Source organism: Delphinapterus leucas, chromosome 19 (genome assembly GCF_059928025.1).
Source record: "Delphinapterus leucas isolate spDelLeu-1000000601 "Yukka" chromosome 19, BTC_Dleu_Yukka2, whole genome shotgun sequence".
Classification (NCBI taxonomy): domain Eukaryota; kingdom Metazoa; phylum Chordata; class Mammalia; order Artiodactyla; family Monodontidae; genus Delphinapterus; species Delphinapterus leucas.
Window position 1 is genome coordinate 32349109 of NC_143147.1, and position 121896 is coordinate 32471004.

General features: G+C 51.8%; 3 protein-coding genes and 9 pseudogenes across 3 annotated transcripts; 1 reads left to right on the plus strand and 11 right to left on the minus strand.

The window, feature by feature from the left end:
* Positions 1–68261: 68261 nt before the first annotated feature.
* On the minus strand, positions 68262–72192 carry LOC149746656 (fibroblast growth factor 11-like). Its single transcript, XM_089901803.1, has 5 exons — positions 71988–72192; positions 71254–71418; positions 70252–70362; positions 69944–70047; positions 68262–69323 (listed from the first exon to the last, which is right to left on the minus strand). The coding sequence occupies exons 1-5, from the start codon at positions 72190–72192 to the stop codon at positions 69057–69059; spliced, it is 852 nt and encodes a 283-aa protein (XP_089757929.1). The 3' UTR covers positions 68262–69056.
* Positions 71784–76554, minus strand: LOC149746657 (transmembrane protein 102-like; annotated as a pseudogene).
* A 1531-nt stretch (positions 76555–78085) lies between these two features.
* LOC149746658 (uncharacterized protein SPEM3-like) lies at positions 78086–82302 on the minus strand (annotated as a pseudogene).
* Positions 82303–84313: 2011 nt separating this feature from the next.
* Positions 84314–86253, minus strand: LOC149746659 (uncharacterized protein SPEM3-like; annotated as a pseudogene).
* A 2974-nt stretch (positions 86254–89227) lies between these two features.
* LOC149746660 (uncharacterized protein SPEM3 pseudogene) lies at positions 89228–90584 on the minus strand (annotated as a pseudogene).
* On the minus strand, positions 90520–91517 carry LOC149746661 (uncharacterized protein SPEM3 pseudogene; annotated as a pseudogene).
* A 3523-nt stretch (positions 91518–95040) lies between these two features.
* LOC149746662 (uncharacterized protein SPEM3 pseudogene) lies at positions 95041–96150 on the minus strand (annotated as a pseudogene).
* A 1896-nt stretch (positions 96151–98046) lies between these two features.
* Positions 98047–100042, minus strand: LOC115802496 (uncharacterized; annotated as a pseudogene).
* Positions 100043–100431: 389 nt separating this feature from the next.
* Positions 100432–101789, minus strand: LOC149746663 (spermatid maturation protein 1-like; annotated as a pseudogene).
* Positions 101790–105220: 3431 nt separating this feature from the next.
* On the minus strand, positions 105221–108018 carry LOC111171400 (neuroligin-2-like). Its single transcript, XM_089901805.1, is given in 5 exon segments — positions 105221–105904; positions 105906–106197; positions 107002–107371; positions 107374–107597; positions 108011–108018. Coding segments are annotated over 5 exon segments (1506 nt in total). The 3' UTR covers positions 105221–105292.
* A 1377-nt stretch (positions 108019–109395) lies between these two features.
* On the plus strand, positions 109396–119029 carry LOC149746664 (uncharacterized). Its single transcript, XM_089900849.1, is given in 4 exon segments — positions 109396–110941; positions 112248–112372; positions 115052–115109; positions 115228–119029. Coding segments are annotated over 3 exon segments (1128 nt in total). The 5' UTR covers positions 109396–110941; positions 112248–112366; the 3' UTR covers positions 116292–119029.
* Positions 110038–114546, minus strand: LOC149746665 (transmembrane protein 102-like; annotated as a pseudogene).
* Positions 119030–121896: the final 2867 nt, after the last annotated feature.

Genomic DNA, 121896 nt, shown 5'->3' on the forward strand with positions numbered 1-121896 from the left:
AAGAGATGTCTTTTTACCATCGGACGAGGCACACAGGGTCAAGGGGCTAGAATTTTCACAGAACCCCAGAGGTGGATGCGTCAGTGTCAGCATCATTTAGCTCAACCTCCTAGCCACGCGGGTGACAGCAAATTATAAGCAGGGGCTTGACTCAAACCCAACCTCCCCCAGCGACCACCCTTACACCAAGAGCGACCCTAGGAAGTGGGACACTCCAGAGGTGGACCTGTCCCAAGGGGGCAGCTTCTTCTCCTCTTTCAGTTAATCTGCTCTAGGTACCCAAGGTAGAGAGTGGCCAGAGCAGCAGCTTAGGCCTTCCAGACCTCAAGTCTCCCTTGGTTGTCCAGGTTCTGGATGTCTTGCTAGCCTGGGTAGAGCCATCACCACCGTGCCCTAAACTCTGCTCCTTCATCTATGCCAGCTGCAAATTGGAGGTGTCTTCCCTCAGTGGATGGCAGTGCCTTTGAGCTCAGGATGTTGGGTGAGGGTCTTCTCTTTGTTTTTTTGTGCTTCACTGAGCCTGCGATGCCCAGAGCAGGAGCATGTGGTGGAAGAGACAGGTACTTCCTTTTCTTTCTAAGACCTTGTCGGGGGTCTGATGCCCTGAGGGCTTGGTTGGGATGGGAATGGTGTCTGAGGCTCTTGCATTCCGTTTGTTCACCCCCTTCAAGATCCTGGGCTGGTGCGAGCATTATGGGGTGTGGAGATGGTGGTGGTGGGGAAAAGAGGGGGATGTGAGATGCCTTGAAAAATGGGACATTCCCTTCTCTGTCTGCAGTGGTTCAGCCTGGGGTGTGACTGAGGACCATACTCTTTGCAGTAGCTACAGGGAGGTTCAAAATCCTTAATCTGACCATACCACTTCGTTGTTCAAAATCCTTCAAAGCCTCCTTGTCTCCCACTGAATGGAGCCCGGATGTATGGCTTCAAGTCCTCCGTGATCTGTCCCCGGCCCTGTCCTGCCACCTCCTCTCTACCTGCTCCCTCTATAGCCTTTCAGTCGGGCGTGATAAAATCTTTCAGCCCATCCAATTCAGGTTCTTCTCTCTGCCACATCTTCTTCCCTCCCACCTCTTCCCTTCTCTCCTTGGCCTGACCACTTCCCAAAAGTCTTTCAGTACTCCACGTGTCATCTCTTCTGGGAAGCCCTCCAAGACTTCTGAAGGTCAGGGAGGTGCCCGTCCCCCTCTATGAGTGTGACCCTCCCATCCTCTGAGTGTCTGTTGCCCCATGTCCTCCCACTAGACTCTGAACCCCAAGAGGGCAGGGGTGCACTCTGCTCAGAGTGGTAGCCCTAGCTCCTAGCCTCTTGTTACTCAAAGTGTGGTCCACAGACCGACAGCATCAGCATCACCCGAGACCTTGTTAGAAATACATAACCTCAGGCCCCATCCAGACCTCCTGGATCAGTATCTGCATTTAAACAAGATCCAGGTAACTTGTGGGCAGATTAAACTTAGAAAAGCTCTGATCCAGCCAGGGTTTGGCTCAGAATAGATGCCCACTCAGTACTTTCTGAGTAAATGAAGAAACGCATGGGGTCTGCAGTGAGTGACATGACAGCCTCAGGCTTCAACCTGCAACTACCCAGTGGACCCTGGAATGGGTGGGACTGAGGAGGGGGTGGGGAGAGGGGGGTCAGCTCCAGGACACAGGCACCACATGCCTAGCTCGCATGCTTTTAAAGATATTGTTCTGTTGAAACGTTATGATGGTTGGATAATTATCCCTCATGCATAGATGTGCAAACTCAGGTGTAAAGTGACTTGTTGCTATGGACCAAATGTTTGTGTCCCTACAAATTCATATGCTGAAACCCTAACCCCCAAGTTGATGGTAATGGGAGCTGGGGCCTTTAGGAAGAAATTAGGTGGTGAGGGTGGAGCCCACATGAATGGATTCAGTGCCCCTATAAAAAGAGACACCAGAACAAGTTTCCCTGCTCTCTGCCACATGAGGATACCAGGAGAAGACAGCCATCTGCAAAGCAGGAAAAGAGCCCTCACCAGACACTGCATCTGCTGGCACCTTGACTTTGGACTTCTCAGCCTCCAGAACTGTGAGAAATACATGTTTGCTATTTAAGCCACCCTCTCTGTGGTCTTTGGTTGTGGCAGCCCAGGCTGACTAGGACACTTGTCCAAGGCCACAGAGCAGTAAGTGGCAAAGCTGGGGTGCGAACTTCAGCCTGACTACTTCTGGCTGGAGGCTCAAGCAGAGAGAGGGAGGGGGTAGGGAAGGGGTGTGCTATGCAAGGCCTTGCTGGGCCAGGCCCGGGAATGAGCTCACTTCATGATGGTATTGAAACCGGTCCCATTAGAAGAGGAGGTGGGGGAGGGACTTTGGCGGGAAGGCCTGAGGAAGGTTTGATTTGTGGCTGAAATCCCAGCTTCCACTCTGGGGATCTCTGACTCCCTCAGCCCAGCTGGGTTTTGCTCTGTGTACCTCCTGTGGTGCCCTCTCTGCTTCCGTGTGGGAAATCTATCTCTCCCCAGGGATTTCCTGCAGCTGCATCCTGCGGGCCACATTTCCCAGGCTCAGCAGCATCTGGATGCCTTCCCGTCCCTGCAGACATCAGCCTGGGACAGGGCCTGAGTCTGCCAATCCCTCCTTCTTCCCTGCTTCCCTTGCCTTGCCTAAGAAGGCCTAGAATCCGCTCAGCTACAGAATGTGGAACCCGGAGGACAGGATCTTGTCCAACCCCTGCATGTTTCAGAGGAGGCACTGAGGTCCAGAGATGGATCTCGTTTCCCAGGACGACAGGTTACAAGGCGGGTCATGGACAACGCTGGGCACCGGAGTCCAGCCTGCTATTTCTGCTTTCTATCACGCTGAACAGCCTGCTCAGAGCCTCTGTAGGGAAGTGCACCCACAGGTCACATTTGCCGGTTTTATTATTAGCTCTTATTTATTCAATATACACCATCTGCCTGACATCAAGCACTTAACGTGTCACATTTCATCACATTTAATCCTCATAATACCCTTATGATTTATTTATTAGTCCTACCATTATCATTATTAGTCTCAGTTTTCAGATGGGAAAACTGAGGTTCAGAGAAGTGAAGTAACTTGCCCCAGGTGCACAGCTAGGAAATAGAGCAACAAGGATTTGAACTCAGTATTGCCCGGCTCTGAGCTCTGCTCGGCTACACGTCCTCTTGAGTGGGTTCAGCTCAGACACTCGGACCCACATCTGTGTTGCAGCAAGAGAGGAGCCCTGTGTCTCTCCGAGTGGCTGGAGACCTAAGGACCGTGGCCACACTGTCTTACAGACACACCGTCAGTACGTACACTTTGGTTTACAAAGTGCTCTTACATTCTCCACATTATCTCAGTAGCTGCAATAAACCCATACATCTGGCAGAGTAGATATTTTGCCCATTTAACAGGTTAGGAAACTGGGTTTAACACCCCATGGTACACAATTTTTGGAACCCGGTGGTAGTGCTGATGTCATGGTAACACACCACTCCCCACCTGGGCTCATGATGAATGCAGGGACCCACAGGGGCATTCAGCATACACTCACCAGGGTGTTCAGACCCATCAGTGCTTTACCCTGACAGTCCACAGCGCTTTCACATCTGGATGAAGGTAGGCTCAGGGAGACACATTCCAACATGCTTCCAGGATTCCTCTATAGAAAAGGGAGTGGTTGTGGGGTTTCCTTCCCGCATCCTGTCTGGGTTTGCTAATTCACGCTGTTTGCTAGTCCCACGGCCAGCAGATGTTGGTGGAGGGAGACATCAGAGACCATGGGGGCTGGTCCAGCCTTTGTTACTGTTCAACTATGTGGCTTTAGGCTAGTCCCATAATTCTTCTAAACCTTAGCTTTCTCACCTATAAAGAGGGGAATAATGCCACCCTACAGATCCCTCAGAGATTTTGTAAGGGTAAAATAGTACAATAGAGGTGAAAGTGCTTCAAGAAGAACAAAGCATTGTATGTTTATGGAATGGTGATTGCAGGCATAAAGACAGCAGCTTGGGGATTGCCGTGTGGGAAGGCAACATTTACTGAGCAGCTACTATGAACACTTTATAGATATTATCTCATACAACCCTCAACACAGCTCTTCAGAGAGGTATTATAGGATTTTCAGCCTCTGATCCTGGCTGAATAGCTCTTAACAGATCAACCCTCCCAGAGATAACAGCTATCAACTCTGAGCAACATATTAAAAATACAGTTATCAGAAGGAGGGTGACACACAGCAGGCAGATTCCAGAGCTGGGGGAATGGGAGATGTTATTGACACTTGGAAGAAGGGAAGGGCACTGGGTGAATTTCTTAGCTTTTACAAGTTTAGCCTGAGGGCAAGCCCCAGTCCTCCCATGTTGGATGGCTAAAACCTGGATAGAAACCTGCACTTATACTGTTTTGAAGAATAAAGGGAATGGATTTCAAGGTACCTTCAAGAAAAATGAAGGAGGAAACTCAGGAAAGAGTGAACTAGAGAGGGGAACCCAGATTCTGAGTATAAACTCTGCCCAAGTATCTGGTTGACCCCTGAACCAATGCCTGTGGAGGATAGATGCCAAGTTGGCCAGCAAAGCCTAAAGGAACTGAAAGGAAATGTCAGCTGCAATCCAGTAAAAGAGTGACAGCTTTGCAATGAGAGTTCAGTCAAGTGACCTACTAAATTAAATAAACAGACAAAACCCCCAATACTCTTCGTAGCAGCAAAGAGAATCCAAAGTCCCTACAACTTTATCATACAGAGTAATCGAGATACAATCCCAAAGTATTGACACAGGAAGAAACAGGAAAATGTGATACATAGGAGACGATCAATGGAGACTGGCCCTAAAGCGACCCAGAGTTTGCAATTAACAGACAGTGATTTTAAAGTAGCTCTTATAATTGTGCTGAAGGATGTAAATAAAGTATGCTCACAATGAATGTAAAGATAGAGCTAATTTCAAGCAAAAAAAACCCAAAACAAAACACTACGAAAGAGAGCCAAACACAAATTTTATTTTTTATTTTTTTATTATTATTATTACTTTTTGCGGTATGCGGGCCTCTCACTGCTGTGGCCTCTCCCGTTGCGGAGCACAGGCTCTGGACGCGCAGGCTCATTGGCCATGGCTCACGGGCCCAGCCGCTCTGCGGCAGGTGGGATCTTCCCGGACTGGGGCACGAACCCGTGTCCCCTGCATCAGCAGGCGGACTCTTATTTTTTATTAATTTGTATTGGAGTATAGTTGCTTTACAATGTTGTGTTAGTTTCTACTGTACCAAAAAGTGAATCAGCTATACGTATACATATATCCCCTCTTTTTTGGATTTCCTTCCCATTTAGGTCACCACAGAGCAGTGAGTGGAGTTCCCTGTGCTATACAGTAGGCTCTCATTAGTTATCTATTTTATATATAGTATCAATAGTGTATAGATGTCAATCCCAATCTCCCAGTTCATCCCAACCTGTTTTCCCCCTTGGTATCCATACACCAGATGCAAATATCAGACCTGAAATATATATCTGAAACAAAAAAGTATTATAATTGACATTTATAAATTAAAAAAATTCAAGTTCAGAGAGATTAAGTAATCTTCCTGATGTCATACTAACAAGTGATAGAATTAGAATTTGAATCCCAAATCTATTTGGCTTGAAGGACTTTATTTTCTCAACTCACTAAGAAGGACTTAGAGATCAGTAGGAGTCTGTGGGAAAATGGAAGTGGATTGTGAACTTTTCTGAAACTCTGGTGAGACTAGGGAACCTTGTGTAAGGCTTTGCTGTGGTCCCTGGGAGCAACCAATGGGATTATCTATCCATGGTGCTGCAATGTGCCCACCCAAGGCTCCATGTCTACCTACCAAGCCATTTCTGATTATTTGCACCAAGGAGTGGAAAGAGAAGTGAAGATAAACCATAGCAGCTCATGCTTTAGAATCTATCCATTTTGTCTTTCAAGTCTAATGCAATACACTGCCCCATCCATTGCTCTCCTTGGGTTTTGCCCATGTTCTGCATGAGTTTTTTTCCATGTTTTGCAAAAATCTTTTCCTCAGAGGTTGTGGGTAGAGAGCAGGGGTGGGGGTCTTCATGTATTTGCACCACCTTCCTATAGCTAAGTTCTACTTAAATTCAACTCTTATTTGGTGAGTTTAGTGATGTATCTAATGCTGTACATGGTGTTGTGGAAGGCAGAGAAAGATGAGATCCACACCTGCTCTTCAGGAGCACCCACTTGAAAATGAACACAAAGAAGGAGAAGGAGAAGGTCAGCTGCGTGGGCTCAGTTTCTACTGTGTGTCCTCAAAAGACCTACCTTGGGGCTTCAGAGGAGGGTGGATGTCACTGTGAGTTGGGAGAAATCACAAAAGACTTTCTATAAGAGGTAGGATATCACCTAGTCTATAAAGGCTAGGCTCAGGAGAGGAAGGGAAAAGATAATTCTAGGACACAGTAGGTGCTTGATAGATATTTTTTAAATGAGGGAATGTGTTCACAGTCATTTTCTTCCTGGCTGTTTCTAAGCATCTGCTTTCAAAAATGATTGTTTAAAATATTAAAAAGTCTATTTTAACACTATCTGTAATAGCTCCAAACTGGAAACTACCCAAACGCCCATCAACAGTGGAATGAATAAATAAATTAAGATGTGTTTGTACAATGGAATACCACATAACAATGAGAAGGGGCACTCGAGAATGACATGACACATGGATGAATCAGATGAATCTCAGAAGCACGATGTTGTCCAAAAGAAGGCATGCACCAAAGAGGGCCCATTATAGGATTCCGTTCATATAAAGGACAAAAAGAGGCAAAGCTCATCTATGGCGCTGAAGTCAGCGTGGGGAATTGGTGGCAGTGAGCGCCAGTTGGTGGAAGAAGAAGGGGAGATTCTCGGGGACTGGGGAGGTTCTGGTTTTTCATCTGGATATTGATTACATGGACAGTTCAGCTTCTGAACATTTTGTTGGGCTGCCTGCTTATGATAAGTGCATTTTTCTGTAAGTATGTTGTATTTCAACAAAAAGTTAACAAAAACAGGGTATGTTCCCCAACTTGACTTCCCAGATCCTGTGCTCTTTTGCCCTTTCTCATTGATATCAGGTGGCATGACCCCCTGATGGTCATTTTCAAAGAATGGCACGTGTTGCTCTAGGAATCACCTTTCCTAAGGCCAGGAGAGAAAAGGCAGAGCTCCCATTTCAATGATTGGGAAACTGAGGCCTGTATATGGGAAGTAGCTTGTCTTTTTGTCATACAGCGAGTCAAGGAAAGAAAGAACTTCTGTCTTTAGGGAACCTCTTTTCTGTGGCCCGGATAATAGATTCCTGCCTAGCCTGATCCACCTGAAGAGACAAAGGATGTCACAGGAAGTCAGAATGATGGTTGGGAATTGCCTGGAGGAGTTCAGAGGGCTTTGGAGCCCCTGGCCACACTGCCAGGTCCATGTAAAACAGCATCTGGAGGGTCCCGGGCCTGCCACCTGCTTTTGTGAGATTTGAGTGAGTCAGTTCCTCTCCTTGGACCTGTGCCCTCAACTGTAAGATCAGAGATCGCACTTGACGACAGTTCTAGTTTTTCAAGGTCTAGATCTGAACTAGGGTCATCCAAGTTTGATTAGGCATAGTCTCTACTGTTCTCCACCCTCAGGGTCTGTGCTGGGTCAGGATTAAAAAAGGAAGTCCTTAGGACATTTAAAAAGCATTCATTCTAGGCACTGTGCTGGGGACACAAAGATGAATGACAATGTCACTGTCCTAGAGGAACTGACTTTCTGGGGGAAGAGGTATAGTAAATGGTTGTAAAAAGTGTGACGAGTATTGCACATACAGGTAAGTATTGAATGCTACGGACACACAGAAGAAGACTCAATTCCTGCTTTGGGGGTGAGGTTAGGCCAGGAAAGGCTTTTAAGAAGAGGTGATATTTGAGCTGGACCTGGAAAATGGAGCAGGTCAGACTGGGGAAACTGGGGTGGAGATCATACCCTTGACAGAGACAACAACATATCCAGAGGCAAAGGAGTGGGGAGGAAAAGGCATATCTGTGTGGCTAGAACTGGGGACGGGGAGAGAGGGGAGAGGCAAGGCTATAGGTTTAGATGCCAAGACAACCAGCTTGGGGGTGGGGAGTGAGCATACATGTCCAGAATGAGTATGAGACTGTGTGAGGTGGCAGGGACCTGTGAGGGGCCCCCTCCTCACATTTTCTTCCTCGTCTTTGTCCCACATTTGGATGAGATTCAGATTTCTGCTGCACAAACCCAGCCCCCCAAGGCTCTCCAGTCAATAAGCTCTTTAAGAAGCCAAAGAGAGGCAAGATCAATGCAGTTGTCATTGATCTCACCTCGGCAGCCTATTAGTACCAGGGACTTGGTCGGCCCGGGAGCCCCTCACTAATGCACTGCGGAACTCAGATTAAACTGGGAGCCCCCAGCAGCCCTGGGGAGAGCTTCTGCCCTCCCCATATGCCGGGGGTGGGGTGGGGGGAGTAGAGGAGGAGGGACTCTTTGCCACCCAGATGAACACCGTAGATTCCCCAGGGAGACAGCTAGGATCGTGTCATTCCCTTGCTTAAAATCTTCCGATATCCCCCATCACCTGTTGGGTCTGTGCAGACTCCCTCATAGGACAAGTGTGCCCCCTGTGATCTGGACCCTGGCTGCCCCGTCCAGCCTTATCTCGTACACTTTCTCCTCACCCTCTGAACTCAGTCCAGAAAGACTGCCTCCCATTCTTCCAACTCGTCATCAAGGTGCACGGGGTCATCTGCCATTTCTTCCAGGAAGTCCTCCCTAACCCTCCCTTGGCCACCACCACCAAAATCTGATAGGTGTCCTTCCAAGATTCTCCTGTACTTTCCTGAGCAGAGCAAGGATGAGAATGAAGTGTAATTGCTGATTTTATTATCTCATCTAGCTGCACGTGAGAATCGCCTGGGTGCTTTACAAAAAGTACCCATTCAGATTCACTTGGTCTGAATGAGGCCCGGGCGCTGATGTTTATACCACCCCCTCCAGGGGATCCTAAGGTACGTCCGTGGCTGAGAGTCACTGGACTAGAGTTTAAACTCCAGGAAAGCAGGGGCCATGTTGATCACTTTAACCCCTCCACCCCCGGCCCCCTGCACAGGGCCTGGCACAGAGATGCTCAGTGTGTATTCACAAAATTGCCTGGCCTGGGGCACTCCCACTGCTGGGACCTCCCTCTCTGCCTGACCATCCCTTCGCTCTGTAGGGCAGCACAGAGAAGCAAGGGTTGGCTCTTAAGAGTTGAATAGATACACTACCAAATGTAAAATAGATAGCTAGTGGGAAGCAGCCGCATAGCACAGGGAGATCAGCTCAGTGCTTTGTGACCACCTAGAGGGGTGGGATAGGGAGGGTGGGAGGGAGGGAGACGCAAGAGGGAGGAGATATGGGAACATATGTATATGTATAACTGATTCACTTTGTTATAAAGCAGAAACTAACACACCATTGTGAAGCAATCATACTTCAATAAAGATGTTAAAAAAAAAAGAGTTGAATAGGGTCACTTAGGAGGCTGTTTTGTAACATTGTCACATGACATTTAATTCTCAATATGGTTCTATGAGGCAGGAGGATGAGTAATAAATGTCTCATTTTGCCCAGGGGGACCCTGAAACCCCCAAACCGTAAGTAAGTGGCCAGGCCTGGGTGCCAAAGCCGGAAACAGACAAACCAAGATCCCAGCCTATCGTCAATCTGAAATTGTTTTCCACAGAGCCTCCTCTGCGGCCGTTAGCCCTGCAGCCATTGGCCCTGGCTCCTCTACCTGTCTGCTTCTCTTCCCTTGGACAGCCTTCCCATAGCGGAGGGTGGTGGCCTCCCGAGAGCCTGCGGAGGCGGTCCCAGTTCTCCCAACCTCATGGGGCAAGGCAGGGAGGCTGGCGTGGTGGCCCCAGGGAGCTCCAGACTGGAAATCAGAACTGGGGTCTAGGCCTGTCTCTGCCACCCACAAGTTTCATGGACCTGGACCTGTCTTCCTAGAGCCGTATGGGCAAAGTGGGGACTTTTCTGTCCCTGGACAGAAAATGGGGACAACAGCTTTCAAGGCAAGGTCAAGGAGATCACATATAACAAAGGCTGCGCACAAGTATCATCAGACTTGGGGAAGAGGCTTGGCCCAGATGTTCACCCCACCTCTTCCTGAGCTTTGTCCTCTGACCTTGCCTTCCCATCTGCTCTGTCTCTACAGTATCATTAGCTCTTCTCACATTGCCCACAGGAGGCTGGCCAGAGCATAGGAATCTCACTGGCATGCCCCGTGGTAGTTTATTTAGACACACGAGCTTATTTAGTGAGAGATGGAGATGGATCTGTTTGAATGAGGAGAGGGAGATAACGGTCCGCACCAGTGTCTGTTTCCCTGGGGAATTTGAAGCAAGGGACCAGGGCCTCTGTCTGACTGAGATGGTGGGAACCCTGCCCTCCTGCTGCTGCGGGAAGTAGAGGAACTCCCCAAGAGCACCCATCCCACAGCTGGACATCGTGAGGCAGGAGAGCATAGTGAACCACCACCAATATCTGACAGGTGTCCTTCCAAGGTCACCTTGGAGGCAGGTGAGGCAGCCCAGGATCCTCAGGGACCCTTCCTACAGAAACGTCCTGGATGGGGGCAGAGGGGCCGGGAGGGGAAATGAGTGGGAGGCGGAGACAGAGGTGGGAGAGGGGTCAATTCTCCTTGCCCTCGTTCCGCGGGGGGATGGCAGTGGTAACGGAGCCCAGGCCACCTGAGGCCAAAGTCAGGACCAAGATTCTCAGGGCAGAATCACTAAAAGGGGAGAGAGCTCAGGTGAGCAGGTCCTCGGGCTCGACAGCCCCTCATCCCTTCAATCATATTTAGTACCCTAGAGCCATGAGCCCTTGGGTCCCGGGAGAGCAGACACCATTTGGCCTACAGTATTGTAGGATACTTCTTTTTTGATTCAAAATTACATTTTTTTCCCTTATGATGTCCAGGACTCCAAGGAAGTCAGGCTGCAACCTGCTTGAAGAAGAGGAAATTTTCTGGATAATCTGGACCTCAAGAGTCTGCTTGGGCGGCCAGGAGGGCTCAAGGATCCAGGTGCCCAGGAAGCCAGGTGGTGCATCTGATCTTAGAATTTGTTTTCCTTTGATATTTTCCCCAACTTTTTGAAGCTCAGATGCACAGAATTTGAATAACTATTGAATATAATCTTTGTTACACTCTCCTCTGGTCCATGTTTGGCCCTATTTTTCGTTCATTCATTCATTCACATTAAAAATAAAATAAGTACCTTTAAAGCCACCACCCAGCATAAAAACTAAGACCTTAACAATGCTGGCTACCTAACTGTGTGGCTTCCTCCTGTCCACCCCATCTCTCTGCTTTCCTCACCCAAGGTAAGCATCACTGTGAGTCCTATATCTGTCATTGGTCTGCTTTCTTTTTTAATATACTTATTTTATTGTATCTAAATGTTTTCCAGAATCTTTGCTGATCCCTCCTCCTCCCTCTCTTTAGGGAACTTGTAGCTGTAGAATACAGGAAATGAGATGTGAGTTGCTCCATTATTTTTAGCTGCAATAAAACTCTCCCTGAAACCATCTTGGCATCCAGTGTTCTCTGAAGCGGAGGGGACAGAGGAGGAGGGAAATTCTCCTTCCGGAGAGGCCACTCTTTAAGGAAGTGGCGCGAAAGATGTGCTTTGCTGGGCAGAGTTCAGAAGGGTGGGCTTTCTGAATAATCCGCCTCCTTCTAAGCCTTCACTTAATCCATCTTGTCCGCAGCCTGGAGCCTTGTATAACTGACATCCCACCCACCCCCCGCTACTTCTGCCCTGGCAGAGCTGCTCCCTAGAAGTCCTGGGTCTAAGTGGGCCAAGTTTATTCTCAGGGATTCCGGCCAACAAGGGCCCTCTGGAGGACGCAGAGCAGGCGCTGACCCAGGACGCTCCGGAGATGTGATTATTGGGAGGGGAGGGGGGCCCTGGTGTCACACCCTGGACTTGCCGCAGCACCGCCCCCATCCCAGGCTGCCGCAGTGCCAGCGTGAGCCCCGGGCCCTCCACGAGGCTCTTCGTGGACTCCTCCCTTGCTGCTCCTCAGGCCAGGAACCAATTTTACCCATGAGGGAGTCTGCATAATCCTCTTCCGGTCCCTGTCCACTGCTTTGGGGGGCTTTGGTGAGGGCGGAGAGGGAAGCTGCCTGGGCTGGGAGGGCCTGAGCCACGTCTGGGCCGCAGAGGGAAGCAGTAGAGGGACAGGCCAGGCCTCGGCTGCCAGGACAGCTACCTCTGCTGCTGGAGATGTCCAAGCCCTCCCCCTGGCTGGCCCACCCACGACCCTCATTTCCTCCAAGAGGAAAGGGAGGCTTGAATGAGCCCAAAGGAGGCCACTTGGAGCCCACTATCAAGACCCCAGTCCCCATTAGATTTTTGGCCTAGGTGGATTTGGGGTGGAGTCCCGGTGGGGAGCATCTGCCCTGAACCCCTTTCTCCTCTTTAAGGCTGAGGGGTGGCGGAGGAGAAGAACACTGCCCAAACTGAGCTAGAGATGCAGCAGGGGGCCTGGGATAGCTGAAGACTCCCCAGACCAGGAGGATCTCTAGAGAGAGCCCCTACCCTAGACTTATGGATGGGGAAACTAAGGCCCACAGAGGGAACTCGCCCAGTTAGGATTTCCCAAAACCAGTCTGGCAGGATAACTCCGGCCCATCACTCCTGTCACCCACTCTGAAGCCCTTGTACGTGTTCCCTCTTCTGGAGACGTGCCCCTCCCAGGAGTCTGTTATCCTGAGCACCGCATATCCCACTGGTTAAGCACAAGGCTGGCATCAGTGTTTGGGGTCCAGGGCGTGCCTCTGCGACCTCAAGCACATGACACAGTCTCTCCAAGCCTGTTTCTTTACCTGGAAAAAACCAGGGTGCTAATAATCAAGTTTATCCTCAAGGCTTGTTGTCAAGTTTGAAGGAGATGCTGCAAGCGCCCAGCACAGTGCCTAGAGCATAGTAAACAGTCAAGAAACCCTAGTAGTTGTGACTGTCATTGAGCCAGTGGGCTCCTATTCATCCTTCACAGCCCTGCCCAGGCAGCCCCTTCCCTGTGAAGACCTCCTTGCTAGCCCCACACACAGACCTGATAACTGACCCCTCACAGCTGTAGCTTCATCCTGGGCAAACATCATGTTCTCTTATGGCTGGTTTACACGTGGACCATCTGTGCAGGCATGTGAGCTCCCAAGGGGACGAGGTGTGTCTCACTCTCCCATGGTGTCTTACGGGCTGCGATGGGGCCAGGGCTGAGCAAATAGTGTCTCAGTGATGGGCACGGGTTGGAGCTGTCTTGACTTGCTGGTACCCAACCTTGCAAGCTGGCTCTTCTTCTGTCCTTTATGTCCCATCTTTGAGGCCATTCAGGTCTGCATTTGGTGGGCTTTGCTGCCCTCTCCTGACCGCAGAGGGCAGGACAGTGCCTCGGGTGAGGGTGAGGGTTGGGCTGGGGCAGAGAGGCAGGAGCTGAGTGAGAGTTTTACTTCTCACTACACAGCCTTACATATCCGTCTGCATCTTGGGCTTCGACCCCTCTGAGCCCACAGGGAAACCAGCAGAAGACTGTGTGCCGGGTGGGCAGACCTCTAGAAGGGCTATCATCCCATGGGAAGCCAGCCCTGCATGGTGCACAGAGGTCCCACCCCAAATCTGGTACCAGCCCGGTTCACCCTGGAGCTCACTTCTCCAGCAGAAGCCTCTGAGGGTGAGCCCTGGGCCACCCGGCTTTACACACACAGGTACCAAGCTCACTCATTTGCTCACAGCTATCTCCTGCCTTCTGAGAGTGTGACAGATTGAAAGAAGATGGTTCCAGCTGAGAGAGTCCTATAATTATCAACTGCAGATTATTTTAATTAAAATGCTTTGCATCCTCAGCTCTTAATTTCTAAAATGATTATAAATGTTATTAATAAAGAAAAATCCTTGAAGTGTGATCCATAAATCTCAGCCTGGGCTGAGATGACAGGGCGAGCCGGTCCAGCAGAGGAGGCCCTGCCCAGGGCTGAAACCGCAGAGGGTAGAGAAGAAGGAAGGGAGAAGGGAGGTGAGGCGGGCTGGAAGAAAGGGAATGGAGGAAGGACAAACCCCCTATGCATTCTTCCCGCTTCACCTCTGGATCCTTAAGCATTTGGGATGAAGAAAGCAGACCAGCTCTGGGTTTGGAACTTGAGCCTGCTGTTTGCTGTATGATTTTGGGCAAGTCAGGTGACCTCTCTAAGCTTCAAGTTTCTCCTCTAATGATGTTTTCATCGTTCAAGTTTCTCATATAAAGAATGGAAATGACTGCCGTCTGGTAGGGTTATTCTGAGGCATGTTGACAAAGTGTGTAAAGCGCTTGTCACATTGTAGCAATTTTTGCTTAGCTCCGGCCCCATCCTCAGGAGGGTTCCTAGGAGTCTTCTGTTGCTTCATAGCTCCATTCTCTGGCTGTCCTAGGCTCATGATAGGTGGACCCCTCACACTCCAGGAGGGGCCCTCAGGGGTGTGATTACTGCCAGCCCGAGTCTGGCACCAAGGGAAGGCCCTTCAGCTTTCACTGGTCTCGCATCACGGAAGGGCAGGGCAGAAGGAGGAGAAGAGACCAGCCCTTTCACCTGACATGCAAGGAAATGGATTGGAGGCCCAGAGAGGGAAATGTCTAGCCCAAGGTCGCTCAGCAAATTTCTGGAAGGTCATTTTACCCATTTTAGCAGATGGCTAAAGCCTGACTTTTTAATTTATTTTAAGCCTGTCTTTCTAATGGCTGAGAACAGATCCCCTGAACCAGGAGATGATGCTGACGATAACATTGACGAGGTAGACGGCGGAAGGGGTTGGCAGTGGGAGATGGAGAGGGCGAGGACTGGCCTGGGGTCACGACAGCTAGCTGCTACGTGCGCCCTTGGGCCCATCCCTTCTCTCCCTGGACCTTAGTTCTCTCCTTGGTAAAACTGGGATGATAATCACTGCCCCGCTGACCTCCCAGGCTACTGGTGAAGATCAGATGAGATGATGAATCTGAAAGTGCTTTGTAAGCTGGAAAGCGTGAAGCAAATGTAGGAGATTATTAACATTAATATTAATGAACTTACTCACAGTTGGCTACCGGCCACAGACAAGATGGAACGCTGCGAGTCTGGCAGAAGACGAACTTTTCCAAGCCTCTGTTGGGTTTGCAGAGGGGACAGGGATGGAGATTGTTCTCCGTGGTCATTTCCCAGATTCTTATAGATGGAATTACTTAAGGGAAAACCACTCAAGATTTTCAGCCAAGGGAGCTGGTAGTGCGCCCACGGCACTGGGGGACGGTGCGGGAGGGACTCCCTTTTCCTGGTTGGCACAGCTATAGAGGTTGCTGGCTTTGTCGTTCAAGGCTGATCTCTTCTTGGGGCTCTGGAGGCCCAGGGCTGAGGACCGGGCCCCTTCTGTGGACCCCACTGAAGGCAAAAGGGCTCCCTTCCCTATTTGGTTCCCCTCTTCCATCCTCAGAAGACTAACCCATCCCTCCTTGGGAAAACCGCCAGGTCAAAGAGATGAGGATGGAGTCAGGCTCCTGCATCCTCTTTCTAGCACATTCATCCTCCTCCCTCTCCCCCCACACTCACTCGGGAGTCTTGCTTCTAAGCATGAAGCTGTGCACAGTGTTGATCTGTGTCCTGGGCGAATCCTCCATTCATTCATTCATTCACTCATGTGTTCTGTAAAGGTTTGTTCAAAGTCTGAGACGTGCCAGGCACTGGGATGCAGAGGTGAATGAGGCCCTGTCCCTGTCATTAAGGCTCAAAGGCTGCTGTAGGTGACAGATGACAGAAGTGCAAACAGGCCCTTGTGCCACCCTCTGTGGTTTGGAGCCATGGAAACATAGCAGAGCCCAGGGTAAGGGGAGATTTTCAGAAAACGTTTCCTGGAGGAAGCGGTTCTGAGCAGAGCCTTGAGAGAGGATACATGATGTTCAGAACCCCCATTACTTAACGCAAATGGAACATTCCAGTGTCTCAACTCACAGAATAAGGAGGCACAGATCCACAGGCTTCAGGAAGCCTGCTTCCAGCTAAACACCCAACTGGCCACAGTTCCTGAGGATGTAGAGACTTCCACAGCTTCTGCCCTCAGGGGCTGGGGAGTCAGAGTCCTAAGATGGGGTCTGAACCCCAGCTCTGCCTCTAACAGACTGTGCCCTCTGGTCTCTGCACTTGAAAGATGGCACCAGGTTGTGAGGACTCTGAGATCGTGGTGTGAATAACGCTCTGTCAAGGAAGAGCCACGTTGCCGCTCCCTATTATTTTATTATCCAGCTGGAAGTGTTCTGATATGCCCAGTGGGATGGAGGCTTGGTGCACTTCAGTATTTGCTGATTACTTTGTACCAACTGTAGTGTTTAAGAATGTGAAGATTTGCAAGGTGTCTATGTGCTGTGTGTGTCGTGTGTGCGTGTGCGTGTGTGTGTGTGACAGAGACAGACACAGAGGGAAGTGGGGAGGGTATTTGCGTGCTGGCTTGGCACAGAGAGCCCTGTGCGTTGAGGGTCACACATACACACTTGTGGGCTGTGGTCCACAAATGCCCACCCACTTCTACCCCTGAGCACAACCACACTCTTGACAACTCACACCTTGCATCCCACGAGCGCCCTGGAGCAGCCCTGGTGCACACTCGCTCGCTGTGTCCCTGGGCATCTCTCTCATCGACACCTCAGTTAGAACTCACATCCTGGTCCCCATACCAGCTTAACTGCCGATTTAGATTATCCATAGGTGCAAATACCTCTACAATAAAGAGATGTTGCTGAGCCCTGGGACGAGGAGTCCAAATTCCGCAGGGTGAGGGAGAGAATATTCTGGCTGGTAGGATTCTGGAAGAAGAAAGCATTTTAGGACGATGGACCTTCCAGGTGGAAGGGACAGTGTGAGCGAAAACAGAGAGGCCAGCTAGGATAGGCTGAGTCTTGGGGATGGCAGCGGTGTGGAGAGAGGGGAGGACGGAGCAAGGCATGAGAGCCATGGTTGGGCCCACCAGGTGCCATGCTGGTCATTCCATTAGTCAGGGGCATCTGGAATGTGGCTGGCTTTGACTGCCAAGTGGAGCAGTTGGTGATGGGCAGTGAGGCTGGGTGTTGCGCAGAGGACGCGAGCAGCCACACCTGGGCTTCTGGGAAATGAATGTGCAGCTGTGTGCTCGGTGGGCCCGGGGGAGGCTGGAGGCAGGGAGGCCTGTGAAGAGGCGGCTGGGGCAGCTCAGGAGAAGGACAGTGGGGAGGTTAGCCATGGGGGTCAGAACGGAGAGAGAGAGAGAATAATGGCACGAGAGCCCAGATGTGAAGCTTGTCTGTCTCTGAGTCACGGGGAAGATGCTTCTAGGGAGCCAGAGAGGAAGGGCAGCTTGGTGGGGGCAGGGGGATAGCAGCCTTGGTGATTGGACACCTGAGCCCACCCCATCCCTCCCCTTTGTCTGCAGAGATGAGAAGCACCACTCAAGGAGCACCTACTGTGTGCTATGCACGGGGCCTGCCAGGTGGCTGTATCATCCCATTTCACAGATGAAACAATGGAGGCTAAGGATGTGTGTGACTGGCTGGAATCACAGGATGAGGACTCAGGTCTGACAGCACAACCAATGCTGGTCTCACCCCCTCCCTCCCTCCCTCTAGCCTGAGCTGGCACTGACAGCCCTCCCCTCCCCACCAGGCTCCTGTCTGGCACAGCCTGGGCCAGCCTGAGGCATTCCTGCGAGCCCAGGAGGATGATGAGAGCTCCCTTCTGGCTCCTCACCTTCAAAGAGCCCAGCGCTCTATTTGCGGCTGCTTACTCGGCAGCCCTTTGATTCGCAAGAGAGGCTGGCGGCAGGGCTGTCCCTGGCCACCAGCAGAATTAGAGATCTGGCTTCAGGTGAAAAAAGTTCCTTCCTCCTCTCTCCCTCTCCCTTTTTTCCTTTCCTGACTCCTCTTCTGACTTTTTTTTTTTTAAAGCTTATTTTTAACAAGGGATTTGAAACTTCAGATGCCTCAAAGCTCCAGGACAATGGGAGATAGAGGGTTGATGCTGATTGGCTGGAGAGGGGAGTGGCTTGGAAGCAGGTCTGGATCACAGTAATGTCCCTTAGCACTGACTGAGCACCTAAGTGCAGACATCAAGCTGGGTGCTTGACGGCCATCCTCTCCTCCCCACGCCTCTGTGAGGCAGACTTAATTCATTTTCCATGTGGAGAAACAAAGTCTTGTTCCAGGTCACATTGCTGGTAAGGGGTGGAGTCTGGCTGTACCCACTCCCTGGGCTGGGATGCTGAAGGGACTGGGACCCCTCCCAGACCCTGTCCCACCATGAGATAGAAAGCGTAGGGGTTCAGATCTTTCTTTGCCTTCCCTGCCCCCAGACAGATTCCTGGACATTCAGAGATGTGCTTCACAAGCCTGAGTTCATCTTTCTGGTCGACCAGGAGGACTTACTGAAGGGTGATCCTTCCTTCCTTGGCTGTCCCCATCCTGGGTAATTTGGGACTTTAAAATCTTAAGGACACTAGCTCAGCTCTGTGCAGCCCCGGTTTGGGACTAGGAGAAGAAAACCCCAGCCTGGGAACCCCCAGAGTCCTCACTCGGCCCACTCTGTGACAATGGGCAGACTTTCCAAGGAGGTGGCCCCCATCTTCCTGTCCCTCTTGTGGGAGGAGAAGCACGAGGTGGGAGGGGACAGCATGGGACGGCAGTGGGAACCTGGCTTTGGAGTCCAACAGATCCGGGTGACATTTGGCAGCAGCCTCTCGTCACACATAGGAGAAAATCCGGAACATTCTACAGAGCTGGTGAGGTCCTGCCTGGTCTGGGCCTGCCTCTGCCTCTGCTGCAGCCAGCTATATCCTCTCTTCGCACAGGTCCCAGCCACTCCAGCCCCAGTCACCCATCCCTTCCCTCCTCAGGGCCTTTGCATATACTGTCCCGTCTTCCTGGGACACTCTTCCCTCACTTCTAGATGGTTCCTCTTCATACCTTGGGCTTCAGGGAAGCCTGCCTATCCCAGACCATCTAATCTGCCACTGTCCCCCTGTCATCTACTCAGCAACACTTGTGGCTGATTCTGACCCTGCCGTGGGGAAAAAGGATCAGCTCCGGTTTGTACATCTTTGCATCCCAAGGGCCCACCTGGAGCCTGGTCCAGCCTAGGTCCACCAGAAGTACCTACTTACAAATCATTGAATTTAACCTCTCTTGCAACCTCCGCTTCTTTATTTGCAAAATGGGTGTAGTGACATCTACCTCATAAGGTTGCTGCAAGGGCAAAACGAAGTAAAGCGCTCAGCATGAAGTTCCAGGAAATACCAGCCTCTATTCATATTCATATTCATTCCTGAGTCGAACTGGTTAGGCATGGCTGGCACACATGAGCAACTTGGAAACTTGCAGTGAGGAAACCCAGATTCGGAGAGGCCGCTCAAGACTGTCTCCTAGGCAGGGTGGCCACCTGGCTGCCTGGGGCTCCTTCCTGCTCCGTCCTGGCCTCTTGCTGACCGTGGGTAATCGTACGGCCTCCTCTTGCCTCAGCGTTTCTAATGTGGCTGATGGGATGCATGATGCAAGACCTCGGGGCGGCGGGGGAGGGGGGGAATGAGTGGGCTGGCGGAGTGCTTCCCTGGAGGAACCAAGAGCCGTGCCTCCACCCCCTTCCCTGCCCCCATAACTGGCTATTCAAGGCCCTTGGTCTGCCTCCCAGCTCACCCATCCCCCGCCCTTCAGCTGACTTCCCTCCCTAGCGAAGGACTTTTGCATGAGCAAAGCATCTCCAGCGACTGCCTTCTTGCCACCTGCCCCTGTGGCTCTCTCCCCACCTGAAGCCATAAATACATATGCAAAGGCCAGTATATTAATTTGTGTTTGAGCACGGAGCCGGGGACGCTGCCGAGAAAGGGGATTCGGCAGTGGCAGTGGGTGGGAGGCAACAGATGGCCTGATGGCTTTTACCTGTTGCTAATTTGTTAGGCACCAATTCCTGGTTTGTGCTTAATTGTGCCCAGACCCCGAGACGGCAGCGTGCCAGGCACTGGATGGCCCACGAGTGCTCCCGTGGGGTGATGGGTCAGGTGCCTGCCTGGGAATTAAATGTTGAAGTCTGGAAATGAACGGCTCTGCCTTGTTCTCTCTTGACTGGACTCTGGTCCCTCTTGCTGGCTGGGCACGACGACCCTCAGAGCATATGCAGCAATGAGGAGGGTGCTGAGTCGGGGCAGCCAGCCTTACCCTTCTGTTAAGCGCTGTGTGACCTTGGGTGGGTCACTTAGCATCTCTGGGCCCCATCTGCCTGTCAGGGAAATGAGCATAATCACACCTGCCCTATCTACTTTGCAGGGTTGCTGTGAGTGAGCTGAGATAATGGATCTGGGAGCACTTTGACACGTGGAAGCCTCTCTAATAGTGAGGCATTATTTGCTAGCAGAGTGGTTAAGAGCTTGGATTCTGGAGTCAGTGAGGCCGGAACCGAATTCTGACTGTCACTTATAACTGTGAGGCCTTGGGTAAGAAACCTAAGATTTTGGAGCCTCAGTTTCCTCACCTACGCAGCGGGTGATACCAGTCCCTACCTCAGGGGTGCTGGGAGGAGTAAAGGAATTAATGCCCGGGCTGGTCCCAGCTTTCCCAGAATGCGGTCCCGATGAGCCACTATTAGTTTGCTATGGCTTTCCCTTCCAGCCTCGGCTAAGCATCACCTGTTCTGTGAAGCCCACTCTGATCTGTATCCCCTACCACTGTGGATTGTCTTCTCCTGGTGGAATTTGTTCGGGGTTTACTTCTTCCCCATTAACTACAATCTGGTGGGATGGTAATCTGGAGCCTGTGAGCCTGTCACCAAAAGGACAACACGTGAATAAGCACAGCCATTCAAAAGCATCTTCTGGAGTACAAAAGAGGCGCCAAACCTCAGAAAACAGGGAGCTCATGCACCCACGGGGCAGGGCCCACAGCAGAGGGACACTGCTCTCCCCCTTCCACACCTGGCCCTCCAAGTGGTCCTGGGACCCATCCACATCTGAGCCGAACTCCCCAGCCTCCCTTCTGATTCTTTGAGCCTCAGATATATTTCCAAGAAAGTTCCATTCGCTTCATTGAGCTTATCTTTCAAGAACCTGGCTTCTACACCTCTAGGCCTTATACGTATTTCAATGACAGCATGGAGGAACTTTCTTTTGAATGTTTTCTATATTTGTCTCCATTACTTCTTTGTTTTGTGACCTTGGGCAAATCCTTTCACCTCTCTGAGCCTCAGTTTCTTCTTCTGTATAATGAGGGGTGGGATGGAGGGTAGGACTCCCTGGATTATTGTGAGGATTAAGTGTCCTGCTAGTGTCAAGCATATCACTGGCACTCAGAGATGACCGATCGATTAACCTCTATCAGTTGAGGATAAGTGACATTGCTTTCATTTGAAACCATGGAGGAAACCAAGGCCTGCAAGGTTGTCAGGAAAGCATCCTTCTGAGAAACTTGCTTAAGGGCTTATTGACCGAGAAATCATCTTCTCTCTCCTTTGCCTTTGAGTCTCTCTCAGGGAAATGCGCAGTTATTAGAAGACGGAATGGAAGGTGGCAGAATGTTCTCTTGGGCCAAGTGGGGGACAGGGGGTGGGGGGGGAGGCTGGGGGAGGGGGTAGGAGCCAGGGCTATGGCCGGGGGAGGCAGGAGCTGTGGCAGGGTGGGCTGGGTTCCCTGCTGCTCCTGTTTGGAGCGGGAAGAGAGGGAGAAGGGGGGGGAAGGCGGGAGGCAGGAGGTGGTGATAAAGACTCTGACTTCCCTTTCCATCCCTCCTCATTTCCACCGCACCTCCCCCTCTCCTCTTATATTATTTAATTCTACATGTAAATAATGCCCTCCCTCAGTCATGCCCCCGCTGGCCCTACCTCTGTGGGTAACTCAAGGAGCACACATCAAATGGTCCAAGAGTTTCTCTTCTTGAACTGACGCCTTGGAGAGGGCTCTCCTGCTTATATCTCTCCTGTAGTTTTTCCTCTCTTAGGCGGGAGCAACACGGGGTGCCCAGAACAAGGGCACACGTAGTTTGAATGAGGATTTTCTCAGGTACCAGCTGGAGACTTGGGGCAGCTTACAAATCCCTCTCGCTAGGCAGTGTGCCTGATGCTCAGAGCTGCTACCATCTGCCTCGCAGAAATTCCTGTATGCAAGGTACCTAGCACAGCACCCAGCCCAGGTGCAAGAGCTGCTGCCTGCCCTCCAGCCTGACACACGTTCAGGCAGTTGGTGCAGGGACCCCACTGCATCACGGGAACATCTCAGTGTCCCAGGCAGGTACATGAAACCAATTCAGTGCTACAGAGCCTGGTCACGTAAGCCAGCCGGACCCAGGGACAAGTTATTTGTGATATTATTGAATCTGTCCCATGTTCACCTAGATTCTGCCCTTGACCTTTAACACATCTGTCTTCTCCAAGTCAGTTCTGCCTGGACACCCTCCCCTAGAGCTAAGAAAACAAAGATGGAAAGAGAGGAGCCCCCATTTTGGGCCAGCATAGTACTAGTGCCTCTGTATACCTTACTCCTCTAATCCTCACCACAGCCCTTGGAGGCTGGTCGTCTTGTGTGTTTTGTGGGTGTAAACACTGAGGTTTAGTAAAGTTAATGACCTGCTCAGTTACGTGGCTGGTGGAACTAGGGCTGGAACCCACAGGCACCTGACCGCCTTGGCGTCACGCTGGTTCCTCCCTCTATCTCTCAGCTCCTGAGCTTTTACTGCCCCAGCAGCAGCTATAGACTCTCCCATCCCTTCTGACTCAGGAACCACATAATTCTATGACATCTAAACTTTTGTAGACTCTAAAGCAACTTCCTTCCTCATACCATTTACTCCCACTATGTTCCATCCCCCTGGAGGGTATACCGACCACACATATTAATAGTAACACATATAATGATGGGAAATATTTAGAATAGACCAATAGGAAATGTGGTGGGGTTGGAGGGTTAAAGGTCTGGCTCTATGTGTGCTTGACCAGGAGATGGTGCAGAGCCCAGCAGGGAGGAGGCTTACCCTTAATCCCAGATTTAACTGGTGTTTACTGAGAAGAGGCCACTCTTGGAAATCCAGCAACCAGTTCCTTGGAAAGTGGTGCTGGATTTCATCAGAAACCTGTGGGGAAAATGGGTGATGGGAAAATAAAATTGAGAAGCTTGGGAAGGCTGGGAATGATGATGAACTCAGCTGCTTAAAAAAGACAAAGGGAGCAGTTCTCAAAGGAAGGAGGTCCCCAGGGCAAGGCAGGACCCCTCTCCCTCACCCCTCATACATCATCGCCGGGCCCCTCCAGCTTGTGTGCAGATGTGTAAAAGGAAACATCTGGGTGAGGTTTGAAAGCTTACGAGACTCTGCATATTTTATGAGAATTAATATGTGTTTAATTTAGGTGTTCCAGTGCCCCACGCAAAAGTTTTCATGCACTTGTGGGGAAGTGAGAAAAACATAAGTGAGTTTTCCACAAAGCTAAATTTATTCATTTTCAATAGGATTGTCTTTCTTTTTTTCTGGGATTCTCTCTTTCCTCCTTTCTTGGTGTTAAAACATTTATGAAACTGTGGTGATAGTAGACTAAACTTGATTTCTTGAGCATCTATGCTTGGCAGGCTGTAAAGCTGGCAACCTTATGTTGAATCCTCCAATTTTCTCTTTAAAAATTTTGCTGAACTACAAAATCTAGAAGTCTGAGGACCACTGGGTTGCACTGTGTCAGTCATCATTTGTATCAACTCTCTTCCTAATCTTGGAGCAATTTTTTTCTGCTTAGTACAAGTAGTCTTTGAAATTCAGATACCTCAACCCTATACTTAAATTTAATGACTTGTTTTTTGGCCTGCAAGGTAACAGGTATTATACTCCACATATACCATAATTTGGGGATAGGAGATATTTATTGTATAAGATCCGCGTCTTTTGCTTTTCTGTATCTGTTACTATGGCTTGCTTTGAAGAGTGTTCGGTCCTATGAAAAGGCTCCATCTATGACCCCATAGGCTGAAATGAGGTGAGTGGAGTGAAGGGGAGGGATTGAAGGTGGAGGAGACAGATGATGGGACCCCAAGGTACCCTGAGACAATTTAGATGGAGCAAAGTTCCAATCATAGGCAAGAGACTGCCAAGCTCCTTGGCCTGGGAAGGTCAATGCCAAGAGCCAAGTTCAAAGGGCAAGGTGGGGAGGACATGTTAGAGAGATCAGTAATGTTAGAAACTAAAAGAATCTATTAGGGAATGTAGTAGAGAATGAGAAGTGCCAGGCACTCCCAACCATGATGGGCAACATTGAGGGCTGGAGCTCCGTGCATTCCTGGTGGATGGTGCAAGGTAAGGAGCCTGGGTGCAGAGGCTGCACGTGTCCCTGGAACAGGGGTTAGGACCTGTGCATTAGTGACCCTGCTATGCTAGACAAAACAAGAGGTGGCATCATATTGTTGGTTTTTTCATTGTCACAACCGCTATTGATAATGCAGAGTAAACAGCCTACTTCCTTCTTCCTGTTGTTGCCTGGGAATGGGGATGGGAAGTGGAATTAACTGTAAATGGTTGTGAAGGAGCTTATTGGGGTGATGAGAATGTTTCAAATTGGATTGTTGGTGACGGTTGCCCAACTTGGTAGAGTTACCGAAAAATCATTGAATTTAATGAATAAACATTTAAAATGGTTGAATTGTATGGTATGTAAATTATACCTCAATCCTGGTTTTGAAAAATGAATGAATGGATGCTCCTGTGCATAACTCCCTTAATTAGGAATCCTGGGGAGATGGAGGCTGACGGTGGGGACCAGGGCAGGACCTAGGTTTTTCTGGTCCCTTCCATCAGGTTGTCAGCGTGGATGAAAGGGCCTCTCTGCTCACAGGGTGGGAGCAGACCAAGGATGGGTAGGAGCCTGAAAAACCTTGCTGCTAATGGGGCCTCAAGATGGAGAAGCCTCAGAGGCCAGGATGTCTGAGGAGGGAGGGCGAGGCAGGGGAGGGCCGCAGGAGACAGGTGGGGAGCCGGATACAGAGAGGGAGATCTGAAGTCAGCAAAGGCTTCGGAGAAACAGAAGGGCAGCCAAGGGAGGAAATAAAAGGCATAGAGAGTCTTGGGGCCACCAAAGGGAATAAGAAGGGCGTTTTACAAATATATCAGGGGAAAAAGAATTCTTGAGAGCTGCCTGGCCCATTAATAAATGAGAAGGGAAATCAAATTAATGATGATGATAAAAATGGCTGAGCAGCTGAAGTGCTTTGTAAAATTGGTCTTTAACAAGGAAAAGAAAAAGAAATCCGAGGGATGGGCAATTAGAAAGGGACAGAAGCCCTGTCAATAGAGTTGATGAAAGGTAGGAAAGAGAATACTTAGAAAAATTGGATAATGCTGACCCAGTTCAAATCACCATGTCCATATATACACTACCAAATGTAAAATAGATAGCTAGTGGGAAGCAGCCGCATAGCACAGGGAGATCAGCTCGGTGCTTTCTGACCACCTAGAGGGGTGGGATAAGGAGGGTGGGAGGGAGATGCAAGAGGGAGGGCATATGGGGGTGTATGTATATGTATAACTGATTCACTTTGCTATACAGCAGAAACTAACACACCATTGTAAAGCAATTATACTCCAATAAAGATGTCAAAAAAAAAAAGAATCACCACATCCAGATGCAAGGATTAAACCATTGGCAGTTGTTTTAATTATATATATATATATATATATATAATTATATATAATTAAATATATGTATACATATAAAATTATATATATGTTTAAACATATATATATGTATACATTTTTCTCTTTTAAGGGAAGAGACAGAATCAGTGAAGATTCAAGAGCTTGAGATAGAAGAGAGAAAGGAAGTACTGTATTACCGTATGTTGACTTCCTTCATGGGGCCTGGCACCGTGCTAGGTACATTGCAAATGTCCTATCATTTAATCCCCCTAGCAGCCCTGTGTGCTTCCATGACCAGCCCATTTCACAGGCCAGGAAACTGAGGCTCAGAGAGTCTATGCGTCCCTCCAAGATTACTCAACTACACATGGTAGTGGTAGACTTTGGACCCACGTTTTTCTGATTCCCAAGAGGATTCCCTTCTGTTCTACCAGGTGCTTATTCTAACTCTCAAGATTTGATTCTACACATCAGAGAGAAAGACACCCACCTGCCAATGACCTACTTTTAGTGACTGTCCTTTGTCCTGAAGCCTTGGGATTCTGATGACATAGACAGAGGACTGTCTGATTGTAACTTTGAGATATTTAGGGAGGATTTCAGACTTTGCATGTTGAAGAGAAAGAAATGGGGCAGAGTTTGAGGAATGATGGGCCCGAGGGCACAGGACATCAGTGTCCTCAGGGGTATGCGGGCTCCCAGAGTCCAAAGGCCTTATCACACCGGGAAACTGAGGCCTGAGAGCGGGGAGTGACTCACCCAAGGCAGCACCAGGAGCTGGAGCTGACTTGAGGGCCAAAGCTCTGCTTTCCACACTTCTCAGCCTAAGCCCATTATTTGCCCTCATCGCTGACTTCTGTCCTTTGTCATATGAGACTGACCTTGACTTTGATTTTCAGCTTTGGCTCCGTCCCCTTCTCTCTCCTTTTTGTGGCTCACATCAGTGGCTTCTTTAACCTCCCATCTCATGTCTGTTGCTGTTTTGTTAACCCTGAGGCCCCAGGGGGTGGGGATGGGAGGGTGAGGAAGAGAGGGAGAGGCATGTAGGATTCATCTGGCTCTTGTCCCACTGCGGTCCTGTCATTGAGGGGTCTTGAGCATGGTGTGGTGGGAACCCACCTGTGATTGATTCAAACACTGGCCCAAAGTCTTTACCCACCTCATCTAACCCTTGCCACGGCTTCCTCACATATGGAGTTTACTTTCCTGCCTCTTGACCTTGGGCTTGACCATGTGACTTGCTTTGGTCAATGAGATGTTAGCAACATGGAGAAAGCAAGGACTTGAAATGTGCTTGTGTGGTTGGGCAACTCCTTGTGCACCTTTGACACTGCCATGAGATGAACATGCCTCGGCCAGCCTACTCATCCAGGCTGGATGAGACACAGCTGGAGTAGAGCCTCCCCAGCCAACTCCAGCCTTTCAGGGAGAATCAGAGCTGTCCCAGCCACCATGGTTCGAAGCAGAATTTTCTGTCTGGACTTAGATCAGCCAAGTTTCCACTGACCTGAATATCCCTGAGAATAGATGTTCATAATAATATACCACTGAGATTTTTTGTGGTTGTTTGTTATGCAGCATAGCTAACTGGTACACAAGCCATTGACACAATGTGCTTGGAGGGCTCTAGTTCCTATTTAAAATCTCTCTTTTCCTCAATTTATTAAAAATAAAAACAAATCATTAAGCACCCACAACATGTCCATTCCCATGATGTATTTAGAAGCTTGGGTTACTGTCTTTGAGGAGCTCAGCCTGCGGGAAGCAAAAAGATGGTTACAAAATATGATGTCAATGAAAACTTCCCGGGGGGTAAAGATCTCTGAGTGAATTCTTGGGGGAAGGAGAAGAGGGGAAGGATGCTCAAGGCAGAAAGTACAGTGTGCCCAAAGACATGAGGGTGTGAAGCAAGCTGGTCCATTCATGGAACCCAAGCCCTCTTTGCGCTGGAATGTTACCCCCAGCATAGACAGGCAGCCTGAGCCCAGGTCTGGCTCTGACATTTTACAAGTCCCTGACCAAGTGTTTAGACAAAAAAGCGACATCGATGATGACAATTTATTACCAGATGATGAAGTTCAGGGAAACTCTATTAGATAAAAAATGGCACAAGATGTGATAAAACTCGAAGAAACTCAAAGGGGATAAAAGACTCATGGTAGTGTTGCGATACAATAAACAAACAGCATAATCCGGGAATGCCAAAGGCACAGATGTAATCACACATGGACACCTGCTGCCGGAAGTCGGGCTGGGGTCCAGCAGGCCCAGCGGAGGGCTGCTGACAGGGTGAGCATCCCAGCACTACCCTCACCCCACCTTCCCCAAATCTTGCCTGAGATGCAGACCCCTCCCTTGGCTTCTCCCAGTTTCCCTTTCCCTATGACTTTTCTCAGTGTCACTTGCTTTCTGCAGGGAGAGGTGGCTAGGGGTGGTAGGGAGGGAAGGTGAGCTGCCTCCCTGGCCCTATGCAATAAGCACGGCCTCCTCCTCGAGCCCACCCCTCTCCTTCTAACGCTCCCCCTTCCCCCAGCCCAAGTGTGTGTGATTTCCGAGTTAATCTGTCTGCACTAATTAAATATTGAAGGCTGTTAAATATTCATGGGGCGTCTTAGCTGGCAGGTTTGATGTCTCCAGGCCCCGCTGGCTTCAGCTCCGCTGATGGGCCATTTTGGTGGGGTACTTTGCGCTCCTGACGGCCTCTCTCTCATCCAGATGTTCCCAGCTGCTCTGGACCACTTCATCTGCTAGGGATGCTCAGCCCCCAGCCTGGGACTCTCAGTTAGCTTTCTCCTGTGGGAAGTGGTACCTGCAGCTTTGGCCTTGGGGGCTTGTAGTATGCCACCAAGGGAATCTGGCCTGGGGTGCTGGGAAGACGGGCTGAACCAGGAGTTCACTGAGAGGCCAGGTGGTGTGTCCTCTGGGTAGGGGCTCCTGGGAGCCTCCCTCCTTCCTTCCACCGGCTTCTGTTTGCAGCTCCAGTGCTGTGCTGGGTGGAAGGTGCTGGGGGGAGAGGTGGCCGGAGACAGACTCTCCGATCCCTGCAGGAGGCCAGTCTGCGTGGAGACGTTCCTACAAAGGGCAGTTACGATCGCCGGGGACAGTGTTATGCTGGGCAAAGCGGGGCTGTCTCACGCACAGGAGCTGAGGGGTCCCAGGAGACACCAACCAGACTGGGGAAGGGGGAAGGTCAGGAAGGCTTTGCAGAGTGAGACTTCAGGCCGAACCCTGGGAAACAAGAAGGACTCAGCCCAGTTGGTATGAGAGGGTCTGTGTGGAAGGCCTCTGGTCAGGGGAAGGGCAGAGTGAGGGCCTGGACCAGAGCGAGAGAGGGGTGCCCTGTGAATAGGCGTGGCAGACGCCTGAAGGCTGGGACGCAGAGGGGAGGGGAGCAGTCAGCAGCCTGCGGGAGTGAGGGTGCCTGACCCCACCCAGGGTCAAGGCCAGGTGCTTCCTTCCTGTCTCTCACCTTCTAAGTCCCTTTGTGAGGGCCAGCGTCAGAGGGCAGGACGTCCCATGATGGTACCTCCCGCTGGCTGGCTGGGAAGCTGGTCCATCACTGTTTTCTTTCTCTTTTCTTTCTCTTTTAAAATTACAGTTGAAGTACAACATTGCGTTAGTTTTGGGTGTACAGCATAGTGATTTAGTATTTTTGCAGATTATATTCCATTAAACGTTATTACAAGATATTGGGTATAATTCCATTGCTGTGCTTTCTGTCGGAGAGTCACACAGACTTGACGCAGGGCCAGCATCTTCTTAGCCGGGGAGCACTGGTTTCCTGAAAGGGGCTTTATCTCCAGGCAAAGGAGGTTGCGTTCCAAGGCACACGTGGAGGTCAGTTAGCACCTAACCATAGGCCATAGACAGATGGCTCCCCGAGGCCCAGAGGAGATGCCCAGGACCCTCCACGTGCCCCTTTCCCTCTGGGCTATGGGGTCTGTTGCCGGCCTCGGGCACCTCTGTGTGACTTTGCAGCTCAATGCAGGCCCAGGGTGTCCGAGAGGGCCATGTCCCTCCTGTGTGCGCAGCTCTGGTTGCAGGGGGAGGGGTCCGTGTGGTTCAGGGAGATGTTACCAGGGTGATAACGTGTGTCAGCTCTCCCTCTAGAGGGGGAGGCCATGCCCCTACTGTTCTGAGTCCCCGAGGCTGGGTCCCCGAGTCTGCGTGGCACCAAGGACTTGTGAATCACACTGCATTGAGCTTTGCGCCCAAGGGCATCGGAGAATCTGGAATGTTCTCTTTGGATCGTACCTAAGGCAACAATGCCGACAACAGCAATAATAACTTGTGTACTGAGTACCACTGTCTCCAGCACTTTATACACATTATTTCATGGAACCCTGCCAGCTAGCAGCTTTTATGACCCACAGTTCACAGACAAGGAAGTGGAGGGTCAGAGAGGTTGAGAAAACTGTCCAGGGTCACACAGGAAAGGGCCGAGCTGGCATCTGAACCCAGGCGGCCTGACTCCAGAGTCCATGCCTTCAGTTCAATGCCAGTGGTGTTCAAACTTCCCCGAGACAAACAATCACCTGGGAAGCTTGTTAAAATGCAGATTCCAGGTCCATCTTAGCCCCACTGAATAAGAATCCCCAGGGCAGGGCCAGGAAGTGGGTGGGGTCAGTGGGACCTCTGCTGTGGCGTTGCCCCATGTCTGGCGGCCTCCTCCCCACTGGGACAGGGAAGGGCTGGTGCGGAGTCAGCTCGGGAACAGAAACCACCACCTGAGGATCCCGACTGCTTGAATGTTGAGCAAGGTTCTCTTTAAGATGCCAGCCTGACTTGGAGCTGCTAATAGAGCTGGCAAGAGTTTGTGTTTCCCTTGGGCCAGGGCTATAAAGCAGAGACTGTTAAGCACCAGGCTGCCCTGATGGCTGTGGCAGCAGCAGAAACCAGAGAGGGGCGGGGGGAAGGAGGGGCTCAGGGACAGGATTCAGGGCTCAGTGTTCGGCCACCCACCCCTTCGAGAGAAACGGAGTCAGAAAGAGCTGTGCTGGGATCCTCTCTCACTAGCTGTGAGGCCTTTGGTAAGCAACTGATTGTCTCCGAGTCTCAACATTCTGATCTGCAGAATGGGCTAATGATACCCCTTACCCAACAGTGTAGCTATAAGCCTCAGACAAGATGCGCGAAGCACAGAACGCCTGCAGCAGCGGCCTCTTACAGAGGACTTCCTAGGTGTCAATCACTGTTCCGTGGGCTTTACACGCATGACCTCCTTTAATCCTCAAGACAGCCCTGCCAGGCTGTTATCTTTACTGTCCTCGGTTCCCGGTTGTGAGACTGGGGCGTGGAGATGTTCATGCACCTGTCTGCATCCTACAGGCGGTAAGTGACAGAGCTGGGGTTTGAGCCCTGCCTTTCGGGCTCCAGAGCTCGTCCTCTTAACCCACAGAGGCGTCCAAAAAGGTTAGTCTGTCAACCTCCACTTTGCCCAGACTTCGGGAAAATTCTGCGTTCTGTTGGACGAAGGCCCCTCTTCTGTGGACGATCCTCCTCTCAGGAAGCCCTCCAGGCCGAGAATGGATTTCTCCTTGGTCAGTTGGGGCTCTTTTACGGGAGATTCGCCGTCGCTCACTCATCCCCCCACTCACTCACCATTGCACAGCTATTTGGTGAGCACTGGTCACATGCCCTGTCCTGGGGACACAGCGCAGACACTGATTGTGACCCCCGTGAGACCACAATCGGTGAACAGCAACAACAAAAGGCAATAAACACGAAACTAAGTAAACTGTACAGTGTGTCAGGATGGGATCGCTGCTGGGAGGGAAATAAAGCAGAGAAGGGAGGATGGATGGAAGACGGTGTCTGGGGAAGCCCTCGCTGGTGGGTGTGTTTGACCGGTGGCCTGAGGGGGTGGAGGAGACAGCCACGTGGGCGTGAGACGTGGACGTGGAGAGCGTGCCAGGCAGACACACCAGGAACAAAGCCAGAACAGCAGCATGGCTGGCGGAGGGGGCAGTGGAGATGCAGGCTATCGGTGGAGAAGACCTGCCTCCTCATGGTTTAAACGGGCTGCCCTGGCTGCTGTGGACGATAGACTGTAGGGCCAGGGTGGGTTGGGGACCAGTCAGGAGGTCCAGGTGACTGAAGATGGTGGATGTACTCAGGTGCTGTGTCTGAGATGGTCAGGAGTGCTTGGATGGTGACGGATGGGATTTTGAAGGTAGAAACAACAGTATTTGCTGACAGACTGGATGTCGGATGGTGAGGGAAGAGTGAGTCCAAGGGTTTTGGCCGGGGCAACGGGAAGGATAAGATAACCATTGACTGAGATGCAGGAAGAGTGGGGTTTGGGGCAGAGGTGGGGGAATGTTTGGCTTCATTAATTAGATCTCCAAATGGAGATTCAGGTAGGCAATTGGAATACACGTCTGAATTTGAGGAGGTGTCGGGAACAGAGACATAAATTGGAGAGTTATCAGCATGTAGATGGTGTGCGTGTGCTTTTAAATTTTTTATTGGAGCATAGCTGCTTTACAGCGTTGTGTTGGTCTCTGCTGTAGGGCAAAGTGAATCAGCTGTACGTATACATATATCCCCTCCTTTTTGGATTTCCTTCCCATTTAGGTCACTACGGAGCATTGAGTAGAGTTCCCCGTGCTATACAGTAGGTTCTCATTAGTTATCTATTTCATACTTTGTAGTGTATGTATAGCCCAGGGAGGAGGAGACTAGATCGGAAAAAACAGAGGTCTGAGGACAGAGCCCTGGAAGCAGGAATATTTATAGGGCAGGGAGAGGACGAGGGGCCAACACGTGAGACAGGGGCCCTGTCACCGCAGCCCACAGAGCCAGGCGGGGACCGGCTCAGGTATTTGGGTTCCCTGCCTTTCCCAGCATCAGCTCTGCGCTTTTGGCAGGCCTTTTCCGCCCTCTAGTGGTCATAGTTGGGAGTGCACCCAATGGAGCTAGAGAGCCAGACTACCTTTCTGGGTGTCTTCTGAGTCACTACACTTGTGCATTCGGTAGGTAAGCAACTCTGCTGTTGACAAGCCTTGTGATCTGGGGTGGGTCTCAGCTCTTTCCGGCTTTGGTTTTTCCATCCGTCCCGGGAGCAGGTGAACCAGATCATCTTTAATGACCTGTCCAGTTTCCACCTCCTTTGTTCTTGCACTTTCTACTTCTGAGCCCCTCGGGGCCACTCAGCCCTGATTCTGGAGTTTTGGCTTCCGAGCAGCCGGTGGGTGGGACCACTCCCCCTTTCCAGGACTTGGGTCTTGAATAAAACGGGGACAATTCTATCCACTTGGAGAAGGCAGCCCTTTGGGACATGTATTATCAGGTGCTCTGCTGGGCACCCCAAGAGTCACAGGCTTGGAATCTACTGTTGTGAATTCCTAAGACCCTCCTCCTCTGGGACCTGCGTCTGATGGACCAGTGCCAGGCTCCTGTCTGCCCAGCCATGTTTCTGGAGAGCAGGTAAACAGGCTTTGCAACAGGAAAATCAGAAAGGACACAGCCTGAAAAGTCATCAGAGAGACAGACAGAGCTCTCTCTGTCTTGTTATTTACAGAGGGTTTAATTCGAGTGGGTAGAGGTGACAGCAGACAGGGCCGAGGCAGGACCGAGTGGGAGAGGGCTTTCTAACAAGACAACCCCCTATATGCACAGTGACTCACAGCCCACGGGGAGGGGGGAGTTGGTGGATCGTCTCCATGCATACAACTGCGGTCCAGAGGGGAACTCGTTCAGCAAATGTATGGCTAAGCATTTGGGTGGAGAACCCAGGTACTCTGACTCTTGTTTGGTGTTGTTTCCGGAACATCTATTCTGACGCCTTGTCTTTGATAGAGTAGGATGCTGGGGTCTAGAGAGGCAAAGAGACCCACAGGTCATCTAGCTGCTGAGTGACACATTAGGGACCAGATCTGACTGTCTTGCCAGGGTCTCCTGCCTGTAACCGGCAAAGGGCTAGTGATGTCGCCCATCTGTCTCTTATTTCGGAAATTGCTTTTCTCTGTGAGTCCCTCTCCCTACATACATCATCCACTGACATCACACAAAAGTCTCCTCCATTATAAAAATACAAAGAGAATTTAGACAATAAAGCAAAGTAGGAAGAAAAATGGTCCTACCACTCAAGCCTTAACTTTTGGGTACATTTACGTCCTTTGTTTTTCCTGTATGTGATACGTGATTCTTTTTTTTTTTTCCTTTTCACATAATTGAGTTCATATTGACTAGACCATTTCATGCCCTGATTTCACTCACTGTTGTAAGTATTTTCCATGTTATTACATACACTTCATAAATGTCATTTTGAAGGCAGGAAGCTTGCTAGACCAACCCCTGAGTGTTGGACATTTAGACTGTTTCCAGTTTTTCACTGTTACACACAGTGCTTCAAAGAGCAGCTCCGTGTAGGATGGCTTTGAATATTTAGGATGATTTTCTTGGACTGGAATTTTAGGGAGAATACTGCACACAGGTGCTCCCATGGCTGGCTCTCCCATGGGCGGCCCAGTCTTGGGGGTCCAAGACAGAAGGCTAACAGGTCCCCTCTCCTCTTTCTACAGCCTTTTCTGAAGGCTATGTTGATTTCTTTTTCTCATTATTCACTCAGGACCTATAAGTTCTTTCCCAAGACTCCTCTGTTAAAACCTGTCACATTCACCAGGATACTCTCTCTCTCTCTCTCCCCACCCCCCCCCGTTGAAAGTGAAGAAAACTATTGATTGAAAATAGAATATATTGTTTCAATAAACTGAAAAGTTTCTCACTTCAGATATAGCTGGATCCAGGCACTGAAGCAATATGATCAGAACCTGGTTTTTCACTGACTCTAAGCCCAGTTCTGTGGTGGCTCCATCTTGAAGTCCACTGTCAAGAAGACTGTAGGGGCTTCCCTGGTGGCGCAGTGGTTGAGAGTCCGCCTGCCGATGAAGGGGACACGGGTTCGTGCCCCGGTCTGGGAAGATCCCACGTGCCGCGGAGCGGCTGGGCCCGTGAGCCATGGCCGCTGAGCCTGCGTGTCCGGAGCCTGTGCTCCACAACGGGAGAGGCCACAACAGAGAGAGGCGCGCGTACCGCAAAAAAAAAAAAAAAGAAGACTGTAGAAGATTAGTTTCAGCCTGCCTGTTTCCAGGTCTGTAGGAGAGAGACAGAGAAAGAATTTCTCCCTGGTAGCTCCTATATAAATCCCAGAATTCACTCTGATCGGACTAACTTAGCTGCTCACTAACTCCTGAACTAATCACTGTCATATGGCCTGACCTTAAGCTTAGGCAACTTGGATAACATGTGTGCCTGGGGCTGGGGTTGGCTCTGATTGTTCCAGAGCCCGTAGATTAGGAGAGGTGTTCCCTGTGAAGTGTGCTTGGGGCATTTATTATCCCAAGAAAGGGGAGTGGAACCAGGAGGGAGAACACAAAACAATAGTTGCTGCTCTATTTGGGGAAAGACTCAGAAGCATAGCATTTTGGACCTGAAAGCTCCTGTGAACACATGCCTCTGCTCTCCCAGAGAAAGAGGATCCCCTGTAACAAACTTTCTGAGAGACAGCCCTTCTGATTCTGCTTGTATGCCTCTAATGACAGGGAGCTCAGCACTGTCCAGACCAACTCACTCCACCCCGGTACAGCTGTAACCGTAAGAAGATGAATCCTCCTCTACACTGAGTGTTCAATCAAGCCTGTCTATCTATCTAACTGCACCCCCATGGCCCTGGCCCCATTGGACCCATCTGGGGGACCATCAGATATATGACCTTTAGAATCAGAGCCATCCTGGGGTTTTTTCTTCTTGGCTAAACAGCCCCTGGACTTTGTTGTGTGCTACTTGGTTTCCTGTCCCTGCTATTGGTTGGCTTTCTCCATATGCTCTTGTTAGTCAGTATAAAGTCAAGAACTGAACACGAGGCTGGGGTCCGATGCAAGCACACGGATTCTGGCTTTTTGAGAAGTCTTTAGCAAGTGACTCAGTCTTCCTCTTTAAAAAGCTGCCCAGCTGTGGAGACAGTTTGTTCCAGTCCAGGTATCCGAGTCACCAGTCCAGGTATCTGAGTCATTCCTTCCCTTGTGGCTCATGTGAATTGCTCTTTTAACCAGTTTCAGGGCCCTGAAAGCAAAAGTAACAAGCCCAACGATGTGTTACTTAAAAGGAGACTTATTACATTCAACGGAAGGGGTATTTTTCTAGGAAGAGACTGCTAGGTGTGAGACACAGGCAGATGTACCCGCCATGTGGCTGGCTGCCTGGGCCTCCCCACAGGTCCCCTTTCCTGCCACTGCTGCCCTGATGTCAGAGCTGTCTCCTGCCCATAGGTGGCATCCAGCGCCTCACGGGTCCAGCAGATCATAGCCCATGTAGCACAGGGGTGGATCATGGTGCCTTGGTGGCCCTGCAGCATTTTGTAGACTCTGTTTTCCTTCCTGAGGCCCTAGGGGGCTGCCACTCAAGGCAGCCACAAATGCCCCCTTGTTGGCCAGCCTTAAGTGTATGCTGCCACCATCCCTCCAACGGCCCAAAGCAAGCAAGGGGTCCAGGAGATCATCCATCGGCTGGATTCAGTCAGAGTCAGAGCTGGGTGGCTAGGTTGCCATCTAAGTGGGTTAGGGTAATGCTTGCTGCTGTAACAAATAAACCCCCAACAGTACAGTGGCTCAGATGTGACAGAGACTATTCCCTCCCTCTGCCACGGGCCTGGTGTGCAATCAGGTCAGCAGGAGGCCATCCTTCGTGCTGTCTCTGGACCCCAGGCGACTAGAAGCTCGGCCACCTTCACCTAAGGGCTTTGGTAAACGATCCAAGGGTCGCCTCCATTTCAGCCGGCTAGAGAAGGAGAGGAGCACCAGCAAAGCGGAACCTCAGTGACAGTTGTATGGAGGGTGGCCCTGGAAGGGACATAGATTTCTGCTCATCTCCCATCAGCCGGGTCAGACCTTTGCCACGTGACTGCAAGAGATACTGAGAAAAACCGTCTAGCTATGGGCCAAGAAGTGGATGCAGATTTTGGTGATCAGAGAGCAGTCTTTGCCACACAATCCCACCCCAAATGACAAGCTTGGACCATTCCATAGGGAAGTGGGGGGACTTGGTACGTGTCAGGGGAGGAAGGTCGTGGGCTGCAGGGCAGCCAGGCTGTCAGCCAGTCCCTGTCATTGGTCATCTCTCTCACAAGACTCTCCTCCAGCCATCCCTCAAGCCCAGGTCCCAGTGCCCTTGGCTGGTTACCATGACCCATTCCCAGGGCAGAGGCAGAGAGGCCTTGTGTGTGCATAAACCCTCGAGGCGATTCTCTGTTTTCTCCACTCCACTCCCCTCTTTTGCTTCTCAAACACACACTAGGCATGATTTAAAGACATCCTGATAGAATCATCTGGACACATTTTGCAGCTTCGACTAAACCACCGGGGATGTCTTGAAGGCTTGTCGGGCAAGAGGAACCATGATTGGTGATGTGGAGACACACGGGAACTCGGGGAAGGATTTCTGATAATGCAGTGTGATCGATCTACAGCATTTTCTGACTTGTGTGAACAACCTTCAGCTGCCACTTTTCCATCCTGTCAGCTCACTTCATACTAACGTTCCCTTGCAAAGGATCAGCTCAGACTCAAGTATCTTTTACAGACTCTCAGCCGGCCCAGTGGCTGTAATTATTGTCCTGATGCTCAAGTTCAAGTTCTACTCGCTGTTGTATGACAACTTTTTTTTTTTTTTTTTTCGGTACGTGGGCCTCTCACCGTTGTGGCCTCTCCCGTTGAGGAGCACAGGCTCCGGACACGCAGGCTCAGCGGCCATGGCTCACGGGCCCAGCCGCTCCGCGGCATGTGGGATCCTCCCGGACCGGGGCACAAACCCGTGTCCCCTGCATCGGCAGGCGGACTCTCAACCACTGCGCCACCAGGGAAGCCCTGCATGACAACTTTTGCAAGAGAGATCCTCTTACCTACTCACCCCCAGGACAGTCCGACACAACCCCCCAGAATATTATTGCCCTCCAATCGCTGGGTGTTCCTGACCCAGCTTTCTTTGCTGAATTTATCTCTGGAACGGCCCCTCCTTCGGGGAACCCCAACCTTCTAAGAATAACAGTCAGGAGTGGTCGCCTTCTGCACTTGTGACTGTGTTGATATCACTTGCATACTCCCTGATTACAGGCCAGACATCTCCATCGGCCATTGGGTCATCTCGGCAGAGAAGGGATGTTTTTTCAAAGTCACGCGTTGATGCTGAGGTGTTGGTGATCATACCATGTCATTAAGCCCCTTCTTTTATTATTCTCAGATAAGAAACTCTTGATTTACCTCCTGGCTTCCTTTGCAAAGCTCTCAGCTTTCCTTCTCACACACATACTAGTTTCTAAATGCCAAGCTGTATATCGTCAAATAAAACTGTATGTGGAATTGTCATAACGGCCACAGCTTTCAAAACATCAACGCTCAAATGCCGACTTGAGGCTGCTTGCTCTCCTGATAGCTCTTTATGACATTTTACACACCCCACATCTTTTAATATTTATCTGACCTGGGGAGTTGCATTCTTGATTGACTTTCCTCACTTTACTCAATTTATTAACAGCAGTTTCCATATCCAGCACGTTCAGGAAACTGGAAACAGGGTAATTTCACCTGAGAGTCCATGTGTCCTTTTAATATGCTTGGATCCTAGCCAAGCATCCTTTTAAGAAAGAACACTCCACCGTGAATAAGATGTGGACTCTAAAAAATAAGAATCCTTTCCTGTTTAAACTGGCCTTTAGAATAATCCTATTCACACAGCATATGACACAACCAGATCATCTTTACCCAGGGCAAATGGCCCTGGATGATTTCAGGGAGGGGTGTGTGTGGTGGGAGTGAATGGGGGAAGGGGCTCGTTTGGGAGGGGAAGGTAGTGATGAGAAATGGCAGGGTTGGCTTGGCTTTGGGAAGACAGTCCTGGGCCCCAGGAGAGAAGAATCCCAGACTCATCAGATCTATTGGGATAGAGAGCACACACACACACACACACACACACACACACACACACACACACACACACACACTGGATTTCTATGGCCACTGGCTGCGCAATTCTGTTCCTTCCCTGGAACACTGCCTTCCTCCACTTCTGCCCAACCTGTGAATTATCCTAATTCTACATATGATGATCTGTGATGCCGTCCACATGGCTTGCCTTCTGTGCATGACACCGTATCTATACCTCTTGTACCATTTGCCACACTTGATTTTAGTATGTATGTGTGTGCGTGTGCGTGTGTGTGTGTGTGTGTGTGTGTGTCTTCCCTTTTGACCACAGGCTCCTGGGGGTAGGAAGCATTTCTTCCTCATCTTAATATCCTTAGTGTCTGGCATGGGGTCAATACTCATTGAATTGTGAATGAACCACTAAAATTAGCATCCAACTTACCATAAAATCTTTGTGAACGTTAAACTTGAAGGGAACGATATCCCATCCAAAGTCTGTTCTTTGTCAAAATCCAGGAAGACATTTGATGTGCTCGCTAATGACCACCATGCATATTTCACAGAAACGTTTCCAGAACCTACCAAGCCCCCACTTCCGTCATTCACAATGGCAGCGTGTTATTCCACTGTGTTAACCCATTTCTCTTTGCTTGGTTAGCCCCCTCTTCTTTGGCCTTTAGGTGGTTGACAGTGTTTAGTTATCACAAGCAGCGCCGCTATAGACGTGTTTTTCTTTCTTTGGGGCTAATACCATGGGGTCTGTTACCAGAGAGAGGATCGCTGGGTCAGAGGATAAAGAGTCCTCACATCTGCTGCCTGATTGCTTATGTAAATTGGTCCAGCCTTTCCCGATAGCAATGCTGAAGGATGCGTTTTCACTGGCTGCCCATCTTGGGTTTTATCATATTTATTTTCTGTGACTTTAATAGGCATGTAATGGGACCTGAAATGTGCTTGGTTCTAAATTTTATTTCCTAGTTGGCGGGATGGTGCCTGTTTCCACACGGTGATTTACTGTCTCCATTTCCTGGCGTAATTCTGTTCATCTCCTTTGACCACTTATCAGGGAGAGTCATGTAGCGGCCCATCCGTTATCTGTTTGGGGCAGTCAGCAAGCTTGGGAAGGGGAATATGACAGACGGAACGGATGCTGCTAGTTTCCTTTTGATATTGATTTTTATTACATGGCAGTGTAAAAATTTTCATTCTTAGATATTTGAACCCATCCATCAGAGCCCTGATGGTATCTGTTTCTCCAGTAGCTGGGAATTTATCTCCTCATTGGCGTCAGGGATGGTAATGCTTGTCCCTTGTTCCCGGGTTTGTCACAGATTAACGGTGCCATACGGCTGAACTTGACAGGTGTGCTGTATGAATTTAAATGAACTCTCCCTGGCCCATTAACCAACTGTCCCGGTGATGTTTATTAAAGAACAATTTCTTTCCTCGGTGTTCTCCTTTGTTGGCCTAACGTTAGTTTTACCAGGGTTCAAATTCATCTCAGGAATCTCTCTTCTGGTGACCTTTGCTGCTTTTAACTCAGCATAGGCTGGTTCCACTGATTGACGGTGCATATTGTAATTGCTCCAGACGGATGGTCTATCACTGCCATTGAAAGTCAAATCCTTTGATTCTTCACCTGGAAGAATAAACATTCCACACTCAGAGCTGTCAAATTCTATTAGAGGACTTAGGGAGATTTACATTGGTATTGCATTAACTCTATATTTCGACTTTGGGACATAGCATATGTACTTAGGGATTACAATTAGACCCGAGCTGGGAAGCTCCCCAAAGACCTCAGGGCTTTAGACAAAAGGAAGATTCACCTTTCCTTCCAATGGGCCTGGCCTGGGGACAGTCCCATAGGGTCAGGCAGTCCCGAGGCTGATGGTTTTAAGTAACGTCACTTTTCTGTAAACTCCCTCCTCTCCCACCTCAGGAGGATGCTCTGGATATTAGAAAGAGAAGACTAAGAGGGAATCTTGACTAGATCACATGAGTCCCATGATAAGGGTGTAGTGGGTGAGTGGTGGGTTGGGACGGGAATGACAATAGAGGACTCGCAGCTCCTCCAATCAGGCTGGAGTCCACAGAATGTGTCTCCTAACACTTTATTTATCTATCTATCTATCTAGGCCGTACCGCTCAGCATGCAGAATCTTAGTTCCCTGACCAGGGATCGAACCCACGCCTCCTGCAGTGGAAGGGCAGAATCTTAACCACTGGACCACCAGGGAAGTCCCTCCTACCACTTTAGTGTCAGTATTTTCCTCTGTCCCTTTGTCTTTTGGTTACACTCTCCTGGTAAATCTGCCACATTGACTCAGTCGACCTGTCCACCTCTGTCACACCTGGGCTGCTGGGCACTCCCAAGGAAGACCCTGCGGAAAATTCATGTCTCCAAGCCCAGGGATGCCGGTGGCCCTCCTCTGCCTCTGTGGTCTTCACTCTCTTTTCCACCCTGTCTTTCCTTTCTTCTTCCTGTTTCTCTGGGAGCAGCATCCTTGCTCACATTTGGATCTGTTCCTCCTGGAGCCCTCCCCTTTTTGCCTCATCGGAGAGTTCACTCCCTTGATTACACTCTCTGTCCTGTATCTGCAAACTTGTCTTCTCTATTAGCTCCTTCCCATTCATACTTACATAGACCTGGCTGTCTTCATTATTGAAAAACTCTTTCTTTCTTTAAGATGTTTTGGGACTTGAATGTTCTTCGTGTATTCAACTTAAAATAGTGACGATGAATAAACCCTCGAGGAAGGTACTCTTCAGCTAAGCCCAAGACTCCCTCTAGCCATTGCCTCCCTCCATCCCCCCTTCAACAGCACATTCAAGAGCTGGTCTACACTTGCTGTCACATCCCTTCCATTACAACAACCTTCTCAACTCAGTAGCTTAAGGATTTGGCTCCCGTCACTCCACAGAGACTGTTTTCCCCAATGCAACTACCGGCTTCCTTATTCATTTATTTATTTTTTGCGGCACGCGGGCCTCTCACTGCTGTGGCCTCTCCCGTTGCGGAGCACAGTCTCCGGACGCGCAGGCTCAGCGGCCATGGCTCACGGGCCCGGCCGCTCCGCGGCATGTGGGATCCTCCCGGACCGGGGCACGAACCCGCATCCCCTGCATCGGCAGGCGGACTCTCAACCACTGCGCCACCAGGGAAGCCCTCGGCTTCCTTGTTTTTAACTCCTACGGTCACTTCTGCGTTCTCGTCTTCTCGACTTCCAAGCAGCATATGGCTATTCTCTCCTTCTTGGACCACATTTTTCTCTGACTCGGGAATAGCTTTCCTTCTCGACTTCCCTCATACCTCTCTGGCCGTCCCCTCAGTCTCATCTTTTGGTTCCTCTTCGTCTGCCCAGTCTCCCTCTTCCTCCCGGGGCTGTTTATGCCCTTGATTCTCCCCATTGGCCACGCTGTGCCTTGGCAACCATGTCCATTCTTTTGGCTTCATGGCCCTCTGTTCATGTGTAGATGACTTTGCAGTTACACCTCCAGGTTCAGGACAACTCTCTCCTGAGCTTTACATCCTTCATATGAGCTCTGGAACCTGAATGTCTTTGTATGAAACCACCCCTGCCTCTTAGGGCCTGTGTGACCTTGGGCAAGTTACTTGACATCTCTGTGCCTCGTTTTTCTTCCTCCTGAGATTGTCACGAGGGCCAAATTGAGTTGTTGTCATTAGTATTATGAACAGCCAACTGCTTGTTGAACATCATCTTCTTCTGGTGACCCAAAGACATAGCGAATGTGACCTGCCCAAATCTAACCTCACCATCTTCTCCACCTGTCCTTTAAAACCTTCATCTCCTCAGGTGCTCTTTTCTTTTTGGTGGATGATACCACTGAAGTCCCCCAACATCCTGGACTGCCCTGCTTTCTTCACCCCTGTGGCCAGTCGGTCCCCGAGTCCATGCATCTACCTTCTAAACATCCCTCTTACCCCCTCCTACCCACGAGCCGTGACCCCACCCTCGCTCTGGCTGCCACCATCTCTCACTTAGGTTTGCCTAAGTGAGCATGAGCTCTTCAGTGGGTCCCCCTTGCTCTTCAAGTCCAACCCCCTTAGTATGGCTCACAGGTTCCTATCTGGTCCGGCGCTTCTCATTTCTCTTTCCCCTCCCTCCCCTCCCCCTAACATCCAGCCACTATCAACACGACTCCTTTTACTGCGCTCACTATGTCCTCTTGCATTTTCACCTGCTGTCCCCTCTGGCTGGAAGTTTTTTTTCTATTCCCTTTCTGTTCATTGCTAACTCCTCATCTCTAAAGCCTCATATTAAAAGCCATCTTCTCCAGGCAGCTTCTTGAACCTCCCCATGTGGCAAGAGATGCCTAGTCCTGTATGCTCCCACAGCACCCTGTGCTTCACCCATCCTCGGACTCATCACCACTCCCCACCCCACACGCACACCAGCCTGTTTAGAAGTTTATATTCCCCACCAGAGGAATCATGACACTCTTGTTCACTCTTTTATGTCTGGTGCTTGGCACAGAGTAGGTGCTCCATAAATATTTGCTGAATAAACATCTCATTCCGCATCCTTGTGACGATATGCATATGCTCTAGCCATCCTCTTCCATACGACACTGGGTACTGGATATCAGGTATCTTTCTCTCTTGCTTACTCTCCTTGAAATGTTTCCCAGCCCTTGCCATTAAGAAGCTCAGAGTGCGGTAGTGGAGATGTACAAGGCAGAAGGTAATGACCAGGAGGATGACCCAAGGTGATCTGTGTGTACAGGAATCAGTGGTGTGGGATAGAGGCAGCGGGGCAGAATAATTCCTGGAGGAATTGACTCTGAGCTGAGTTTTAAAAAATAAGGAAGAGTTGGACTGGGGAATGAAGGAGGGGAGCAATGCTCATATTCTTCTATGGGCCAAAGAGCAGCTAAGCAGACACAACCCTTATGTCTATTTCCATCAACAATTTTTACAGCTCATATCAGCTTCGTTTCATTGAAAGACTGTGATGTACTCCTGGGGTACCGAGAACAGCACCCCCTTCTCAAAACCCCTGCTATGTCTTCACTCATCTAACGAAATCTGGCTGACCCTGCAGGGCAAACTCTGCATAACTGATGCTACCAATGTCCAGGGCATGCCTATCTTCACTCATGATTTCCCCAGATGAAGGAATGGGCTCGGAGGAGATGAATCATTTGTCCAAGGTTGCACAGAGCTAATTAGAAGCACAGCCGGGTGTCAACTCAAAGGACCTGCTCTTTTCACCTGCTGCCTGCTACATTTGTAAACACATGTGTACCAAAGAGTGATATTAAGGATGGTTTTTCAATGGGGGTGGGGTATAGAGTAGCAATACTCAAATCTTGAACTTGACCAGTTAATATTCCTGGATAGATTCTTCATGGAATGTATCACTTACTGGGAAGCAAAGACACTTATTCAATATGAAAAGACAGAAACATTTTGCCTTCTGTATCCTAAGATGGCAGTTCAGTGAAATTCAAAATAAATCTCACAACCAGAAGGGGTTATCCATTCACACAGAAGGTGGCACTCCTAAATAATACCACGGAAAGAGGAGTAATTCAGAACAGAGTATTTAAAGAACAAAGATATAAACACAGCATATCATATAAATTTATGGGATGCTGCCATGCTGGTACTTAGAGGAGAAAGTATTGTGTAAGATGGTCTCTAATAGCGAGAAAGAAGAAAAACTGGGAATTAAGTCTCTGCCTAAATAACCCAGAAAGGGTAAAAATTATCAAACGAAAGGAAAGTGGAAAGAGTAATAAACCCAAAAATAGAAATGAATAAAACAGAGACATAAAACTGAATTTGAAGCGCAAGCTAAGCCAGTGCCTCCAAGGCATCAGAATTACCTGGGATGCTTGTCTGAACCATAGATGCCCTGACTTGAAGCTGGACTTGCTGAGTCAGACTTACTAGGGACAGGGCCTTGGAATCTGTATTTTTTTAACATCTTTATTGGGGTATAATTGCTTTACAATGGTGTGTTAGTTTCTGCTTTATAACAAAGTGAATCACTTATACATATACATATGTTCCCATATCTCTTCCCTCTTGCATCCCCCTCCCTCCCACCCTCCCTATCCCACCCCTCCAGGCGGTCACAAAGCACCGAGCCGATATCCCTGTGCCATGCGGCTGCTTCCCACTAGCTATCTACCTTATGTTTGGTAGTGTGTATATGTCCATGACTCTCTCTCGCCCTGTCACAGCTCACCCTTCCCCCTCCCCATATCCTCAAGTCCGTTCTCCAGTAGATCTGTGTCTTTATTCCTGTCTTACACCTAGGTTCTTCATGACATTTTTTCCCTTAAATTCCATATATATGTGTTAGCATACGGTATTTGTCTTTTTCTTTCTGACTTACTTCACTCTGTATGACAGACTCTAGGTCTATCCACCTCATTACAAATAGCTCAATTTCATTTCTTTTTATGGCTGAGTAATATTCCATTGTATATATGTGCCACATCTTCTTTACCCATTCATCCTATGATGGGCACTTAGGTTGTTTCCATCTCCGGGCTATTGTAAATAGAGCTGCAATGAACATTTTGGTACATGACTCTTTTTGAATTTTGGTTTTCTCAGGGTATATGCCCAGTAGTGGGATTGCTGGGTCATATGGTAATTCTCTTTGTAGTTTTTTAAGGAACCTCCATACTGCTCTCCATAGTGGCTGAACCAATTCACATTCCCACCAGCAGTGCAAGAGTGTCCCCTTTTCTCCACACCCTCTCCAGCATTTATTGTTTCTAGATTTTTTGATGATGGCCATTCTGACTGGTGTGAGATGATATCTCATTGTAGTTTTGATTTGCATTTCTCTAATGATTAATGATGTTGAACATTCTTTCATGTGTTTATAGGCAGTCTGTATATCTTCTTTGGAGAAATGTCTATTTAGGTCTTCTGCCCATTTTTGGATTGGGTTGTTTGTTTTTTTGTTATTGAGCTGCATGAGCTCCTTGTAAATTTTGGAGATTAATCCTTTGTCAGTTGCTTCATTTGCAAATATTTTCTCCCATTCTGAGGGTTGTCTTTTGGTCTTGTTTATGGTTTCCTTTGCTGTGCAAAAGCTTTGAAGTTTCATTAGGTCCCATTTGTTTATTTTTGTTTTTATTTCCATTACTCTAGGAGGTGGGTCAGAAAGGATCTTGCTGTGATTTATGTCATAGAGTGTTCTGCCTATGTTTTCCTCTAAGAGTTTGATAGTGTCTGGCCTTACATTTAGATCTTTAATCCATTTTGAGCTTATTTTTGTGTATGGTGTTAGGGAGTGATCTAATCTCATACTTTTACATGTATCTGTCCCGTTTTCCCAGCACCACTTATTGAAGAGGCTGTCCTTTCTCCACTGTACATTCCTGCCACCTTTATCAAAGATAAGGTGTCCATATGTGCATGGGTTTATCTCTGGGCTTTCTATCCTGTTCCATTGATCTATCTTCCTGTTTTTGTGCCATTACCATACTGTCTTGATTACTGTAGCTTTGTAGTATAGTCTGAAGTCAGGGAGCCTGATTTCTCCAGCTCCTTTTATTGTTCTCAAGATTTCTTTGGCTATTCGGGGTCTTTTGTGTTTCCATACAAATTGCGAAATTTTTTGTTCTAGTTCTGTGAAAAATGCCAGTTGTAGTTTGATAGGGATTGCATTGAATCTATAGATTGCTTTGGGTAGTAGAGTCACTTTCACAATGTTGATTCTTCCAATCCAAGAACATCATATATCTCTCCATCTATTTGTATCATCTTTAATTTCTTTCATCAGTGTCTTATAATTTTCTGCATACAGGTCTTTTGTCTCCTTAGGTAGGTTTATTCCTAGATATTTTATTCTTTTTGTTGCAATGGTAAATGGGAGTGTTTTCTTGATTTCACTTTCAGATTTTTCATCATTAGTATATAGGAATGCCAGAGATTTCTGTGCATTAATTTTGCATCCTGCTACTTTACCAAATTCATTGATTAGCTCTAGTAGTTTTCTGGTAGCATCTTTAGGATTCTCTATGTATAGTGTCATGTCATCTGCAAAGAGTGACAGCTTTACTTCTTCTTTTCCGATTTGGATTCCTTTTATTTCCTTTTCTTCTCTGATTGCTGTGGCTAAAACTTCCAAAACTACGTTGAATAAGAGTGCTGAGAGTGGGCAACCTTGTCTTGTTCCTGATCTTAGTGGAAACGCTTTCAGTTTTTCACCATTGAGGATGATGCTGGCTGTGGGCTTGTCATATACGGCCTTTATTATGTTGAGGAAAGTTCCCTCTATGCCTACTTTCTGCAGGGTTTTTATCATAAATGGGTGTTGAATTTTGTCAAAAGCTTTTTCTGCATCTATTGAGATGATCATATGAGGAATCTGTATTTTTGACAAATGCCCTTCATGACTGCTATGCACCCAGAACTGCTATGTCTAATCAACATTAGACAATGTTGATTCTTTCAAATGAGACTTAAGGAGTCCTGGGCCAACATGGCTTTTAGTAACCTCAATCTTCTCCTTCCTCCACATGGTGGGAGCACCTAGGTCACAGTGGAACACCAGCCTCTGGACACAGTTGATTAGTCTAAGAATGGGCCCTCGACCCTGGCTGGGCCAAGGTGTCCTTTCCCTGGGACTTTTAGATTTGGAGCCAAGAGAGCTGTGCAGCCTTCCTCATGGTCAGTGTTGTTATGTATGAAGCGATAGTCTCGCTGATACCCTATTTCCCACCTTGTGAAATGGAAAGAGGAGGAGGCTGGTCTGTAGAGAGAGAAGGTTCAAGGTGACACATAGAAAAAAGTAGAGAGGCCAGAGAGAAGGTGAAATCCCAGCAGCATTCAAGTCCTGCTTCCTTTTGTCCCTAAGACAATTTCAAAGAGACTTCGAAGAGTTTCGAAGAGATGCTCCTGTGCACTTATTTTTCCTTCGTGTGTCAGCTGGATGTATGATGTGTCCCATACATCAACAGAGGCATAGCTAATTCACAAGTTTATGTAGTTCCTTTCTCTCCAGGCACAGGCCCCTAGTATCACCTCCCACACCTATCCTTCTAGGAGAGTAGTAAGAACGCAGTTATGGGGGTCATGCCATCTAAGTCTTGGTGACAATGAGGCTTTACAAGTCCGGGTATCATAGAGGTCTATCATAAGTCAGAATCTACTTTCTTCTCTGTGACATACTTTCCTGATTCTCAAGGTCAAATCTCACTGTGCAGCCAAATAGCCATGCAGATAGGCTTAAGATGCAGCAGCATGACTGCGGTGGCCCATCCTTTGGAAAATTATGGAATAAGTCCTAGACCATAGAACCTATACTCATCATATTTTTAAAGGTTGATAAGACACACAGTAGTAGGTGCTGTTGAAATAATCATCACCAAATAGTCAAGAAATATATGCTGAATATCTCATTTAAACTGAAGATGGTGTTATGTCTGGGTATTCTGAACGGCACATAGCCACTGTCCCATGGCGTCTGAGTGATGGAGGACACGTACACATGAAGACACAGAAGGGGCAAGATGACAATGAACAAGGCATTAAGGAGGACAGAGGTGGGGATTCAACTCTAACTGGAGATGTCAGAGGAGGCTGACCTGGAAGAGGAGCCATTTGCCCCGCGTCTTCATAAGTGAGTTCACAGGCGGATCAGCGGGTGGGAAGAGCCTGAGTTCAAGGCAGAAGCATGGACGGCCATCTGGGTCTTTGGAGGCTGGAGGTGCTGTGGAGGAGCATTGGAGGCAAGGTTGGTGGATCAGGTGGGAGCCACACTTGGAGGGCCTCATGTGTTCTGCTCTGGGGCTCATACTGGATCTTGGTGGGGAGAGAAAGCCGGGAAGGTTTTTAAGATGGGGTGTGGTCTTGGTAGATGTGCCATCATCCGTGTGGTTTATCAGTTATTCCTGATTCTCCTCTGTGGGCCTTTGGTGGCACTGCATTTCCCAGCCTCCTTGTGATTGGATGGGACCCCACGAATGGCTCTGGCCATCAAGACGTGAGTGGACATGACATATGTTATTTCTGGGTGAAGCATCTAGTTGCTGGTGTAAGACCCCATCGAGTTCTCTTTCCCTCTACCATGTTAACTCTCAGTGTTCCAGATGGCTGTGGCTCCACCTGCCTGGAGGTAGAGCAGAACACTTGGAAGTCCCCTGCTGGACATGTAACATGAACAAGCAATAGACCACTGTTCATTATAAGCCAGTGAGCTTTGGGGTTGCTGGGTACCACAACGTATCTCAGCCTGTCCTGATTAATAGACCCGATTTTTCATCCATCCCCCATGTTGGGGGGAGGGTAAGGTAGGATGCTGGCAGAGAAGGTCTGTGGGCTGGGCCTGCTGTCCATGCCAGTGAAGGACATTGAGGCCTGGGGACCCTCAGATGGGCAGCCCAGGGACAAGCCATTGTCCATGTAAGCAGTACTCTTGACTGCCCCTCTCACTCTAACCCCCCAGTTAATCCCTGGAGAAATGGGGAATTCTGAATACAATAATCAAAAGTGAAAGGTGAAAGCCCAGAGAAATGACGGTCATGAAAACACCTTGACTTGAAAACTAACACGTGAACTTTGAAAATGCAAACCTCCTCCCAGCTAAATAAATGGCACACACAAATTTTGAAAAGTGTGATTGAAGAAAAAGGATGAGAGAAAACAAAATATAGTGGCAAGATGGCAGAATATAGAAGAAAGGATATGGACTTCAGAGCTGCAGACCTGGGATCAGACTCTGCTTTGGATGTTTACAATATAACCTCCCGACATTCATCCATTCATTAGCCATTCAATAAATATGAAATGCCTACTGGGTGCCAATGACCATGCTACGTCCTGGGGCCCCGTCCCTTTAAGCCCTTCCAACACCGACTCTGCCTACGTGGAACTTATGGTCCAGTGGGTCACCCAGTCAAGAACCTGATTTCCTTACCTGTTTAGCCAAAACCGCCCACCTGCCAGGTGTTGCGAGCAGCTCCATTATTGAATAAGCCCCCTTGCTGCGTGCACAGCAGACCAGAGATGCTAAACGGATGATGACTAAGATTATGAAAATGCTAGAGACCAGTAATAGACCACAGGATATTGTAGGAAAAAAAAAAAAAACTCTGTTCAGTAATCATTGGAGAGTCATGCATTATTTAGAGTCTGCAAAGAGGCAATTTGTAACGTGCAAAGTTTCAATAGAAACCAAAAGGGAATTATTGCTCTGTATTCTTAAGTCCAAACACTTTCTCCTGAGCCCGTGCATGGGAGTCTAAACGTTCTATTATAGCTTAGGTGGCCCTTTAACATGAGCAGACAGACAAGGGCTAGGAACCAGGGGGTTGAGGTCATCAGGCAGCTCACTGGGAACTGGTTCTCTGGTCTCTTGGCCTGGCACACCTAGGCTACCCGGCTATGCCCAGAGCATGCTGCCACCTCCCTCCCCCACCCTTGGGTTTGGTAAGACACATTTTGGGGATGCCTGGAGTCGATGTACACAGAATTCAGAAGAAATATTTCAGGGAGCTAGATCTGTCATGTGTATATTTATGTGTTTTTTAAAATAAATTTATTTATTTATTTTTGGCTGCATCGGGTCTTCGTTGCTGCACGCGGGCTTTCTCTAGTTGCGGCGAGCGGGGGTTACTCCTTGTTGCAGTACGTGGGCTTCTCATCACGGCGGCTTCTCTTGTTGCGGAGCACAGGCTCTAGGCACGTGGACTTCAGTAGTTGTGGCACACGGGCTCTAGAGGTTGGGTTCTGTAGTTGTGACGCACGGGCTTAGCTGCTCCGCAGCATGTGGGAGCTTCCCGGACCAGGGATTGAACGTGTGTCCCCTGCATTGGCAGGTGGATTCTTAACCACTGTGCCACCAGGGAAGTCCCTATGTGTTCTTTTTAGGAGAGGAAAGAGTGTGGAAAAAACATGGGTTTCCCAGTCATGAGCATTTGGAATCAAATCTGAGTTAATTAATCTCTCTGAGCCTCAGTTTCCCTAATTTTTCAATGGGCTGTTAATGAGGGCTACTGTGAGGATACACACACACACACACACACACATATACACACTCTCTGTCTCTCTCCACTATATACATATTCACACATACAGTATGTATAGAAATGTGTATACATGAGTACGTCTAGGGATATGAATATGTATATATACATATGCATACTCATGTATACAAAATATATATTCACATATGTTTACATATATTTATACCCTCTATACACACACAGATGTATGTATACATATATACATAAATAAACATATGCATATGAATATGTATATACACACATACATATATACATAACACATACATTTATACAAAATACATATATTTATGTATACACACACACACACACACACACACACGGCTTAGCCCAGTGCCTGATACCTGGTCAAAACTTGGAATGTATTAGTACCTTTTATGCAACTGTGATATCATTTAAGGTTCCGTGTGATCTGAAGAATAATAACTGTGGGGGGGGTCTCTGGAACCCTTCTTCCCCCTCAAAATCCTTTCACAGATGCTAAGTTCAGGTGCCAAATTGTCTTCCCAAATACCTTTTAACCGGGTACCAAGCTAGAAGAGTGACATCAGACAGCTGACAAAATATGCTGTTCTAAGCCAGAGAAAAGTTTCCCTGTTGGTCAGTCACCCTTATAGACCATGCGGGTAGACTTCCTATTTAAGAAGCAAAAGTAACAAACCAAACTGGTTGTTATCTAAACAAGAAGAGAGATGACTGGGGGCAGGGGAAGGGATAAATTAGGAGACTGGGATTAACATATACACACCACTATATATGAAATATATAATCAATAAAGACCTACTGTACAGCACAGGGAAATCTACTCAATATTTTTTATAATCTATATGGGAAAAGAATTTGAAAAAGAATGGATACATGTACGTATAACTGAATCACTTTGCTGTACACCTGAAACTAACACAACATTGTAAATCAACTATACTCCAGCATAAAATAAAAATTAAGAAACAAGAGAGGTGATTTATTACCTTTTACCCAAAGGACAGACTGTTAAAGGGAATATATAGGTGAGAATAACGGAAATAACAAGCAATCTTTATTGAGTACTAGGTAAGTGTCAGGAGCTGTTTAAACTCATTGTGCTCTTACCACAACATGATGACTTAGGGGCACTTCTCATCCCTGTTCTTCAAAAGACGGAGTAGAAGTCAGAGAGGTTAAGTGACTGGGTCAAGTTCACACAACCAGGAAGTGACTTGAACCTGAACGTACAAGACCTCAGGTCTAGCTTAAAATCCCAGTGATATAATTTGTAAATTGGATGTCCTTCAGTAAGCCACTTGGCCACTCTGAGCCTCAGCTCCTCACGGTTAAGTGGTAGCCACAAGTCTTATTTCAAAGGATAGAGGTTAGCATTAAAGCAAGATGATTTATGTAGCAGCTTATCCAGTACCTGCCACAAGATATGTGCTCAGTAACTGTACCAGCCCCTTTTCCTCCCCTTCCCACAATGCTGGGATCTCAGTCCCCTGCCCAGCCTCGGCCTCTGGTCCCAGAAAGACAACTCTATTTCCTATTGAAATATTTGTGTTTCTCAAATGTTTTGTTATTTTGGCTTCTGGGAATGTAGGCAACGCCTTTGGGCAATGCTGGTAGTGAGAGGCCAGACCCCTCTGTTCCAATTTCAATGAGTTCAATGTATAGGGGGAGGTGAGCCTTAGGGTTGGGAGCCCCAGGCATGAGAAAACAACCCCCCCTCAACAGCTCTCTGATGAGGTCTTACTGCTTTGCTGACAGGAAGAGGCAGCTTTAGGAGGACACAATCCTTACAATGTAATTTCACAGCCCTGGAGGTTCAAACAGGGCAGGAGAGGAAGTAACTGCCAATAGTTGGTGGCTCCATCTTCTTGCCTCAGCCTCTCCTAAGCACAGGACTCCAGCAAAGCTCTGATTTTACTCCTGAGGATACCTAGATCAGAGGGTTGAGTCTCCATAGGTTTTTCCCAAAGCTATGACTGGGAAGAAGTAAGACCAGAATTCCTAATATTTCCCCCTCTCTTTTATATTTCCACTGCTGTGCTGGGCTGTCTTCTGCCCAGGCCAAAGACACTATGACCTTCTACCCTACCCTCCAGTTCACACTAGCACCCCACCTCCAGAAGTTTCTCCTGGTTCCTAGTTTTTCCTTTCTAATTCCTTTGGGCTCCTTTGGAGATGATCTTGGGTAGGGGGTGAGCAGCTGGGTTTGTTCCGAATCTTGATTGGAACTGGAACCTCTATTGTTTCATCCCTTTCAGCTTTGACATCTCATATAACCATTCCACGAGGCCTTAACATTCCAAATGTGTGTGTGCGCACACACACACACACACACACACACATGCACACACCCCAGGCCACTCCCCAGGCAGGGTCGGGGAGAGGTGTGTTAGGAGGAGCTGGTAGACCCAGTTTTTGCCCTTACTCTGTCGTGCACTCCTCCTTCTGGGATCACCAGACCTGCCTATGATTTTTGATCTTCCCGGGCTTTGATGTCCAGGTTTCTCTTTGATGCTATGAGATGCCCCAGTATCTTTCTGATATATTTCCTATTTTCTTAAGATACTCATTCATGTGTTTAACACATATTTATGGAGCTTCGACTATTCACCAAGCACTGTGCTAAGTGGAAAGTTGAACTGGCTTCTGTTTCTGTCACTTACAACCAAAAGTGTCTTAGCTAAGACACCCAGGTATTATTAAGTTTATTTTACAGGTATAAATGTGGGGAACAAGAGGGCATGAATGAGCCTAAACTAAGAGCCTTAGGCAAGAAGCGTAGATATAGAAAATATACCCTTGTCTGGGCTCTTTCCACTGCACTTCACTGCCTCGGGGAGATACTTGTCAAACTTTCTCTGCATTCTGCTAAGATCGGAAGGTGAACGTGCGTGGTGTGTTATCCCAAGAGGGAGGCACTAACAACCTCCTGGGTAAGGCTGAAGAACTTGATGACATTCTTAACTTTTTAGGCAGTACAACATGATAATTATAAAAATGAATTTGCGGACCAATAAATCTGGGTTCAAATTCTCACCTTGCTGGGCAGGTGACCTTGATTAACTTGCTGGGTCTCAGTATCCTTCTCTGTAAAATGCGGATAATTATAACTACCACCGTGTTTGTCATGAAGCTTCGCTGAGATAATGATGCCTGTGAGCCCTGAATGCTGCATGCCTGGCATAGATCAGGCACTTGGTGAGTACCATTTGTTAAGATGGTGACGATGATGATGTTGTTGATGCTGCTGCTGCTGACCTACCAAATTATTCATCTTGGCAGAAGCACTGTGGCCCTCAGGTGGTTAATATTAAGCAATTCTATTCAACAGGTTAGCCTGTTTAGTTTCCTAGCAGCTATATTTCAAGGCTGGTATTGGTGTGTGCTGTGGGGTCGGTGAGTCGTTGGCCCTGGGTGTCTTTACGTTATCCAGGTAAGGTTGCCTTTGCTATTGTTCATGCTGAAGACCTTTGGGGAGCTCCAGCCAAATATGTCATCGGGCCCTGGAGAGCATCTAGAGTGGCTTTGCATTGGAATTTGTACAAGGTGTTCTGCCGCCCAGCTGAGCCAGAATTAGTGGTGTTCTAGATAAGGCAGAGACTCCACTCAGACTCTTAGAGTCTCTTCAAAGCCTCTTTGCAAAAAGGTCACTGGTCTACTTTCATCCAACAGCAGAAGCTCCCAGCCCACTGGGTTCATTTTGGAAGCTGTGGTGGGCTTGTCTGCCATGCAGTTGCTATTAAAATCTCAGTAACGGGGGAAAGTCATCTTCCCATGTTCCTTGGTGCTCGCTTGGCACTGAGGGTGGTAGTACGAGGAGAGAGTCCCCACCCGAGGAATGAAGCAAAGCCCAAGCCCTGGAGGTAAATCCCTAGCAGGTCCCAGGGCAGGCAAATCATTAACTGTCTGTAAGGGGGCTGTGAATTAGAACTGTCCCTCAGGCTGGACCACAATGCCACAAACTCTTCAAGGACAGCTACAAAGGGAATTTTTAAAGTCTCAAGGTTATTGTATAATTTTAGAAGTTTAAGGTCGTGTATAATAAAAATCATATATTATTTAAATGCCACTCTTTTTTTTCCCTATAAAGTATGTGGGGGAGGCAGAGAGAGAGAGAAGAGAGAGAGAAAGGGGCAAAGATAGAGACCAAAGCAGAGAGAGAGAGATTTCAAATATCATTTAATGCCTAAATGTCATAGGCTTAAAAAATTCAACAGGGCTTCCCTGGTGGCGCAGTGGTTGAGGGTCTGCCTGCCGATGCAGGGAACACGAGTTCGTGCCCCGGTCCGGGAAGATCCCACATGCCGCGGAGCGGCTGGGCCCGTGAGCCATGGCCACTGAGCCTGCGCGTCCAGAGCCTGTGCTTCGCAACGGGAGAGGCCACAGCAGTGAGAGGCCCGCATACCGCAAAAAAAAAAAAAAAAAAAAAAAAAAAATTCAACAGAATTCTCATGCATTCTTTCCCACAGGGGGCTACCCTTTAAACAACGACCTTTAAAAAAAACCCAAGCAAACAAACAGCCCTGATACTGATGACGTGTGTTCTTTTTCAGCATGGACATTCTGCTGTTGACAGGATGAATTTCATCAGCCCAAATGGTCAGTATTTGGGGTGGTAGATCTTAGGACCTAACAGATGTTTATGGCCCACATCTGTCTGGGGTGACTGAGTTCCTGGTTCTTTCAAGATGGGATGATTTAAATAATTGTCCTTTACTGCGGTTGTAAAAATTCCATTCTGCCTTTCTAGCTGCGGTGATTTATTTGAAGACCCCAGGGGCAGGCAAGGTTGGAGCGCAGAGTAAGCTATAGATAAACATACCAATTACATTGCAGGTATTACTTCCCCAAAGATTTCCAAAAATGGCTCAAAAAGCAGTGTTTCACAGTGGAAAGGGCATGGTTCTTGAAGTCTGAAGGCCTGGGCTCATGCCTTGGCAACATTAATAAGCTCCCAGAGGGAGCTACAGTGCGGCTACACAGAGAAGCCTTTCCAGGTAATTGCAGATGTTTTGCAAGGCTACTGGAGACAGCAACTCTCTTGAGAAAATAATTAATAAGAGCCCTGCTTAAAGTCAGCGCACTGAGAGACTGATAAATCTCTATAATTAATATTAAACATGTTGATACGTGGAAGTGACCTTCCCAGCTCAGACCGGTGTGGAATGAGACCAGTTCGGTCAAGTTAAGCAGGTCCTGGGTGATACAGAATAGGGATCCAGGTAGGCTCTACACACAGAAATTCTTTTCCTAGCTAAGGGGTCCACTAACTGTTAGCGGGGAGGATTGGAAGTTGTGTCTGAATTTCGCTCTATGTAGTATGATTACGAATCTTCTATTCTCAGTCCTTTGCCAGTCCTCAAATACAGCAGCCCTTTCAGGTATTAAGAGAAAAGTAGGCTCTGTAAATAGTTGTCTATACTCACTGTCTTCAATTCTTTTCTTCCATCCTCTCTTGAATCCGTTGTAATAAGGCTTGTCAAGGTCCCCAGGGACCAATGATGAAGCTAGTTGTCAGTTATTCTCCTTGAACTCTCAAAAGCATTTGACTCGGTTGATCACCCCTTCCTTCCTGAAATACTTCCTTTCTTTGGCTTCCAGGAGACCATAGTCTCCTGGTTTCCTATTGTTCCTCCTTCACCACCACCCCTCCCTTCCTTCTTAGTGTTCTTTCCTGGCTTCTGTTAACCTTCCTGACATTCTAACCATAGAGAATGCCGGGGATCAGTCAATGAACCTTGCCTCCTCTTTGCCTACATCCAATCCTTGGTGATTGGATCCAATACGATGGTTTTAACAACCATCTCTAGGCTGATGCATAAGAAAGCACCGTTTTATGGGTCCAAGGGGTTGAATATCAGTACCTTCATATAGTTAAACCTAATGACTCCCAAGCATCATTGCCCATGAGCTCCAGGTACCTCCATCTACTTGTATATGGGGCTTGATATTTTCTCTGGGGTGTCTAAGATGCATTACAAGCATAATATTCTTGCTTATTTCAGTTAATGACAAGTTCATTTTTCCAGTTGTTCAGCTAAAAATCCTTGAATCCTCTATTCCTCTGACAACCAACATCCAATCCATCTGCAAATCCTTTTGACTCTAACTTCAAAATATATCCAACCCTGACAACAGTTACCGTCCCCTCTACATGTTGGCTCATGGTATTATAATCTCTCATCTGGCTTATGGAATGCTTTCTAACTGGATCCTTGCTCTGTCCTTGCCCCGTAAAGCAGCAGGCGAACTCCTGTTAAAACACAATTTAGATCATGCCAATTCTTTGCTTAAAACCTCTGACTTACTCCGAGTTAAAGTCAAAGGTCTTGCAATGGCTTCCCAGTCTCTGTAGAGATCTGGTTGCTGTTTCTTCCCTAGGCTTAACACTGCACTTCTCCTTGCCCACTCCAGGCACACTGACTCCTTGTTGTTCTTCTAGACATGTTTCTGCCTCAGGACCTTTGCACTGACTAGTTTTTCCACCTGGAATTCTTCTCCCCTGGATAGCCTTATGGGTCAGGTTCAGTTTCTTATTGTTCTGCTTTGGAACCCATTATTTCCACTACCTGCCACTATGTGCCAGTCCGTGTGCCAAGTGCTATGGATACAGTGATGGCAAAACTATAGCAGTTCTTACCCTTGTGGAGCTTCTATTTAGTGTCTGTGGGGGGACATATACTAACTGAATAATTGCGCAAACCTGCAGAAGCGGAGCTCAGGTGAGTGCTGTAAGAGGGAGATACTCGTGCAATGAGAGCTTAATGGAAGGATCCGGGGAGGCTTCTCAGAGGAGGTGATACTTGAGCTGGGAATGATGGAGGGCCATGGTTCTCTCGGTGCGCTGATTGGTGCACACGTGGACCTGTGACTCTTGCTAGGTCAATGACTGTCACCAGGCCTCCGTGCCCTGGGGGTTTTCTATCAGGATGTGGGAGAAAGTGATCCCTTTTTTCCAGGTAGCTGAGCTATTGGCTGTGAGCCCAGAGCTGCTGGTGGTTACATCTCCATAGTTGGAAGGATCTTACCTGATGGAAGAAAGAATCAAGACCGCATTAGAAAAAACTTAGATGGGCTGGATGGAGAGTTCTGACAGTAGGGGAGGCTCCTGATCCGGTGTCCCCAAATCCAATCCTTTCCCTGGGTTATATGAGCCATTAAACTAGTTGGGCAGTTTTAGCAAGTTCAGTTTAGCGATTTGTCCCTTGAGATATGTGCATCCTGACCAATCTTCTTCCCTCCATAAGAGGAGCAGAAGGGTGCATCTCTGGGAGAAAGAGCTCAGCTTGACAAGACCCAGAGCCTCCTTCTCAGGTTCTCCCCTCCTCCCCAGCATCTTCAGTCTCTTCCTCACAAGAGCCGCATCAAAAGGGAGGAGGGTCATGGATTCTGGTGGATTTGAGGGCAGCCGTGACAATGATCATGGACAGAGCTGAACCAGGTGGGGCCTCAGCTGCTTTATCAAGTGTTCTCACCTTTTCTAAAAGTTAAGGTCTAGAGAAAAAAACTCTCTGAGCCCAAGATTAAATACTTATCATGAAATGCTTCCTTTCTCTTTTTTATCTCTTACAGTAGACGCGCTTCATGGTGTAAAATGTAAGAAGCCCTTAGGGTAAAAAGTAAGCCTCTCTTTGTCTTCTCCAGTCATGAGTTCCTCTCCTTAGAGACAGCTTCTGGAGTATCCTTCCAGAGGAATTTTACACACAGACAAGGGAGTATGTAACTCTGAGTGCATATGGTTTCACACAAATGGTTTCCTGCTATGCATGCTGTTCTGTCTCTGGCTCTTAGTACTCACTGTATTTTTGGTTATTGTTTCATATAAGCACACATAAAGTGGTCTCAGCCTTCTTATAAGTTCCAGAACGTTCTATTGTGTAGAGGTATACGTGCTTAACCAGCTCCCAATTAAAGGATTGTTTCCAGTCTTTTGCCATTATCAAAGCTTTCCCCAGTGCTCAAAAGATGATACACACATCTTTGGGTCTATGGACAGGGTTCTCGGTAGGGTAAATTGGGTGATGTTTTCCCTTTAATTTTCATTTTGTCCTCCTCTGGATCTGAAATGCACTCTCTCTCTTAGTCCAGAGAGGGGGTATAATTAGAAGAAGATCGTAGAATAAGTGATGAGCTAAGTCAGAATTAGAACTCGGATGCCAGGCCTCCTAATCCATCCAGCATTGCCTCTGCCCACCTCCACGTGGCCCCCTGGCTCACCAGAGAAGCAGGCAACAGCAGCTGAGCTGGGGAAGGTGCAGGAGTGGGGCTGGGGGAGGGAGGGTGATTATAGCCCAAGCTGTTGATAAGGCAAGGCAACAAGGGAGGGCTCCATCCAGGGTGTTTAGGACCTGGGGAAGGAGAGGCTGAAGGTGCATGGCCCAGAAAATGAACTTAGGAGTGAAAACAAAAGGCAAGTATCCATTTTCCCCTTTTTCCATTGTCACAGAACTTTTAGCTGGGCTTATGGCCACCCAGAATAAAATTATTTTCCAGCCTCCCACTGGAGGCTGTAAAGTGATGTGTCATGTGACAGCCTCCAGGAACCCTTGTTAAAAGACAAGGTCTGCCCCCTCTTCTTCCTCATCCTGCCCTGCTGCCTGGAGTGCAGGTGCCCTCACTCGAGGCTGTAGGACCAAGGCCATAACTTAGGGATGGAAAGAGGGTGCTGGAGTGAGCCTGGGTCCCTGGCAACCTTGTGGATCAGAGCTCTCTTATAGCCTGGACCTCAGGCCTCCAGACTTTCGCCTGAGAGATTAAAAACTAGGGTGCAAAAGCTCGGAATGTTTTGGGTTTCTTTGTGCAGCTGAATTGAATCTTACCTGAAACTGAAGGCCATGGTTGAGTATGTTGAGTTCTTACGGTTCTGACAATGGATTTGTCCTGGGCTACCTGAGCTCCGTTTGCTAGATCACCTGTCAGCCTTGGTCAGGGGTGTAAATGGAACCATGATAGTGCTGGGGATGGGCCTGAGGAGTCAGGATACCTAGGTCCTCAGCTGGCTCTGCTGATGCCAGTACGTTTCATGACTTCATGCAAAGAATTCCCTTTCCCCGGGTCTCAGTTTCCTAATCTGGAAAATGAGACGTTTGAATCAGAAAACGCCTAAGGTCCTTTCCAACTGTGATGCTCATAGCTCTGGCTCAGATGGTTGACCTGGATCTCTCTCCCTTCCCAGCTCTGTCCTCTGAACTCCTCATGGCATTTCACTGGTCTCGCCCTTGGACCATGGTCAGGTTTTGCCTTGCATCTCTCTTCTCCTTGAAGTTCTCTGAGGTCAGGCCCTTGGGCTTCTTCCTGTCATACCCTTGTCTAGCTTCTAGAATAGTGCTTTGGGTATAAAGTGTATTCAGTACACCTTTGTCAAATAGACGATCTCACACAGACACAGCTGGAATATGATCCCGGGTCTTTCATGCCCTACTCCCCAGGCCCGCCCCCCAGCCCCAGCCCATGCTGGTTCCACTTTGACTCCGTGGAAGTTGGGAGGGAACAGCAGTCCACACCCACCTTCCCCTGCTGGAGCTTTGCCTCCCTCAGAGCTGCACCCACACAGGGTTTCCCTGCCCCAACTTGTTGCTAATTTTGGTCTCTGTGGCTTGGTCCTCCTCTGCCACACCTTCCTGTGACGTCCTCAGGCCCCCATCTCCCAGCCAGGGAGCGAAGGAAGGGAGATACCACTGAATGCCCTGGCGGGCGTGGGGAGGGGTTCTTTGCTAAGGTCTTCTACTTCTTTCCTTTCCAGTAGTTTATTCCTCCTCATTCTCATCCCTCCCAATCAGGAGCTTTGTGAACATCATTCTCCTAGTGCAGACACCAAAAAGAGAAGGAACAGAGTGGGTGAGCAACTTCCCCTGGGTTACACAGCAGGAAGGTCTCTGTGGACAATAAGTTTCTTGGTGGCCACCTTCAGCAGAAGATGACAGAAAAGGGTAAAGACCCCAGTCCTGTAATGTTCCCATCCATCTTTGCTCCGTGAATATCATAATCTCTCTCTGTGGCTGGGAAATGCCCATCTTGGTTTGGCAGTAGGGTTTGGATCTTTTGGGGCATCTGAACCTTCCTCCACGCCCCTTCCCCTCTCTTTCTTACTGCCCACAGCTCATCAGTCTCCACCACAGGGCAATTCCAGTCCCTGCCTCCTGGTCTCTGCTCTCCTCTGGACCGTGCTAGGGGCTGTCACCTACCCGGCGTGACCCCATTGCCCTGCACAGTTGGTAGCCTCACTGTCCTCATTCTAGAGGTGAGGACACTGAGGTTCAGAGACGTCCAGTGACTTGTCCAAGGTAACACCCCGGGTAACGTGTAGGGCTGGGCTCTGAAATCATGTCCTTAGCCCCCCAGCCCAGGGCTCTCTCCTTTGCAGCCTCCATGGGGTAGGGGCAGCCATGCTTTCTTCCACTCTCCCGGGGAGTGGCTTTACTGGAGAAGAACGCAAGCTCCACAGTCGACATAAATGGAGCACTGACTCTGTACCAGGCTTGGCTTGAGCTCCTTCAATCCTCACCACACCCTGCGCAGTGGGTACCACTACTCTCTTTGGTTTATAGCCGGGGAAACTGAGGCCCAGAGAGATGAGTGACTGATCCGAGTTAACATATCTAGTGGTTGACAGAAGTGTCAACTTGAACCCAGGACCGACAGCTTCAGTGCTTAAGAATGGTGCTGCCTTTCTGAAAGGAAAAGCACAGGTTTGAGAGAGCTATATAGGTCTGGGTTTGAAGCCCCGCTTTGCCACATCTAGCTGGTGCCGTCTCTCTCACCTGGGCCCCTAGATATGCAACGGGGGTGCTGCCCTGCAGTGTTGGGTTGTGTGGACACAAGAGAGGCATCTAGAGATAAAGCTCATTATAAAGTTCTGGCCCTGGGCTCAGGGTAGAGGCTCAGTCAACCCGAGTTCCTTTCTTCTCTTTCTAGGCTTCAGCTAAGGTTCTCCGGTCTCAGCCCACGAAGGAAGGATCTTAGATTACAGGAAAGAGGGTGTTCTACTGAAGTTGGAGCCGGCTTCTTCCTGGTCCCAGGCAGCTTGCCCTTTTCATCTTCCTGGACCTCGCTCCGAGGGGCTGTGGGAGAGACTGTGCCCTGTGTCTCCCTCTCTGTTTTACAGCCTGAAGTTTAATCTTCTCCCCTCCCTGCCCACCCTGGTGTCCCCTTTCCACCTCCCTCGCACACTGCCCATGGGTTTCTACCATGGAAAGGCCCTACTGCCTGAACTCCTATCTGCTTCCTGTGGTTAATATTGGGGCAGGTTCTTTGAATGGGAACATCTGTCTGAGTCACTGTGCCCTCCGCAGCTCCCACTGACTCAGCATCGGGCTTCCCTTCCTGTCCCCATCCCCCCCCCCAACAGGTGAGCTTCTCCCTGCTCCACTCTGACCACCGGCTCCTCCTTTACCAGCCGCTCAGAGCCTCTGAGAGAGGGCAGGGCTCAATTTCAAGGCTCCACTCCTTTTGAGCACCTGCTCTGAACCAGGCCCTGTGCTAAGCATTTTCTGTGCATTATCTTATTTGAGTCTCAAAACATCACTGTGTGGTCACGGTTAGTTAACTAACTGTTTCCTCTTGGAGGCTCAGGGAGGTTAAGGAGGTTAATTTACCCCAAATCGCAGAGCTAGGCAGAGCCATGACTCAAACCCATGTCTGGTGGACTCCAGATCCCAGGTTCTTAAACACACTGTCCTGTGCGATATTTGGTCCTGAAGCAGAGGGAAAGACAGACAAGAGTCCTTCTAGCTGGGAGAATTTGAATACCCAATCACACACTCAACTTTGGGGGAAAAATTTGGCTCCTGGGCACCCACTTAGAAGTCAAAAGTTGCCCTGGGATTTCCCAGAGACCAAAGAAGGCCACCATGTGTGGGAGGGAGGAAGTGTGAATTTCCAGGGGCCGGAGGGGTTCTCAGTGCTTGGAGTCCAGTGGTGCTGGGCAGTCCAGTGGTGCTTTCCTGTAATCTAAGATCCTTCCTTCGTGGAGGGGTGGTTCTCATCTCCTCGGAGGTCTGGGTTACTTGGACTGGGCTGTTCATTCCCTAGCAGACCTTCACAGAGGGCCCTGTGTGTACACACACTCTACCACCAAGGCTCTCTGGGTAGTAAAAGAGGCAGAAGTGGCAACAAGTACTGGCATGGCTGGTGACAAGGGCTATGGTGGAAGCAGGCAAAGAAGGAAGGCTTTGAGGAAGGCTCTGAAGAAGGGCAAGGACCCACTCTTCCCAAGGTCTCGTGTAGAGTGATGGAAGGTCAGAGAGTGCTGGGTTCAAATCCAGGCTCTGACGCTTCTGACCTAGGGGATCTCCAGCAGATTTTCTCTGAGCTTCAGTTTTGCCATCATGAAATGGGGATAGTCCTGTCTACTTCACTGGAGTGTAGTGCCTGGTAAATAAGGGGAGGTTTTTTTTTTTTTTTTTTTGATTGATTGATTTTGGGCTGCGTTGGGTCTTCATTGCTGCATGCGAGCGGGGGCTACACTTCGTTGTGTTGCATGGGCTTCTAATTGCAGTGGCTTCTCTCGTTGCAGAGCATGGGCTCCAGGCGCATGGGCTTCAGTAGTTGCAGCACGTGGGCTCAGCAGTTTTAGCTCGCGGGCTCTAGAGCGCAGGCTCAGTAGTTGTGGTGCACGGGCTTAGTTGCTCCGCAGCATGTGGGATCTTCCCGGACCAGGGCTCGAACCCGTGTCCCCTACATTGGCAGACGGATTCTTAACCACTGTGCCACCAGGGGAGTCCAATAAGGCGGGTTTTAAGGCCCTGAGAGGTATCAGATGCTACTCTCTGTTTCCGTTCCCACCTTGTCCTGTCATCAAAAAATACTTGCAGGAACAATCTTCCCAGCAGCCATGGTTGCTGTCAAAGTCAATGGCTTGATCCTCAAGTTAGACAGTAACTCTGAGCTCTACTCTTTTGGCCTGATCACAGAGGGTTTTAGATAAGAGATTGAGGTGAATTGGGGGTCACTCCCATACATCTTCTTAAAAACAAAGCAAAAGCAAACAAAACAAGCAAACAAAAAAAAACCCCAAAACTAAAAATGGTGTTACAGTGTCAATTGATGGGGAATTGGAAACTTTAACTCACAAAGATTCTATTAACCCTCAAAACTAGGAGGCTTTACAGGCTGGGTTAAGAACACAGATTCGAGACCCAGACTATCTAGGTTTGTTCTTGGCTCCATGATGTTCAAACTCAATGAACTTGGACACTTTTCTTATAATGCCCAATATCCTTGCATCGGGCCTTATCTTCCTCAGCTGAGAATGGGGATCCTAAGAGTACTACTACTAGGGTCTTCCTCCTGGAGAACATGTGAGGCCAATATAAGATAGCATGTGTCAGGAGCTAAGCACAGATCCTGGAGTATAGGAAGCTCTCAGAAAACATTAGCCGGTCTGTTACTGCTTGGAAACTGCGGTTTAGCCTTAGAGAGTCGCAGTGCTGGCCAGGACTCTGGGGTTATCTAGATGCATGGTTTTCACCTGGGGGGCTCCAGGGTGTGTGGACGTGCCCCAGGAGCCCCTCGTCAGATTCCAGAGAGGAGTAGGCAGGCCCACCTATCCTCTGCCTCTGCCCCTGCCCCCATCTGTTTCATAGCTTGAGGTTCCCTGTAAAAGTTGTTTGGATAAAAGTGTGTGTGTGTGTTGACAGGGTGGGGGGTGGGTGGTTCTATTGTTTTTTTTTAGAAGTTTGAAATCTACAGATTTGTGTCAGCGATTTCCAGCTCCCTCTACCCCATGAGGACCTTTGACTATCTTTTCATCATAAACCCCATGGTTTGAAGAGTTTGGTCTACCTCCAAACAACATGTATTTAGCAATGACGTGTAAGATTTTTAGCTCTGGTTAAGGTATTTTGGGAAGACCTTTGGCAACACTTACAATTAGGAATCATCATTGTCTATTTCAGGGTCTGAGAAGAGACTGGGGCCCTAGGCCTGGGACTTGGGTTCCCTCCACTCCTTTTCCTACAGGGGACCACGTCTTCTGAGCACCTTCTATGAGCATCATCTTATTTAACTTTCACAAGCATCCTTTGCTCCGATCTTCATTTTAGACTCAGAGAATAGAGCACGGAGGCATGGGCGGGGGTTGTTGGTGGTGGTATCACTGCCCAGTATCACTCATTTGATAAATGCTTTTCAAAGTCCCAGCCCACTGAAGCTTTATTTATTTTCTGCATGAAAACTAGAGGCTTGTAGGATCTGTCCACTTTTTCCCAAATCGTCCCAACTCTTCTAAACATTTCACTGTTATTTGGAATTCATTAATTGGTTCCCTATGTTAGCAGAGCTATGCGGGAAGGTACAGATGAGAGAACTGTGTTAAGCCACAAGTGGTCTGTGTTTGATTTCATTACTTGCATCTCCTCCACGATTCCACGCTACAATTTATTCACACATACACATGAGCATTCTCCAAGGAATACATGCTCAGAAACAAGGTGTCCGCAGCAGAACCCCAGACATGTACACTCCACAACACGTCTGTTCTTTGAGGCATAAACATGGAAGCGGATGCACACACAGAGACGGTCAGATACTCGGACTCTTATATGTATCCAGATACAAAGAACCATAGCTACACAGCATGCACGCACATACACGTACACCCTAATTGAAATGAATTCTCTCTGAAGCCCGTTTGACCAGATGTCTTTGGAAGGAAGAAGGGATATAGGATTTACAAAAAGGAAAATTGCAACGATAACAGGGTAAACTTACATGCTCACTAAACTGGCAAAAAAAAAAAAGTTGGAGGGGAGTTGAATAATGACACCCAATGCTGAGGACTACTTTTTATAAAACAAGTGTCTTTATATATTGCCACTAACAAAGGAATGGTCGCTTTTTTGGGAAACATCTTTCTTATCGCTCCAGTAGTCAGATGTGTTTATACTCTCTTTTGCTGTAATTCCACTTCTAGGAAGTTAATCTAAAGAAAAACATCAACAAGAAGAAAATTTGACTTATAGAAAAGTAGCCACAACACAGTTACTTAGGAAATAGTGGTAGCCAGATAAATATCTACAATTAAATCCCGTTATCTCAGTTTGAGGCAATCTTTTCCAGCCACATCACGATGACAATTATGAAGACTAGGGAACATCACAGAAAATATTTATGATAAAGTCAGTGAAAAAGAAGAGCACAAAACTGGGAGTTCACTGTGGATGTGATGAGATGAAGATTTGTCTACAAAGAGCTAAACAATGGAAAGTGAGAAACGAAGAGTTCTTTGAGAGAGATATGACTATTATTGATTTGGTTTTTTGTTTGTTTACTTTAATGTTGTTATAATAAAGATTTCTGTTCCCAAAGCTATCTGTAATATAAAAAACCCAATGTAAGCCAGCCTGACAACTGCAGTAAAGATTTAACCCACTCGCGGATAATGGACCCTTAGCAACTCCTATGTTCGAGGGGCTGTATACACAGACATGTGCATCTCTAAGAATGCCATGTGTACATTGGACTTGGTCAGCCTCCCAGCCTCAACCTACAAGGGTCTTAAATGACAAGCTAAGAATTGTCCATGGTGCTTCACAGGCCTAAGGCTCACCTCTGTTATTCTTCCAAGCCCTAAACTTGAATATTTTCAGGTGATCTATTTAATACAAATATCTGACCTTGCAGCTCTTGATCCTTGGAGATAAGACTCCAGTTGGTGAAAAAAGTTATTCAGTAGGGCCGGAGACCAAGTAAGGTCTAGCCTTTCCATGAACTAGCTCTGTGGCCTTTGACCAAACTTGTTAGCATTCATTGAAAATTGACCACTTTGGGTGCTGTGGTGGATGCCCTACACCAGAGGTCCTCAACCTTCAGGAGCGCCAGAATCACCTGGAGGGGGTTTCTTGTTGATACAGAGGTTACTGGGCCTCACACCCTGTGATAAGACTCAGTAGGACTGGAGTGGGGCCCAGGAATTTGCATTTCTAACAAGCTGCCAAGTGATGTTGAAGCTGCTGACCCAGTATGGAGGGCCACTTGCTCTACATATATTTTGCTCAAAATAACCTTGCAAATGAAGTGCCTTAAATATTACTCCCATGAACTAAGAGGATAGAGAACTTGAGTGACTTGGAAAGTCATTTAATCTTCTTGGTAATAAGATTACCTCCTTCTCTTTCAAGAACTGAAATATGGAATTGATGAAACAATCCAGATACTAGTCATTTGCTCTGATGTGAATACCAATACACACACACACACACACACACACACACACACACACATCTTCCCCTCTATTATGGAGACCCACTGCCAGCCTGCCTTCTTTTTCAATATGAACTATCTCCAGGGGTCAGTTTCCTGTTTGTTTTTTGTTTTGTTTTTCAGTCAATGAGAATGAACTGACTTAGATGGTCAACTTAGAAACTTAGATGGTCAACTTAGAAACATGCATGGTTTCTGCTGTCACCAGGGATCCTCAGCAAAGTGACAGCATGCACTGCTAGTGACTCTGCAGATGACCCAGGCTTTGTGGTCTCAGGCTTATCAGTGTATCCACTGTGCTGCCTGGGTGAGCTGGGTGCTGGGGGCATGCAGAAGAGCTACTGCTTTGCAGCTGTGTGCCAGCAGTCCATCTCTGTGCATCTCAGCTGTAGTATGAGGAAAATAACACTGACCTTCATCAGGTAGTGGTGAGGGTTCAATGAGCTGGCTGTGTAAAGAGCACAGACTGGTACCCAACAGAGATTTTCCTGGGACTTGATGAAATGGCTCCAAACTTGACATAAAAGAGTAAAAGGGTGAAAATAGCCAGAACACTTCTGGTTGAACCACAAAAAAACGACAAAAAAAAGAGAGGGGAGCCTTACTTAACCAGATACCATGGCTCATTATGGTCAATGCAGTGATAAAGTAGGTGACCAATAAAAAGAAAGTCCATAAACAGAACCACATATGTATGATGCTATGGTATGTGATATGGCTTGTATGTCACATCAATTCAAAAATTAGGCCTGGAAAAATGGCAGTCCATATGGAAGAAAAGATTAAATTGGATCCTTACGTTACACCATATGCAAAAATCAACTGCAGATGGTTAAATGTTAAAAATACGCCCCTGGGGCTTCCCTGGTGGCACAGTGGTTGAGAGTCAGCCTGCTAATGCAGGGGACACGGGTTCGATCCCTAGTCTGGGAGGATCCCACGTGCCGCGGAGCAACTAGGCCCGTGAGCCACAACTACTGAGCCTGCGCGTCTGGAGCCTGTGCTCCGCAACAAGAGAGGCTGCGACAGTGAGAGGCCCGCGCACCGCGGTGAAGATGGCCCCCGCTTGCCACAACTAGAGAAAGCCCTCACACAGAAACGAAGACCCAACACAGCCAAAATAAATTAATTAATTAATAAACTCCTACCCCCAACATCTTCTTAAAAAAAAATACGCCCCTGAAAATTTTAATAGAAAACTTTAATAGAAATATCTTTTGAACTTTGGGGAAGGGAAAGATTTCTTAAACAAGATACAAAAATGTTGACTCTAAAAGAAAAGAATGATACATTTTCGGTATTACAATTAAGAGTTTTCTTTCTTAAAAAGACAACTTGAAAATAAGCTACAGGTACTTCCCTGGTGGTTCAGTGGTTAAGACTCCGCGCTCCCAGTGCAGGGGGCCTGGGTTCGATCCCTGGTCAGGGAACTAGATCCTGCATGCTGCAACTAAGACCGGCGCAGCCAAAGAAAGAAAGAAAGAAAGAAAAAAGAAAGAAAATAAGCTACAAATCGTAGACTATATGGCAATCCACATCCTAACAAAGGATTATATAAGAATGTATCAAGAGCTCCTTGATATCTGTGAGAGACTCTATTCTTGTTTAAAATGATTCAGAATATATTGCCCTACATCATTGGCTTTGTGCTTTGCCATGTAACATCCTTGAGCCAACAGAATGTGAGCAGATAGGACATGTGCCATAGCTTAGCAGAAGCTTTAAAAGCATTGCAAGTTTCTTTTTCCTGGATCCTCTGCCAGGAGAATGACATATCCTAAACAAGAGCTGTTCCTTTAGCCTGAGCCCAGGAGTGGGAAGACGTGGGGCAAGGAGCTGACCCACAGGTTGGAGCAGAGATGCAACTGACCTGCAGACTTGAGAGCAAAAAGGAATGTTTCTTGTTATAAGCCACCGATTTGGGGAATGAGGTGGGGGGGTTATTATGGTAGTGAAAGCTGACCAATATGGAAACTAGTACCTAGCAGTGGGGTGCTGTGCTACCCAAAGAATAAAATGTGTGGTTTTGGTTTTGGGGCTGAGTGGCAGGCAGGGAAGTAACTACTATAGGGAGCTGGAAAACCAGCAAGCTATGTAATGTAATAGTTAAACATTTGGAAAAACTGTCACATGTGATCATTCGGAAGGGCTCCCTTCCCCTACACTGCTCCGCTGGGAACCCACAGAAGGAGAGCTTCCCAAACCTCCAAAGGCCAAAGCCTTCCTGGCTTGACCTGTCATAGCATGTGTCCTCTTAAAACACTTATAGCCCCTTAGCTGTGTGTCACTAAATGTCCATGTCAAGGTCAATACCATCCCATGTGGTCCACCTCTTCCCTGGGGGTCCATACTCACCCTCCAGGAGCTTGGGCACAAAGTGGGCGGCTGCCTTGGTCTTCTTGACTCGACTTCCCTTCATGACTCGGCCCTCCTTGTCCAGGCCCATGTACCAGGCCCGGCCAGAACGACGCTGGCGATAGAGTGCAGAGGCGTACAGGACATAGTAACTCTCAAAGATGCACTCCTTAAAGCGACACTCAGCTGTGAAATGTGGCTGAGGAGACAAAGACCCAGAAAGGCACACAGACAGAAAGACAAAAAGACACATCACTGAACAGAAGGGAGCCCTGGGAAGAACAAGGCAGGATATAATCCATACGTTTGAGACTGGGAGAGCCAACTTCTGAGTCCACGCAGGAACTGGGAGAAAGGGAGGATGAGGAAGAGTCTGGTGGCCCCCCGAGGGCCGGGAACTAGACTTCTGGGGGCCTGGGATAAGAAGATAACTTCTCTCTGCTCTACTCCCAACCTCTCACCATCCAGGGCACCTGGAGGGAATTTCTGCTTGGAGGAGTTCCTGAATCCTTCCCCAGCATCCTGAATGACTCTGGGGAAGTGAGTAATAATGAGGTCTAGAGGAGGTTGGAGAAGACACAGGGGTCCTAAAAGGTTGAAAGAGTTGGACATTCAAAGAGCCTGGGGGTATTTAGGAGGCTATTGGAGGAGAAGGGATTGGAGGGACGCTAGAGGAGGTGCTTGGGAGCGGGCAGTGAGGACAGGGTGTCGGCAAGAGCTGGAGGGAGAGGAAGCCCTGAGCTGCAAGATATCTGTAGTTGGGAAGGCTGTAGCTAGGGGACTCCCCTGACTGCAGGCCACCCTGCCCCCTTGTCTCACCGAGCTGTAGAGCAGCCCCTCAGCGTTCATGGCCACGTAGTGACCCAGCTTGGCACTCTGGATGGTGACTACACGGAGCCCCACAGGGATCAGGTTGAAGTGGGCTGGGGGTGGAGAGAAGGGGTATCGGTACCCCAAGCCTCCAATCCCCATCTGAGCCCCCCCTCAATTATGGTCCTAGTTCTACTTCTTCCTTTGCGGGGTCAAAGAGCCAGACTGAAAACAACAGAACCTGAAGCCACAATAGGACTGTCATCTCCTATGCCTGCGCTCCCCCTTCCCACCCAGCAGCTGGATTCCCCTCTCACTGAAAGAGCTGGTGTCCTCTGGGGTGCCCTGGATGCTCCCATCGGGATTCGCCTGGAGGTAGAAACCCTGGCGGCAGAACAGTTTGGTGACGATGCCTTTGAGCTGAGGCTCTGGAGAGAGAGACATTCATCTTGGAACATGACATCTCTGTTCCCAGAAACATTGCTACACTTGGCGGGATCAGAGGAGAGAAAGAAAGGAGGATGGAGGGAAGGAAGAGGGTCCCAGGGCCCCAGCTCCCTGACCCTCTAAGCAAGCTCTCTCCCACCTCTCTTTGACTCCAGAGGAAGCTGGGGTGTGGGTCCCTTCTGCTTCCTCTAACCAGCTTTCAGTTTAATTGATTGAAATGTATTTAAAGGCTTAATTCCTACTCTACAGCTCAACCAGGATGGGGGGAGGGGAGAAGAAGGAAGAGGAAAGGGAGAGAGATATGGAAACGCAGAGGACAGAGGGAGACAGGCAGAGCTGCTGAAAGTGCAGTGTGTTTGCGAATGTGGGGGGCATTAAGGTGACCCCAGGGTAGGGTCGCACCCTCAGGAGTGGGGGTGGGACTGGACCTGACGCTGACTCAGCACCTGCTGCTGCAGCTGCCGCTCGCTTCGCGCGGGCCTCGCCTTGGCCCACCGCCGGCCTGTCTGACACTGACCCATCTGTCTGTCTGTCTGTCTGTCAGTCTGCTGGCTCACGGGGGCCCAGCCCTCCCTGAGGCTCAGCCTCTCCCCTTCAGCCAGGTAATCCACCTGGGATGGGGGATATTCGGTACTAAACCAAGGAAATGGGGGAGGGGCCAGGAAGCTGGTGAGGCAGGCTGACTCACGTGGGGGCTGGGTCCCACACAAAGGGTGGGCTGCTGACCGTACCACTGCGGAGGGCCGGCGGCGGGGGGAGGAGGATGCCAGCGGGGGGGTGGGGGGTCTCCCCCTAGGGGAGCTGAGAGCGGACGGGAGCGAGGCCAGAGGGACTTCCCGCCTGTCGCACCGGGACGGGGACCACAGGCTAACCTTCACAACTCTCTTTGCCTGGCGCTTGCGGCCGAGTTCCCGGTACCCCCTCGTAGATGGTACGACCACCAGTCTCCGTGCGGCTATCCAGCCGTGTAGTGTGTCTGAGTTCCTCGCGGCAGAGGGTCTCCTGAGCCCGTGGGGCCCGATTTCTGAGCCGCGTAGGCGGTCATCGGGGAGTGCCCAGCTCCCTTCTTGAAGTGCAGGTCACGGGAGGAGGGCGCACAGAGGGGCGGACTCGCGAGGTAGCTGCAAGGACACCCGGGGGAGAGCTGGGGAGATTGGTACCGAGCCAGGCAAGCTCGGCGAGGAGGAACGGAGCCAAGGCTCGGAGGAGCGGGAGAACCGGGGCGGGGACGGGGCTTCCGGAGCCGCAGAAACCCTCTGGGTGACCCAGGCTTCCGGAACCCCCAGGCCCCTCCGCTCGGCATTGAAAGAATCGAGAGAGGGGGCACGTAGTAAGAGGATGGTGGGGGTGGGGACTCCTGTGTTGGGAGGGGGGCGAGCGGGAGCACCAGGCTTAGCCCCTTGCCCTCGAAAGCGAGGAGACTCGGGGTTATGGACGCGAGACAAGGGAAACTGAGGCATCGTCTGGCCGAGGGTTTGTGGTCCAGGCCCACCCCCTTTCACTTTCGGGCAGTCCCCGTCAGTCGGGCCCCGCTCTTCCGAGTCCCTGGCCTCAACCTCCCAGGCAGAGAGACCCCCGGCCCGGAGACCCCGCCCCAGCCACTCACCCGGGCAGCGGTCCGGTCGCGCGCGCCGCCCCCCCCGCCCCCCCCCGCACATGCGCACCTTGGACAGCAGGATGAGGAGCTGCTTCTGGCAAAGGAACTTGGTGCCCCGGGGACACACGCGCCGCTGCGCCGACACGGGCCGGCTGCCCCCGGGCTCGTGGACCTCCCGCTTCTGCCGGATGAGGCTGCTGGCCAGTGCCGCCATGGCGCCCCGGGAGGAGACACCCCAAAACCGGCAGGCTCCCGGAGCGCGCTGGGCCACCCCGGAGAAGCCCGCTAGCTCACCAGGACATGCTCTTGACTCTCCGGTCCGACTCGCCGCCTCACCCACGGGACCTGAGGATAAGCCCTAGACGACCCCCACCCCAGGCACCAGCTCCCACCCTTGGGCCTCGTGCTAGCTTCGCCAGACCCAGCAGCCTATGTACCTCTCAGTTGACCCCACCCTCCACCTTTGCCCCCCACAGAAAACTCCCCCTTCTCTGATCTCCAGTGTCCCTGTCCCCCACTAACACTATCCCAAAGCCAAGACACTCAAATTTTCCAGGATGTGGTTCCAATATCCCCAGGCACCTTTCCACCCTATTTCCGGGCCCTGCACTCCTGCCAAAGCCACTCTTGTAATTTTAAGGGTGTGGGTCCTTAGCTTTGGGGATATTAGCTCACCCCACCCCTGCTGGGGTGCTGCCAGTGTCTAGGAAGAACCCAACCTTGGTGTCTTTTCTTTTGCCACCCTCTAATTGAAGAATCCCCCACTTTTTTTCACTGAAGTCCCCAGAAAAGTATGCCTTGAAATATCCAGACTGTTGCCAATCAGCAAGAAGAGGTTCCCAGACCCTGTCTCTGGACGATACCGCTTTTTACCAAGTCACCCCCATTTCTAGTGGCACAGCATTCCAGCTGCTGAGCCCCTTTCCTCACCTTGTTACCATCCACTCCTTTTGAAGTCACCTCCAAATCCGCCCTTCCTAGTGGTTACACCAGGTGGTTGTCTGGAGGGCCCTGTGTCACCTCGGAATAAGGAGCATAGGTTTTTGGCTTTTTTCCTTTTTTCTGACAGCCCCTAATTTCCTCGGGGACAGCTGGTGCTGTTTAGATCCCACGCCCTCCGATCCAACCAGCCCCCCGAGAGAGGAGTGCACCCACGTTGTCACGGGTCCCCAAATGTGAACAGACCCGCTATAAGTCAGAGCGCATCAGAGCTTTCTGCGACAGGGCTTCCTTGTCCTCCCTGGGACTGCCTATAGCGCCCCCTCTTCCTTCCCCGACGCCCCTCAACCTGTCCTCTCTTGTCGATCCGGGGACAGCTGGCGCTGGCTCCGGTTCCAGGCTCCTCCCTCCCTGTAGCCCACAAGCGGAGCTTCCCCCCACGCCCGGCTAGGCGTCCCGGACCCCAGGAAGGAGTGAGAGTGTCTCCGCAGAGCGCGCTGGTCTGGCGAAGTGAGCGCTGGGCCTGGCGGCTGGACCAAGCGGAGCGGCGGCAGCGGTAGCGGCTGTGGGAGGCTGAGGCGGCGGCGGCAGCGACAGCGACTTCCCCCTCCCCCGAGAGCCGGTCCGGGGGCGGAGACGCCTGGAAATAGGGGGAGGTGAAGCTGGGCGGGCGGAACCCCGGGGTTCCTTGGAGGCAGGGAGTGGCGACGGTCTTAGAGACTGGCGGAGCCGAGGCAAGGCCGCATGTCTCGCATGTCTCCGGGTTCAGAGGAGGAGGGACAAGGAGGCGACTTCACTGAATGGAACTCTGGATGGGGGGAGAGGTTGGGCTTAGATAGATGGAATGGCGGATGCCCCGAGAATGGAGAAAGGGACCCTACTGCCCGGGATGGAGGACAGAACTGGATGAGGAAGGTGGGGGGAATAACTGAAGAGATAGCGGTGGTGGTGAGGTCTAGCCTGGGGTGAAATCCGGCCTCCTTAATGTCTCTGCTTTTGTGTGAGACAAATTGGTCAGTCCCTGGTCTCCATACCTTTCTCCTTTACACGTTCTTTCAGCAAATATATTACCCCCACCCCTATTGACTCCTAAGAGAAAAGACCATAAGAACAGGCGAGAGATGGATGCCAGAGGCTGCACCGGAGTGGGAGAGGTGCTGGCCACAGATTTGGAAAGTGGAGAGGCCAGAATGGAACGACCTGTGCCAGGGATGGGGCGGGAGGAGGGTGGGAGGAAGCGGAGGAACCGGCGAGGAGGCTTTCTAGAACGGGCTCTTCACGCTCAAAGGGCTCAGCCTGTCTCCCAGGTGAGGGGAGAGCAGTCCCCTCCACATCCCGCTGGCCAACAGAAGCACATTCCAGGTTAGTAGGAACAGCGTCTTTAATGGGCCCCGCCTCCCACGCCGGCTAAGCCGCCCCCCCTTGCGTGCAGCCTTGGCCGCTTCCACAGCGGCGCGCGGAGCGCGGGCAGGGTCCCTGCGAAGCAGGGCCAACGGCCCGAGCAGCGAAGCGGCGCCGTCCCCCGCATGGAGATTTTGGCCACTCAGAAAATAGTGGGGCACCGTCCTGGCCTCGACCGCCCGGCGCAGCTCATCCAGCAGCCCGAGGCAGCAGGCGCCCGCATTCTCGGCTCGCGCCAGAGAGGGCGCGGGCAGCCGCTCACACGCCCAGTAGAGCAACGTCCGCAGGAGGTGGGGCGCCGCGACCCTAGTCCTGGCCACAGGAGGGCGCAGCAGCGCCTGAGCCGCCGCTCAGCAGGGGAACGAATATGCGCGTCTTGAGCGCCAGCTCTTGGCGGGCGAAGCAGAGCTGCCAGCCGGAGGCGTCCGGCCGCTCTGTGCCGCCGCCGCAGGGCACCAGCTAGAAGGAAGACGACTCCGAGGCCAGCGGGCCGGCCCACGAGTGGCTCCGAGGCCCCTGGGGCCAGCCGGCCACGGACACCACGGGGATCAAGTCGAAAAGCAGGAGGCGGCGCGGGGGCCCGGGCGCAGCCAGGAGGATGGTGGTGACCCCCGAGTGGCGGTCTGCGTGGACCAAGCACGGGGCACCCGGAACCGGAAACGGGGACTCAGTGACCGCAGCCAGCGAAGCAGAGAACCAGGCAGCCACCTGGGCGGGGCACAATGTGGGCCACGCCTCCGGAGCCTCCAACGGCTGTGGCACTGGGCTAACGTCGGTTGCTTTGGTGACGTCACCATTCCGTTTTTTTCAGTGGTGAGGGAAAGCCAACATCGGTTACGTCTTGTTGAGGCAACTCTGGCACTGAAACATTACTAGGTGAGTTTTCCAAAGACTCGTGTGCCTCAGGCTCAGTGACGTGTAGCTGGTCCACGGAGATTTGCGGATCCTTGGGAGTTTCTTTGCTTTGGGCTGGGTGGATCGAATCACGTCCTCCTGGGACTAGGGGTCCTAGGCAATCCTGCCATGCCTCCCGGGCCGAGGTTCCGCGTACCTGCTCTGGGAGGAAGAGCCATGTGTAACAGGATCCCACGTCCGGTTGCAGCTCCTGCCCAGTGCCATCTAGCGAAAGCACGGGCACCAGGAGTGTGAAGCCGGCGTCGTAGTGAGGTCCCCGAGCGTAGGGACCTAGAGGCGCAGGCCCCAGATCCAGGGAGCCCTCGCGAATCCCGCAACGAAGCAGCAGGAGCTCTGCCTGAGGAGGAAAGCGAGGGTCCCGGCGGTGAACGAGACCTAAGGAAAGAGAAGGGATCGTAAAGTCGTGATCCAGAGCCGGGGCGGGGTGAGGCGGAGCTGAGAGCTGCAAGTTCCCGAAGGCTGGGAGGGTTACTTAGCAAGCAAAGAGAAAACAAAGTCCTTGGCCTGGAGGAGATCTGGTCCTGGCTTGGGACCTTCACTCCAGCTCGCCTGCACACCCAGCTCCTGGATCAGCTGGGTTAGTTCTTGCAGCTGCGCCCCAGAGCAGAAGTCGATGTCCGTGAGCGGCCGGGCTGGGGCTGGGAGCGGTGGGCCCCACCAGGGAGCACTCCCCCAGACCGCGGAAGCCGTATGGCTCTGTCGTTTGGGGGCTAGGAAATACACAAACGGGAGGAAGCCCAGACGGGCCGTACCTTTTGCTGCGGAAAACTGGCCCCCGTTCTTGGCTCTTCCAGAGGCCAAGAGGGTTCCCAAGACACAGTCCGCCTATGGGTCTGCAGACGAAGGGCCCTAAATTTAGTCTTGAAAGAGAACAAATAAATACCTCCTCCGTCCTTGCCCTTTTCTCATATGCTGGTCCCCGCCCCCATGCAACGGTTCACCTGACTCAGCAGGTAGAAAGTAGCTGTTTGGCCCCTCCTAAGGAATGCAATAGCCTCCTTCGCTGCCCCTTGTCTACGTCCCCTTACCTCTTTTTCAGAAGAGGCTAGTGGTTTGCGGCTTCCCTCTTAGGGTTAGCTACAAAGGCTGGGAAGAGAATGGATAGGAAGATTCAACAGGTAACTTCTTCCTGCTGCCTGTAAGGCCACGCCCTTAAATTATAACCACGCCCCTTTCTGGAGACTGTCGGGGTGGTTCCGGACCAGCCCGGCCTCCAGTCAGAGTTCAGTCACTCCTTTCGCTCTGCAGAGATCTCGCGGCTATCCTGGGAGTTGTAGTTTGTCTTCAAAGCTACCAGGGCGTTGGGGCCACGCCCCCACATCCTTTCCTGTTCCGTTGAAGTAGTGCCTGATGGAAGCTGTAGTTTCTATGGAGGTAAGCTATTCTCTGTCTTTATGATAAACTATTCTGTGTCTTTACAAGGCCACGTGAAGCGCACAAACACTCCTTGCGGTTAGAACAGAGGCCTAATAGGATGGATCTGAATAGCAAACAATAATGAGGGACATACACTAGGGAATGCGGAGAAATAGGGGACTCTACATCTCACTTGGGAGTAGAGGAGCCCTGGTCATTTAAATCTAGAAGGGTTCTTGCATGCAATTATAACTTCAGTTTAGAGATGAGACTGCAAGCCTAGAAAGGTTGCACATGACTTGTCCAAGTTCAGAGCTCAGCCAGAGAGCTGTTGGAAATGGGCTCTCCAGCTGGGACGTATCTCCTTGGAATCGGTGGTGGTAACGTTAGACAAGAACACACCGATAGTGTGCATGTAGTGACCCAGGGATGGACATCTGACTCAGGGAAGGGACATATTAGTGTTGCCCACCTCAGACACACAAGTGGTGTCAGGGAAAACACTTTGGAATCTCGCAGTTTATGTGTGTATACAGAAGAGTTATCAGGACTGAAAATCAAGTCCAGAGGAAACTCCAGCTGGGCTAGGGCAGGGCAATGAAAAATTATCAGGGGAAGGAAATGGCTTTCAGCGACCAGTGCTATCATGGACACAGCTTAAGTCCAGGATGAACCTAGGAGTAAGAATAATAGGACAGAAAGATAGGACACCAGAGACACGCTCACAGATTAGACCAATGCATACTGGACCAGGAATTCTAACATTCCTTTTTCCTAGGGGTCTGTCTCCCCAGTGAACTAGGCCTAAGTCCATGGGCAAGAAAACTAAGTGGAGACACCTCGAACTATTTAGAGGCCTATGAAGGAGGGGACCCTCAGAATCCAGGGCTCAATTTGGGGAGCCTAAAACACAAGGTTTCCTAGTCACTGACAAAGAGAGGTCTTCTCCCTCAGTAACCAAGAGCCCCAAACACAGCCCAGAATGGGGGAGGTAAGTTTCCATACATCTGGTCGTGAGCCAAGAGACCAGATGAGGAAAACTGAAGCCTGGCCTCTTTCTCACAGTCCGGGGAAATCAGGCACTGGGTGTCCATCCCCACATCTTACCTCCTCCGTAGAGGGTGGCTTCTGAGCCACGCTAAAAATAGCTAAGTTCTCTGGTCTCTGGGGGAGCTTTAAGATGCCGGGGGTGGGTGACAGGGAAAGGAAAATTGCTCTAAACTCTAAAGCACTGCTCTCCGATAGCATTGTCCATGATGATGCAAATGTTCCAAATCTGTGCCGTCAAATGCAGTAGCGGCTAGCTCCGTGTGCCTACTGAGCACTTAGAAGGTCGTGGCACTGAGGAACAGAATTTTTTGTTTTTTTTTTTGGCCAAGCCATGAAGCTTGCGGGTTCTCAGTTCCCCGACCAAGGATTGAAACCCAGCCACAGCAGTGAAAGCGCCAGGTCCCAACAACTGGACCGCCAGGGAACAGAATTGGACGCCAGGGAAATTCTGTTCCCTGAGGAAGAGAATTTTTAACATTTTAACTTAATTTTTAACAGAATTAATTTTCCTTAATTTTAACTAATTTACATTCTAATAGGCATTTGGCTAGTGGCTACTGTAATTGACAGTGCAGCTCTAGGGCTTGGGGATAACGGATTTAGCTAGACAGCGATGGAGGGAAAGCAGGGATACTTTAGGTCCTCATCAGGTCCTGTGGAATTGGGCTGGAGTGGATGTCCTAAACCACCGACAGAACACTTCTCTTGTCTCTTTACTCCTCATGCATATCTGTCCCCTCTTTTTCTAAGTTGCTCTGAGCACACTGATATCCCCACACCTTGATGGTCTCCGGTGAGTTGTTGGATGTCTCTCGGTGAAGGCGCCTGGGAGACAGAGCTTCTCACTTGTCCCTGCCTGCTCTGAACTGTCTCTGGCGGGCGTCAAAGACGACATGCCCTAGCCGGGTGCCTGACCCAGGACAGTAGGGCTTCCAGCTGGTTTTGGGAGGCGTAGACATCTGGCGATAGTTCTGGCAGGCTGGAGGAACTGTATCCATGCGGTGCTACACCCAGTCTTGGCTGCCTGCTCGCCGGGAGGATGATTGCAGCTCAATCAGTACAGGTACTTCTGAGAAGATTTGCAGGTCATTGTAGGCCACCTGAGCCCTGGGAGAGCAGGAGTTCTGACTGGGTGGGACAGAAAAGTCCATGGTATGCGCTGCCCAGCATCCTACTTTCGAGGAACTGCCTCAGATATAAATGACTGTCGGGTCTGATGTGGGCCCAAAACTTGGACAGAGTCAGTTCCTAGAGGGTTCTTGTGGAGGCCGGGGTTTGGGATAAGGCATGAGTTGTTATGGAGGCCTGATCTCTTGGATAAGCCAGAGTCTTGAGTAAGGGCTGGACACTTATGGGGGCCAGGATCTCGATTAATTCCCGAGTATTTGTGGAAGTTAAGGTCATGTGTATGTTCTGAGCTCCTGTAATTTCCAGCATCTTAGGTAAGGCCACATCTCCTTTTGACTTCAGTGGCTTGGGTAAGGCCTGGTTTCTTATGGAGGTCAGAATCTTGAGTAAGGCCTTGGGTCCTGCAGACTCCAGAATCTTGGGTAAGACCTGGATTCTTGTAGTCTCCTGAGTCTCAGGTAAGGCTTGAGCCCTTATGGAGGCGAGGGGTTTGCACAAGGCCTGGGCTCTTCAGATTCCTGGCAAAGGCCTGAGCTCTCGTTGACTCCAGAGTCTTGGGCAAGGTACGGACGCTTCTCTGGCCCAGAATCTTGGGTAAAGTCTGGACTCCTAGAGACTCCTGAATCTTGGGCATTACCTGTACTCTTGTCACATCCAGAATGTTGACAAGGGTGTGGGCTATTATGGAAGCCAGTTTTTTGGGAGAGCTCTTGACTTTTATAGAATACAGTCTCTTGCTTTCGTTCCAGATTCCTATAGACTCGAGAATCACGCATAAAGCCTGAGCTCCTCTGAATGTCAGAAGTTTGGAGAAATGGTGTGTTCTTGTGGAGACCAGAGGGTTGGGTGAGATATGGGCGTATAAAGAAACGTCTATCTCGAGTAGAACCTAAGCTCTTCTGGGAGCCAGAATCTTGGGTAATGACTGGATTCTTCTGAAGATCAGAGTCGTGGGAAAGGCTTGGATTCTTGCAGAGGTAAGGGTCTTGGGTAAGGCCTGGAAGCTTGTGGAGGCCTGGATCTTGAGCAAGGCCTGGGTTCTTGGGGAGACCTGGGTCTCGGGTAAGGCCTGGGTTCTTGTGGAGGCCTGGGTCTTGGATAAGGCCTGGGTCCTTGTGGAGGCCTGGATTTGGGGTAAGCCCTGGGTTTCTGAAAACTCTACAGTGTTTTGAAGGGCCTGGGGTCCTTTGGAGGACAGAGCCTTGGTTGAGGCCTAGACTCTCATGAAGTTCAGGGGGTTGGGGCTGGTTTGGGGTTTGGGAAGTAGTGGATAACTGGGGAGGGATGGGGCCCTGGGAAGAGAGGACAGACTGAGGAGACTTGGAGGTTGGGGGAAAGGTGGGGGTTTGTATTAAGGTGGAGGGCTTCTGGTGGTTGCTGTGTTGAAGGACAAAGGATCTGGGAGAAACAAGAGGCAGAGAAAGAGTGCATGGTGGGGGCATGGTGCATGGTGAGCTCTGGGCACTGGTTGGAGAATGGAAGCAAGGTTGAGAAGGTGCAGCATCCTTGGAGTACACCAAGAATGTGGGGTAGACTGGAGTCTGGGGGTCTGTGTTTCTCTTTTCAAAACTGCCAGGATGGAAGCTGCAGTAAGGGAAGGTCTTGGACTGTACCAATTTGTCTTTGACATCATTTGAGATCTTCCCTTCCATATTCCCCAACTCCAGGTAACCAAGTATGGATCCTGTGGAGGGCTTGGCACTGTCCCTACTACATTGCTTCAGTGTTTGCTCTGCTGTACCAGAGCTCACCAGACCATGCCCCTCTTGGGGCCTGGAGGGGGTACCAGCCCGTCCACACTGAGGCGGCATCCAGCAGCAAGTTCTTTCTGGAATATCCAGAGTTCTGAGGCGGACACACATGGAATAAGTTCTGCTTTACCCTGCGGTCATGGTAGACCACATGGCCGGAGGAGAGGCCTTGGCTAAAGGCAGACAAGGTAGAGGGAATAGAACCTAGGATGGGCGTAGGGGTGGTGGACGGGACTTGAGTGTTCGTCAGGGCCATGCCCAGCCCTGGGACAGAGGTTGTGGCAGAGATCGGGACAGGGACTGGTGTAGGGGCTAGGGCAGGAGTAGTAGCAGGGGCAGAAGTTGGGAGAGGGACCAGAGTGTTGGCATGGATATAGGTCAGATGAGCATGGGTCAGGGTGCAGACAGATATTTGGCCCAGGGACTGGGCTGAGGCATGTGAGGTGTCCTGGTCTTGGGCCTGGGCTGGGGTCTGGGCTGAGGTATGCTCAGGGCCATGGACCTGGGCAGGGCTGTGCTCAGGGGTGAGGGCTGGGGAGGGGGTCTGGGCCTGGGGGGTGGTGTGCTCAGGGGAGTGGAATGTGGAGCAAGTCTGGGCCTGAAGTGGGGCGTGCTCAGAGGGGTGGGTGGAGGAGAAGTTCTGGGCTTTGACAGGAGTGTTCCCAGTGGGGTGCACTAGGGAGAAGGCCTGGGCCTGGGCGGAAGTGTGCTCATGGGCGTGGCCTCCGGAGCAGGTCTCAGCCTGGGTGGGGGGCGGGTGTGCTCAGGGGTTTGGGCTGAGGAGGTGGTCTGGGCCATGGCAGGAGCATGCGCAGGGGGCTGAACTGGGGGGCGGGTCTGGGCCCGGGCTGGGACCTGGGCTATGTCAGAGTCTGGTGTCTTAGTCTTGCTGTCTTGGGGCAGGTGGAGTGGAACCACGTCCACCTTGCTCATCCTGTGGAGCTTGGAAGATGCCTCCTGCCTGGAGTACAAGGTGGCTTGGGACTTTAAGGCTGTGAGCGGAGGGGCCTCCCCAGCTCCCACTACCCACTCCATACACAGTCCCCGTGGAGCCTCCGTGGAAGCCCCAGCCCGTCCACACTGAGGCGGCATCCAGCAGCACTCAGAAGAATTCTCGTCATTTGTGTCTGGTATCCAGGAGATTGGGTGGTGGTTTGGGTGCCGAGCAGGAAGCTTGGGCGATGGGGGAAGCGGTAAGAAACTCTTGAGCACAGGTTCTTGGGATCCACGGAGCAGCGCATGCACATGCGATGGCTGCCTACACAGCTGGCTTCCTTGTCTGGGGGAAAGGCGAGATGGGTCAGGGCCTGGCTTCCTGAGGGGCTGAGAATCAAAGTAGGGATAGAAGAAAGGGCACAGGCCCACATCCCCTGAGCCCACGCTGGCGCCCACTCACCCTTGGAGAGCATACGATTGAAAAGTACCCGCAAATAACCCTTCAGATGCCTCCAGAGCTGAGGGAAGCAGGGGAGGAGGGAGACCGAGAGCAGGGTTAGCCCTGAAATCCAACCCTTGTCCGGCCACACCCAAGCAGCCCTACCATCTCAGCCCCTTCAAGGCCCCAGGGCTCCCCCAACTCCGCTGCCCAGATCCTGCTCTGACCATAGTCACCACATTCATCCCCAAGTTGAGGAAGATGAATCTGATTAGGAGCAAAAGAATTGAGTCTCCTAGCTCCTGACATTTCCTGGGGATGGTGCCAGAGCATGGCTCGGCTCGGTAGAGGGCTCGCTCACCCATGACCAGGGGTCCAAGGACTGCCTGGGTCCCCTGGCCTCCACATAGTCACTGGGAGCCAGACTGGGTCATAATGGGGCAGGTGGTGAGGTCACAGTGAGGGAGGGGGATGAAAAGGAGGACCCAGGGTAACATTCCCTGGTAACCAGGGTCAGGTAGGCTGAGCCTGGACAGTCAAACAGGGCCCGGTGGCCGGCACACCTCCCCTCGAGTGGTCATTCATTTGCTCACCACCCACTGACTCACTTGTTCAAATGACACATTCCGTCTCTTGGCCCCTCTTGAGACTAGGAAGACCTCGGCCTCAGAGGCCTGCTGAAGACCTGGTTGGAGTCCAGAGCCTCAGCCTTCTTCATGCCCTTCACTGGGCGTGGAGCTGGACCTGCCCAGATGTGGAAACTCCCAGGTTGGAAGCAGCTTCTTGTATGAGGCTCTTTGGGGACAGGGACAGCTGAGACACAGAGGAGGTGCCCAGACACCAGTGGTTTGGAGTCTGCAGCTGCAGAACTACTTAGTGCATGGTATAGGACCAGGAGGGGCCTGCTGTCAGGACTGTGCCCACTAAATCAAGGGGACCCTCAGGCCAAGAAGGGGACACTGGCTTCTTATTGCAGGAAGCCAAGGGCAGGGACCAAGGCTGGCAGAAGGAGTGGCGCTTCCAAGCCACAGACCACCAATGTTTCCTGGACTCTGGCGCTCTTTATTCCTCTCTCCATGCCCTGCCCCCCCGCCCCCCCGCGACCGCCCCCATTTGCCGCCGGTCAGTTCATTTTCCCAGTCTGGCTCCTGTGCAGAGAGGGCCTCGAGGCCGAGGTGGAAGGTAGCAGTGACTTGGCCCACGTTTGGCTCTCCTGCGGTTGCCGCTTCCGCTCCAGGCTGTCATACACCTGGTAGTTGGCATTGCCCCCCGGGTTCCGACTGAGTGGCATGAAGGTGGGTGGAGGTGGAGGGTGCTCGTTAGCCTGGACGTCGGGCAGGGGCTGGGAGGGGCGGAGGAGCAGCGCTGAGCTGGGAGCCGGGGCCCGCTTGTACGAGGCCTCGGCCAGCACCGTGAGGGAGGCGGACGTGGCCAGAGGGCGCCGCACGGGCAGCATCTCGGCCCATTCGGCCGCCCGGCGCCGCACCTCGTGGGGATCCCGGGAGTAGTTCAAGTGTCCCGTGAAGGGGTGCGGGCTGCGGTTGGGCTGGCTGTGAGCACAGCTGGGGAGGCTCCGTCCGTGGGCCGGGGGGGAGTTGCGCCGCCAGGCTCCGGGCCGGCAGCCCAGGAATTCTTACATTCCTTTTTCCCAGGGGTCTGTCTCCACAGTGAACTAGGCCTAAGTCCGTGGGCAAGAAAATTAAGTGGAGACACCTCGAAAAATTTAGAGGCCTATGAAGGAGGGGACCCTCAGAATCCAGGGCTCAAGTTGGGCAGCCTAAAACACAAGTTTTCCTAGTCACTGACAAAGAGAGGTCTTCTCCCTCAGTAACCAAGAGCCCCAAACACAGCCCAGAACGGGGGAGGCAAGTTTCCATACATCTGATCGTGACCCAAGAGACCAGATGACGAAAACTGAAGCCTGGGCTCTTTCTCACAGTCTGGGGAAATCAGGCCTTGGCTGTCCATCCCCACATCTTACCTCCTCCCCAGAGGGTGGCCTCTGAGCCACCCTAAAAAGAGCTAAGTTCTCTGAGCTCTGGGGGAGCTTTAAGGTGCTGGGGGTGGGTGACAGGGAAAGGAAAATTGCTCTAAACTCTAAAGCACTGCTCTCTAATAGCATTTTCCATGATGATGGAAATGTTCTAAATCTGTGCCGTCCAATACAGTAGCCGCTAGCTCCATGTGCCTACTGAGCACTTAGAAGGTCATGGCACTGAGTAACAGAATTTTTTTTTTTTTGGCCAAAGCATGAAGCTTGCGGGGTCTGAGTTCCCAGACCAGGGATTGAAACCCAGCCACAGCAGTGAAAGCGCCAGGTCCCAACACCTGGACCACCAGGGAACAGAATTGTATGCCAGGGATATTCCGTTCCCTGAGGAAGAGAATTTTTAACTTAATTTTTAACAGAATTAATTTTCCTTAAATTTAACTAATTTACATTCTAATAGACATTTGGCTAGTGGCTACTGTAATTGACAATGCAGCTCTAGGGCCTTGGGGATGACAGATTCAGCTAGAGAGCGATGGAGGGAAAGCAGGGATAGCTTAGGTCCTCATCAGGCCCTGTGGGATGGGGCTAGGGTGAATGTCCTCAAACAACCGCAGAACACTTCTCTTGTCTCTTCATTCCTCGTGCATATCTGTCCCCTCTTTTTCTAAGTTGCTCATCACACACTGATATCCCCACTCCTTGATGGTCTCCGGTGAGTTGTTGGATGTCTCTCGGTGAAGGTGCCTGGGAGACAGAGCTGCTCACTTGTCCATGCCTGCTCTGAACTGTCTCTGGCGGGCGTCAAAGACGACATGCCCGAGCCGGGTGCCTGACCCAGGACAGTAGGGCTTCCAGCTGGTTTTGGGAGGCGTAGACATCTGGCGATAGTTCTGGCAGGCTGGAGGAACTGTATCCATGGGGTGGTACACCCAGTCTTGGCTGCCTGCTCGCCGGGAGGATGATTGCAGCTCAATCAGTACAGGTACTTCTGAGAAGGTTTGCAGGTCATTGTAGGCCACCTGAGCCTTGGGCGAGCAGGAGTTCTGACTGGGTGGGATAGAAGTCCATGGTATGTGCTGCCCTGCATCCTCCTTTCGAGGAACTGCCTCAGATATAAATGACTGTCGGGTCTGATGTGGGCCCAAAACTTGGACAGAGTCAGTTCCTAGAGGGTTCTTGTGGAGGCCAGGATTTGGGATAAGGCATGAGTTGTTATGGAGGCCCTATCTCTTGGATGAGCCAGAGTATTGAGTAAGGGCCAGACTCGTATGGGGGCCAGGATCTCGATGAATTCCTGAGTACTTGTGTAAGCTAGGGTCATGTGTATGTTCTGAGCCCCTGTAAATTCCAGCATGTTCGGGAAGGCCTGGAAGCTTGTGGAGGCCTTGGTCTTGAGCAAGGGCTGGGTTCTTGGGGAGGCCTGGGTTTGTGGTTAGGCCTGGGTGTCAGGAAACTCTGCAGACTTTGGAAGGGCCTGGGGTCCTTGGGAGGACAGAGCCTTGGTTGAGGCCTTGACTCTCAGGAAGTTCATGGGTTTGGGCCTGGCTTGGGATTTGGGAAGTAATGGATAACTGGGGAGGGATGGGGACCTGGGAAGAGAGGACAGACTGAGAAGACTTGGAGGTTGGGGGAAAGGTGGGGGTTTGTATTATGTTGGAGGGCTTCTGGCTGTTGCTGTGTTGATGAAGGACCCGGTATCTGAAAGAAACAAGGGGCAGATAAAGAGTGCATGGTGGAGGCATGGTGCATGGTGAGTTCTGCGTACTCGTTGCAGAATGGAGGCAAGGTTGAGAAGGTGCAGCATCCTTGGAGTACAGGAATTTGGGGTAGACTGGAGTCTGGGGGTCCGGTTTCTCTTCTCAGACCTGCAAGGAATGAAGCTCCAGTAAAGGAAGGTCTTGGACTGTTCAAATTTGTCTTTGGCATCATTTGAGATCTTCCATTCCATATTCCCCATATTCTGGGCCTGGGCGGAAGCGTGCTCATGGGCGTGGCCTCAGGAGCAGATCTCAGAATGGGGGATGGGTGTGCTCAGTGGGGTGGGCTGAGGAGGAGGTCTGGGCCTTGGCAGGTTCATGCGCAGGGGGCTGAACTGGGGGGCGGGTCTGGGCCCTGGCTGGGGACTGGGCTGTGTCAGAGTCTGGGGTCTTAGTCTTGGTCTCTTGGGGCAGGCAGAGAGGAACCACGTCCACCTTGCTCATCCTGTGGAGCTTGGAAGATGTCTCTTACCTGGAGTAAAAGTTGGCTTGGGACTTTAAGACTGTGACCGGAGGGGCCTCCCCAGCTCTCACTACCCGCTCCTTCCACAGTCCCCGTGGAGCCTCCGTGGAAGCCGCAGCCCGTCCACACTGAGGCGGCATCCAGCATCACTTAGAAGCCTTTTCATAATTTTTGTCTGGTATCCAGGAGTCAAGGTGGTTTGGGTGCCCGAGCAGGAAGCTTGGGCCATGGCGGAAGCGGGAAGAAACTCTTGAGCACAGGTTCTTGGGATCCACGGAGCAGCGCATGCACATGCGATGGCTGCCTACACAGCTGACTTGCTTGTCTGCGGGGAAAGGCGAGACGGGTCAGGGCCTGGCTTCCTGAGGGGCTGAGAATCAAGGCAGGGATAGAAGAAAGGGGACAGGCCCACATCCCCTGAGCTCACGCTGGCGCCCACTCACCCTTGGGGAGAATACGATTGAAAAGTACCCGCAAGTAACCCTTCAGATGCCTCCAGAGCTGAGGGAAGCAGGGGAGGGGGGAGACCGAGAGCAGGGTTAGCCCTGAAATCCAACCCTTGTCCGACCACACCCCAGCAGCCCTCCCACCTCAGCCCCTTCAAGGCCCCAGGGCTCCCCCAACTCCGCTGCCCAGATCCTGCTCTGACCATAGTCACCACGTTCATTCCCAAGTTGAGGAAGGTGAATCTGATCAGGAGCAAAAGAATTGAGTCTCCTAGCTCCTGGCATTTCCTGGGGATGGTGCCAGAGCATGGCTCGGCTCGGTAGAGGGCTCGCTCACCCATGACCAGGGGTTCAAGGACTGCCTGGGTCCCCTGGCCTCCACATAGTCACTGGGAGCCAGACTGGGTCATAATGGGGCAGGTGGTGAGGTCACAGTGAGGGAGGGGGACGAAAAGGAGGACCCAGGGTAGCATTCCCTGGTAACCAGGGTCAGGTAAGCTGAGCCTGGACAGTCAAACAGGGCCCGGTGGCCGGCACACCTCCCCTCGAGTGGTCATTCATTTGCTCACCACCCACTGACTCACTTGTTCAAATGACACATTCCGTCTCTTGGTCCCTCTTGAGACTAGGAAGACCTCGGCCTCAGAGGCCTGCTGAAGGCCTGGTTGGAGTCCAGAGCCTCAGCCTTCTTCATGCCCTTCACTGGGCCTGCAGCTGGACCTGCCCAGGTGTGGCACCTCCCACTTTGGAAGCAGCTTCTTGTATGAGGCTCTTTGGGGACAGGGACAGCTGAGACACAGAGGAGGTGCCCAGAGACCAGTGGTTTGGAGTCTGCAGCTGCAGATGTACTTAGTGCATGGTATAGGACCAGGAGGGGCCTGCTGGCAGAACTGTGGCCACTAAACCAAGGGGACCCTCAGGCCAAGAAGGGGACACTGGCTTCTTATTGCAGGAAGCCAAGGGCAGGGGCCCAGGCTGGCAGAAGGAGTGGCGCTTCCAAGCCACAGACCACCAATGTTTCCTGGACTCCGGCGCTCTTTATTCCTCTCTCCATGCCCTGCCCCCGCCCGCCACCGCCCCCATTTGCCGCCGGTCAGTTCATTTTCCCAGTCTGTCTCCTGTGCAGAGAGGGCCTCGAGGCCGAGGTGGAAGGTAGCAGCGAGTTGGCCCGTGCTTGGCTCTCCTGCGGTTGCCGCTTCCGCTCCAGGCTGTCATACACCTGGTAGTTGGCATTGCCCCCCGGGTTCCGGCTGAGTGGCATGAAGGTGGGTGGAGGTGGAGGGTGCTCGGTAACCTGGACGTCGGGCAGGGGCTGGGAGGGGTGGAGGAGCAGCGCTGAGCTGGGAGCCGGGGCCCGCTTGTACGAGGCCTCGGCCAGCACCGTGAGGGAGGCGGACGTGGCCAGAGGGCGCCGACGGGCAGCATCTCGGCCCATTCGGCCGCCCGGCGCCGCACCTCGTGGGGATCCCGGGAGTAGTTCAAGTGTCCCGTGAAGGGGTGCGGGCTGCGGTTGGGCTGGCTGTGAGCACAGCTGGGGAGGTTCCGTCCGTGGGCCGGGGGGGAGTTGCGCCGCCAGACTTCGGGCCGGCAGCCCAGGAATTCTTACATTCCTTTTTCCCAGGGGTCTGTCTCCACAGTGAACTAGGCCTAAGTCCATGGGCAAGAAAATTAAGAGGAGACACCTCGAAAAATTTAGAGGCCTATGAAGGAGGGGACCTTCAGAATCCAGGGCTCAAGTTGGGCAGCCTAAAACACAAGGTTTCCTAGTCACTGACAAAGAGAGGTCTTCTCCCTCAGTAACCAAGAGCCCCAAACACAGCCCAGAACGGGGGAGGCAAGTTTCCATACATCTGATCGTGACCCAAGAGACCAGATGACGAAAACTGAAGCCTGGGCTCTTTCTCACAGTCTGGGGAAATCAGGCCTTGGCTGTCCATCCCCACATCTTACCTCCTCCCCAGAGGGTGGCCTCTGAGCCACCCTAAAAAGAGCTAAGTTCTCTGAGCTCTGGGGGAGCTTTAAGGTGCTGGGGGTGGGTGACAGGGAAAGGAAAATTGCTCTAAACTCTAAAGCACTGCTCTCTAATAGCATTTTCCATGATGATGGAAATGTTCTAAATCTGTGCCGTCCAATACAGTAGCCGCTAGCTCCATGTGCCTACTGAGCACTTAGAAGGTCATGGCACTGAGTAACAGAATTTTTTTTTTTTTTGGCCAAAGCATGAAGCTTGCGGGGTCTGAGTTCCCAGACCAGGGATTGAAACCCAGCCACAGCAGTGAAAGCGCCAGGTCCCAACACCTGGACCACCAGGGAACAGAATTGGATGCCAGGGATATTCCGTTCCCTGAGGAAGAGAATTTTTAACTTAATTTTTAACAGAATTAATTTTCCTTAATTTTAACTAATTTACATTCTAATAGGCATTTGGCTAGTGACTACTGTAATTGACAATGCAGCTCTAGGGCCTTGGGGATGACAGATTCAGCCAGACAGCGATGGAGGGAAAGCAGGGATAGCTTAGGTCCTCATCAGGCCCTGTGGGATGGGGCGGGGGTGAATGTCCTCAAACAACCGCAGAACACTTCTCTTGTCTCTTTATTCCTCATGCATCCCCTCTTTTTCTAAGTTGCTCATCACACACTGATATCCCCACTCCTTGATGGTCTCCGGTGAGTTGTTGGATGTCTCTCAGTGAAGGCGCCTGGGAGACAGAGCTTCTCACTTGTCCCTGCCTGCTCTGAACTGTCTCTGGCAGGCGTCAAAGACGACATGCCCGAGCCGGGTGCCTGACCCAGGACAGTAGGGCTTCCAGCTGGTTTTGGGAGGCGTAGACATCTGGCGATAGTTCTGGCAGGCTGGAGGAACTGTATCCATGGGGTGGTACACCCAGTCTTGGCTGCCTGCTCGCCGGGAGGATGATTGCAGCTCAATCAGTACAGGTACTTCTGAGAAGGTTTGCAGGTCATTGTAGGCCACCTGAGCCTTGGGCGAGCAGGAGTTCTGACTGGGTGGGATAGAAGTCCATGGTATGTGCTGCCCTGCATCCTCCTTTTGAGGAACTGCCTCAGATATAAATGACTGTCGGGTCTGATGTGGGCCCAAAACTTGGACAGAGTCAGTTCCCAGAAGGTTCTTGTGGAGGCCAGGATTTGGGATAAGACATGAGTTGTTATGGAGGCCCTATCTCTTGGATGAGCCAGAGTATTGAGTAAGGGCCAGACTCTTATGGGGGCCAGGATCTCGATGAATTCCTGAGTACTTGTGTAAGCTAGGGTCATGTGTATGTTCTGAGCCCCTGTAAATTCCAGCATGTTCGGGAAGGCCTGGAAGCTTGTGGAGGCCTTGGTCTTGAGCAAGGCCTGGGTTCTTGGGAAGGCCTGGGTTTGTGGTTAGGCCTGGGTGTCAGGAAACTCTGCAGACTTTGGAAGGGCCTGGGGTCCTTGGGAGGACAGAGCCTTGGTTGAGGCCTTGACTCTCAGGAAGTTCATGGGTTTGGGCCTGGCTTTGGATTTGGGAAGTAATGGATATCTTGGGAGGGATGGGGACCTGGGAAGAGAGGACAGACTGAGAAGACTTGGAGGTTGGGGGAAAGGTGGGGGTTTGTGTTAAGTTGGAGGGCTTCTGGCTGTTGCTGTGTTGATGAAGGACCCGGTATCTGAAAGAAACAAGGGGCAGATAAAGAGTGTATGGTGGAGGCATGGTGCATGGTGAGCTTTGGGCACTCGTTGCAGAATGGAGGCAAGGTTGAGAAGGTGCAGCATCCTTGGAGTACAGGAATTTGGGGTAGACTGGAGTCTGGGGGTCCGTGTTTCTCTTCTCGGACCTGCAAGGAAGGAAGCTGCAGTAAGGGAAGGTCTTGGACTGTTCACATTTGTCTTTGGCATCATTTGAGATCTTCCATTCCATATTCCCCATATTCTGGGCCTGGGCGGAAGTGTGCTCATAGGCGTGGCCTCAGGAGCAGATCTCAGAATGGGGGATGGGTGTGCTCAGTGGGGTGGGCTGAGGAGGAGGTCTGGGCCTTGGCAGGTTCATGCGCAGGGGGCTGAACTGTGGGGCGGGTCTGGGCCCGGGCTGCGGACTGGGCTGTGTCAGAGTCTGGGGTCTTAGTCTTGGTCTCTTGGGGCAGGCAGAGAGGAACCACGTTCACCTTGCTCATCCTGTGGAGCTTGGAAGATGTCTCTTACCTGGAGTAAAAGTTGGCTTGGGACTTTAAGACTGTGACCGGAGGGGCCTCCCCAGCTCTCACTACCCGCTCCTTCCACAGTCCCCGTGGAGCCTCCGTGGAAGCCGCAGCCCGTCCACACTGAGGCGGCATCCAGCAGCACTTAGAAGCCTTTTCATAATTTTTGTCTGGTATCCAGGAGTCAAGGTGGTTTGGGTGCCCGAGCAGGAAGCTTGGGCCATGGCGGAAGCGGGAAGAAACTCTTGAGCACAGGTTCTTCGTATCCACGGAGCAGCGCATGCGCATGCGATGGCTGCCTACACAGCTGGCATACTTGTCTGCGGGGAAAGGCGAGATGGGTCAGGGCCTGGCTTCCTGAGGGGCTGAGAATCAAGGCAGGGATAGAAGAAAGGGGACAGGCCCACATCCCATGAGCCCATGCTGGCGCCCACTCACCTTTGGGGAAAAGACGTTTGAAAAGCGCCCGCAAGAATCTCTTCAGATGCCTCCAGAGCTGAGGGAAGCAGGGGAGGGGGGAGACCGAGAGCAGGGTTAGCCCGGAAATCCAACCCTTGTCCGGCCACACCCCAGCAGCCCTCCCACCTCAGCCCCTTCAAGACCCCAGGGCTCCCCCAACCCCGCTGCACATATCCTGCCCTGACCATAATCACCATGTTGATCCCCACGTTGACGAAGATCAAGCTGACCAGGAGCAGAAGAATTGCGTCTCCTTGCTCCTGGCATTTCCTGGGAATGGGGCCAGGGAACGGCTCAGCTCCATAGTAGGTTCGCTCACCCATGGCCGTTGCTCCCAGGACTGCCTGGGCCCCCTGCCCTCCACTTTTAACTGGGAGCTTGACTGGGTCATAATGGGGCAGGTGGTGAGGTCACAGTGAGGGAGGGGGACGAAAAGGAGGGCCCAGGGTGGCATTCCCTGGTAACCAGGGTGAGGTAAGCTGAGCCTGGACAGTCAAACATGGCCCGAAGGCCGGCACACCTCCACTTGAGTGATCAATCATTCACTCACCGCCCGCTGACTCACTTGTTCAAATGACACATTCCATTTCTTGGCCCTCCTGAGAATATGAAGACCTTGGCCTCAGAGCCCTTTGGAAGGCCTGGCTGCAGTCAAGAGCCTCAGCCTACTTCATGCCCTTCACTGGGCGTGGAGCTGGACCTGCCCAGATGTGGAACCTCCCAGGTTGGAAGCAGCTTCTTGTATGAGGCTCTTTGGGGACAGGGACAGCTGAGACACAGAGGAGGTGCCCAGACACCAGTGGTTTGGAGTCTGCAGCTGCAGAACTACTTAGTGCATGGTATAGGACCAGGAGGGGCCTGCTGTCAGGACTGTGCCCACTAAACCAAGGGGACCCTCAGGCCAAGAAGGGGACACTGGCTTCTTATTGCAGGAAGCCAAGGGCAGGGACCAAGGCTGGCAGAAGGAGTGGCGCTTCCAAGCCACAGACCACCAATGTTTCCTGGACTCTGGCGCTCTTTATTCCTCTCTCCATGCCCTGCCCCCCCGCCCCCCCGCGACCGCCCCCATTTGCCGCCGGTCAGTTCATTTTCCCAGTCTGGCTCCTGTGCAGAGAGGGCCTCGAGGCCGAGGTGGAAGGTAGCAGTGACTTGGCCCACGTTTGGCTCTCCTGCGGTTGCCGCTTCCGCTCCAGGCTGTCATACACCTGGTAGTTGGCATTGCCCCCCGGGTTCCGGCTGAGTGGCATGAAGGTGGGTGGAGGGGGAGGGTGCTCGTTAGCCTGGACGTCGGGCAGGGGCTGGGAGGGGCGGAGGAGCAGCGCTGAGCTGGGAGCCGGGGCCCGCTTGTACGAGACCTCGGCCAGCACCGTGAGGGAGGCGGACGTGGCCAGAGGGCGCCGCACGGGCAGCATCTCGGCCCATTCGGCCGCCCGGCGCCGCACTTCGTGGGGATCCCGGGAGTAGTTCAAGTGTCCCGTGAAGGGGTGCGGGCTGCGGTTGGGCTGGCTGTGAGCACAGCTGGGGAGGCTCCGTCCGTGGGCCGGGGGAGAGTTGCGCCGCCAGGCTCCGGGCCGGGAGCCCAGGAATTCTTACATTCCTTTTTCCCAGGGGTCTGTCTCCACAGTGAACTAGGCCTAAGTCCATGGGCAAGAAAATTAAGTGGAGACACCTCGAAAAATTTAGAGGCCTATGAAGGAGGGGACCATCAGAATCCAGGGCTCAAGTTGGGCAGCCTAAAACACAAGGTTTCCTAGTCTCTGACAAAGAGAGGTCTTCTCCCTCAGTAACCAAGAGCCCCAAACACAGCCCAGAACGGGGGAGGCAAGTTTCCATACATCTGATCGTGACCCAAGAGACCAGATGACGAAAACTGAAGCCTGGACCGTTTCTCACAGTCCGGGGAAATCAAGCATTGGCTGTCCATCCCCACATCTTACCTCCTCCCCAGAGGGTGGCCTCTGAGCCACCCTAAAAAGAGCTAAGTTCTCTGAGCTCTGGGGGAGCTTTAAGGTGCTGGGGGTGGGTGACAGGGAAAGGAAAATTGCTCTAAACTCTAAAGCACTGCTCTCTAATGGCATTTTCCATGATGATGGAAATGTTCTAAATCTGTGCCGTCCAATACAGTAGCCGCTAGCTCCATGTGCCTACTGAGCACTTAGAAGGTCATGGCACTGAGTAACAGAATTTTTTTTTTTTTGGCCAAAGCATGAAGCTTGCGGGGTCTGAGTTCCCCCACCAGGGATTGAAACCCAGCCACAGCAGTGAAAGCGCCAGGTCCCAACACCTAGACCACCAGGGAACAGAATTGGATGCCAGGGAAACTCCGTTCCCTGAAGAAGAGAATTTTTAACTTAATTTTTAACAGAATTAATTTTCCTTAATTTTAACTAATTTACATTCTAATAGGCATTTGGCTAGTGGCTACTGTAATTGACAATGCAGCTCTAGGGCCTTGGGGATGACAGATTCAGCTAGAGAGCGATGGAGGGAAAGCAGGGATAGCTTAGGTCCTCATCAGGCCCTGTGGGATGGGGCTAGGGTGAATGTCCTCAAACAACCGCAGAACACTTCTCTTGTCTCTTCATTCCTCGTGCATATCTGTCCCCTCTTTTTCTAAGTTGCTCATCACACACTGATATCCCCACTCCTTGATGGTCTCCGGTGAGTTGTTGGATGTCTCTCGGTGAAGGTGCCTGGGAGACAGAGCTGCTCACTTGTCCATGCCTGCTCTGAACTGTCTCTGGCGGGCGTCAAAGACGACATGCCCGAGCCGGGTGCCTGACCCAGGACAGTAGGGCTTCCAGCTGGTTTTGGGAGGCGTAGACATCTGGCGATAGTTCTAGCAGGCTGGAGGAACTGTATCCATGGGGTGGTACACCCAGTCTTGGCTGCCTGCTCGCCGGGAGGATGATTGCAGCTCAATCAGTACAGGTACTTCTGAGAAGGTTTGCAGGTCATTGTAGGCCACCTGAGCCTTGGGCGAGCAGGAGTTCTGACTGGGTGGGATAGAAGTCCATGGTATGTGCTGCCCTGCATCCTCCTTTCGAGGAACTGCCTCAGATATAAATGACTGTCGGGTCTGATGTGGGCCCAAAACTTGGACAGAGTCAGTTCCTAGAGGGTTCTTGTGGAGGCCAGGATTTGGGATAAGGCATGAGTTGTTATGGAGGCCCTATCTCTTGGATGAGCCAGAGTATTGAGTAAGGGCCAGACTCGTATGGGGGCCAGGATCTCGATGAATTCCTGAGTACTTGTGTAAGCTAGGGTCATGTGTATGTTCTGAGCCCCTGTAAATTCCAGCATGTTCGGGAAGGCCTGGAAGCTTGTGGAGGCCTTGGTCTTGAGCAAGGGCTGGGTTCTTGGGGAGGCCTGGGTTTGTGGTTAGGCCTGGGTGTCAGGAAACTCTGCAGACTTTGGAAGGGCCTGGGGTCCTTGGGAGGACAGAGCCTTGGTTGAGGCCTTGACTCTCAGGAAGTTCATGGGTTTGGGCCTGGCTTGGGATTTGGGAAGTAATGGATAACTGGGGAGGGATGGGGACCTGGGAAGAGAGGACAGACTGAGAAGACTTGGAGGTTGGGGGAAAGGTGGGGGTTTGTATTAAGTTGGAGGGCTTCTGGCTGTTGCTGTGTTGATGAAGGACCCGGTATCTGAAAGAAACAAGGGGCAGATAAAGAGTGCATGGTGGAGGCATGGTGCATGGTGAGTTCTGCGTACTCGTTGCAGAATGGAGGCAAGGTTGAGAAGGTGCAGCATCCTTGGAGTACAGGAATTTGGGGTAGACTGGAGTCTGGGGGTCCGGTTTCTCTCCTCAGACCTGCAAGGAATGAAGCTCCAGTAAAGGAAGGTCTTGGACTGTTCAAATTTGTCTTTGGCATCATTTGAGATCTTCCATTCCATATTCCCCATATTCTGGGCCTGGGCGGAAGCGTGCTCATGGGCGTGGCCTCAGGAGCAGATCTCAGAATGGGGGATGGGTGTGCTCAGTGGGGTGGGCTGAGGAGGAGGTCTGGGCCTTGGCAGGTTCATGCGCAGGGGGCTGAACTGGGGGGCGGGTCTGGGCCCTGGCTGGGGACTGGGCTGTGTCAGAGTCTGGGGTCTTAGTCTTGGTCTCTTGGGGCAGGCAGAGAGGAACCACGTCCACCTTGCTCATCCTGTGGAGCTTGGAAGATGTCTCTTACCTGGAGTAAAAGTTGGCTTGGGACTTTAAGACTGTGACCGGAGGGGCCTCCCCAGCTCTCACTACCCGCTCCTTCCACAGTCCCCGTGGAGCCTCCGTGGAAGCCGCAGCCCGTCCACACTGAGGCGGCATCCAGCATCACTTAGAAGCCTTTTCATAATTTTTGTCTGGTATCCAGGAGTCAAGGTGGTTTGGGTGCCCGAGCAGGAAGCTTGGGCCATGGCGGAAGCGGGAAGAAACTCTTGAGCACAGGTTCTTGGGATCCACGGAGCAGCGCATGCACATGCGATGGCTGCCTACACAGCTGACTTGCTTGTCTGCGGGGAAAGGCGAGACGGGTCAGGGCCTGGCTTCCTGAGGGGCTGAGAATCAAGGCAGGGATAGAAGAAAGGGGACAGGCCCACATCCCCTGAGCTCACGCTGGCGCCCACTCACCCTTGGGGAGAATACGATTGAAAAGTACCCGCAAGTAACCCTTCAGATGCCTCCAGAGCTGAGGGAAGCAGGGGAGGGGGGAGACCGAGAGCAGGGTTAGCCCTGAAATCCAACCCTTGTCCGACCACACCCCAGCAGCCCTCCCACCTCAGCCCCTTCAAGGCCCCAGGGCTCCCCCAACTCCGCTGCCCAGATCCTGCTCTGACCATAGTCACCACGTTCATTCCCAAGTTGAGGAAGGTGAATCTGATCAGCAGCAAAAGAATTGAGTCTCCTAGCTCCTGGCATTTCCTGGGGATGGTGCCAGAGCATGGCTCGGCTCGGTAGAGGGCTCGCTCACCCATGACTAGGGGTTCAAGGACTGCCTGGGTCCCCTGGCCTCCACATAGTCACTGGGAGCCAGACTGGGTCATAATGGGACAGGTGGTGAGGTCACAGTGAGGGAGGGGGACGAAAAGGAGGACCCAGGGTAGCATTCCCTGGTAACCAGGGTCAGGTAAGCTGAGCCTGGACAGTCAAACAGGGCCCGGTGGCCGGCACACCTCCCCTCGAGTGGTCATTCATTTGCTCACCACCCACTGACTCACTTGTTCAAATGACACATTCCGTCTCTTGGTCCCTCTTGAGACTAGGAAGACCTCGGCCTCAGAGGCCTGCTGAAGGCCTGGTTGGAGTCCAGAGCCTCAGCCTTCTTCATGCCCTTCACTGGGCCTGCAGCTGGACCTGCCCAGGTGTGGAACCTCCCACGTTGGAAGCAGCTTCTTGTATGAGGCTCTTTGGGGACAGGGACAGCTGAGACACAGAGGAGGTGCCCAGAGACCAGGGGTTTGGAGTCTGCAGCTGCAGATGTACTTAGTGCATGGTATAGGACCAGGAGGGGCCTGCTGGCAGAACTGTGGCCACTAAACCAAGGGGACCCTCAGGCCAAGAAGGGGACACTGGCTTCTTATTGCAGGAAGCCAAGGGCAGGGGCCCAGGCTGGCAGAAGGAGTGGCGCTTCCAAGCCACAGACCACCAATGTTTCCTGGACTCCGGCGCTCTTTATTCCTCTCTCCATGCCCTGCCCCCGCCCGCCACCGCCCCCATTTGCCACCGGTCAGTTCATTTTCCCAGCCTGTCTCCTGTGCAGAGAGGGCCTCGAGGCCGACGTGGAAGGTAGCAGCGAGTTGGCCCGTGCTTGGCTCTCCTGCGGTTGCCGCTTCCGCTCCAGGCTGTCATACACCTGGTAGTTGGCATTGCCCCCCGGGTTCCGGCTGAGTGGCATGAAGGTGGGTGGAGGTGGAGGGTGCTCGTTAGCCTGGACGTCGGGCAGGGGCTGGGAGGGGCGGAGGAGCAGCGCTGAGCTGGGAGCCGGGGCCCGCTTGTATGAGGCCTCGGCCAGCACCGTGAGGGAGGCGGACGTGGCCAGAGGGCGCCGCACGGGCAGCATCTCGGCCCATTCGGCCGCCCGGCGCCGCACCTCGTGGGGATCCCGGGAGTAGTTCAAGTGTCCCGTGAAGGGGTGCGGGCTGCGGTTGGGCTGGCTGTGAGCACAGCTGGGGAGGCTCCGTCCGTGGGCCGGGGGAGAGTTGCGCCGCCAGGCTTCGGGCCGGCAGCCCAGGAATTCTTACATTCCTTTTTCCCAGGGGTCTGTCTCCACAGTGAACTAGGCCTAAGTCCATGGGCAAGAAAATTAAGTGGAGACACCTCGAAAAATTTAGAGGCCTATGAAGGAGGGGACCCTCAGAATCCAGGGCTCAAGTTGGGCAGCCTAAAACACAAGGTTTCCTAGTCTCTGACAAAGAGAGGTCTTCTCCCTCAGTAACCAAGAGCCCCAAACACAGCCCAGAACGGGGGAGGCAAGTTTCCATACATCTGATCGTGACCCAAGAGACCAGATGATGAAAACTGAAGCCTGGACCGTTTCTCACAGTCCGGGGAAATCAAGCATTGGCTGTCCAGCCCCACATCTTACCTCCTCCCCAGAGGGTGGCCTCTGAGCCACCCTAAAAAGAGCTAAGTTCTCTGAGCTCTGGGGGAGCTTTAAGGTGCTGGGGGTGGGTGACAGGGAAAGGAAAATTGCTCTAAACTCTAAAGCACTGCTCTCTAATGGCATTTTCCATGATGATGGAAATGTTCTAAATCTGTGCCGTCCAATACAGTAGCCGCTAGCTCCATGTGCCTACTGAGCACTTAGAAGGTCATGGCACTGAGTAACAGAATTTTTTTTTTTTTTTGGCCATACCATGAAGCTTGCGGGGTCTGAGTTCCCCGACCAGGGATTGAACTCCAGCCACAGCAGTGAAAGTGCCAAATCCCAACAACTGGACCGCCAGGGAACAGAATTGGATGCCAGGGAAATTCCGTTCCCTGAGGAAGAGAATTTTCAACTTTTTAACTTAATTTTTAACAGAATTAATTTTCCTTAATTTTAACTAATTTACATTCTAATAGGCATTTGGCTAGTGGCTACTGTAATTGACAATGCAGCTCTAGGGCCTTGGGGATAACGGATTTAGCTAGAGAGTGATGGAGGGAAAGCAGGGATAGCTTAGGTCCTCATCAGGCCCTGTGGGATGGGGCTGGGGTGGATGTCCTCAACCACCCACAGAACACTTCTCTTGTCTCTTTATTCCTCATGCATATCTGTCCCCTCTTTTTCTAAGTTGCTCTGAGCACACTGATATCCCCAAACCTTGGTGGTCTCCGGTGAGTTGTTGGATGTCTGTCGGTGAAGGCGCCTGGGAGACAGAGCTTCTCACTTGTCCCTGCCTGCTCTGAACTGTCTCTGGCGGGCGTCAAAGACCATATGCCCTAGCCCGGTGCCTGACCCAGGACAGTAGGGCTTCCAGCTGGTTTTGGGAGGCGTAGACATCTGGCGATAATTCTGGCAGCCTGGAGGAACTGTATCCATGGGGTGCTACACCCAGTCTTGGGTGCCTGCTCGCCAGGAGGATGATTGCAGCTCAATCAGTACAGGTACCTCTGAGAAGGTTTGCAGGTAATTGTAGGCCACCTGAGCCTTGGGAGAGCATGAGTTCTGACTGGGTGGGACAGAAGTCCATGGTGTGTGCTGCCAAGCACCCTCCTTTCGAGGAACTGCCTCATATATAAATGACTTGTGGGTCTGATATGCGCCCAAAACTTGGACAGAGTCAGTTCCTAGATGGTTCTTGTGGAGGTCAGGGTTTGGGATAAGGCATGCATTGTTATGGAGGCCTGATCTCTTGGATAAGCCAGAGTCTTGAGTAAGGGCTGGGCACTTATGGGGGCCAGGATCTCGATTACTTCCTGAGTACTTGTGGAAGTTAGGGTCATGGGTATGTTCTGAGCTCCTCTAATTTCCAGCATCTTGGGTAAGGCCACATCTCCTTTTGACTTCAGTGGCTTGGGTAATGCCTGGATTCTTATGGAGGTCAGAATCTTGACTAAGGCCTTGGCTCCTGCAGACTCCAGAATCTTGGGTAAGACCTGGATTCTTGTAGTCTGCTGAGTCTCATGTAAGGCTTGAGCCCTTATGGAGGCGAGGGGTTTGCACAAGGCCTGGGCTCTTCAGATTCCTGGCAAAGGCCTGAACTCTTGTTGACTCCAGAGTCTTGGGCAAGGTATGGACGCTTCTCTGGCCCAGAATCTTGGGTAAAGTCTGGACTCCTAGAGACTCCTGAATCTTGGGCATTACCCGTACTCTTGTCACATCCAGAATCTTGAGAAGGGTGTGGGCTATTACGGAAGCCAGTTTTTTGGGAGAGCTCTTGACTTTTACACAGTACAGTCTCTTGCTTTTGTTCCAGATTCCTATAGACTCGAGAATCATGCATAAAGCCTGAGCTCCTCTGAATGTCAGAAGTTTGGAGAAATGGTGTGTTTTTGTGGAGACCAGAGGGCTGGGTGAGGTATGGGCGTGTCAAGAAATGTCTGTCTTGAGTAGAACCTAAGCTCTTCTGGGAGCCAGAATCTTGGGTAGTGACTGGATTCTTCTGAAGGTCAGAGTCGTGGGAAAGGCTTGGATTCTTGCAGAGGTAAGGGTCTTGGGTAAGGCCCAGAAGCTTGTGGAGGTCTGGATCTTGAGCAAGGCCTGGGTTCTTGGGGAGGCCTGGGCCTCAGGTAAGGCCTGGGTTCTTGTGGAGGCAGTCCTGGGATCATTGCTGGGGTTCATTGCTGAGGTCTGTGAAAGTGGTACCTGGCGATCCTCAAGTCATTTTGTTTGCACAATGAACATCTCAACAGATATAGAGGAATATAGACCTCACCTTCCATACCAGCTGCGTTCCTGGAATGTGAGCAGATAGGCCTTTTATGAATCACCCTGCTTCTCTGTTCATTTTCATTTGACTAACGTTATTGATCATTTTAAGCTGATTCCATTACGTGGGTCTATATTGAGCACCTGCTATGTGTTTGGAGTCTTGATGGAAAATGCCCACTGGCTGTTTCTATTTCTTTCTCTCTTTTTTTTTCTTTTTGGCCATGCAGTGTGGTTTGCAGGATCTTAGTTCCCCGACCAGGGATTGAACTGGGGCCGTCAGCAATGAAAGCGTGTAGTCCTAATCACTGGACGTCCCGGGAATTCCCTGTGGCTGTGTGGGCCCTGGCACCCCGCACACCACCACAAACCACCTCCTCTCTTCTTTCTATTCTTCTCCCAGTCACCTCTCTGTCAGGGAACGGTATACCTAGGCCTTTCCCGTCCCCTCAGCCGTGCTGGATCCAGAGACCGGGAGGTAACAGTGGGACAGGGCCTCCACCTCCCTGGTCAGCTCCCGCAGCTGCCGTCTCACGTCTCTGGCATTATAGGCTACGCGCCCTGAGGAGCGGCGCCGGGGGATGTCTGCGACGTGGGCCGGGCCCAGGATGGGTGGCTGGGCTGGCGGGCACTGCTCCTGTTCTGCTTGGGGCACCCCCCAACCGTTCTTGTGGCTCAGGGCCTGAGGGCTGTGGGGCGGGGGTTCACAGGGTACGCGTAGGCCTGTAGGCCCAGCTCTGACTGCCTCTCTTTTGAGCGGCCTTCCCTCTACAGTTTGCTGGAAGCAGATGGTCTGGGTAGGTGGCTCCATAGCATCCTGGGCCCAGGGAGTCCAGAACCCCTGGGTGGACTGAAAGCCTTCCCAGTCCTTGGGGCAATTCCAGTTGTGGGAGCAGATTGTTGTGTGCTGACGTGGGGGCTTCTCGTCATCGCTGTCAGTTGTCAGGGGCCCAGGCTACGGGGCGGTGGGCGTGGCGTGCCACAGAGTCTCGACGGCGATGGCGGCGAGTGGGTGGGGGGGACACGATCATTTTCACAGGGTCCATGGTGCACCGAAGGCAGACTGCAGGGGTGCTCTGCTTCGGGGGCTGGGTCTGCTTCCCAGGTGAGCATAACTTAGAAGCTTCTGTGGATCGGGGACAGGTGGGGAGCCTGGCTCCTCCAGGGATGGAGAGGCAGGTTGCAGGAAGAGAAGCTGCATAGTTATGGTGTCTGAGCAGGGAGAGCGGGAGGGGAAGGGGCCCACTTAAGGTCAGGGCTAGAACACCTGGTTTCTGCCTTTCCTATTCCCCAACCTCCCCATCCTCCACTTACCTTTCTCACAAATAACACGAAACACTTGGTGTAAGAAGCCACGGAGTCTGCGCCAGAGCTAGGTGGGGGAGGACACAGTGACTGCGTGGCCGTGGCCATGGGGGTCCCCAGGGCCCCAACCTACTGTGCCCACAGTACTACCGGCCGCCTTCCTGTCCCAGCGGCTCCTGGGGTTAAGCGGGTCACAATGATGTGGGGCTCTCCCTCACAGTGTGCCAAGAGGGAGAGTCCTGGGCCTGTGTTTGACCCTCCAGCCTGGGCCAGGGCTTAGCAGAGACCAAACCCTTCACCTTGCATGTCTCTCCTGTAGCCAGCCACCTGCACCAGCCCATAGGCCCTCTGGCCTGTTTGGTGTCTGTCCCCATCAGCCCCTGCCTGGTCCTCTACACCAGGCTCTGACCTCTGCACAAACACTGGTCCTGATCTTAACTCCCCGAACAACCCCATTACCAATGACCACCTCACCCCAGCACTCACTCCCCCTTTCTCTCTGACCTCAGAGCTGTTCACTGGAAGGGGCTGTGGGCTCGGACCCCCTCCTCCTCCCTCACTGGCAGAGTCACTTCTCCAGGGTTTGTTTCTTCAGAGCCCCACCCCTACCCCCCAACATAACAGCAGGCAAAACCAGCAGTTAAACTTCTATATTTACAATATTCCATCCTGGAGTCCCTGCGCAGTGACAAAGTCATGATGCAATCAAAGGCAGGACTGCAAAGCAGCACTGTGCCAGGACGGTGGACTACATCTCTATTGATTTGTTTGGTTGTGTTAAGCTTATATATGGAAACAGCACAAGGGGGATTTGCGTCCAGGGTTAGGAAAATGAGAAAAACTACTACCCCCCCTACTATTGTTATTACAAAATGGAAAGTACCTATTTCGGCCCCAGGAAACTGGGAACGCAATACACAAATGGAAATATAGGGATGTTCCTATGGAAAACACCCCCAATTGAACAACAGTGGCCCTACGAAGGGGTTGTTGATGATTTTGCTTTCATATGGGTCCACTCTAAAGAAAGGTTAATACTCTGGCAACAATTGCCAGGTGATAAACAGGAGCGTAGGAGGTATTGTAAGTGCTACTAGTGGAGTCAGGTACACAGGAACTGTAGGATATATCGTAAATATTTTTAAGGCACTATTCAAAAAACTTGCCCATGCATTTAAGAAAAAAAAATGTCATGAAGAACCTAGGGGTAAGAGAGGAATAAAGACACAGACCTACTGGAGAACGGACTTGAGGATATGGGGAGGGGGAAGGGTGAGCTGTGACAAAGCGAGAGAGAGGCACGGACATATATACACTACCAAACGTAAGGTAGATGGCTAGTGGGAAGCAGCCGCATAGCACAGGGAGATCAGCTCGGTGCTTTGTGACCGCCTGGAGGGGTGGGAGGGAGGGAGACGCAAGAGGGAAGAGATATGGGAACATATGTATATGTATAACTGATTCACTTTGTTATAAAGCAGAAACTAACACACCATTGTAAAGCAATTATACCCCAATAAAGATGTTAAAAAAAAAAAACTTGCCCATGCAGAAAGAACACGAAGATTGCACTTCTGTATTAAAGACTTACATAATAGCTTGGCTTAACTATTAGAAAATAACCTGCAACTAATGAGAACTTGGGGAATTATCTTGTTAGTACATCTAGAAACTGGGGACATTTTCAGAAAACTGACAAAAATATTTTGAGGTTAGAACATGTTGAGATGTTTTGATTTTGTACATGATGATGAAACCTGCCTATATATAAATACCCGCTCTGAAAAATAAATTTGTGCTTGACGTGCTGACATCTACAAAGGGTGTCAGGTCTTGTTTCCTTCGCCGACGCCGTCCATCCCTCGGGTTTACCTGGACTCGTTGGAGCTGGACTCCGACAATTTACAATATTCTCTTCATCTTTCGCCAGGTTTAAAAATGTGTACAGAGCCACGAAGGGTTGGGGTGGGGACATGGGATTGTCAAGGAATTGTTCTGGGGACAGGGGCTGGGCATTGGAGTCCGTGGCTGAATCATGGGGTCCCCCAGCCCCCCTCCCATGCCCCAGTTTGGGGGGCATCTGTCTACAGGGTTCAGGGCCCAGGTCCCTAGCATTTAGAAGGCAGGGCTGTTTGGAAAGGAGCTAGACCAGGCAGGGGAAGGGGTGGGAAAAGAACTAAGTTTCCATGGGTGGAGGTGGGGGCAGAAGGGACAGTCAGGAGGCAAAGTTCTGGGGAGCCAAGACAAGGGATTTGGGGGTCAGTGGAAGACAGCACTCCACCCCCTATTCAGATTTGGCACTAATGAACCCACAAAATGCCAGCAGGCGAGGATTGGCTCCTTCTCGGCTGGTGTCCCTTGAAACCCTTCCCGACATTGTTCCTCTCCCCAGAGGCCCAAACCGTTTCTCTTTGGGCAGTCACCTTACACACATCCTTTCAAATCAAATTCTTCCTGCTGGTGTCTGCCCAAGCGCCGTCCCCCACTGCCCCCTCCATCTGTTCCTCAGTACAGCTGACCCCGTTCTGTGCCCCAACCTGTCCGGGGAAGCCTTTCTCCCCTGCTCTCCTCCCCTCCCCCCTCCACTGCTCCTTTCCTTCAGCCCTGGGGGCCCAGGGGAGAGGGGGCAGGTCAAAGGAGGGGGTGGGCAGCTGAGGGGAGAAGCTGGCTTGAGACCAGGAAGGGATGTCTTCAGAGGGGGACGGCGAAGGGGGGAGGGAAAACGGGGGCAGAGAGGGAGGGATGAGACATGGCGAGAAGAGGGACGCAGGCGGGACCCCTTTAGCTGCCACCTCCCCCTCTCCTGTATCCTACCTGCCCTGGCCCAGGGCTGAGGAATCCTTGGCACGTTTTGGGGGGTCTTCGCCCCTCAAACCCACCTCAGCAGTTTGGCACGGATGAGCGACTGTCTGAGGACTGAGGGAAGAAGGGCTGCCCTCAGACCGCGGTGAGGGCTTTGGTCAAACATGCACGGCCTCTGTGGGTGGCAGGTGCCACGCAGCCCCCCACCCCACCCCACCCCCCGAACTCTAGGGGAAGGAAGGGCAGAGCTTAGGGTCTGTTCATCTCCTCAGGGTTTGTCCCTCCCCCTCAGCTTCTGTCAGTTTGAAGTCCTTTCACACCTGCTGTGTGAGAAGTTAAGTGCTGGGCCTGAGGCCCTAAGATGCAGGGAAGTGCTGCAGAGAAAGGGGCCGTCTGCATGGGAAAACGTACATCCACACGCAAGAACATGTTTCCACTCAGAAATGCATCCTGGACCCAGGGGAAGACAAGTTCCCAGGCAGCACAGGGATGCAAGATCTCCTCTCTTCCCCGTGGCAGGGAATGTGTGTCTGTCATCTGTGGAAGGCGAGGCCTGCCCGGGGGAGACCATGCTTCACCTCACTTGTACCACGGGGGATACACATGATTCGCTGGGGCGGGAGGGCTGGGGGCAGGGCAGGGGGGCTGTGATTTCCTCGCTACTTCCCAGGCACCACCCTGCGTCGTCCGGTGGCCAAGGGTCGCTGTTTGTGAACACACCACTTCCAGGGTCTCCAGGGGGTGGGAGGAGGGAGGAGGTGGGGGCACAAATCCCCACAGAAATTCTTTGAGGGAGCCAACATTTGTCCAGGGCGGCAAAAAAAAACCCTCACCCTGCACATGGTTTCTCACCCCCTCATGAGACAGCACACCTCCACGTGGGAAAATACTTCCACGTCCCCACACACCGAAGACGGGTGTCCAGACGACGGAGGGGAAAAAACACCCCCCCAGTTGTTCAAAGGCCCGGGTCCAGAGAAGAGAACGGGCCACTCCGCGCGGGAGAAGCGCACACATCCCGGCGAGGAAACCCATGTCCACCTAAAGCTCCTCGATGTGTCACAGCTCCACACGACAAAAGCCTGTCGCCAAGCCCTCCTCCCTGCCTTCTGAGCTGGCCGGGAGGGCCGGGGAGGGGGGCCTCCCCGAGCCGCCCCCTATACCCGAGTGGTGGAGTGGGGATGGGGGAGCGTGTTGTTGTGGCTGGTAGCGGTGGGGGGAGGCGAGGGGAAGGGCCCAAAGGGATGGAGGGAGGGGGGCGGCGGGGGAGGGGGTGGCCCCAGGCCGCTGGGCAGCAGGGTCAGGGCCCCGGGGGCCAAGAGTGGCAAATCGTCTGGCGCCCGGCGCAGGGCCAGGGTGTAGTCGAGCGGGCAGGCGGGGCCCAGGGCCTCCGCAGGTTTCGCCCCGACGCCCCCGCCCCGCTTCAGCTGCAGCGACACCAGCTCCTCCTCGGGTGGCAGCTCACGGCCGGCAGCAGGGAGCAGGGTGCCCCCGCCGGGCACGCCGGTGCCCGAGCCGCCGGGGCGGGGCGGGGGGGGGGGTGGGGTGGGGGGGAGGCTGAGCCGCCTGCACCGCAGCTCCTGCCGCCGGTCCCGCTTGTAGTAGAGGGCGGCGAAGGCAAGGATGCTGAGGAAGAGGAGGGAGGCGCCCACGGCCACGGTGACGCTGAGCTCCGTGGAGTAGTCTCGGGAGTCCCCGGGGAAGCGGTCGTAGGCCCGGGGGCCCGGCTCGGGCTTGGGCTCGGGCGGCAGGGCGGCCGGAGGCGGGGGAGCGGCGAGTGCCGGGGGCACCAGGGGGCGGGCGCGGCGGCCGGCGCGTGGCATAGGGAGGGAGGCGCGTGGTGGTGGTGAAGAGCTCCGAGTGCAGGTTGTGCAGGTGCGGCACGAGCTCCAGCCAGAAGGCCACCTTGTTGGCGCGGTAGTTGGCGCGCACGCGCGGCTTCAAGCCGATGTGCAGGTACTGCTTCTCCTTGCTGTTGAACTTGCTCCACACCACCTCCTCGAGGCGGTTGCGCTTGGTGTGGATGAACTTGGTGTCCTGTGGCACCGTCTGGTTGGGGTCGCTGTGGACACAGCGCGGCAGGGAAAGGAGGAGTAAGGGTGAGGCTCCCATGAAAGGCAGGGGTGGGGGCGTGCTATGGGAGGAATGAGGAGAGAGATGGACAGAGATGCAGAGAGCTGGGGAGACGGGAAGAGAGACAGAGACGGATACGAAGAGACAGAGAAACTGCCAGAGACGGACGGACAGACAGACAAATAGGGATGAAGCCAGACTGCCAGAGACAGTCTGAGATGAGGACAGAGGGGCAGAGAGGGAAGAGACAGACCACCAGTGACAGAGGCAGAGTCTGAGAATGAATGAGATAGAGACATATGGAAACAGAGACACAAAAGGACATGAGAGACAGCCAGGGGGAAACCAGCGAGTACAGAGTAACCAGATCAAAGCAAGCAGAGATATCAATAGATTTCAAAAGAGAGGGGCAGAGACAGCAATAGACAGACAGACACAAACCCTCACACACACTCAGATACACAGATGGGAGCACTCAGACAGCGGGCCGAGCTCTGGGAGGAGAAGGAGAGAGCTGGGTGGGCAAGGGAGGGAAGGAGAGACAGACACGGAGCCAAAGGCACCAAGTGAGCCCGCCCCCCAGAAAAGACAGGGACCTCTCTGTCCAACTCTTCTGAGTCTTCAACACACACAGAAGAGCTGTCCGGCAGGTGTCTGAGTCGAGAAGGCAAGAGTGCCTTGATGGAGGAATGATGGCCGTGTGAAGGAGAGGGAGAGAAGGGGCTGAGGATGGAGGCGGTGTGTGCCCTGAACTGCAGGGATGCCCGACCCAGCCCCTCCCTCTGGCCCTCACCCGGTCTTGGCGAAGTTGGTCCAGTAGGTCATGACCACGGCGCTGAGCATGACATCATTCTTGGAGAAGTTGCAGGGGAAGAGGTCGGTGGCACCCACCATGGGCACATCAGAGACGTAGGGTAGCTCATCCCCGTGCGCTGCATCTGCCCACTCGGGCTGGCCCTCAGCCTGGCAGTGGTGGTAGAAGGTGTAAAAGTAGACAGGGGACTGGTAGTCAGCGTGCAACTTGGCGGTGGCCACAGCCGGTGCCACCCACTGGTGGCCGGTAAAGAGTGCCAGCAGGGTCTTGCGCCACATCTCGCCATTGTCCCTGTCGGCCCAGTCCGTGTACATAAACCTGATGGTCTCCCGCAGCACATCCTTCCCTCCGGGTAGCCATACAGGTTGTCCACAAAGTTGGAGACGGTGAAGTCGAAGGCGCTGGCGGACACGCCGTCCTCGCTCTTCGCCGAGTCCTCCACGAACTTGAGGCCCTCTCCCTGGTTGACACCGATGAGCATGTCGTAGTTGAGGAATTCTCCCTGCTGCATGAGGATCTCAGGGTCATCGGGGACTATGTCACCGTCCACCACGGGCCCAAAGGCGATATGGTAGCTGGGGAGAAGGGGTCAAGGTCACATCACCTGTTCACCGGCCTCCTCTCAGCTCACAGCCTGCTGAGTCCTCTGCTCAGAAGACCCCTCTCCCCTAGTTAAAACCTTCTGAGCCCTTCAGGGTACTTGACCTCTCAGGAGGAAGTCCTCCCTCAAGCACTTCATGGAGCCTCGTGCACACTGGCTCTCTTTAGGCACCTCCGCCTAGGGAAGGCTTCTGGGAGAAGGCAGGGCCCCGGGAGGGCCTTGAAGTCCACCTCTCCTGGCTAAATGGAATGCTTGTGGCCTGCGGGCACCTCTCACCCTCAACCTCCTTGGAACCAGCAAGGAGAATGGAGGCCTGGACCTGGCCCTCTCCCACCCGCATACCTGGCGGGTGGTGCTGGGCCACCCCGAAGAAGCCCGCTAGCTCACCAGGACATGCTCTTGACTCTCCGGTCCGACTCGCCGCCTCACCCACGGGACCTGAGGATAAGCCCTAGACGACCCCCACCCCAGGCACCAGCTCCCACCCTTGGGCCTCGTGCTAGCTTCGCCAGACCCAGCAGCCTATGTACCTCTCAGTTGACCCCACCCTCCACCTTTGCCCCCCACAGAAAACTCCCCCTTCTCTGATCTCCAGTGTCCCTGTCCCCCACTAACACTATCCCAAAGCCAAGACACTCAAATTTTCCAGGATGTGGTTCCAATATCCCCAGGCACCTTTCCACCCTATTTCCGGGCCCTGCACTCCTGCCAAAGCCACTCTTGTAATTTTAAGGGTGTGGGTCCTTAGCTTTGGGGATATTAGCTCACCCCACCCCTGCTGGGGTGCTGCCAGTGTCTAGGAAGAACCCAACCTTGGTGTCTTTTCTTTTGCCACCCTCTAATTGAAGAATCCCCCACTTTTTTTCACGGAAGACCCCAAAAAAGTATGCCTTGAAATATCCAGACTGTCGCCAACCAGCAAGAAGAGGTTCCCAGACCCTGTCTCTGGACGATACCGCTTTTTACCAAGTCACCCCCATTTCTAGTGGCACAGCATTCCAGCTGCTGAGCCCCTTTCCTCACCTTGTTACCATCCACTCCTTTTGAAGTCACCTCCAAATCCGCCCTTCCTAGTGGTTACACCAGGTGGTTGTCTGGAGGGCCCTGTGTCACCTCGGAATAAGGAGCATAGGTTTTTGGCTTTTTTCCTTTTTTCTGACAGCCCCTAATTTCCTCGGGGACAGCTGGTGCTGTTTAGATCCCACGCCCTCCGATCCAACCAGCCCCCCCGAGAGAGGAGTGCACCCACGTTGTCACGGGTCCCCAAATGTGAACAGACCCGCTATAAGTCAGAGCGCATCAGAGCTTTCTGCGACAGGGCTTCCTTGTCCTCCCTGGGACTGCCTATAGCGCCCCCTCTTCCTTCCCCGACGCCCCTCAACCTGTCCTCTCTTGTCGATCCGGGGACGGCTGGCGCTGGCTCCGGTTCCAGGCTCCTCCCTCCCTGTAGCCCACAAGCGGAGCTTCCCCCCACGCCTGGCTAGGCGTCCCGGACCCCAGGAAGGAGTGAGAGTGTCTCCGCAGAGCGCCCTGGTCTGGCGAAGTGAGCGCTGGGCCTGGCGGCTGGACCAAGCAGAGCGGCGGCAGCGGTAGCGGCTGTGGGAGGCTGAGGCGGCGGCGGCAGCGACAGCGGCTTCCCCCTCCCCCGAGAGCCGGTCCGGGGGCGGAGACGCCGGGAAAGAGGGGGAGGTGAAGCTGGGCGGGCGGAACCCCGGGGTTCCTTGGAGGCAGGGAGTGGCGACGGTCTTAGAGACTGGTGGAGCTGAGGCAAGGCCGCATGTCTCGCATGTCTCCGGGTTCAGAGGAGGAGGGACAAGGAGGCGACTTCACTGAATGGAACTCTGGATGGGGGGAGAGGTTGGGCTTAGATAGATGGAATGGCGGATGCCCCGAGAATGGAGAAAGGGACCTTACTGCCTGGGATGGAGGACAGAACTGGATGAGGAAGGTGGGGGGAATAACTGAAGAGATAGCGGTGGTGGTGAGGTCTAGCCTGGGGTGAAATCCGGCCTCCTTAATGTCTCTGCTTTTGTGTGAGACAAATTGGCCAGTCCCTGGTCTCCATACCTTTCTCCTTTACACGTTCTTTCAGCAAATATATTACCCCCACCCCTATTGACTCCTAAGAGAAGAGACCATAAGAACAGGCGGGAGATGGATGCCAGAGGCTGCACCGGAGTGGGAGGGGTGCTGGCCACAGATTTGGAAAGTGGAGAGGCCAGAATGGAACGACCTGTGCCAGGGATGGGGTGGGAGGAGGGTGGGAGGAAGCGGAGGAACCGGCGAGGAGGCTTTCTAGAACGGGCTCTTCAGGCTCAAAGGGCTCAGCCTGTCTCCCAGGTGAGGGGAGAGCAGTCCCCTCCACATCCCGCTGGCCAACAGAAGCACATTCCAGGTTAGTAGGAACAGCGTCTTTAATGGGCCCCGCCTCCCACGCCAGCTAAGCCGCCCCCTGTTGCGTGCAGCCTTGGCCTCTTCCACAGCGGCTCGCAGGGCACCGGCAGTGTCCCTGCGAAGCAGGGCCAACGGCCCGAACAGCGAAGCGGTGCCGTCCCCCGCACGGAGCTTTTGGCCACTCAGAAAATAGTGGGGCAGCGTCCCGGCCTCGAGCGCCCGGCCCAGCTCATCCAGCAGCCCGAGGCAGCAGGCGCCCGCATTCTCGGCTCGCGCCAGAGAGGGCGCGGGCAGCCGCTCACACGCCCAGTAGAGCAACGTCCGCAGGAGGTAGGGCGCCGCGACCCTAGTCCTGGCCACCAGAGGGCGCAGCAGCGCCTGAGCCGTCGCGTGCCCTTGCAGCAGGGGAACGGATATGCGCGTCTTGAGCGCCAGCTCTTGGCGGGCGAAGCAGAGCTGCCAGCCGGAGGTGTCCGGCCGCTCTGTGCCGCCGCCGCCTGGCACAAGCTAGAAGGAAGACGACTCCGAGGCCAGCGGGCCGGCCCACGAGTGGCTCCGAGGCTCCTGGGGTCAGCCGGCCACGGACACCACGGGGATCAAGTCGAAAAGCAGGAGGCGGCGCGGGGGCCCGGGCGCAGCCAGGAGGATGGTGGTGACCCCCGCGTGGCGGTCTGCGTGGACCAAGCGCGGGGCACCCGGAACCGGAAACGGGGACTCAGTGACCGCAGCCAGCGAAGCAGAGAACCGGGCAGTCACCTGGGCGGGGCACAATGTGGGCTACGCCTCCGGAGCCTCCAACGGCTGTGGCACTGGGCTAACGTCGGTTGCTTTGGTGACGTCACCATTCCGTTTTTTTCAGTGGTGAGGGAAAGCCAACATCGGTTACGTCTTGTTGAGGCAACTCTGGCACTGAAACATTACTAGGTGAGTTTTCCAAAGACTCGTGTGCCTCAGGCTCAGTGACGTGTAGCTGGTCCACGGAGATTTGTGGATCCTTGGGAGTTTCTTTGCTTTGGGCTGGGTGGATCGAATCACGTCCTCCTGGGACCAGGGGTCCTAGGCAATCCTGCCATGCCTCCCGGGCCGAGGTTCCGCGTACCTGCTCTGGGAGGAAGAGCCATGTGTAACAGGATCCCACGTCCGGTTGCAGCTCCTGCCCAGTGCCATCTAGCGAAAGCACGGGCACCAGGAGTGTGAAGCCGGCGTCGTAGTGAGGTCCCCGAGCGTAGGGACCTAGAGGCGCAGGCCCCAGATCCAGGGAGCCCTCGCGAATCCCGCAACGAAGCAGCAGGAGCTCTGCCTGAGGAGGAAAGCGAGGGTCCCGGCGGTGAACGAGACCTAAGGAAAGAGAAGGGATCGTAAAGTCGTGATCCAGAGCCGGGGCGGGGTGAGGCGGAGCTGAGAGCTGCAAGTTCCCGAAGGCTGGGAGGGTTACTTAAGGCTGGGAGGATTACTTAGCAAGCAAAGAGAAAACAAAGTCCTTGGCCTGGAGGAGATCTGGTCCTGGCTTGGGACCTTCTCTCCAGCTCGCCTGCACACCCAGCTCCTGGATCAGCTGGGTTAGTTCTTGCAGCTGTGCCCCAGAGCAGAAGTCGATGTCCGTGAGCGGCCGGGCTGGGGCTGGGGGCAGTGGGCCCCACCAGGGAGCACTCCCCCAGACCGCGGAAGCCATATGGCTCTGTCGTTTGGGGGCTAGGAAATACACAAACGGGAGGAAGCCCAGACGGGCCGTACCTTTTGCTGCGGAAAACTGGCCCCCGTTCTTGGCTCTTCCAGAGGCCAAGAGGGTTCCCAAGACACAGTCCGCCTATGGGTCTGCAGACGAAGGGCCCTAAATTTAGTCTTGAAAGAGAACAAATAAATACCTCCTCCGTCCTTGCCCTTTTCTCATATGCTGGTCCCCGCCCCCATGCAACGGTTCACCTGACTCAGCAGGTAGAAAGTAGCTGTTTGGCCCCTCCTAAGGAATGCAATAGCCTCCTTCGCTGCCCCTTGTCTACGTCCCCTTACCTCTTTTTCAGAAGAGGCTAGTGGTTTGCGGCTTCCCTCTTAGGGTTAGCTACAAAGGCTGGGAAGAGAATGGATAGGAAGATTCAACAGGTAACTTCTTCCTGCTGCCTGTAAGGCCACGCCCTTAAATTATAACCACGCCCCTTTCTGGAGACTGTCGGGGTGGTTCCGGACCAGCCCGGCCTCCAGTCAGAGTTCAGTCACTCCTTTCGCTCTGCAGAGATCTCGCGGCCATCCTGGGAGTTGTAGTTTGTCTTCAAAGCTACCAGGGCGTTGGGGCCACGCCCCCACATCCTTTCCTGTTCCGTTGAAGTAGTGCCTGATGGAAGTCGTATTTCTATGGAGGTAAGCTATTCTCTGTCTTTATGATAAACTATTCTGTGTCTTTATGATAAACTATTCTGTGTCTTTACAAGGCCAGGTGAAGCGCACAAACACTCCTTGCGGTTAGAACAGAGGCCTAATAGGATGGATCTGAATAGCAAACAATAATGAGGGACATACACTAGGGAATGCGGAAAATTGGGGACTCTACATCTCACTTGGGAGTAGAGGAGCCCTGGTCATTTAAATCTAGAAGGGTTCTTGCATGCAATTATAACTTCAGTTTAGAGATGAGACTGCAAGCCTAGAAAGGTTGCACATGACTTGTCCAAGTTCAGAGCTCAGCCAGAGAGCTGTTGGAAATGGGCTCTCCAGCTGGGACGTATCTCCTTGGAATCGGTGGTGGTAACGTTAGACAAGAACACACCGATAGTGTGCATGTAGTGACCCAGGGATGGACATCTGACTCAGGGAAGGGACATATTAGTGTTGCCCACCTCAGACACACAAGTGGTGTCAGGGAAAACACTTTGGAATCTCGCAGTTTATGTGTGTATACAGAAGAGTTATCAGGACTGAAAATCAAGTCCAGAGGAAACTCCAGCTGGGCTAGGGCAGGGCAATGAAAAATTATCAGGGGAAGGAAATGGCTTTCAGCGACCAGTGCTATCATGGACACAGCTTAAGTCCAGGATGAACCTAGGAGTAAGAATAATAGGACAGAAAGATAGGACACCAGAGACACGCTCACAGATTAGACCAATGCATACTGGACCAGGAATTCTAACATTCCTTTTTCCTAGGGGTCTGTCTCCCCAGTGAACTAGGCCTAAGTCCATGGGCAAGAAAACTAAGTGGAGACACCTCGAACTATTTAGAGGCCTATGAAGGAGGGGACCCTCAGAATCCAGGGCTCAATTTGGGGAGCCTAAAACACAAGGTTTCCTAGTCACTGACAAAGAGAGGTCTTCTCCCTCAGTAACCAAGAGCCCCAAACACAGCCCAGGACGGGGGAGGTAAGTTTCCATACATCTGATCGTGACCCAAGAGACCAGATGAGGAAAACTGAAGCCTGGGATCTTTCTCACAGTCTGGAGAAATCAGGCATTGGCTGTCCATCCCCACATCTTACCTCCTCCGTAGAGGGTGGCTTCTGAGCCACGCTAAAAATAGCTAAGTTCTCTGGTCTCTGGGGGAGCTTTAAGATGCCGGGGGTGGGTGACAGGGAAAGGAAAATTGCTCTAAACTCTAAAGCACTGCTCTCCGATAGCATTGTCCATGATGATGCAAATGTTCTAAATCTGTGCCGTCCAATGCAGTAGCCACTAGCTCCATGTGCCTACTGAGCACTTAGATGGCCGTGGCAATGAGGAACAGAATTTTTTTTTTTGGCCAAACCATGAAGCTTGCGGGGTCTGAGTTCCCCGACCAGGGATTAAACACCAGCCACAGCAGTGAAAGCGCCAAGTCCCAACAACTGGACCGCCAGGGAACAGAATTGGATGCCAAGGAAATTCCGTTCCCTGAGGAAGAGAATTTTTAATTTTTTAACTTAATTTTTAACAGAATTAATTTTCCTTAATTTTAACTAATTTACATTCTAATAGGCATTTGGTTAGTGGCTACTGTAATTGACAATGCAGCTCTAGGGCCATGGGGATAACGGATTTAGCTAGACAGTTATGGAGGGAAAGCAGGGATAGTTTAGGTCCTCATCAGGCCCTGTGGGATGTGGCTGGGTTGGATGTCCTCAAGCAACCACAGAACACTTCTCTTGTCTCTTTATTCCTCAAGCATATCTGTCCCCTCTTTTTCTAAGTTGCTCATCACACACTGATATCCCCACTCCTTGATGGTCTCCGGTGAATTGTTGGATGTCTCTCGGTGAAGGCGCCTGGGAGACAGAGCTTCTCACTTGTCCCTGCCTGATCTGAACTGTCTCTGGCGGGCGTCAAAGACCACAAGCCCTAGCCGAGTGCCTGACCCAGGACAGTGGGGCTTCCAGCTGGTTTAGGGAGGCATAGACATCTGGCGATAGTTCTGGCAGGCTGGAGGAACTGTATCCATGTGGTGGTACACCCAGATCTTGGCTGCCTGCTCGTCGTAAGGGTGATTGCAACTCAATCAGTACAGGTACCTCTGAGAAGGTTTGCAGGTCGTTGCCTACAGTTTAAATCTCGGGTAAGACCTGGGTTCTTGTGGAGGCCTGGGTCGTGGATAAGGCCTGGGTCCCTGTGGAGGCCTGGATTTGGGGTAAGGCCTGCGTTTCTGAAAACTCTACAGTCTTTTGAAGGTCCTGAGGTCCTTTGGAGGACAGAGCCTTGGTTGAGGCCAAGACTCTCATGAAGTTCAGGGGGTTGGGGCTGGTTTGGGGTTTGGGAAGTAGTGGATAACTGGGGAGGGATGGGGCCCTGGGAAGAGAGGACAGACTGAGGAGACTTGGAGTTTGGGGTAAAGGTGGGGGCTTGTATTAAGGTGGAGGGCTTCTGGTGGTCGCTGTGTTGATGAAGGACAAAGGATCTGGGAGAAACAAGAGGCAGATAAAGAGTGCATGGTGGAGGCATGGTGCATGATGAGCTCTGGGCACTGGTTGGAGAATGGAATCAAGGTTGAGAAGGTGCTGCTGGGGTGTGACCGGACAAGGGTTAGATTTCAGGGCTAACCCTGCTCCCGGCCTCCCCCCTCCCCTTCTTCCCTCAGCTCTGGAGGCATCTGAAGAGATTCTTGCGGGCACTTTTCAATCGTATTTTCCCCAAAGGTGAGTGGGCGCCAGTGTGGGCTCAGGGGATGTGGGCCTGTCCCCTTTCTTCTATCCCTGCCTTGATTCTCAGCCCCTCAGGAAGCCAGGCCCTGACCCATCTTGCCTTTCCCCGCAGACAAGCAAGCCAGCTGTGTAGGCAGCCATCGCATGTGCATGCGCTGCTCCGTGGATCCCAAGAACCTGTGCTCAAGAGTTTCTTCCCGCTTCCGCCATGGCCCAAGCTTCCTGCTCGGGCACCCAAACCACCTTGACTCCTGGATACTAGACACAAATGATGAGAAGGCTTCTAAGTGCTGCTGGATGCCGCCTCAGTGTGGACGGGCTGGGGCTTCCACGGAGGCTCCACGGGGACTGTGGAAGGAGGGGGTAGTGAGTGCTGGGGAGGCCCCTCCGGTCACAGCCTTAAAGTCCCAAGCCACCTTGTACTCCAGGTAGGAGACATCTTCGAAGTACCGAAGGATGAACAAGGTGGACGTGTTTCCACTCCACCTGCCCCAAGAGAGCAAGATTAAGACCCCAGACTATGACCCAGCCCAGGCCCCAGCCCGGGCCCAGACCCACCCCCAGTTCAGCCCCCTGCGCATGCTCCTGCGAAGGCCCAGACCTTCTTCTCAGCCCAACCCCCTGCGCACAACACCCCAGGCCGAGACCTGCTCCCGAGGCCATGCCCATGAGCACACTTCCGCCCAGGCCCAGGCCTTCTCCCTAGTGCACCCCACTGGGAACGCTCCTGCCAAAGCCCAGACCTTCTCCTCCACCCACCCCTTTGAGCACGCCCCACCTCAGGCCCAGACTTGCTCCACATTCCACTCCCCTGAGCACACCACCCCCCAGGCCCAGACCCCCACCCGAGCCCTCACCCCTGAGCACAGCCCTGCCCAGGTCCATGGCCCTGAGCATACCTCAGCCTATACCCCAGTCCAGGACCAAGCCCAGGACACCTCACATGCCTCAGCCCAGTCCCTGGGCCAAATATCTGTCTGCACCCTGACCCATGCTCATCTGACCTATACCCATGCCAACACTCTGGTCCCTCCCCCAACTTCTGCCCCTGATACTACTCCTGCCCTAGCCCCTACACCAGTCCCTGTCCCGATCTCTGCCACAACCTCTGTCCCAGCACTGGTCATGGCCCTGACCACCACTCCAGTCCCTTCTACCACCCCTACCCCATCCTAGGTTCTATTTCCTCTACCTTGTCTGCCTTCATCCAAGGCCTCTCCTCCGGCCGTGTGGTCTACGATGACCGCAGGGTAAAGCAGAACTTATTCCATGTGTGTTCCCCTCAGAACTCTGGGTATTCCAGAAAGGACTTGGGTACCCTCTCCAGACCGCAAGAGGGGCATGGTCTGGTGAGCTCTGGTACAGCAGAGCAAACACTGAAGCAATGTAGTGGGGACAGTGCCAAGCCCTCCACAGGATTCATACTGGGTTACCCGGGGTTGGGGAATATGGAAGGGAAGATCTCAGATGATGCCAAAGACAAATTTGTACAGTCCAAGACCTTCCCTTACTGCAGCTTCCATCCTTGCAGTTCTGAGAAGAGAAACACGGACCCCCAGACTCCAGTCTACCCCAAATTCCTGTACTCCAAGGGTGCTGCACCTTGTCAACCTTGCTTCCATTCTCCAACCAGTGCCCAGAGCTCACCATGCACCATGCCTCCACCTTGCACTCTTTATCTGCCTCTTGTTTCTCCCAGATCCTTTGTCCTTCATCAACACAGCAACCACCAGAAGCCCTCCACCTTAATACAAACCCCCACCTTTCCCCCAACCTCCAAGTCTCCTCAGTCTGTCCTCTCTTCCCAGGGCCCCATCCCTCCCCAGTTATCCACTACTTCCCAAACCCCAAATCAGCCCCAACCCCCTGAACTTCATGAGAGTCTAGGCCTCAACCAAGGCTCTGTCCTCCAAAGGACCCCAGGCCCTTCAAAAGACTGTGGAGTTTTCAGAAACGCAGGCCTTACCCCAAATCCAGGCCTCCACAGGGACCCAGGCCTTATCCAAGACCCAGGCCTGCACAAGAATACAGGCCTCCCCAAGAACCCAGGCCTTGCTCAAGATCCAGGCCTCCACAAGCTTCCAGGCCTTACCCAAGATCCTTACCTCTGCAAGAATCCAAGCCTTTCCCACGACTCTGATCTTCAGAAGAATCCAGTCATTACCCAAGATTCTGGCTCCCAGAAGAGCTTAGGTTCTACTCGAGACAGACGTTTATTTAAACGCCCATATCTCACCCAACCCTCTGGTCTCCACAAAAACACACCATTTCTCCAAACTTCTGACATTCAGAGGAGCTCAGGCTTTATGCATGATTCTCGAGTCTATAGGAATCTGGAACGAAAGCAAGAGACTGTACTCTATAAAAGTCAAGAGCTCTCCCAAATAACTGGCTTCCATAATAGCCCACACCCTTGTCAACATTCTGGATGTGACAAGAGTACAGGTAATGCCCAAGATTCAGGAGTCTCTAGGAGTCCAGACTTTACCCAAGATCTGGGCCAGAGAAGCGTCCATACCTTGCCCAAGACTCTGGAGTCAACAAGAGTTCAGGCCTTTGCCAGGAATCTGAAGAGCCCAGGCCTTGTGCAAACCCCTCGCCTCCATAAGGGCTCAAGCCTTACCTGAGACTCAGAAGACTACAAGAATCCAGGTCTTACCCAAGATTCTGGAGTCTGCAGGAGCCAAGGCCTTACTCAAGATTCTGACCTCCATAAGAATCCAGGCCTTACCCAAGCCACTGAAGTCAAAAGGAGATGTGGACTTACCCAAGAGGCTGGAAATTACAGGAGGTCAGAACATACCCATGACCCTATCTTCCACAAGTACTCAGGAATCGAGATCCTGGCCCCCATAAGTGTCCAGCCCTTACTCAAGACTCTGGCTCATCCAAGAGATCAGGCCTCCATAACAACTCATGCCTTATCCCAAATCCTGGCCTCCACAAGAACCCTCTAGGAACTGACTCTGTCCAGGAACTGACTCTTTCAGGCCCACATCAGACCCGAAAGTCATTTATATCTGAGGCAGTTCCTCGAAAGGACTCCCTCCTTGTCCTTTCTACCTCTTTGGAACCTGTATATTAAACAGGTCTCCCATGTTTCCTATGACCTTGAACTTCTCACACACACTAAATTCTGTGTTTTTTGAATCTTCAAGTATCCTACTTTCCATATATGAGAAAATTTTGTTGGGTGATGAGAAACCCAAATGAAGTATCTTATAAAAGGCAATTTCCCACATCAGATGAAAAGAAAATTGGGGATGATTGCCTTGCAGTGGTGTATTGGAACTGATTCTTACTGGCTCGAGAGCCATTTGTTAACTTTTCAGGAATGTTTTGAGCCAGTTGTTAAACAGTCATTACTAAAAATTAAGTTTTATAAAGTTACAGTTCAATAAATTGTATTTAAAACAAATTTATTTATTTTTTTCTTCTTTGTGGTATGCGGGCCCCTCACTGTTGTGGCCTCTCCCGTTGCGGAGCACAGGCTCCAGACGCGCAGGCTCAGCGGCCATGGCTCACGGGCCCAGCCGCTCCGCGCCATGCGGGATCTTCCCGGACCGGGGCACGAACCCGTGTCCCCTGCATCGGCAGGCGGACTCTCAACCACTGCGCCACCATGGAGGCCCGAGACATTTGGACTGTTTTGGAATTTGGGAAATATAACATTTGAAGAAACAATTTTAATTTGGAGCAAAATAACATTTGAAAAAAACAAGTTTAAGTTGGCAAATGGATGACACAATCGAAACAGCAGAAACCTGCTACAGTTTCCAAAAAAAAAAGCCTGTCCAATGCAGAAAACGCACAATTGAAACAAATTAAAGAATTTGGACATTTTTCAAAACAGCCCGGGCAGGGAATGCAAGGGAGGAGAGCCGCGCAGGCATGGCCTGTGGTTCTGGAGGCCGGGGCTCTGTTTAAGACTCCACCTGCACTCTTTGGGACCCTATCAACTAATTTCCCCTTCTCTCTCACCGGGCCCCGATTTCTTCTTTCTGTAAAAACGAGGAGGTTGCACGCTAGCCTCTAAAACAGTGGTTTTCAAACTGCAGTTAACGACCCTTTTCATAGGTCCGGAATCAAATGAGTGGCCCCAAACCAGTGTTAAAAAAAGTTTAGAGTGAAAAATGCATGGAATGCAGCTCCCATAGTAAAGATAGGTATTGTTTCCTGAAGCTTCTGTTTCAGTTATAAATGTGTTTTCTGAGGCCGTGATGCAAAAAAAAAAAAAAAAAAAACTTACTGGGCGGGACATTCGAGGATATTATAAAAGCAGCGGGACGCCCGCCCTTTCCCACCCTGCGGGGGTCTCCGTACCAGGTCTAAGCAGATCTTTGTGCTCATCTCCTCATCCTTCTCGTCCTAGAAGGGAAAAGTTTAAAGGGTAGATATGATGTCAGTGTAGAGAAATGAGGGGCTCGGTGGGTAAACTCTCCCTGGAAACTCCCCTCTTTTTCTGAGTCGCACCCTCTTGGGTTCAAGCCCCACCTCCTATAAACTGCGTTGGCTTAAGCTCCGCCTCCATCTCGTAAACTTCCTGCTGGCCGTACAGCCAGCCAGTTCATTTACCAGTCCCGGCCCCGGCCGGAGTGAATCTCTGCCCGCTGTCCTTTATTGACCCTGTCCGGCACCAAGGTCCGCCCCAGCCTGTGACCCCGCCTCAAGGTCCGCTCTCCGGCCCGTCCATCGGCCCCAGCTCCAATTTGAGATCCGCCCACAGGCCCGTTCATCATCTTGCCGGGCTCAATCCTGGCCCGTCCAGCAGCCACGCCCACAGCTTGTCCATTGGTCCGATTTCGACCCAACCTCTACTAACGGCCCGTCAGTCATCCAGCCTGGCCTCGCCCCGGGCCCCGCCCCCAGTGGTCCCTGGGTTCCGCCCTGCCTAAAGCCACGCCCCCCAGCCGGCTAGTGGGCCAGGCCTCAACTCCCCGCGTGCGCCCTCACCAGGCTGATTAATTGCGCTAGGCTGAGACCAATGCTAACCCCGACGCGGTCTCCCACCTCCCGCGCCGGCCTCACCGAGCTATCATAGCCCGAGAAAAGTTTCTCGCGGAGTCGGCCCTCCGCCTCCGAGCCGCGGGCGCCTGGAGGAGGAGAGAACTGAGTGAAGCCCTGGTGCCCGACCACGACCTCTGGCCCTGTCACTGCCCCTTTGACGCCCAGACTTACCCGAGGCGAATGGCGCCCCCAACGTCCCCAGCAGCAGCAGCAGCAGCAGCGCCCCTGGGGTCATAGCCCGCCCGCGTCGCTCAGTGAGTCCGCTTGGGTGAGCCGCCAGGAGAGCCAGCGCAGGGGAAGTGACGAGGTGCCCATGAATGTGCACCTGTTATTGGGGGGCAGCCGCCAGCCTACCCTCCCCGCCCTTGGGACTTGATCCCTCCCCGAGCAACTGCCAAAGCCTGCTACCCACAGATGGCAGACAACACTTCAATTGTATAAATCGTCTTTAATTGAGAAAGCATGGAGCGGAGACTGGTTCCCTGGGAGCAGAGCCTTTTTGGGTACCTAACACCCAGCTGAGGTAAAGCAACTTCTATTCAGTTAGAAGCTGGAGGGGTGTATGAGGTCTAGAGACCAAGAGGCCCTCACCCTCCTTGGCCTGACCTGTAGGGGAGAAGGGTGGGACTTATTGCTGAATTGGTGTCTCCTCATTTGAGGGGGGTCAAAGCTATGTCCCATTTGTCTTTTTTATTCTAGATCCATTACCCCAAAGACCTCAGCTTTAAAGGGGACCTGGAAGGAATTTCTGCTGAGGTAGCTAAGTGTTCATGTCCCCCCAACCCAGGCACAGGTCCAGTCATGCCATGGTTCTGGCCACTTTCCCATCCTAGCTGCCCTTCTATGAGCCAGGGATTCCTTCCAAAACTCCTCTGCCCTTCCTCAGCCTCTGTTCCCTGGCAGGGCCCCAGCTGAGTTGCAGGAGCTAGAAACTGCATGTAAAAAATAAGGTGAGCATTCTAAAGGAAGAATGAGATTTTTGGAAAATTGTCTAGGGTAAACAAGAAGTTCTGGATGATCCATCCAGAACTTAGTTCTTTGTGGATCATAGCTGGGTCCTTTCCAGAGCTCCTGCTTAACAGGTATCACGAGAGAAGGTGGGAGCGTGGGTCTAGAACTCTTACCCTAGACCAATAACATACCTATATAGGCTCTAGTTCCATCCTAGAGGGAAGGGCTGAGAGGTGGTCTATGTCCTAGAGCTGAGATTCAGAAGGAAGTATGGCTCCATATGTGTCTAGAACACCACGCTCTAGAATTGGGTGTCTCTGGGGTAAGAAAGTTAAACCTGTGGTGATCTGAGACTGGCCCAATTCAGGCCAAGACCAACAGCTGGACAGGGCCCAAATCCAGCCTCTCTCTAGTTGGAAAACAGGGGTCCATCTGGGTGAAGAACAGAAGCCTGATGGATCCAGAACAGAGCCTGGCAGCATGCCTGTGTTCCAGCACAGACCCTGGGTGCAGAAATTGCCCTGGCTGGGGTGCCTGGTGTTCCAGAACCTGTCTGGAACAAGGCAAAAGGTGGAGTAGCGAAAGGAGGAAACTAATCCTGAGCTGCAGTGGACCTATAAGTCTATGGCTTGGTGGCCATGAAAAGGGCAAAGGGCTCCAGGAACTGGCTGAGCCCGGGGTGGGGCAGATTTATGCCCTGGTTTTGTCAGTTTGGGAACCCCCCGCGCCATCTCGAGAAAAGGCTTTGGAGGGTGTGAGTGTGGAAGGAAAGAAGTGATCAGCCAGGACCATTGTCAGACATCCCCCTCTCTGACCCCTTTCC

Excerpts from the sequence above, each read along its gene's own strand:
- LOC149746656 (XM_089901803.1), bottom strand. The coding sequence starts at position 72,192 with ATGGCGGCACTGGCCAGCAGCCTCATCCGGCAGAAGCGGGAGGTCCAC. Across the intron at positions 70,363-71,253 it reads AGGCAAAGAGAGTTGTGAAG|AGCCTCAGCTCAAAGGCATC; the intron begins GTTAGCCTGTGG and ends CTCTCTCTCCAG. Across the intron at positions 69,324-69,943 it reads AGGGGCTGCTCTACAGCTCG|CCACATTTCACAGCTGAGTG; the intron begins GTGAGACAAGGG and ends TTGTCTCCTCAG.